At 41.3% G+C, this 144,179-nt stretch overlaps 9 protein-coding genes across 10 annotated transcripts in view; 4 read left to right on the top strand and 5 right to left on the bottom strand.

Annotated features, from left to right (window-relative positions):
• The window catches only part of LOC307253310 (paired box protein Pax-7-like), a gene marked incomplete at both ends in the record, with an annotated part of 41,582 nt that extends 17,793 nt beyond the window's left edge, over positions 1–23,789 (bottom strand). Inside the window, 5 exons of one of the 2 annotated variants that reach the window (XM_080031292.1) lie at positions 479–678; positions 21,822–21,950; positions 22,200–22,344; positions 22,603–22,838; positions 23,705–23,789. In XM_080031292.1, coding sequence (XP_079887418.1) covers positions 479–678; positions 21,822–21,950; positions 22,200–22,344; positions 22,603–22,838; positions 23,705–23,789 — 795 coding nt within the window. The remainder of the gene's footprint in view (positions 1–478; positions 679–21,821; positions 21,951–22,199; positions 22,345–22,602; positions 22,839–23,704) is intronic. The other variant, XM_080031293.1, reaches the window with a different exon arrangement.
• A 12,722-nt stretch (positions 23,790–36,511) lies between these two features.
• mfn2 (mitofusin 2) lies at positions 36,512–52,440 on the bottom strand. Its single transcript, XM_080031291.1, has 18 exons — positions 52,055–52,440; positions 50,534–50,715; positions 49,791–49,926; positions 49,374–49,536; positions 49,126–49,250; positions 48,699–48,807; positions 48,331–48,438; positions 46,569–46,722; positions 46,248–46,315; positions 45,517–45,638; positions 45,241–45,367; positions 44,955–45,059; positions 43,042–43,144; positions 41,865–42,085; positions 41,157–41,312; positions 40,536–40,732; positions 39,717–39,851; positions 36,512–39,424 (listed from the first exon to the last, which is right to left on the bottom strand). Exons 2-18 carry the CDS (start codon positions 50,709–50,711, stop codon positions 39,352–39,354), a joined length of 2,280 nt encoding a protein of 759 aa, XP_079887417.1. The 5' UTR covers positions 50,712–50,715; positions 52,055–52,440; the 3' UTR covers positions 36,512–39,351.
• A 3,074-nt stretch (positions 52,441–55,514) lies between these two features.
• On the bottom strand, positions 55,515–62,293 carry LOC307253313 (zinc finger protein PLAGL2-like). Its single transcript, XM_080031296.1, has 2 exons — positions 62,165–62,293; positions 55,515–59,324 (listed from the first exon to the last, which is right to left on the bottom strand). Exon 2 carries the CDS (start codon positions 58,881–58,883, stop codon positions 57,600–57,602), a length of 1,284 nt encoding a protein of 427 aa, XP_079887422.1. The 5' UTR covers positions 58,884–59,324; positions 62,165–62,293; the 3' UTR covers positions 55,515–57,599.
• Positions 62,294–68,777: 6,484 nt separating this feature from the next.
• asxl1 (ASXL transcriptional regulator 1) lies at positions 68,778–77,558 on the top strand. Its single transcript, XM_080031290.1, has 9 exons — positions 68,778–68,889; positions 69,639–69,810; positions 70,774–70,943; positions 71,850–71,934; positions 72,027–72,193; positions 72,452–72,548; positions 72,782–72,887; positions 73,173–74,265; positions 74,683–77,558. Exons 1-9 carry the CDS (start codon positions 68,803–68,805, stop codon positions 77,146–77,148), a joined length of 4,443 nt encoding a protein of 1,480 aa, XP_079887416.1. The 5' UTR covers positions 68,778–68,802; the 3' UTR covers positions 77,149–77,558.
• Positions 77,559–79,416: 1,858 nt separating this feature from the next.
• On the bottom strand, positions 79,417–93,526 carry LOC307252931 (myelin transcription factor 1-like; the record flags this gene model as incomplete). The annotated part of the gene is made up of 21 exons (XM_080030753.1): positions 79,417–79,560; positions 80,326–80,469; positions 80,582–80,685; positions 82,097–82,188; positions 82,301–82,522; positions 83,356–83,439; positions 83,527–83,589; positions 83,870–83,938; positions 86,561–86,623; positions 87,150–87,298; positions 87,426–87,641; positions 87,760–87,962; positions 88,224–88,441; positions 88,552–88,665; positions 89,160–89,250; positions 89,623–89,742; positions 90,223–91,398; positions 92,528–92,766; positions 93,059–93,127; positions 93,220–93,253; positions 93,472–93,526. The coding sequence occupies 21 exons, from the start codon at positions 93,524–93,526 to the stop codon at positions 79,417–79,419; spliced, it is 3,669 nt and encodes a 1,222-aa protein (XP_079886879.1).
• A 3,873-nt stretch (positions 93,527–97,399) lies between these two features.
• LOC307253312 (protein-serine O-palmitoleoyltransferase porcupine-like) lies at positions 97,400–104,225 on the top strand. The gene is made up of 13 exons (XM_080031295.1): positions 97,400–97,456; positions 98,294–98,430; positions 99,424–99,616; positions 99,884–99,927; positions 100,071–100,252; positions 100,330–100,460; positions 101,166–101,291; positions 101,868–101,968; positions 102,166–102,242; positions 102,440–102,503; positions 102,741–102,826; positions 103,297–103,407; positions 103,500–104,225. Exons 2-13 carry the CDS (start codon positions 98,295–98,297, stop codon positions 103,599–103,601), a joined length of 1,353 nt encoding a protein of 450 aa, XP_079887421.1. The 5' UTR covers positions 97,400–97,456; position 98,294; the 3' UTR covers positions 103,602–104,225.
• A 2,437-nt stretch (positions 104,226–106,662) lies between these two features.
• LOC307253316 (organic solute transporter subunit alpha) lies at positions 106,663–109,455 on the top strand (the record flags this gene model as incomplete). The annotated part of the gene is made up of 7 exons (XM_080031299.1): positions 106,663–106,729; positions 107,249–107,400; positions 107,563–107,636; positions 107,728–107,883; positions 108,276–108,387; positions 108,500–108,752; positions 109,013–109,455. 7 exons carry the CDS (start codon positions 106,663–106,665, stop codon positions 109,453–109,455), a joined length of 1,257 nt encoding a protein of 418 aa, XP_079887425.1.
• Positions 109,456–110,771: 1,316 nt separating this feature from the next.
• On the top strand, positions 110,772–117,998 carry LOC307253314 (histone-lysine N-methyltransferase SUV39H1-like). The gene is made up of 6 exons (XM_080031297.1): positions 110,772–110,797; positions 111,649–111,824; positions 112,327–112,986; positions 114,540–114,686; positions 115,070–115,199; positions 115,831–117,998. Exons 1-6 carry the CDS (start codon positions 110,779–110,781, stop codon positions 115,962–115,964), a joined length of 1,266 nt encoding a protein of 421 aa, XP_079887423.1. The 5' UTR covers positions 110,772–110,778; the 3' UTR covers positions 115,965–117,998.
• Positions 117,999–127,238: 9,240 nt separating this feature from the next.
• Positions 127,239–128,423, bottom strand: gpr173 (G protein-coupled receptor 173; the record flags this gene model as incomplete). The annotated part of the gene is made up of 1 exon (XM_080031298.1): positions 127,239–128,423. The coding sequence occupies one exon, from the start codon at positions 128,421–128,423 to the stop codon at positions 127,239–127,241; it is 1,185 nt and encodes a 394-aa protein (XP_079887424.1).
• Between the last annotated feature and the right edge of the window lie 15,756 nt (positions 128,424–144,179).

The raw sequence follows: 144,179 nt of genomic DNA, 5'->3' as shown, positions 1-144,179 counted from the left end.
CTCAGCGGGTAAATATGGAATTTGGTCAGTAAAAAAAATCACACAAATATGGGACATCTTGTACAACAGTTCACCTAAAAATAAAGACTAGTAATGTGACAGTTGTGCACTTTTGACGAGCATCATGTAGTTTAATGGCTACAAATGTTGCTTAACATTTTGCCAGACGACAACATTTTATTTTTTGTGTCTGCAAATCTACTGTTCCAACACATTGGTATCACTGAAATAAATGAGGCCCTTCAAAGAGAGGAAGAGTGAGAGGGAGAATGGATGTATGGATGGATGGATGGATGGATGGATAGATGGATGGATGGATGGATGGATGGATGGATGGATGGATGGATGGACGGATGGATGGATGGATGAATGTATGGATGGATGGATGGATGGATGGATGGATGGATGGATGGATGGATGGATGGATGGAAGGACGGATGGATGGATAGATAGACAGGTATAGGTATCAGTGTATTACCTGGACCCTGGCCTCAGTGAGCTTGGTCCTCTGGGCCAGCTCCTCCCTGGTGTAGATGTCTGGGTAGTGTGTTCTCTCGAAGGCTTTCTCCAGCTCCTCCAGCTGCTCTGCTGTGAAGGTGGTCCGACTCCTGCGCTGCTTCCTCTTCAGAGGCAGGTCAGGCTCCGACTCCACGTCTGACACTTCATCCATCCGGGTGCCTGGACAGACAATGGTTTCATAATGTGAATATGTCATAATGCAACACATACAATTATATCATGTACAATCTATGAGGCTCAGATCCATGGTTGAGATGGGAAGCTAACTATGGTCTCCAGGTTCAAAGTCAAAATGTTTTGCACATTTGCAACAGTTACCACCATCATGCGACTTGCTAATAAAGAGTTTGCCATAGCAACTCTCTCACGAAAAGTAAAGGCTCGTCATGAACAATAAAAATATGTAGATTGGCTGATTTTTCTTACTGGGCATCGATAAGGGATCTCGGCATCACTCAAAAAAGAGCAATGCTAAGTTATCCAAAAGAAAGCCCCAAAATCTACAGTATTAAACATCTATATTTGAGGTGAAATCAAGGGTAGAGTGTACAGGACCACACATTGAAAAGATTAAAAAAAAACCTGCAAACACATCTCCAGTTGCTTTTGTGGTGTTATTGTCTATCAATAACAAACTCAGTGGTTCAAAGCCAAGTCACATCATGTTGCAGTGATGGAGGCTTAACTCGGCAATAGGCGTGTTTGCAACTTCCCACAAATACGGAGCAAGACAGGCACAGGAAAGAGGGACAAATAATGCTTCAAATAGCCTCCGATGATTCCTCTGTATGGTAATTTATATGACAAAACATTTTCTTTTCTTGTGATTTCTCTGTACAAATTTATATCAAAACCTGCACATCCCAGCATCCCCCAGGCCACGGCGCTGAGAGCTGAGAGTGGAATGAGGGATGCTAATCTCTCCAGACCACCTTGGTGATGTGTGTAGCACCATTCTTTCACTGAGGGCCTCCGGGCAGCCCAGACAAACACACTGCCAGGCTGAAAATACTCCCAAAATATTTATTGTGCAACTGATTTCTCTTCACACACACACACACACACACACATACACACACACACAATGTGTCCGTGGTGATGTTTCAGAAGGAGCCATAGAAGATTATCTGATGCAAGCAGATATCCATTTCAAATGAGGCTGCCTACTGCTTACCGGGATTGGACAGAGCTGTTATAATGAGATACAATGCTCTCCTGCATGTTAGTGTGTGTGTGGACTATGGTATGACATCACAGTCCAGATTAAAAATGATCAGATGCAATATGGGAGGTTTATATGATTTTAAATATACGAAAGGAAGCAAAAATATAAGAGTGAAATGTCCTAGCGATGAATTCCCCCTGGGAGGCTAAATAAGATACTAAGGTGAAGTAACATATTCTGTTCATGGATTTTAGCCATAAAATCCGCAGTTTGAACGTAATGGGCCAGCGTTGACAGTGTTCCCATGACTCTGCTTGTAATATAAAAAAGAATGCAAACACAGTAGATGGCTATGTTGCTAAAAGAATGCTGGCCATATAAAGTAGAAATATAAAAAATTATCCTTACGTTTATAAGGCTCGCCACACTGGGATTGTGGGTTGTTTGGGTAAGATATGACCATCGAGTAAAATGTGAGACTCAAAATATGGATTCTACATCTCACTGTGAGGCACATACTGTACATTGACAGCGATTTAAATCTTTGAAGACGAAAAAGGCCTATCTCAGTTCCTCATGTCAACCATGCAAAATGCTAAATTTAAGCAGTTCTTTCGAATGAACATGAACCATTAAAAAAGCATGGCACATGTAAATGTACAAAATGGAGCAGGTACGCAGTAGTTAATGACACATCTCTGTTTGCGGTGTATAGTTCAACAGGCATCATCTCACAATCTGACAGAGTTACACCAAGATTCTGAAAACCCCTCAACATTGTGACATACAATGAACCTGCAGGATCCCAAGTACAGAGGCTGTAGCTCTAAGTGTAAAATCTGTTTGGACAGTAAAAAGGTCCTCAAGTGGTTTGCAAATGTGCCAGTCTCTATTTAATGTAAATATTTTTCCACATACAAGTATTGTGTTGAGGGGGAATTCCGGTCCATGACTGCAGAGAGTTGCAGATATTTTTTTTCCCCACTGTTTATTGATTTGTTTGTATGAGTGCATGCATTGTGTGCGTCAAGTCCGTCATGTTGCCGGTGAAGTAAGAGACAAAAAGGCCCATCAAACTGGCTTAGACAACTACAGGGTCGGCTCTGTACTTTAATTAAACAAGGAATTATGGGATTAGTGCGAGGCTCCCATTACAGGCCACTGGAAGAGTCTCAGGGAGAATATCTTTTTTTGTACCCCCCCCCCCCTTCCCCTTTGAAAGCTCCCGCTAGAGAATTCTCAACGGATTACATGTGGCCGCAGGACATGCTGCTGCATTAATTAAATCAATTCTTTCACCACTTAGTCCCTCTAAAGATTTGTTTTCCTAAAGACCAAGGTAAAGAAAAACAAAAAAAAACACATATATATTTTTACACATGCACATATTTGAAGAAAGCCTCCATAGTACAGTATATGTGTTGTTTGTTTGCTGCTAGGTTGGTGGAGGGGATGGGGATGGGGGGGGGGGGTAGCTGCAAAGCAATTTGGCTCTAACTCAGCGTGACAACACTTGAGGCCGCTTGCACCGGGCTGGGGATCACTTTCCAAAAGACACCTCGGAGTCCTGCGGGTGCTGCTGCGAATGGGATGGAACCTATTTGTTTTCCTCTCCACATGCTGCTGGGTTTAGGGGAGGAGAGGGGCAGAGGTGGGAGAGAGAGAGAGAGAGAGAGAGAGAGAGAGAGGTATAGAGAGATATTGTGAGACAGACAGAGAAAGGGGGGAGAGAAAGAGGGAAGGGAGAGAGAGTGAGGGAGGAATAGGAGTGAAAATAAGGCTTCTTCTTCGCCTCGCAGTATTTTTTCTGTCTCTTGACTCTTCCCTCTCCGTCTTTGTCAGCCCACACTGTGCGGATTTTGGCTTCCGACTGAAATAAAATGTCTCCAAGGCTTGCTATTTTTTTGTTTGCCTATTTTTTTTTTCTCACCTTATTTTTCCCTTCCAGAGTTTGAGGAGAGACGTTAGCAGTCGACATGTTCACAGTACAGAAAAGTAGATAGTATGTACATCCAACACAAGTCAGAGTAATAACAAGTGATGCAATACTGAATACTTCAACCATGAATTTCTATCACTATTGGAAATTACAATTGTATTTATCTATCTGAACATCTACTTCTCATTTTTACATTAAGGACAGCTGGATGATCTCATGATACAATAAAAGGATCAGTTATTGTAGATTTAAGTGCATTCCCTTTTGACAGCTGAATGTCAGCGTATTCCCACGAGTCTGGTTTGAACATATCCTCTGAAAATCACTTACCAAAAGTGATACCTGCAGTTCAGTATTGACTTCTGAACAATACTGTGAGGCCTTTTTTCAGAACAGACTTGATACAAATCTAATATAATATTCACAAGTAGGTTTTTTTATTAGTGCACAATTGCTTGAAAATAAAAGTTATTGCTTAATTTATTACCTCAGAATGAGCCTTTTATAGGAGCGGAGGCCCCCATGTTGCACCACCATGTTTCCATACTGAACGGTAAAAACCTAACAGCCTTATGTGTTCTTATACTGTATTGGTTGACCGCCGGAAATGCACCTGTTGGAAGACGAAGAAATGGAAAGGCAGTTGTGCATGATGCCATTGTTAGAGAGTAGCTTCTTGTCCTTGAAGGCCACCATAGTTTCTATAAATTCTCCAAGATTTTTCACCACTTTGTGACGCCAAAATACACCTTAACTTCACACTGCCCCTTTAATAATTAAGTAACATCTGATCAGGGAATAGGTACATGAATACATCGAATCCAAGAGAAAGCCTTCAGCATTTACTTTGAGTAGAACAAACACTACTAATATAAGCATGACGAACCTTGTATACGCCTGTTTTCTGGCAATTGCAGTTGAATAAAATGTGTTTTGCCTTGACATTAATTCTTCCCAGAGAGCTTTTTTTTTTTAAACTGGGTCATCTGAGAGAGGATTTCGAAAAAGGATGGCTGCAAACGAAAGCTCACAATGACTGCACTTGTATATGAAAGTCATGGCCCAGTGTCGCTGGCAGTGTCCGGGGGCCTTTACTGACAACCTGAACAGCATTGGTGGTTTCTGTATTGCATATACTATAGCAAGCAGCAGCAGCAGCTTCACACTGGCTTTGGATGGCAGCACAATAAGGATCCCCGCCATGGAGGAGAATAAAGTTTGACAGGCCGGTGGATCGGGAGGGTCAGCTCTCCTCTCTCTCTCTCTCTCTCTCTCCAGCTGATAATGGAAAGCAGAGATTATGCTAATGAGACAGACGCCCAGAGCCGATAGAGGGGCTAAACCTGGACTTCATCTTTGTCTCCACCAGATCCCTCAATTGGCATGCTACGTCTTATCGGAGGGGGAAAAAAATGGGAGCACAGCGAAGCTCCTCTCATACATACAAACACACACAAACACACACACGCAAGCACTCGCTGGGTTTGCAAATGTGCCGCAGCAGTATATATATATAACAATACACTTTGGTTTCTTTGTAAAAGAGTGAATATGTTAAGTATATAAACACATCCATGGTTTTATCACCGGCATATTGTGCAACAACTACACACAGACACACATACAAAACAGACACAAACACACACACACACTGATTAAACAATTATGGTCCAATTCCATCCAACGCCAGTTATTCATTGTTACAGTAAAATGGGGGCATTGTGATTACTTTATAATAGCTGTAATTCCATTTTCTTGTTGTAGGGTAGGGGAGAGCGATTTATCACCAAAATTAATACCCAATTATGTTTTCATGTGTGCGCCGTGTCCCTCTGAGCCTACAGCTTTCACGTGTTGATTGTACTTGACTTTTTCCTGTACAGAAGAATCAATGTTAAATGGAACAAAGCGTAATTTGTTTGATTTGGATCAATTAATTGTGATTATTCTTTTAGTGATGAGTTCAATGATTCCCAATGGGGTCGTTAAGACAGCGGGGAAGCAAGTGCAGGCAATTGGTTAGCATTGGTGTTGACGGTTGCTCACAACACGTGTACACTGTAGTGAATATGTACTATGCAAATCAGGAATGACATTTGCATTATGAAATATATCCTTTGGAGGGGACAATGTTCGGTAGATGTGTTTACCGTGGTGTTTATGGCTCGGAGACAGGGCTGTAGGATGCAACCCCCGAGAACATTTTGAAAAAAAGAAATGGATACTCGCTTTTCCTTTTAATATGTAAATTGTATTTGTCAAGTTAACTATTCATTTTTCTATATTTATTTTCATGAAGGCTTGAATTCTGTTTGGAAAGCCATCTTCACACTGTCTGCAAGGGGAAACATGGAGTCATTTTTTGTTTGTTTCAGTCAAAAATAAATTGAGTCTATACATGATGGAATCAGACTTAAAACAAATCCGCCATTTGTTTAACTGTAGTATGTAACTCCCCTCAAGGCCCTCTCTTTGTAATTAGCAGCTGTTCCTTTTATAGTTGTTATCAGTGGGAGCATACAGGAAGCCTTAACCAAATCTTGGCCTAAATCAGCAGAAGAAGAATGTGTTTTTAAACGACATACAAAAGAAGTTGGTTTTGCTATTATTTGATCACTTCATTATATTAACATTTTATTATTGTGAAAGTGTGTTTCCTTTGTAAATGATGTGAAGGCCTAGTTGTAAAAAGGTTACTGCACCAGAATGAAACATTAAAAATGAAAACCAATTGGGCCTCAAGAACTATTATTTGCTATGAGCAGGTTTAACCCTTTGTATTTCATGTATTTCAGGGAGCATAAAAACTTGGATGACATTATATGATATGATAAACCTTTATTTATCACACTGCTCAATAGACAGATGACCCGGGTTGACTGTCTGTCAGTAAGACTGCAGTGAGTAAACAGTGGAGAATACTGGCAATGCTGTTCCCCCCACTTTGACCAAGACATTGGGACACAGAACTGACGGGGCTCTGGAGAGCTGCATGAAAGTAATTATGGGTCATTTTCAAAATCATATTAGTTCCAGTATAATTACACTCAGGATCTGCTTTCAGTGTTGTGCTCCATGGGCTCTGACCAGTGGAAAAGAGGCTACAACTGGCTCAACAATTGACAAATGTATTACTGCGGAAGTGTGTCTTTTTTTCACACAAAAATGGCCTGTTGGTGCTTCTGTTTTTTTTTGTCCTCGGCTGTTGTGTTTGCGTGCGAGAGAGATGAAAGAAGGAGAAAGTCTTTTTCTAGTGCGCTGTCTCATGATAAGGATCTCTTTCTCTACTATCTGCTCAGCCTTTAGGGCAGGATTTAACCCACCTGCCTGCTCTCCACACCGCAGACACACTTTACATTTTCACACCGTGACGAACTGCTACACACAGACACACAGACACACACACACACACACACACACACACACACACACACACACACACACACACACACACACACACACACACACACACACACACACACACACACACACACACACCTCCCTTCAACTTCCCTTGACTGTCAAGTTGAGTCAGTGTTATCAGCATGATACACTAGATTTTCTTTTAAAAAGGCCTTTGATGGAGTAAAAATATGAGATTTTGAAATCTGTATGAGTATAAAAAAGGTCATCTGTGTATATGCACCAAAACCAGGAGGATTGACAGGTCAGTGTACTGCACTCTGTACAGTCGGTATTGATGTTTGCAGTTTCAAATATGTTGTCTTCATCTGACTTAAAAGCACCGGATAACTGTTGCCCAAGCTGTGTGTCAATCATGCACACATACATTGTTGTTTCTTATTTGTTTTTTAGGGCGGGGGGTTGGGTGAAGGGACACTTGAACACTTCAACCAACAACCAACATGCTAGCTAAAAACCAGCCCATAATAACACAGAGAGGGTTCAAACTCCCAAAAGTATAAGGACTACAATCACAATGTCCACTTGTGGCCTCTTGACTGTCTTCAGTGGCTGAGGAGCTTTTTCTTTGAATAGATGTGGACAGAGTGAAGTGGAGAGGTGCTGCCTGCCTGTGGCTTTGCTCTGAAGCCTCTTTCTGCCTCAGCTGCTTTAGTGACAGAGTGGAGCTCACCTTAAACAACGGAGGCCTGGGAGTCTCTAGGGGCCTTTCAGCAGCACAGCAGGGGGCCACTGGCTATGAAAGACTACGGGCAGCCCCTCCACACTCTGCAGGACTTCAGTAAACACTTCCAGACCGAGCCACTAAAGCCGAGCAGCCGAGCAAAGTGCCGCCTGCATATTTAACAATTAAAGAGGTCAAATGGTGCCGAGGCATGACATGGAACCGATAGATGGGGGGGAGGTTGTTGGAACACGAACCAGAGTTGTTGTTTTTTTATTTAGGGTGTCTTTGTATTTACCATATTGCATTTTCATGCTCTTGTTTACCAGTAAGCCTTATTTATGTGTATAGGCTCTCAGACATAAAGGCAATCATCATGTCGTCAGAGTGTTGCAAATCAGAGATTTGTAACAGTAAGATTCCAATACAGATTCCAAATGAGGACCAGAATGGAAGTCATCTTTCAAGTCTTCACAGTTGCACCTGCTACAGTGGTACATTTCTCCAAACCTATGTATATGCCTACTTTGGGAGAAATACACTGTGTGCCATGCCAATGCAAATCACCTATTGAAGAGAATTTATTTCAGCAAATGAAATGGGAATGAAACAAAATTTATACCAACTCTACAAAATGTTTTCTACGGCTCAACAGCTCCCAGTGGCTCCCCGACGGTTCTTATTCAATAAATATGCAATTTGTAACACGGCTTACTGTAATATCAGCTACAGGTTCACTTTTCGTTTTCTGCTGCAGTCGCATCTTTTTCATTTGACTTGCAGATTCTTCTGCCTGTATCAACAATGCAGTGAGTCGCATTGAAGGTCTGCACACACTTCACTAATTGAGGCCAAAGCCAAAGTTTTTAAAAATTATTCAAAAGAACACAAAAGAAAGTGAAAAATGAAATCTGCCAGTTGGCACGAGGAGCCACTCTGTCAACAAAAGGCCTCATAGTCAAGCCTCAAGTGGGCAAAACTGATCCGAGACCAGCGCCGCACCGCTACGCCGCCGCCGCTGCCTCTGCAACACGCTCCCATTCACACAGTTCAGCATTGTTCCCGCCTTTGTTCCAATACAGCACCAACACAATGGTATTTAGTCACAACAAATGCAGCAAAAGTGTATAGTAAGCAGCAGGAGTGCAGTGTTTGCAACGTAGGCAGTTTTACAATGATGAGTAAATTATTTGCCAAAAGATTTAGGAACTCTCTGTGCTGGAGGAAGGAAAAAAAAATGGAAGTGAAAAATCCCAACTTTTGTTGTTGCACTATGACAAAAAATAGGTTGACTGCAGCCACAGACATATGGTCTCTCACAGAAAGCCTTATAGGAGCTGTTACAGGCGAGTGGTGTGTGCTCTTAGTGAACGCTACATAAAAACTGGCACTGAACTCAATCCAGCCCACACAAAGATGCTGGCTTTTATCAGGGCATTATGTCTTAGCAAACTGCTATTAATGCAAAGTCTTTATCTTCTTTCCTCCCCGGGCACTGGCATGCATGTGTCTTTATATAGTAGATAAAAAAAAAGAAATAGCCATAAACAAAAATGTGCCGACTGTCAATATAAACAGTGATAAAGATTAGAGCCGAGAGCAAATATAATAATAAGAGGCCCTCTTAAGATATACTCGACACAGCAAAGCCCTCAGTGGACAGCCGCGGGCTTAAAGAAAGCAATTGCAGAAAGTTTTACAGAGCGATGGAATAATCTTATTTCAGAAGAAAGTAGATTAACAATCAGAGCAGCGCAAAGAAAATGAAGTGATCTGTGCTTGTTGACTCTCTGTACAGATTCTGGATGAAAAAAAGCTTTGCACTGCGATATGTTCTTAAGAGATAGGTGGGCTTTTCATCTGCTGCTTGTCAGTCCAGAGGGAAGGAGAAAAAAATAAAATTCTCCTCAAGCTGATGTCACTGTTCATGCCCATTCCAGGGCCTTTCATACACTGTGCATTGTATGGTCATAAACCACTCCAACTCACCCATGTCAAAACATGAGAGGGAACCGTAAATTATGATTTCAAAATTATTTGAATTGACAGTGAAGGCTCACCATAGATTCAGACATTAGCCGCGTACACACATTGGACAATCTAAATAGATCTAATTAAATGGTGGTTTTCATGTTGGTATAAACTGTATACATATTTTAATGCTTTAGGGATATGAAAGCAAAGTATCAAGAGCAAAGCCATTATGTTATAGCATATAAGTAGTCACATTTGGGTGGTTTTCAATATCTCAATATATATTCAATAATAATGTTGAAAAAGTGCATTTGTCTGGGACTATTTTCAGCAGCGGATGTATCCATATGTTGTGCTGTGTTGCGTATTTAGGACACCAGGATGCTGTATGTGGGATTGAGCAAAAAATAAACTACAGTGTGTGAGTTCATGGTGATAAAGGAACATATCACCCAATACAACAGTGTGGCTCACTGAGGTAACATGTGAGGTGTATTTCTTCTTGTAGTTAGGGGTGAGATTTTCAAACTGAAGTGTGGACTTTGGGGTGGGGGTGGGGGGGGGGTGGTTTAGTACCCCAGTGCAAGTGCATGCTGAAAATCAGTGCAGTAGTTTCCAGTGTAAGACAAACCCTTCCGTTTGAAGCTGAGCGCTCTCTTTTCGCAGCTGGCTTCCACCAAAATGGCTGCACCATGCCCATCACTCTCACAGTTGGTGGAGGGGGGGGGAGCACATTTCTGATTTGCAACACTCTGACAACATGTTTATTGCCTTTGTGTCTGAGAGCAAAAACACACAAATAAGGCAGTGAGAGTGATTCAGGGATAAAGGGGCTAAGGAGCAGAAAATGGGAGATGTTATGGCTATAAGTGGCACAGGCTGATGGTGGGTTTTCTTAGCTTTTTCAGACTTACTGTAGTGTTAACTACTAATTAGGCTTGAAATGCAGTTGTCACCATTTCACGTCACACATCACATTATGACACAGGATCTGCCCAAAATGAATGCTGCTCATTGTAAACATGTTGGGGTCTGGCCAAAGTGTTAGAAACTTGAATCATTGATATTAGACACCAAACGTTTGCTTATGTGTTTTTCACTTTGTGCTGAAACTCCAAAATTAAACATTATACTGGTGACATACACTTTGGCAAAAACAAGAACATCTTTTACCAAAACAAGTCTACCCGTGTCATGCAGAAGGGGGTGTGAGAATGTAAGAATTTGGATATTAATATATCTTCTGGCATCATCTTTCCATGTCTTATAACCAATCTGCAGTTCCTAAAACAACAACAACCGAATTGAAAAAAAAATAAGCCTAACTTATGTGACAGCTCGCACAAGTTCTGACTAAAATGCAACCTGACACCTCGACTGCATTTACAGTAACTACCACTGTTTGAGCCAAAGTGAAGCGTGAGTCATGGGGACTTTAGGATAAATGGTAATGGGCTGACAATGGAGACACCTTTTTACTACCAAATGAACCAAACACTGCTTTGCCTGCTGTTGCTGTTTGACTCTTTGGGAAAAACTATTAATAAAAATGGGAGTTAAATTAAAATAAATGGTTTGGTGGGGAGACACAGAATATCAGCTTGTTGTAACCCTGAGGTTACCACACAACACAATGAGACCTGTTGATCCAACTGCAGAAAACTTCAGGTATTTACAGTCAGCCATTTGTGCTATCAACTAATCAAAAATCTCTGCCAAGGGAAGTGGAGATTGGTCAGTCGCTCTGTCCAACACTTAGTCAGAATTGTCTGATGACACCTGACCCTTTCTAGCATACCTAACAGGCCAATATGTCTACCTATACAGATGACATGCCAAAATCTATAGAGCAGATTTTCATGAACGTTACTGTGCACTTTAATGGATATAGAAGGATGAAGCCTTCTCATTTTGGAAAACAGTGTTGTTGTACAAGTTTCAATTAGCAATTAGTTTCAATTGATCTGCCTTTTGGATATTTCATGGGAACACATTGTTCTTTGTTGATCACATCTCAAAATCAGCTGAACATTGACTAAATATCAGGAAAATGTATGCCTTTCTTTAACAATAAGGTAAACATCATAGGCCTCAATACTCATAGCAACTCCCCTAGGCACAGTCCTGAACATCAAGTAAACATAATAACCTTGAAGAGCATTGTATTGACTGCAGGGTTATTGCACTCTATTGCATCAGGCCGCACAGAGGCTCATGGTATTGTGTCCAGCCCTCGTCACCTGCAGCACAGCAGAAGAACTCTGTGTCCATTTACTTTTGTCTGCCCTTTGGATATGGCAGTTTGACAAAATATTCCTAATTCAAGGTGTGAGATGTGGGTGAAAGCTCCAGAGAAAGCTTAAGGGTGGAACTTGCATTATTATTTTGTTTATACCTAAATACTATATAGAATATATGTTTGGCTTTTTTTTCTTCTATCAGGCTCAGTGACTTCACAGTGAAAACAAGGGTCCAGGAAATCACTGCTACTGAAATGTAAAACTTTTGTTACCTCTGGGCCAAGCCAGGCTAGCTGTTTCTCCCTGCTCCTTGTCTTTATGCTAATTTAGTCCAACCGGACATTTTTTTATTCAACTTTATTTCTTAGTTAAATTACCGCCATTTGCATCAGCACTGGAAACATTATTCTACAGTGTTCTTTTAAATGTTAAATTGCTTGAATAAGTTGTTAATTTTCATTTACAGCATTGCCCCTAACCGTGTATATAAACAAGATACCCCTTTTTAAATAAAGTTTACATAATTTTTTTTGTCACTGCCTTTTTAATAACATTTAATACACACAGTGGAAGTGGGATAATACATGAAGCTACCAAACGAATATCGGCCTTATTTCCCATGGGGGAAGAAGAGGCATAAGTAAAGTACCAAACGAATGATAAAAGGCCAAACTATTTACATAAGTGTCAGTTTAAACGAAACTCCTTTTAGCATACCATTTATCTGTGGTCATTTTCGTAACAACGGCAGCTTGTTTCTATGCTTCATCATCAGGTACGGCTTCATTTTCCTCTGTGACTTTCTATTCAAACATTTCAAAAGACACAAAGACATTCTTGAATGTTTCTACTGCAAATATTCTGCTAGAAGATGTAGCTTTTGTTTATCTGTTTGTTGACAATCTTTTCCCATCAAATGAATTTAAAGCATTTTTTAACATCAGGAATTGCTGTTGCTATGCTCAGGAAAAAGAGCAGCAGCTACTAAACTACTCCCTGCAAGCATATTTCCCTCACAGTTCCAAGACACCTGCTGGTTAATGTGGCAGTAGGAAGCACAGGGTTTTTTTAACAGAGGTAAAAAGTGCAGTGAGCAGACCCCGGCAAACCCTCCCACTGCAGATGTACAGCCATTCAAAGCAGGAGCATTAGAAATGCCGATCAGCCCGGCAGCGCAGAGGAGAAGCTTTCCTTTCAGCGTTTTGCTGTTGTCTAGCTCAATCGTGTCACTTTGAGGCAGTCTATTCAGAGGTATTCATGCATCTGCCTTCAGGCCACAATGGCCGCCACTTTATAAACTGTCAGCCCGCTTGCCTCAAGCCTTTGCTTCGTGTTTCCCTTTCTTTAATAAACTTGGAGGAGTTCATCAACTCCCTCAATGGGTAAACGCAGGCACAAAATAACGGACGGGTCTCTGAGTCCATTTAAGTTTTTTTTTTACTCTCCTTACTGTTTGCTGTGTTCAGCAGACATACGGCCTGTTTTTTGTACACATGCTTATCATCTATGGACGCCTGATCCGGGGCTAAACATGCTAAACAATGCTGACTTTAAGGCGTTTGTGAAAAGTGTACAATTTCAGTTTTCAAAAGTGGACGTTGATTGCTGCTAAATTTAGACTGTATGATAACATCATCTTTCCTCCCCTCTAAAGAAACAATATTTGAATATGATAACCAAAAGATTTAAATTCTCAACGCCAATATGTGTATGCAGTATGTGTATGCAGTAATACAGTATGACCATGAAGCCATTCATTTTAATTAATTAAATGGATTTAACTATGAACTAATTGAACAGCACATTGTTTGTATTAATATGTGGTTAAGAAGTGGTACTTCAGAAAACGATCATTTTATTTGGAAAATGTTTTGTGTTGTAATCTTATAAACGCACGGTTTTGTACACAGCACCAAAGAAGAAATACTGCAATCTGTTTTGTGTTAAGTGTTAATCCATTCAGTTAGAATAGCAGTGTATACAGTATGGATGTAAATGATGTGACCTAGACATTAGGGCTTCACAGATACCAGACTTCCGACCAACTCCATGTCATTAGTACACTTTAATTTGTCATCAGATGCGCTTAGAGCAAAAAGCCAAAAATCCACTGACTAAACATCGCTAGCTGCTAAACAGTGCATGGCCCCTGATCTATTTCCATAGAGAAACATTTTCCCATCGTGGCCTGGAAGAGCGTGTTAAATATGTGGCTCAAATTATTTTAATGCAGTGATGGAATAAATGGCCATTAATCCACTTTCATACCTTTCAATAGCATGAACATTTAGCCTATCCACCCCCTCCATGAAAAAGAAAAAAGAAAAATGCCGGGCCTTTCTACGCCCCAGTAATCTCTGTATATTTAAGGTCATTTTCTAGCCAATTACACCGGATGGTTGCATTTTGGTGAATGTGATTTCCTCTACGGATTGATGGGAGAAACCATGAATAAGCCATCTAATAGACCCAAAGCACACAGACCTCTGTATGGAAATTTCAAAACAGGATTTTGGAGATGCATTAAGTCACTCGCTTCAAATAATTCCCTTAACCGTTTCCACAACGCGGGATCTTTACATTCACTGCTAATATGAATAATCAGTTATACACACTTGGGTTTTATTTTCACACTGTCTCCTTCATTTCATCTACCTATTTATGGGTCTTTATATTTTGTAATATTGTATATTCAGCCTGACAACAAACAAGGGACTTGGTTTTATGACAGCAGTATTTTGTTTTATATTCCAGCCTACGGCCCCTGAAATGTAATACCATTTTTCACAAATATTCTTTTATTTTTTTTAAATCTGAATTTCATCTTTATTTCTCAAAGATCAAAGGCTACATTCATACATTGTGTTGTCCCATTGAAAAGCAAGTGACAGCAAGATAATGCAAATCAACGCATAATCTACTGCAGATGTTAAGAGCATGCAGTTTTATCATATCCAGTATTTCATTTTTTAGAGACGGATGCTTTGGTTTCTCTTGCAAAAAAATAAATTCAGCTGTATAGATGAAACGAATAGACCTCAAAGATGTCTTGCAAAAACAGTGCAGCGTTTTCGGACAGAATGGTTTTTGTCAGTGGGGCTGTGTCTTTAAACGCCAGCAGTGTTTGATCCCGCAGCTCGAGTTGTGAGGGAGACGAGGAGGAGGAAGAAAGCTCTCTTGAATGGTTTGGGCCTGCTTGGTTTTCACTGGGCGGCCCACATGAGTTGGATTAAAGCAGATCTCTCCCTGCCAATCCTGACACAGTGGCGGCGAACAAACCAATCAAGAACAAGCCATCAAGTTAACCACTTAAAACCCATTCATTGTTTCCACTTAACATTACCTTTAATTGAATAAAATTCACTGACATTTTTCAATCTCAGATTCTTTAAAAAAAAATAAAAAATGTACATAGACTATATTTCTTTTTTGCGAGACACTACAGATGAATAGGGTAAGGTTTACTAAAGGTGCACTATGTAACTTTGGGTGTATCAGAGAAGTGAACGTCAGTAAAATATTTGCATAACTTAATAAACAAACTTAAACTTGAAAAAGGAATGTTGTGATAATGGCCATTAAAGACCATATATATAATAATAATAATAATAATAATAATAATTGCTTGGATTTATATAGCGCCTTTCATGATACTCAAAGCGCTTTACAGGGTTCCAGACAATTCGTTCACACACAGTCATACCGGTGGTGGTAAACTACCATAGTAGCCACAGCTGCCCTGGGGCAGACTGACAGAAGCGAGGCTGCCATTCAGCGCCATCGGCCCCTCCGACCACCACCTCAAACATACAGCAGTCATACACATTCACACGAGGCAAGGTGGGTGAAGTGTCTTGCCCAGGGACACAACGACCATGACACAAGTGGCCGGGCTGGGATCGAACCGCCAACCCTAGGATCATTGGCCAACCAGCTTAACCACCTGAGCCACAGTCGCCCCATATATATAATATATATATATATATATAGGAGAAATATACAGAGTCTGTAGACGCAAACATACATGGTTTAGTAAAATAAACATCTAAATATATATATGTTTGGCCTTTTATTAATACTAGAATTAATAAAGAAAAAAAAAATAATTGACCAGTGCTTGAAAAAACAATGTTTTGCCCCTGCAGTGTCTCGCTTTACTATAATTACATCAAGTGGAAATATTTGTAACATATCTGGTATGTTTACTTTGAATATATCTCCACTCATCTGAAACAATCACATTTGACTACAAACAGCTGCAGCAAAACAAGCTCTCCTCCTCTGGGTGAGTCCTCCTCCTGAATACTCACGAGGGCTCAATTAAAGTGTTGACATTTTATTAATTTGCTGTTGTCGTATTGTTTTGTGACCATGTGTTGTGGTTTTGTCACTGTGTGTGTGTGTATCCTTTGCAGAATGGGCTGTTAATGGGCTGCCCCAGGCTTCTGACTGCCCCTCAACCTCTGGTTTTTGCCTGTTTGCTCTTTGTGCACCGCTCCCCTTTTGTTGGCTGATCAGCTTCCCATTGGGTCGCCAGACAAGATTCTTGGCATTTTGTCGGCTGAAATGAAAGGAGGATTAAGGGATGGCTACTGAACACTCCATGGCAAAGAAGTGGGCTTGCTATTCTCCCATTCAAAGCCCCCCCCCCCTCTCCCAGTTCAGCAGCGCCCCTTTTATACATATTTGTTTTCTCAAAGACATCATTGAAGAAAAGTCCAGAGCGCTACGAGGGAAGAAAGGAAAATCAACAAGTAGGTCAGCCCCGACAAAAATGCTAATAGGGGTTTGAAAAAGAGAAGAAAAATAGCACAATTAGCTGCATTTGAGACTCTATTCACAACAATTACAACTGCTGTGTTTTGATGATGTAAAGCATTATTAAAAAAAAAGGCTTCACGTGGGGCTGCAAATAAGGATTATTTCATTAGATGGATTTATCAATTACTTATCTGATTGACCCATAAAATGTCAACAAAAACGCCAAGGAGGAAATGTTTCGTTGATTATGAAAACCGAAAGTTAATTGTATTTTTAAAATTTTTGTGGATGAATAATAAACGGATATATTTCACAATGCGGGATACACCCAATCAATATGTATTAAAGCTATACTTATATTTCTATATTAAAGTGGCTGGTTAATTGATGGTTTTATTAATTGTGTCATATTGCAATTGTTGATATTTTCCCACTTAAATAATGCTTAGGTTCTACCTCTACCATGTTCTGGGCTTCCTACTCTTTCATGTTCTCTCTCTCATTTTCCTTATTTCCTGTGTATGTCTTCCATTGCTTTATCCTGTTCCTCTGTGTCGTCACGGTGACCCACTTTCCCCACAGGGATCAGAGTGTGATCTTCTAATGCGTTCCCAACCCGCCTCAAACAGCCTGATCCAACCATTAACACCTTCATTTTTTACATAAGGCCTTAAGTGGTGAAAAATTCAAGCCCATTATCAACTGCTACTGGGAGGCTGCATTATTGTATATCAAACATGGCTGTGGTGTGCTGGCTTTGGGGGAATACGAGTCGACGTATCATTGTTATATATTCTTTTAAGGCATGTGGAAATATAGAGTCATTACTTGTTTAAAGTGTTAACATCATACTTTTGCTCAACTATTCCTGAAGGAAGAGAGGCTGTCCCTCTGTACAGACATACAGCAGGGACATTGTGTGTGTGTGTGTGTGTGTGTTGGGGGGGGGGGGGGGGGGGTGGACACAGACGCCCAGACAGGTCCTGTTACACAAGGCAAATGGGCTTTAATTAATAGACAGGCGAGGCCGAAAGCAGCGCTGGCACCGGCTAATATGATGAACTCTCATTGTGCCCGTGTCACCGCCAGTGTTTGTGATAAGCAGAAGCAGCGGAGGATCAAAAGCCTCTAAGCTTCTCACTTTTTCTCCAGCAGCTTCCTCCTTTTCCTCACCTACTTTTCTCACACATTATGCTCTGCTCTATGAAATAAGACCAAACCGCAACGCACCAATCCTGTCCACAGGTCAGCATGCCACCACAGCTGCTGCTATTAGAGCAAGAGCATGACTCACTGGTCATCACTGCTTCCATTACTCCAATGAAAAAAATATTTCTGTGCTAGAATGATTATTTTTTTACATTGTTTTATATGTACCTGATATTTACACAATTTCTTTGTTGTTTCACAGAACTGAGAAAACATCCCATTCACTAAAATCAGAAATGTCTGAACTATAGTCATGTGCCTCCACAATGATTACTACTTGATGGTATCCACCTCATGTTTATCTGATCACTCTTTATCAGAAATTCTAAAACTACCCAGACATTATAAATATTTGTATGGATAACAGTGTTAAATGAGTGGGTTGAAAATATATTTTCTGGGTGGTGTGAAAAATGTTTTGATGGAAAAACTGACCACATTTTATTATTTGGTTATTCTTTAAACGTATTAGTTTTAGAACATGATAAGATAGCCTTTATTGTCATTGTACAGCCACCTATACAACGAAATTGGGAGTGCCAAGAATTTTTAGATTTACGTTTATGCATTTATGGGTGGACTTAATGATAATATATAAGCTAGATTTTATAACAATTGGTCTATTGTCAAATATTTTTCAATACCATTACCATTCAGTATTTTTGACTTATTCTGAGTTATAGCAATCTAGAATTTGATTTGATATGATTGGACTGGATTCTGACATGTGATAAAGTCACTGCATTGGCCTTTCTTCTAGAAAAATGTACTGCAGCCTATCACAATGCATGATGTCATTGCAATATAAAATGTCATCATATATGGTTTATAATCAAATTTGTGATGCTATGGTATGGATAATATGACACTAAAATGAGCTCTTCTCAAAGATGTGACGAAAAAAAGCCTTGATGTTTCTAAATCTCCACTTTTACGTTTAAAGACCTCCTGCTGTTTGAATGCATGAGACCAAGATAAGGGCTGCAGTTCAAAATTACATTCAATCCTATGTATATATTTTCGAATTTTGTTTTTGGTGATTACTTTAAACTGCAAGCCTTATCTATTTACTTTTAAGATAGAAGAGCAGTTCAGATTGGAGAAAATTGCATCATGAGAAATTTGGGATTTTTAACTTGATGACTTTCTTCACTGATCAATGTGTTGCCGTGTAGGAGTGTATTTTTACACAATAATTATCAGGATGACGATAATTATCAATATTACTGTTGATTCCATTACTCTGTGCTGCACGTTGGCTTCTGTAGCCCCCTTGTCTTTTTTGCATCTTCTTTTATAATATATCCCTAAAATCTGTGAGTTTTTGGGAGTGAGGCGGCGGGGGAGAAAGGGGAGGTTAATCCCAGTTTAATACACTGATGCGCGGCCCAGGACCGAGGCTGTGATGATTGTGTTATCTCCAGCCAACATTTGGGTCTCCCTCCATTTCAACCCGGGCAAAAGAGCTGGGAGAAAGTGCAGATGGAGTGGAGTGGAGTGCGGATGCCCGGGGAAAAGTCTTATTAATAGCTGCGAATAGAACTCTTCCCACCACAGCCGTAAAGCTGCTTCTCGTCACTTCCACTGCATGGATTTGTTTGAAGTGCTCTCTCCATCCCTTACTCTCGACCCTTTTTTTTTTCTTTCAACCAGGCTTATTCTAGACACCAACATTGACACTGTTTTTCCCCCTCTGTGCAGTAGGTTATGTATGTGTATCTTAGGGTAACAGCATAGTGTCTTAAACTGCATATGGTAATACATGCATCACTCATTGGTAATGGGAAGCATCATCACAGACTGTTTATGGTTTGACCACAAGCAGACAGCCTTATAACTGACCTATCCGTTACACCTGCCACTATGAATTAACATGTATTTAACATGTATTTTCCTATAATTGTACCACACAATATACATTTTCTAATATACAATAGATTAAATGACACCAATATTTGTTCAAGCATATCATAACTGAATACAATACAAACACAATTTACTGTAAAATGGTTTCATACATGTGTCTATGATGGTATACAGTACTGGTATGTCAATGTCTGTTCTGTTTGAGGATAAAAAGTTGAAAAGCACTAGCTATTTATAAATTGGCCAATTCTAAAATGCAATTATGAATCCCTTATAATGCATTTTCAAGTGTCGTTTATGAAGCATTTTGAGCCCACTTTTAATCAAGTAGAACAATTTGCCTAGCCTACCCCCTATTGTGTATTAGTGCCAGTATACCAAGTGGGAAAAACAGTCACTTATCTGATGAGATATGACAGTAAATAGCATTCATCCATGTGTTTGTCTCAGTCACACAGTATATAGCAGCATACAGTCACACACCTCTTTCAATCACCCTAATACCGCTTTTCTGAAATACACACGCACTCTCCCTGAGACTCTGCCAAACGTGCCACCAAAAGCAATCCCATAAAAGCAAATGAAGTGAATATTTAAAAAAGGAGAAAAAAAATACAATCTAAACAACACGAGAGTGAAAAAAAACCTTAAAATCTCATGAATTTTTTTATAGCGCCGCGGGCTCCACACCACGAAGTGAGCCGGCGAGAGATGAAAGTGAAAAAGAAATAAAAGGCTCAATTTAATCTGCTTTAAAGCCCCTTCAACAGAACGCCTGTGCCTGGGACTGTGAGAGTGAGGGGCTGATAGGGGATAAATATATTTCTTACCATGCCTCGCAGCTATTACACCCCTCTCCAACACAGACGCCTATTCAACAGACACCGGTTTCATTACCAGCTGTAATAGGCTAAGTCTTCAAATTATTAAATGCCAGGCCCGGATGACAGAGAGAGAGAGAGAGAGAGAGAAAGAGAGGGAGAGAGACACTGATGCATGCATGGGCTCGTCTTTTGAAGAACATGAAAAGGAGGACGAGTTGATAGCGTTTGAAGCAAAAAAAGTGTCATCACCAAGTCCAAAAAGCTATAGTGGTCAGGAAAGACTTGGAGCTACATACTGTACATATAGGCCTGCAGACTGATTCTGACCAAATGCTCCAATCAAACAGACCCACGAGACAAACAACAGCATGGATGCAGCTCAACTAAGTGATGAGAAGTGACCCAGCATGCACTTGGTCCCCAGCAATCATACACAAAAACAAATAAGCCTACAAAATAGAAAAAGTTTAATTCACTGTGAGAAACATATAAAAATAAATTAAGCATATCTCATAATATTTGAAATGCTATGTCTTCATTTTATAATTGCACAATGAGATTAATGTCCCTGAAATGGTCCCTTATGATTCAGAAATATTTTTCCTTAACAAATGTAATAGTTTTCTTCCTAAAAAATGAACGATTCTGTTCAAATGTCATTAACATACATGATATAAAATGTTAAATAGTGTTATGAGTTTTATAAAGAAAAAAAGACCACAAATTAAAATGTATTATAATACCAGCCTCTGATATTTAACTTTTTTTTTTCTTTTTAATAATTACAAATAATGTAGGCTTATTTATTAATTTATTTTATATGTCATTTGTGCCTTTATTTCAAGTCCTTGTTTACGTTTATGGGGTGACGTTGCCGTCCACACAGGCCGCAGTGGGGTCGCCTGCCCCTCACTCCTTATACAGGGTGTGAACGCGCGGTATCTCTGTCAGGCCGCTCTCTGTAATTGATATTGACTGGCACATCGGTCATCTGTCAGCGCCGCTTTCAAGGGAGCGTTTAAGCAGCGCCACAGGAGCGCGATCCACTCCAGCGCTCCCCATCATAAATAATTAAGAGGCTCCTAGCTGTGTCTGCTGGGAGAACAGCTTAAAAAGGAGGAGAGGAAAGGGGGTAAAAACCCGGAGCGACAAAACGCCTATTTAGGCCCAATTTGTAGACAATTCATCGCGTAGACAGACAGTAAACTCAAACACCAGCAGCTGTGCAGTGGCCTACCTTTGTCACCGAGGATGCCGTCGATGCTGTGTTTGGTTTTCTTCTCTCCATCTTCATCCTTTTTATCGCAGTCGTCTTCGTCGTCCTTTTTCCCAAAGCGAGCCCGAAGGACACGACTGATCGAACTCACTGCGAACATAAAGGAATAATATTAGCTTCAATAACAGGCTACTAATTATTAGCCTACTAAAAGATAAAATAAAAATAGGCCTAAATAAATAATAATAATTACCCTATAATAATAGCGTAATGATGGCCTTCGCTTCCATAGTTACAGCCGCCAGTCTCCAATACTGTTAATATAACTATTCATTTGAATTGTTAAATAGGCTAATAACCTATGGCGCAGAAGGAAAGATTGAATGAAACGTGGCTTACCAGAGGAGGCCTCACCTGAAGGGACTGTGCTTCTGTCACACACGCCGTCCTTCAGCAGCTTGTCCCGGATCTCCCAGCTGAACATGCCGGGGTTGTCGCGCTTGTACTCCTCTATCCGCTTCTCCACGTCCGGCGTGGCTACCTGCTGCAAGTGGGAATGCACGCACGATACAATTAGAAAATGACTTGTGTAACCATACAGGCTGCTGACATGTTAAAGGCCTTCAAGAAATATAAATACAGATATATAGGCCTATATATATTAAACATCATCAATAATTACATTCCTCACCGTTTATTAAAATGCTAATTAGCTATTTTTATTTAAAAATAAAAATGCTTCAGTTTTTTTTTCTTTTCAGTTTTTCTTAATTTTATTTATTTTATCGCCGGTTCTTCTTACCCTGGGCTTGCTGCCTCCTATGGCCCCGGGTCGGATGGAGCCGGTCTCCTGGTAGCGGCAGAGGATCTTGGAGACGCAGCCGTGAGAGACGCGCAGCTGGCGGGAGATGACGCAGGGCCTGATGCCGTGGTGGGCCATCTCCACTATCTTGTGTCGGATGTGGTTGGGCAGCGGCCGGCCGTTGATGAAGACCCCGCCGAGCTGGTTGACCCGTCCCTGGCCCAGAGGAGTAGACACTGCGTGGTGGACGACACACAAGGGTCACACTCTCAGCGGAGCTTTTTGACACTCCAACAATAAATCATATAGTTTTTTTTCCCAGTCAGAGAGGTGAAAAGCCGACCCAATAGCCTAGGCCTATTTAAGATTTTTTTCTGCGTTTATTTGAATGCAATAAAGACCTGTTATATTTATATGTAGGCCTATTCTCTCTCTCTAAAAAAAACGATGAAAACAAATTACATTTTAATTCGTTAACAGATTGCCATTATTAACGGTGGGCACTTCACGGTTCTATCCGACCCCCTGGGAGGAGGTGAAGAGCCCCCTCTCTCTCTCCCTCTCTCTCTGTCCGTCTTCATTATTCACCACCACGTAGTCCAAATATTGATGTAATCCTCTGCTTCACTTCGTTGTTCTGTGTTTGATTGAATTTCCAGGCCCGGGACACTTGAAGAAATCCCCACACTTTTGCATGGATACAGACCCATGTCTGGGGCTGTGCTTGGGATATAGCCTCATTTTAAATTGGTGGGCAAAATGGTCACAGTCTGGCTGCATTAATAAATGCTCGGCACCTAAGCCTTTCAGGACCTTTGGTATTTAGCATATTGAGTTAATATTTGGCTATAATATGTTATTACCAAATCGGTCATCTAACAAAGGCTTTTCCATTAGGCATATTTGTATTAAATACAATAAAATAAAAGAGTATTTCTAATAACAAATCTTTCGTGGCAAAATTATAAAATTATAAGTGTTTATTCTAGGCCATGGCTGTTTGTCAAGCGTTCAGGTTTATTCTAGCATAGGCTATATATAACACAAGGTTTATCCTCACCACAAAAACCTCCTGCTTCTTCCCCATACGGAGCGAGCCTACCTTCCAGAGGGAATCCAGTGCGGGGATAGTTCTGTCCGGGAGCCGGGCGCATCATCCGCGGGACCGTTCCTGGCAAAGAGGACATGGCACCATTAAGAAAGAAAAAGAAAGAAAAAAATATATACAAAAAAAAAATACGGACAAGTTTTCTTGACGTCCAGTTCAAGTGTAAACTCGTTGGTCGCAGGTGTTTTGAAGGAGAAGACGCACAAATGGAACAACAGCCTCCAACGCGGCCCAGCTGACAGGGCTCGTTGAGCGGGTTTAAAGAGAGGAAACTCGGCGGTGTGTTTGTGTGTGTGTGGAGCTAAGGCAGGGAGTCCTCACACTGTTAATGTGTTCACAATGTACGACTGCTCTGTGTCTGACATGAGCTTATTTAACCCGTGTGAAGGACTAGGCTACTTATTAGACGTTCTGGAGTCTGGACCAGGCGGGCTCCAGGAGGAGGAGGGCTCTCGAGCACCGATAGGTTCTTTGGGCTTTCTCTCTCATTTGGGAGGGAAAAGCACCAACAAGTTTCAGCAGCCAATGGGAGCGCAGAGATAGAGATGAACACACACACACACACACACACACACACACACACACACACACACACACACCATAGGCCTACACAATACGCTCACTCCGAATATGTACACTGTAAGAAATTTCCCTGTAAAAAAACATTAATCAACTGGCAGCAGGGTTGCCATTTTCTTACTGTTAAATTAACATTATATGACTGTCAATAAAATTGACAGGATTATGCTGTTAATGAAGAAAACTGTATGAACCTGTTTTTTTCAGTAAAAACAGTAATCAACTGGCAGCAGGGTTGCCATTTTCTTACTGTTAAATTAACATTATTTGACTGTCACTAAAATTGACAGGATTATACTGTTAATGAAAAAAGGGATGAACCTGGACTAAATGTTTGTTATGTTGTTTGCACCGTGAGCGAAGGGGATGTTATATTTCATTGGGCAGATCTGTTTCATTCCATATGTAAATGTACTATGTCCCCTATTTGTTCAAATGCTAAACACAGAGAGCAGCTTCTGTTTGTTACTTCAAGACACTTTTTACAATATATTAAGTTCAATGGAATGATTCATTTCTATTGTAAATTGTCTCCTGAGTTGAACTAGGGATCTTGTTTAAGATTTCCACAAGCCGTTTGTTATAACCAAAAATAACAGTTAGTTCACACAGAAATGTTTTATTTAAACAAAATGCATAGTGAGGTAATGGAATGAAACATCCCCATTTACTGAGGGTGCAAATAGCAACATAACAAACGTTTAGTCCAGTGCAAGTCATTGTGGGAAAGGGGGCGTCTTTACAATACACTTTGTTTTGCTTACTTTTTATTGTTTTTACTTAGCAATTGTTTACAGTGTATGATGTTGCAAGGAATTATGGCGAGATTTTTTTTCTTCTTGACTCCAATCTTTTTTTTCTTTTTTACTTAAAAAGAAAGAGCGCACGGTGTCAACAAACACTGATCAATAGCCTGTAGCTGTTTATTGCAGAGTTATTGCGTCGGGTTGCATTTGACAGGTGTTTCCATATTTGTGTCCATCCAGTGTAATGTGCAGAAGTGGAGGCGGCTGTGCTGTACACTGTAAACAATTGCTGTAAATTTACAGCAGGATTTCAACAGCATTTACCTGTTATTTATAAAACAGCATGTAACTGTTAAAATAAAAGGCAGTCTGTTAAATTACAGTCCTTTGCTGTTATTTTACGGAACGGTAATGTTTTTCAAAAATACTGAACTTTCCTGTTAATTTACCATCAAACTTGGAAGGGACAACTTGACATGAGCTGCCTGCACATGTGAAGCTTATACAGTTTTCTTCATCAATCCTCATCCATCCACATCTTAACTAATAAGTGTTGTTTACTGTATATCCTCTGGTTAAGTTTACTTAAAGTTGAGTTATATCTACTTGGAAATGGAAATTGCAGTTAACGTAATTAAACCAAGTTAGTCTTACTTAACTGAAGAGTTGTGTTTACTCAGTAGAATTAAGGAAACGGATTGCCTTAGATAAATCAAGTAAGCAAAACAAAGTGTATTGTAAAGACGCCCCCTTTCCCACAATGACTTGCACTGGACTAAACGTTTGTTATGTTGCTATTTGCACCCTCAGTAAATGGGGATGTTTCATTCCATTACCTCACTATGCATTTTGTTTAAATAAAACATTTCTGTGTGAACTAACTGTTATTTTTGGTTATAACAAACGGTTTGTGGAAATCTTAAACAAGATCCCTAGTTCAACTCAGGAGACAATTTACAGTAGAAATGAATCATTCCATTGAACTTAATATATTGTAAAAAGTGTCTTGAAGTAACAAACAGAAGCTGCTCTCTGTGTTTAGCATTTGAACAAATAGGGGACATAGTACATTTACATATGGAATGAAACAGATCTGCCCAATGAAATATAACATCCCCTTCGCTCACGGTGCAAACAACATAGCAAACATTTAGTCCAGGTTCATCCCTTTTTTCATTAACAGTATAATCCTGTCAATTTTAGTGACAGTCAAATAATGTTAATTTAACAGTAAGAAAATGGCAACCCTGCTGCCAGTTGATTACTGTTTTTACTGAAAAAAACAGGTTCATACAGTTTTCTTCATTAACAGCATAATCATGTCAATTTTATTGACAGTCATATAATGTTAATTTAACAGTAAGAAAATGGCAACCCTGCTGCCAGTTGATTAATGTTTTTTTACAGGGAAATTTCTTACAGTGTACAAAAGCAAACAGCACAGTCTAATAATAACACTTTCAAACTTTGGTTCACTTACGGGCAATCCAACTGTCAAAATCCAAACAAAAAAAAGGGCAAAAAGCTGAATAAAAACGAAAAGGTTGTGAAAAGCCTTCAGTTGTGTCCTGCGCGCTCACAGCACAAATCTTCAAGAGGAGGAGTGCAACACACGTTTGTTCCTCCGGGTTTTGCCTCCTGGGATATAAACAGGCTGCACTAGCACTACACCTTCTGATTGGTGGAGTTATATAAGAGAGGGGAAATACCATAATCTTTGTGTGAAGTGTAATATGACATAGAAACCTATACACAGAAGTTTAAGTGTATATTTTAAAGAACAAAAAAAGGAAAAGAGAAAGAAAAAAGCAATCTGGAGCATGAAGTAAATTGTAAGAAAGCGGATATGGAACATGGGATATTGTGAAGCTATATTGGGCTTGGAAATGCAAATCAAATTGTGAATGTATGGACACTGTAAAGGATAAAAATATAAAGGAGAAGTCAAGATAATAATGTTATTTAAGGTGGGCCAGAGAGCTGTGTAAGTGTGTGGGCCCTAGGCCCTTCTTGTTGGGGCCGCACACAGGCATGAGAAGAAGATCAGATACTCAGGGCTGCCACCACCTCAAGTCTTATAATGATTTTGACTCACAGTTGACAAGGTGTTATTACAATTATCCCCTTGAAATGAACTGCCACAGCTTTGACTGATGTTTAAGGGCTGTTGTCTTTAAAGTAAAGTGGCAAATAAATCTTAGTTTTTTATGCACTATATCATATTATCATAATGTGTTATTTGTTAAATGTAAATGTGTGTATAACACTCTATACCACTGTTTTATAATGAACGTTAAAAAGAAAAATGTACTGCCATACTGAGACATACAGAGAGTTTTGTGGAGATGATCGGCTTAATCAACTTTGCTTTAACTCATTTGGGGATGGCTTGAATGTAACTGACATTCATTTACGAAAAAGTTACACACTATAGCTTAAAGGGTCATGCTCAATCAACCCATGACTCAAGATTACCACCTTTTTTTGATGAAGATTAATAGTATCTCGATATGAGGATGAAGATCCCTGAAGAGGTTTCAACATAGATCTGAGAGGTTGTGAAACAATTTATGGAATAAAACAAGCAGTAATCAGTTCGCTTCATTTGTGCAAATTTGGAGAATTTGACATCTTTGGGCCACTAAAACATGACTGATTTACAGACGTCACAACCCACAGCCATTTGTGACTGACCGTTGACAATGGGTCACAAGTGGGCCTCTTTTCAGGGATAACAGGCCTGACTATTGGTGGTATGTAGGGAAATAACTTTTCAGACAGTATAATAAAAGTGTCAATTATAACGAACCGAAATATATATTAAGAAAAAGTCTGTTCTGTCCAAAATGTCCTCCCTGGACATGCACTGTCTTGCAGCCTCCATATCATGTGATAGGCTGGTTGCATGTTTTGGTATTAATCAGTTGGATCAGGCGCGTATTCACAAATGCCAAAAAAGAAAAGAGTCTGTGTTTGCCACATGAATGTAGCAGCCCCCATTTAGCACGCAGTGTGTCAATTGGTTTCACTTAATCGATCTTGGTGACCAAGCCATGGAAGGACCAGTTCAACAAACTGTAAAAGTCCCCGGCCCTGTTTGCTCACAACAACAAAACCTTCACCTCATTTGAAAACTTTTCAAAAACAAAAATTCTTGAGAATGAAATACCTCTGTTTCTCTACGAAATCCCTTTTGGGATGCAATTCTGTTCATGTTCTTTAAAACAGAAAGCATATGGATGCTGCTGTACATTTCTATCCACACAAGACGCTTTTAGGTCCCCAAATTCTTCTGACCCTGAGGGGTGCACACATTAACTCATCAAATGTAACAGCCTTTGAACAATTGTGAAAGGCCAGTCCAGCAACAAAGGTTAGCATCATGGCCGGATTAACCTGCTAGTAGGCCCCGGGGCAAACATGAGCTGCTCAGCCCGTTAACTCTAAACTTCTTCCCATCATTTGTGGAGTGTGTCTGGTTTTCTTCTGCTGGAATACTGGATGGAGCCGGATCAGCTGTGTGGTCAACTTGATTGAATGCATTTATTTAGCACAACACTGAAATAAAGATCCACTTTAGTGAAGCATCTTACCAAAATACATTCTCAATCAAATGTTAAAACCGTTTGGCACACTGTAAAACATTGGCCTCAACCTTTTGGCTTGCTTGAATCCATTCACGCTGATGTGTTTGACAGGATGTTCCATCGTCAGACAGAACTACGCCGCTTAATTGGCTGCTGTTTTTTCGCCTATTCCATCGGAAAGCATGGAGGTCTCACTAAACAAGTGAAACACAAATGTTAGCTCAAACACTAATCCAATTGCAAATGGAGGGAATTTTTTCCATACAATTCTCAACAACATCCATTTGGAGTTGCAGGGGGCCATGGTCTGTTTTGGACACCAAAGACCTTAATAAATCAAGATTATGAGTGGATATTTGATACAGCGGCATAGCGTATAAGAGGTTGGTTTGCAGAAGCTGTGGGTTACAGAGTTTCACAGCAGTTAGCCAGACCAAGCCTGGGCCTGCACCAATGAGCACCATATCATTCTACTGAGTTTATAAAGACTGACGGTGATTAGTGAATGTGTTCCAAGCTGTCTATACTCCAATCAGCAATAGAAGTGAATACACCTCATGTGATCGCCCCATTTGTAAGCTAACTATATCTAGCATTTCAGAACAAAAATGATGCATCAGTCATACTAAGCCCAGTGAGAAAAACAAAATTAAAATCAAAGACGTACAAAAGATATATCCAGCACTGGAAACATAGCTAATTTCTTCCGGTCGGGTAATTTTTACTGTTTTGCCGGCGTGATACGGCTCTGTCGCAGAGCATCTCTAACTTGTTTTTTCACAGACGATTACAGCGAGAACAAGCCGGGCTCACAGGCCAGCAGAGCATGGGACCTTCATGAGGCTGAGAGCCACCTCAAAGATCAATGTTGCCATTTTCTTGATCAAGCATCGCAGATCCACCATGCAAGATGCATTTCGTTTGCTAGATAGCTGTCTGAAGCGCCTATTCATTGAGCAATTCTTCACAGGAGTAAAAGTAGATAGCGTGATGATGACGCTAAGCACTTGAATAACGTCTGCAGTTTCCACGAGATCCATTTGGTACAATGTTTGTATTATATGAATAAAAGGCTCAAATTTGAGGTTTTTTGCTTTCTTTGTGACTTTGTGAAGTTTATCTTGGGCCTTGAAAGGCCTAGCTGCTGACGTAGCTAGGCCTTTCTTTTGCTTAAACTATACATTATTCATAGTATTAATGACGTATAAAACCCCCTTTGTAGGGTTATAAAGTGTTGTATGTAAAGTGAAAACTATGAAAGGCTAACTGCTATTATCACTTGGAATTTTTTAATTGAACTTAGCGTCGAGCTAGCAAATGGGCCTTAGGCTTTGTATCTTGAGTTAGCCTGAATGAAATGTTGGTTTGACAAAGGCCTCAAATTTTTCAATTCCTCAGGTTAAAAAATATGTGCATGACAAAAAAATTACACTATACAATAAAATCTTAAGTGAAATAAAATGAGAGTAAACTAAATAAATATAATTGATATACAACTAAACTAAACCAGAAAACTTGGTAATTTACAAATAATTTAAAGAAAATCAGATTAATTTGGTGAATATTTTTCATACACTTTAGTATCTTGATTAGAACATAAGTTTAAGGTGGTTCCTCGGCCTTAAATTACCTCCTATACTGGGCAACTGCTGTGGAAGTGAGTTTTCAAAATAAAAGCACTCAGTGATTCAAGATAACTTCATCTATGATTAAAAAAAATCAAAGGATCAAGTCAGCTGGATGAGAATGAACAGGACCATTTTAGACTGGATTGGTTACACCCTGTTTGAAGACCTGGCCCCTAATCAGATTAATGTGTGAACGTAAAGCTGATGAAACTCACTTTGCAACTTTTTGAGCACTCAAATGCATGTAGATCATCAGTGAATGGAAGCTGCTCATGTCACCGCATTGACCTAGAGGGGGTCAAAGTTCATCGACCAGGACTCTGCAATGGACAGCCAGATAACAATCATGTATGACTTCCATGTCGGAGATCAGAGGGTATCAGGGCGACTGTGGCCCACAAGGCATAGTTTGGACTCTCACAGTTCAATCCTAGGCTGCTCACAAGTCAAAGCATCCTTGGAAAAGACATTAAACATAAAAATTACTCCTTTTGGCCTTGCATGGTAGCTTACTATTTTGTGTGTTTGAATGAGAGGGAAAACTGAGAAGCTATTTGGATAAAAAATGCTACCATCTGCACCCATCTACGACCACTTGTAATAATGTAATCAATATCAACTGAGACAGTTAACTGATGCAAACTCTGACATGGTTGAAATCACTGAACAAGCTCAAAGTGGACTTTGGGTAGAGATGATGTTGAGACAGTAGTCTCCTTTTTAGTAGAAAGACAAATGAGTGTTTAGCAAAGCATCTAGCCATCACATCAAATTATATTGTGGGTCTGTTATAGCCGTTGAAAAAGCTTGCTATGTAACTGATCCAAGTCATCACAGTGTATTGTCATGGCCACGTCTTCCTGTGTGTGTTGAATGGGGTCCTTTGTAAGGATATAAATGGAAAGAGGGGAACATGGACACAAATGACAGACCACTTAATGAGTACATTTCGTCTTGTCTTGTCACAGAAGCACTGCTGTCTTTTTGATTACACGACATATGTCACTAAAGGGTTGTAACCACAAATTAGAACATTCTTAAATAAATATAAACAATGTTGTGGGTGTTGAATGACTTTCACTATGTCGAGTTGCCACAAGTTCATCATTAACATGTGTCTACACCGCTTAAAATCATCTTGACAAGTTATCATAAAATTACCATAAAAAAAATTATCTTAAAAAAATATTATCGTTGCAGGCTTAATGAGACGAAGCAGCACCCTTCATAGTCAGATATACAGTCAGGTGAAGTAAAGGAACACACAACATAAACTGTCTTAGTAAAGTGTCGGGCCACCATGTGCCGCCTGAACAGCTTCATTGGCATTCATTCTAAAAGTCTCTTAAAGTCTACTTGATGCATACAAACTACCAAATATTAAGATCATCCATCATTTGATGTTTTAATAATGGAAGTTTATAGTGCTCTCTAATATGTCGGTCCACAATGTCCCAAAGGTTCAACTGTGTTGGGATCTGGCAAATCCAAAGGCCAAAGCAAATAATTCACATAATTTTTTCAATCAGTGAGCCACAGGGGCGGATCTACAGGGGGGCAAGGGGGGGGGGGGGGCAGTCACCCCCTCACCCCCACTGAAGAGCATTTACCCCCTAGACACCAATTTAACTTCAAGTTTAATTTCTAATGAATGAAATGTATGCTAAAGGTAATTCAGCAATAAGAGCACAAACATAAAACGTTAGCCAAAAGTGAAAGCACTCGCAGGAGCATATCAGTTATGAATTTAGTCACTTTGAGCTTTGAGCTTGATAGAAAATATAGAAAACTTGCAGGTTTGGATCCATAACCTTTGACAGGGGGTCGCCAAATACAATAATTTGGTGAAATTAAAATATAAAATATCGACAGTAGAACTCCCGGCTATGTTTAATAGTGGAAGTAAGAGCATTTACACACACACAATGTAAAGAGAACATAGGAAATATGGAATATGCAGATGTGTAGCCTTATGAAAACCTCTTATCAGTGTGGTTTATCAGGATAAAATGCTTCAATGTGCCATGGAGCATAACGATTGGACTCTGGAGCAATGGAAAAAGATTGACCCTGTTCCAGAGTGATGGGTGCATCAGGGTAAAGAGAGGTGGATGAAGTGACGCTCTCATCATGCCTAGTGTCTACTGTACAAGCCTGCGTGGTAGTGTACGGTATGATCTGGGGTTGCTTCAGTTGGTCAGGTCTAGGTTCTAAGCAACCTTATGTGCCAAATAAAGCTTATCAAAATGTGTTAGGGCGAATATGTGCCTTAATCAAAGCTAAAAATGGTCCAACAAGATATTTGAGAGTGTGAATTTTTTGGGGGCCGGGCAGTGCAGTTGGTGTCCGCCGGAAATGCACTTTTTGGAAGATGAAGAATAAGTTCTATGGAAAATGTAACTAAATACATCTTCACCTCATCACTTGGTATTGTGGAAAGACTTGAGGCTGTGGTGGATGTTGCCATCTTTAGTAACTAGCCTCTTGTCCTTGAAAGCCACCATAGCTTCTGTAAATTCTCCAAACTGGAGGGGTTAACAAGGGAACGTGGCAATAGACTTTTCACCACTAGATGGCGGCACAAATCTTTTTTTTTGTTAGGCCCTGTATTCGGCAAAAAAACACTTTATTCACATACAAACATTTTATAAGACTTTAACAGAAGGGTATCAAACCTGAGCATTTGCATCTTAACTGATGTTGCGGTAAAATGTTCATTGACATTCACACAGCCCCTCCTTCTGTCCCTCCCACTAGTGTCCACGTTGTGCTGTTTCTGTGTGTGTGTGTGTGTGTGTGTGTGTGTGTGTGTGTGTGTGTGTGTGTGTGTGTGTATTTTTTCTCTCTCTTACCTCTGTGAATGGTGTGCTTAACTTTTGTCTCTTGGGTGTTTCCGTAGTGGGCCCTCTTCTAGGTCTCCATGGTGGCTCAGGTCTGTTTGGTTAATTCATATTGGTTTATAATCAATACATATTTTATATATTCCACACTGTCATTTTTTTATAATGTGGGTCAACTCTGTGTACACAGACCCATTTCCTGAGTCAATGTAGTCTAGGTCATGGGATCAGATATTCTAAGCTCGGCATCTCACGCCCTTCATTTGACGATTCAAAGTTCTGGTCGGATCTTGGTTTGATTATTTAGTTTCATATAATACTCACAGAGGTAAGGGATGCTCTGGTTCATATGTTGGTCGATTATTTCCTCTTATGTCAGTGTTGATTTGCACCTCATTCTGATCCATTGCTGACTCAACAGCCGCAGTGGAAGAAGGGAATGGGTCCTTTTACAGACTCTGCAGGTGTAATGAATAGGGTAAAAGGTGTAATAAATAGAAACATTTTGGTACATCGGGCACAAACAAAAACTTGAAACTTTGCCAGTTCATTTCTTCCATTAAATGTATTTTTACTTATTTTATTTTTTTATCTTTGGATTATGATCTAATTCGACAATGGTGCCTATGATGTTCAATTGTTATTCTAGTGAGTGAAGAATGAGATGGTTCTTCACATGAATCTTCCAAGGACAGTCCTGGGCTACATGTAAAGCCCCTTGTAGGTGCTTTGTAGGAAAGAGGTCAGAATTTGAATGAGGGATTGCAGTCCATGATATAATACTGCCATCTGTTGGCCAAATGTGCTAATGCAATGTGCTTGGAAGGTCACAGATCCATTTTCAATCATGTACAGTCCCCAATAGTATTGGAACAGTGAGGCCAATTCCTTAATTTTTGCTCTAGACTAGAAACATGTGGGTTTGACACCAACATATGAATATGAGACAATAGATACACCATTTGAGCTTTCATTTCCAGGTATTTACATCTGGATCGGATACAGAACTGTGAAGAAAGCATTATTTATAAAGGAACACCACATTTTTAGGTGAGCAAAAGTATTGGAACAGACAGAATTAAAATAAATTTAAGTGAATAAGACATAATATTTTGCTGCAATCCTTCCCTTGCAATAACTGCATCAAGCCTGTGACCCATTGACATCACAATTCTTTTGCATTCTTCTTTTGTGATGCTTTTCCAGGCTTTCACCGCAGCCTCATTCAGTTGATGTTTGTTTTGGGGGGTTACTCTCTTCACTCTCCTCTTCAACAGGTAAAATGCATGCTCTAAAGGGTTTAAGTCTGTAGATTGACTTGGCCAGTCTAAAACCTTCCATTTTTTGCCCCTGATGAACAGGGCTGCCTTTACCTGCCACTAGGCCCTGGGGCTGAGAGGTTTTGTAGGCCCCCCCGGGAGGCGGTCTTACAATACAGATGCGTTAAAGCCATGTTTGTCTACACCACAATATCTCTATTGATGAAATACAAAATCACTTAAGGTAACATGTAAATAATCCCCTCCTGGTCTAATGACTTTTAATAACCAAACACACAAGTTATTGAGGAGACAGCGGTGGGGTCCCAGGACCTTTTAGGGGGGTCTGGGAGCATGCCCCCCAAGAAGGAAAATTTGAACCTTTTTAAAGTAAAATGCATCAATCTGGTGCACTTTGAGAAGAAAAGTAAGGCTAAATCAACTGTGTCCTATGTGAGCTATTTTCTGGAATAATTTGGAGACACAGAAATACCAAAAAGCAGAATCAAAAATATAAAGGTTTAAAAAATCCAGTCATTCAGCATTCCAATTTTTTTTTAAATAATCCCTTATCCCAAAGCTACTTCTCTCTTTGAATTCTTCGTTTTGCTTTTAATGGCTCAACTCAATATAGGCCCTTGATCTGCGTTGCCCCGAACAATGTTATTTAAACAAAAATAACAAAAATGTACTGGTAAATGATAGGCCCCTTGATCTTCATAGGCCAAAAAATAATGTGATTTTTTTTCCCTTTTTCTTTACTGGTTCATGATAGGCCCCTGTTCTCCGTACGCCCGCCCCAGATTAGGGGCCTATCATGAGCCAGTCAATAATTTATTGTTTTAAATGACAATATTCGGGGCCTTCTTAGATCAGGGGCCTATATTGAGACAGTAAAAAAAAAAAAAAAAAAAGAGGCCCCTAATCTTCATAGGCCCTGGGGCTTCAGCCCAGGTAAGGCGGCCCTGCTGATGAACTCCTTTGTTGTTTTTGCAGTTTGTTTGGATAATTTTCTTGCTGCATGATGAAGGATCTTCCCATCAGTTTGGTTGCACCTTTCTTTAAATTGGCAGACAAAATGTTTCTGTAGACTTCTGAGTTCATGTTGCTGTTGCCATCATGTGTTACTGTGTTGTTGTCAAGATGAACCTTTACCAAAGTGATGGAAACGCTAAAGTTTGGCGAAAGAAAGGATCTGCTTACGATCCCAAACATACAAGCTCATCTGTGAAACACGGTGGAGGCAATGTCATGGCTTGGGCTTGCATGGCTTCTTCTCGGATGGGCTCATTAATCTTCATTGATGATGTAACACATGATGGAAACAGCAAAATGAACTCAGAAGTGTACAGAAACCTTTTGTCTGCCAATTTAAAGAAAGATGCAACCAAACTGATTGGAAGACCCTTCATCGTTCAGCAAGATAATGACCCAAAACACACTGCAAAAACAAAAAAAGGAGTTGCAGGGGCAATAAATGGAAGGTTTTAGACTAGCCAAGTCTATCTCCAGAGTTAAACCCTATAGAAAATGCATTTACCTGCTAAAGATGAGATTGAAGAGAGTAAACAAACAACAACTGAAAGAGGCTGCAGTGAAAGCCTGGAAAAGCAGTTATTGCAAGGGAAGGATTTGCAACAAAATATTAAGTCTTATTTACTCAAATTTATTTTAAGTGTATCTGTTCCAATACTTTTGCTCACCTAAAAATGTGGTGTTCCTTTACAAATAAAGCTATCTTCTCAGTTGTGTATCCGATCCAGATGTAAACACCTGGAAACAAAAGCTGAAATGTTGATCTATTGTCTCATATTCATATTTTGGTGTCAAACCCAAATGTTTCCAGTCTACAGCAAAAATAAAGGAATTGGCCTCAATGTTCCAATACTTAAGGAGGGGACTGTATATTTAGAAGAGTGAATATATAGTTTACATTCACGATTCTTAAGAATGGTTGATTTCCATCATTTTCTATACAAACATTTAAATATCAACAACAAATGTAATGACTGTAATAACTAAATAGACACCAAATATGTGAATGTGATTCTCATTATTTCATTAAATTTAGTCAAACAAAAAGACCAAAGATTTTCCAATTATAACAACTTTTGGCTAAAATTACTGGTACAACACAAGGATCTATACATCTATGTATATATATATACACCTGTTGTTATTATCTTTATTGCAATTAGATCTAAAGCAATCGAGCCCACTAAAAGCAGCCAATAAGAGACCCCCAATTAACACTTTTTTTTGTTTATAGCATTGTGTCATCTTTATTTATTTTACATACATACGTTTTAACATTTTAATAGGACATCAAACTATAACAGCCACTGCATGCAGGTCATTTTACCTTCCTCAAGCCAAACCCAACAACCTTGTGGGTTACATTTTGGGGGAAAACACCCTTTATCAAGAAAACAATATTAAATTAAAAAAAAAGCAGCAAATTCATAAAGTGCATGTCTTCACATCTGAAGGAAGTATTGTGAGGCAGCCTACCTGCTCACTTGGCATCACACACAGTGTATGGCTTTCATTTACAGCCTGGCCCAATCCGACAAGACTTTTACACACTGGACAAACCCAGACACGTCCACTCTGAAGTGGTTTCTTCTTATTTTAGTATTTTGCCATTGTTTCCAACTAAAAAAATTATTAAATAACATTAAATACACATTTTAGAAACCAAATGTACTATTTAATTTCAAACAGGGGGGCCGTTGTTGGATTTGGCCATCCTTACATACCCCATATATGTAGTCCAGATTACTACTTCTTCCATTTGAAATCAAACCTTCTGTGATATTGACAGAGGCAGAGGGAGCAGGTAGACACCAGACAGCCCTGCACCAAACAGAGCCCGGCCCACATGTGCATTCAGTGCAAGACAAAAGAATGTGAAACAGAAATAGGATTACAAGACACTGAGGCGTGTGTCAACAGTGCAGAACGTCAGAAGTTATACTGTTGCGTTGGTTGTGAATAGTGAAAAAACTGGATTCAGAATGCTGAAAGCTGAAAGTAAAATGGCACACCCTGATTTAGTTTGAGCGTAGCTGACGTACCAAATGCCCTCTCAACTCTACTCCAGCATTTTACTGTGAACTTCAAATGTAAAGTGTCAAGAGTAGAGTCTGAATATTAGTGAATTTATTAATTAGCGCATAGTCAGCTGAGTCAGTTTATATTTAACAAAAAAAACACATAACATTAACTTTTCAGAAAATAATCCTTCCAATGTGGTGACTATAGAACAGCGAGCCCAATGTGTGGAAGAATTGACAGCATAAACTCCAGCGCTCTCTGGTAGACAAACTCAAAAGGACCAAAGGACCTCACATTTCTTTGGCATACTGTCAGAATATTTGTTGCTTTATCGATGCCATGCTGATACAGATACCTCTGTAAGAAGCTAGTATCGGCCGATTGATCAGACAGGCTCTACAGGGTTGGGAATGTTATACTCACTATTGCAACATTTGGATGGTGCCTTTAAAATTGGAATCTTCAATGTTTAAAAAAGTAAATTTCTGAATTTCTGAGAGTAAAAATCTGAATTCTGACATTGAAGTTGTGAATTATTTACCGGTTTGCATAAAGTCCTAATCTTCTAAAATACCCATCCTAAATGTTGCAACTGAATAAATACCAGGGGTCTTGTCATACTCTTTGTCACCACATCTCATGTCCAGAGCCAAACCAACAATGAATGTATCCACTAACATGTATTGTGTGTATGTATCACACCCTGATTTATCTTAAACCTCTGTAGCCATAGAGCTCTATTGTTGCGGCTGGTAATTAGTGTCCATACAAATCCATAATTCCACCTGCTTCTGTAACGTTTGTTAAAAACCAACTGAATATTAAAAAAAAAAAAAAAAAAAAAACCAATATCAACAAAACGCTATATGTGAGCAGTCTTAAAAAGATTACCGTTTTCAAAAGGACACAAATAAGTGCCAGATACAGAACGGAGAAGTAAAAAAGTATCGAGAAATGGACTGAAACATTGTTGGTTTGGCTTTGAAAGATGGAATTTGACAAAAGAATTGAAAAACACCAGGCTTATCTTACAAGTAATACCAACGCGGATTTGTTACAATCTTATTTCATTTTTTTCTTTGTAGTTTGACAACACTAAAATGCCGCCCAACAATTTAACTTCGCAAAAAATGAAGATGAATGATTGTGTATATATAGCATGTGATAAAGCATGTTTACCCTCGGAATACACTCAGTAAATATAGACATCTGGCTATTCTACATATAGGGTGAATAGGTAACATGTAGTTTTGATGCTATCAAAGTGGACTGAACTACCAACCATTATTATATGAAGTGTCAGCTTCAACTGTGTTTTTTCCCTATGGCTATTCATAAGAGCCAATCCAACCAAGATTATTTCTGATAGCTATATTCTCTGCATCACTCTCAGACAAAAAGGTGGCAGTTTCTTAATATTCTAAAGCAAGCATGTCTTCAGTGCATTGCATTACCCTACTAACATAAGACACTTCCTTTTGTTTCCCTTCTGTGGACTGCCTTTCCCTTCAGCATGGCACTTATCCAGAGTGGCAGAGTTAACTGGAACCAAATTTTAAAGGGACAGTGTGAAGTTTCTGACAGAAGCCGGTACAAGTCACACAACAGTGCTAATAAGGGTGCAAGGATAGCTCAGACTGTACTTGTGTTTGGGAGTCATATACATAGAATAGATAGGAATGAGCATCAGGAAACAGAGTGTGATTTTTCAATACTGGGGTCTGTGGCTAAACCTTTTTCTTATGTCTAGCTTATTCTTAAATAGCTGATCTTGTTATTTACATTATATTTTTGTCTTAAGCTGATGCTGTTCCTGAGCTCATGCCCATGTATCCATATCACAACCATCCAGTAACTCCTTCCACTGACGTATCAAAAAGTAGACCCTCTTATTTCTCCTCTGGGGTTGAGATCACCGTTTTACCAAATGATCCTGTGGTGTGGTTTAGTGCTTGCTGTGGTGAAGGTACTGCTGGGTGAACATGTTGAGTTCACTGTCCAGCCAGCCTGCCTTGTTCCTAAAGCGAGAAAATACACAAATACACATTAGTTTTATACACATTTATGTAAAAGGTTTTCCCGATACTATTTGGCAATCAAAACAGTGCATTTGAGTTTGATATTCGGCTTTCCATCTACATGAGAACTGAGTTTACAGAACTGCAAAAGGCCTAGGCGATTCTCACTGAGGTGGTGCAGACAGCTGCATAGATTCAAATGAGAGTGTTTCTGTTACGTTTTTTCCCCAGTCAACATTTTAATGTAAGGCCAGGATTTTTAGATTTCCGACTAGAGTGTTGAGGTTCTTACCGCAGCAGCTTAGCCTTGCTCTGCAGACCGTCCAGCAGCTCGATCTTGCTGTTCATCTCAGTCATCTCATCCTCCAGGTTCTGTCTGGTGATGTCCACCTGCTGGCAGAGCTGAGCAAACACACCCGCCAACTCCCTAGAAACAGACAACAGGGACACAGACAGGGTTAGGAACATTACAATGATAAAGACTGCATTGAATGTTAAAGATGTATTGATCTTCTTCCAAATCACTGATTAAAAAGGTGAAGTAAGCAGTTTATTTATGTTAATATAAGTGTTAAATCGCTCTTTATTCATACAGCGATCACTTACATAATGTGCGCGTTTCATAAAGCCGATCTCTCAGTCAGCTGCTTTGCATGTAATCGGCAAATAAACCTATTGGAGTATCCCAAAATTTTTATCCAATCAGAAGAGAGAACGCTACAAACCAACACCCGTCTCACTCTTACATACTATATACACTCCATGGTCTCACTGCCGGTGCACGCCAGAGCAACAGATGGGTGAATGTTTATGTGCCTACAATGGTGGAGCAGGTAAAAATCCTTCCCAATGTCTGTGTTGATGGTTTTTATCATGTTTTATCACACTTATGGATCTGAGAGGATGCTAGATAACTCGCTGCTTGAAGACCGCAATGCATTAATGTAGTGACGTAGGGACGAGCGAGGGGATAACTGCAGTAACTGACAGGAAGTTAGCTAAAAGAACCATTCCGCTTACAGCACCTTTAACTTAAAGTCAAAACTGCTCTGAAGTGGATAGTAATGACTGTCTAAGTGTGTGTGCGTGTGTGGTCAGTTGTTATGCTCACTGCTGGACTTGGTGGCTGCAGTTGGATCCTGTGTAGCTGACGATGAGCTGCAGCTTCTCACTGGCGTAGTCCACAAACTGTCTCTTGAAGGCTCTCTCCTTGGCCCTGGTGGTCCAGGTCAGCCTCTCATAGACGTAGAGCAGCCCGTACAGACCCACCGACAGGGCGATCAGACGCCAGCCCACTGCCTTCCAGACCTGCACACAGCCAGAAGGTGTTAGGCCTGGCTAGACACACTATTCATTACATGGATCCAGCTTTGTCAAGGTAACAGTTGGTTCAGGATTTGTACTGGTGTACAAAAGCTAATATATGAGGGTTATGGCTGGAAATCAACCAAGCATGAAGAAATAAAGTTAATATATCAATTTGATTTAGTCTGGATCAGAAGATGTCCATCATAGTTAGTCATGATATAATGATGCAATGCTCTTTGGAATGCAACATATATGGGCTTTATACATGATCTGACAATTCTATGGAATTATTATTTATGGTTTTAATTCTTAACCACATGTATTTCTTCATCTGTCAATTATCACGGTGTGTCTGTGTGTCTGTGTGTCTGTGTGTCTGTGTGTTTGTGTGTGTGTGTGTGTGTGTGTGTGTGTGTGCGCTCACCACGCCGCCGACCACGAGGACGCCCATTGAAGTCCTGGAGGTGAGGGAGGCTAGACCCGTCACCATGGAAACCATCAGCTCTTCCTGGGTCACAGAGCTCTGGGGGAATGGAGGCATGCTGGCGCTGACTGGAGTCAGAGCCATGGGCCGAGGGACCTGGACAGAGAACCACAGCACATCACATCACTGCTATAGAGCCGTTTTGCAAAGATGAATTGGCAAAGATGTCAGTCTGTAGATGTGCAAAGCTGGTAGACATACCCCAAAATACCTTCAGCTGTAATTGCAGTGAAAGGTGGTTTTTACAAAGTATTGACTCAGGGGGGCTGAATACTTCAGTTTTTTATTTATCAAGAACATTCCACTTCACAATTATGCACCACTTGGTCTAGCATATACAATCCCAATAAAATAAATGTTCACGTGTGGTTGTAACAAAACAAAATGTGGAAAAGTGAAATTGAAGTTGAAATGATTCAATGTCACATGCTTGCCTAATAACGGGTATCTATCAAAAATGCTACTTCCGTTAAGATTTGCCAGAGAGGAAAAAGTTTGCTGAATCTGACTCCTGCCTAGAATAAACCTCACAGATAAGAGCAGAGGCTTATGCCTGCTGACTCCATCTGCCATATAAGCTCTTGAGGGACAAATACTCTTTAAGGATACAAACAATCTGCACTCTAGTGTCTGGGAGAATGGGATTACCTGGTCGTTGTAACCCATGAGCGCCCGTCGGCTGTTCTTGGCTCCCAGGAAGCGGTTGACCAGCATGGTCCAGCCCAGAGAGAAGTGGAAGCTGATGTCTTCCTGGAAGTCACTGCAGAGCTTGTCACAGGCCAGGTCATAACTGAGGCTGAAGCACTGACGGGGAACCAGCTTGTCTACCTGCTCTCTGACCAGGCTGGGCAGCAGAGGCTTCAAACCATCTGCACAAACACACAGAAAAAAAACACAGTTCAGTGTGTGTCGGGAGAATATTACATATTCAGACATAATTAACCACAAATGTCAGTAATATATAAGGGTAATACAGTCAAAGTAAACACTAAACAGTGTAACATCATTGCAACCAGTGGTACATTAAACTGATCAAAGCACATTGAAGCCTGTGCAGTGATAACAGTAGAACAAATTTACATAGTTGAATCTGATTGGTTGAATCTTGCTTATAGTCGACTAATCGTTGAATGTTTTTTTTTCTCTTTTTTCTCTGCTCATTAATCCATATTCTCAATGGCGACTTGGCAAAAAAAAATATTTTATTGAAACTTAAGTCTTCCATTCACGTTTATTGACAGAATAATAGGCACATTTTTTATACCACAATAGACGATGTATCATGATTTATGGAGGGAAACCATAGCCTGGTCCAACCAGACCATCGTACTTCATTTCATTTGTACAGAAGGTCTGGAAGTGCTGTAATTGGCAAACGTTCACTCACTTGGAGGCGGGTGTCGGTTGAAGTTTAAAACTATTGGATCTGCCCAGTGCCACTCTGGATCAGCCAACCTATCGCATAACGTTTGGTCGTGACGTATGTCATGAGCCGGCTTCTGACGGTGCGTTCCAGTTGTACTGGGAACTCTTTCTGACTTTACTACATATTGTAGTCTATGGATCTACCGGTACCTGGCAACGGTAACTTGCTAGAGCCTAACGTTTAGTTATTTGGATGAGGAAGGTTGTAGGCGAACCCATGAATATACCGCAGCCCCAGACTGACGACTGAAGTGAAATGAAAATTGAGCGGAAGTAGGTAGGCGGGCGGTGCCAGGCTAGGGAAACCAAGCAATTCCATGTAAAATCAGACATTCAGCGGCCCAACGTTCCCGGAATGGAATGGTCCTTGTTTCATAACCAAATGTTAGGACTATCTTACCTATCATGTCGGTCTGTGTGGCCTGCAGGGCCCCGGTGATGGAGGTGGAGCATCTCTCTGACATGTTCTTCCCCAGACCTTCCTCTATGTGTCGGTGGAGCTCCTACAACAAACAACAACAACAACAACCACAGTTAAAAAACAGAAAGGCAAATGCTGTGGTTTAGAACACTACTGCTGAATGGGAAGTGTTGACCATGTTGTATGATGGATACTAACATAGGACGTCCACAGAGCAGATTCAATCTACATTTCTTTTCGACTGATGCCGACTGTCATCCAAACCTGAGAGCCCATTCTTGGACTGTGTGGGTCAAGGAATAAACTAACATGAACATTTTGAATTGAATAAAAATAAAATTAATTAACAAGAAAGTGGATTAATTGCTTTGCTAATCCATGGATCTAAGTGTTTATGATCTCAGTTACTAACCATGGCCCAGGCTCAGATTAACAGCTATTAGACTGTGGGCTTCGTTAAAGTGATTTCCTGACCGCTAGTTGCACTCGTCACAGGTGTTAATAGAAAGGCAGGAGCAGCGTTTTTGGCCTCTGTGCCCATCAAACGAGATTGCAGTTGAATGCGTACATGACTCCGTCTGCACTGCTCTTACATAACACAGATTACATGGGATTTATGCATGGTCAGTGAGCCAACAGGGAGGGCAGGGATGAGCTTCATACTGTACTGCATGTAGATACCAGGAGACTGACTAACATGTAGGAGGGTGGATATAACACCACGAGCCCGGTGGAAGCAGGGATGTTTCAGGATGCACACAAAGCGGAGTCATCGTGTTCAGGATTATAATTCTATTCATATTATCTCGTATTTTACCCCGATATATGTATTTCTAATATCAAGGTCATCTCCACTGACATATGTAAAGGAAATATGTATATCTGTCATCCACCATACAGTAAAGAATCTTCAGTTGTCTTTTCAAATGAGCTACTGTGAGAGCGTGTGTGTGTGCGTACAGTGTGTACAGGCTAGGGGTGTGCACGTGTACACGTGTAACCGTTTAGTAAATCATAACCATTTAGTAAAAATCAATAAACGAAAACCGTTTTCATTTTTTTCAAATAGACATTTTTGTAAACGTTCACACCCCTAGTACAGGCCACGATGACACCAGAGCCAACCTCAGCACCTAGAGCTGAAAAAGACCAGCTGATCACCACACACACACACACACACACACACACACACACACACACACACACACACACACACACACACACACACACACACACACACACACACACACACACACACACACACACACACACACACACACACACACACACACACACACACACACACACACACACACACACACACACACACACACAGGTAACTGCTGATATGCACATGTTGCACCTTTGTGAGAGGAAAAGTTGCAGTGTCAACTAACAGAGGGTGGACCCACCATAATACTGCACATACAGTAGTCCCCTCACAGAAACACATAATCAGAACTACTCATTTCCATTATAGTTTGCAATAAATAAGCCTTTCAAATTAATACCAAAGAGTTTTATTTCAAAACTTAGTTCGGACAATGCCTACAGACAAAATATAATGACTCAATGTATGTCATGTTAACTCTACATTTAGCCTTCTCCAGTTAAAAAAATTAAAAATTAAACACCAATTAAACAAAGCTTCCAGCTGGTATCTGTTCAGTAGCCAAACTATTATTAAGGATGAACTGATTTCCCTATTAACTGTGCTATAACAACGTCACAGAATCGTAACCCTAAAGGCTCAGTCACAGTGTTTCTGTTCTTATTTTCAGAAAAGAGGTATATGTACATACAAACAGAAAACTTGGCATCGATTCCTGCCTGCCCTGTCAAGTTCACACAAAGGACAAATCTTGGTGTTGAATATGTGCAATCAGACTCACATTCTTGTAGACCTTGAGCACCACTGGTGATGGGTGGAAGTCCACGTGGTAGTCATCCACCAGCACGTTGAGCTTCCTGATCTCCTCTGCCATGGCATTGGACACCTGGAGACCAGCAGAGAGCAGGGGTGAAAACTACTTCCTGTTGAAGACTTCCCTTTAGCTTTCCCTTTGTTACAACAATCAGCATCTGCTAACACTTCTGTGTGACACTTTAACTATCTTTATTTGACAAGTGAGGAATTAATCACATCCCACCAGTCCCTGCATAAATGATGGGGTTTACCTGTCTCTCCACCTCCTCAGTAATCTTCTTGATCTTGGCCTTACAGTCCAGGGACAACAGGTCCAACTGCTTATCTATGAACTCCAATCTGTCCTGACGGTCCTCTTTGGTTTCAAGACAGTAGATCCTAACAAAGAACACATACACACCATTATTCAAACAGAGTAAAGGTATTCGAGAGCACATGATCACATTTGTTCCAGTTGTTTGCTTCACATACAGTCCCTGCCTATACACATGTAAAAACACAAAAGAAAATATGGCCGACTCCCTCACCTCTGCTCTTGTGCAGCGATGTGTACAGAGTCCATGATGCGGCGCAGGGCTTCAGAGATCTGTTTGGCCCTCACTGTGTGCTGCTCAAACTTGGTCTTCACCGCCGACTGTGAGATACACTCCTACAAACAGCAGCCACAGCAGCAGACAGGTCAGATACACACATCAACTCAAGAAGAAGCACTGGATTCTTCACCACTTCAAGTGCAGAGGAATACTGTATATCTGCACCATATGCAGAGGTGTACATCAAAAGAGTATAAATGTATAATTGTTTGATATACACATTTAGATATATTACACAATGTATTACATTATACAACTATTACTCATGGTAGGAAAGTTAAGTCAAATAATAGCTAAATCAGGCCAATGATTGATACACTAGTTAAGAAAATACCCATAGGGCCAGTTTCACAGACATGGATTAAGCCTAGTCCAGGACTAATGGAAATTTGAATGGAGATTGTCCATTCAAAGTACAGTTTAGTCCAGAACTAGGCTTAATCCATGTGTGCGAAACCTGCCCATAATGTGTTTAGCCTAGCTTAGCTCAAGTCCCAAAGGCATAGGGAATCTGCTGGCCTTTTATCAACGCTGAGGTGTTACTGAAGTCACAGTGATGAATAAAATGGACAACAACAATAAAGACAATGGAAGTTGGGATAACTGATGGATAAACCCACTCAAACAAATCTGTGACCTAGTGGTTACACGTACGAGGATCTTACCTCAAATCGCCTCTCAAAGTTCTGGAACTCAAACATTCTGGCTTGAAAACCCTCGGCGAGGGCTCCCCCTGAATTATGACAAATGTTACACTGTCAGAAATCTTCTTACATTCAGAGCTGGGGCATTGATGGAAACTATTCAACTCTCATGTCCATAGAATACCTGACTGTCAACACTGATAACCTAAGTTTGTTAAATGTGTGTTTTTCCACTCAAATTAATTTATTTTCCGAAACCTTTTATGATTTCTTATTGCAATACTTCTAGAAAATGTCATGACTTTTCCTGTATTTTGGGGAAACTGGTCATATTCCACCCACCTGCTTCAGGCATCCCTTGAGCCTTCTGCCCACGCGCCTGGAGAACTTCCTTGGCAGAGACGAAGAAGATGCGGTCACTGGCCTGGGCTCTGTCCACTACACCCAGCTCATCCACCAGGAAGTTACTGCAGCGGTCCATGTGCTGCCTGCGGACCTGACACAGCAAACAACACACACTTTATTCAACATGCATGGCATCGAGTAACACAGAAATGGAAACAACCCACATGGACAAAGTGTTTTATATTGACAATGCTGTCGACCCCATTAGTCTGGACAAGAGGCAATGCAACTGTCTAATTCAGTTCAATAGTAGTAGAGATGCACCGATCCACTATTTTTAGTTCCGATCCGTTTCCGATATCTGGGTTTTGGATATCGGCCGATACCAATACTGTCCGATATCATACTTATTATACATTTCTTTCTTGGTGGTGATGTTATGTGTAAGTAAGGCTTAACCCATTGATGACTATGGCAATCTAGGATGTATGTCCTTAATGCCTGAGGGTTTTCTGAAAAAATAGTACGAATTGTCAAGTCTACCAAAACCTTAATATCTAAGCCTGTGTAGCACATAGAAACATGAAATAAAATACATTTAAAAGTTAAGGTTCACAGGTTTTATTTAAACATGCTCCCTTAGCGCTTACAAACCAACAAATATTTCTAAAAATCGTCAAAATTAAATGAATTAGAAAATTATTAAATATTGTTAATAAATAGATGCAATGTGTTGTGTGATTTTCGTCAGTAGTCTATAGTAGACCTTGATTCTGCGCACCAAACGCCACTAACTGTTCTGTCGCCGACATAGCTGGCGTATTTTTATTATTATTTAGTTTTAGTTTTATTTTTTTTTATTTTTTTATTGACATGATTTTCGGCAAACCACACAACTTTTGGGTGGTCACGTGGTCTTCAAAAAATCAACAAAACCCACCTCATGTGTATTTGAACCAATGACAGTGCATTCTATGCTGGGAATGCCATGAAAATTAGATAAAGTAATAATGCTGCGCGACGCAGCATCAGGCAGGAGAGCCAATGTGGCATCGCGCAGCAGCCGTCATCAATGGGTTAAGCAAAACAGCTACTCTAATTCAAAAGAGCAACAAATATACACAAATGCATATAGGTTCATCTTAACAGCTTTGAATTGTTTGAATGCAGAACATCAGAACTCAACTTTTGAACAGCTTATTGTAATATTAATGTGTTCTATAGCACATAGCTATGGTGCTAACATTTACATTGATTTCATAGTTAAGTTAAAAACTATTTAGAGTTTCCAGTTGTCATATGAGCATGTCTTTGGACAGACAGGCAGAGATCTACACATAAAATAACTACAGCCGGTCGAGTAGAATAAAACCTACGGTGGTAACAGTACTGACATGGCAAGTTAGCACTGGCGTTAAGTGAGGCAGCATTACACTTGAATACAGGATTACAGTCAGGCAGTGGAGAGGCCTGTGAAGCAGGAGGGAGATCCACGTTTCACTTCCAGCAGACCAGACGGAGGGAAAGGAATGGTAATACGAGTTAAGCTGTTCACCTGCCAAATCTAAGGCCACTGCTGACTCAAGGGCAGGTTATTAGTGTACTGCAACTCAGCTTACACACACATACCCAGACACACAATTTTCACAATGCTCCTCACTATTTAGGAGGCAACTATAAACCAGTTAGGTTGATACACCATACAGTGGAAACATGCCACCATGTTTTGAGGTGTTTTACCAAAATGTAGCAGACTGACCTCGTCCATGTATTCTGGTTCTGAGGCTGAGGCGTCCCAGCGGTTGTTGAGGATGAAAATGTTGGGGCTGGAGAGCCGCTCGTTGACCTTGTGAAAGAAGGACTTCTCCTGTAGAAAGAAATAGACAGACAACCATTTTAAATGTAATCAGTGGTACATACCTTTGAAACATTACCATAGCATTTACCAACTTTACATTTACTACAACAAATCTGCAGATTATTCCGTTATCATAAACATCATACAACATGTCACCCAGTTTTAGGGCTGACTGCCTTCGTCTCAAACTCCAGTGTTCACACACCATGTTCTTCTCATCATAAACATACTGGCTCTATTCAGACAGAAACACTGGGGTCATGTCTCACCGTCTGCATCAGTGTGGACTCAGAGTTTGCCACCAGAACAAACACATCAGCATCCAGGCAGAACTTATCGATCCAGCTGTCCAGTTCAGTGGTGACGTCGATACCTGGGCTGCAGGGGGAAGACAGGGAGTACAATAAGCCAACTGAAGTCCTAGGCTTTTTACTAAACACAGGGTCCCCACCTTAGCCTTGGGGACTTTCCTATGACTAAACATACACATAGGCGTGCGCATTCATGTATGCTTAGTTATAGAAAGTCAAATATAACACAATTTAATTCCACCATTATAATATCATGATTATAGCACATATACCAGCTCAGTAAGTTTGAAAGAAAGAAAAAAAGTTTCATAACAAAAAGGTTTATGTAACTGGGGATGGGAATGAATTTGTTGGCTAAATAGTGTTAACTACTGAAGTGTCTCACCTGTCCACCAACACCAGATCGTCCCTAAGCAGAGCACACTTGGCTTTGGGCCACATGACACAGACCAAACTGCCTGCGTCCAGGTCTTCATCCTGGTGGAGAGCGTGGGCCAGCTGGTTCACTGTCTGTAAACACACACACACATAGCCAAGTTCACATACACAGCAACATTTCACTACACCATACTTGAGACTATTGGACCAGCATGTCCATGTTAATGTAAAAAGCATTGGGCGAGTCGTCTTGACCTTTATGCTCTTCCTCTCCTCGGAGCCTTCAGTGAGGAGGAAGGCCTCGTTGCCGTCGGTTCCCTCCACCCTCAGGAAGCAGTTGGTGGTGTGTCCTATCCCAGACGGCAGCACCTTGTCACACAGCATGGCGTTGATGACCGAGCTCTTCCCGTTACTCGTCCTACACAAGACAGTGACGTAAACAAACGTCAGCGGTGCGTCAGACCATTTGAACTCAAAGTATTTCCACAGCTTTGCTTTCAGTTAATGTTTAATCATTTGGTTTCGGGTCAAATCTAGTATTCATAGTATTACAGGTACACAAAGTTGGATTTAAAATAAGTTCAATGGAAAAAGAAATGAAGATACAAAAAGGTGGCTATAATAATATTAAGTAGTTGATGTTCTACAACTTAGAGAAAGAGAAATACATACCTCCCAAAGAAGACCACCTTCATATGCCTGCGGGCAAGCACCTCTCCGATCCCTGACACCTTGGCCAGGTAACCCCGCACCTCCTGGACCTGCTCCTCTGTGGTGACCGGGTCCAGCTCATCATTCTTGTAGGTGTCTAACAGATAAGATGAGATTCTTTATCGTCATTATACAAAACATACAATGGAATTCAGGTGCACTCAAGGATAGCACTCGGTAAAATAGATAATAAATAAGTCATGCATTCATTCCATTCACTCATACTCAAATTCTGTATCATACACTCATAGACAACGTATGCAGCATTATGGAGGTCATCGGACACAGGTCTACCATTAAAGTCATACTTGAGATTTTCCATAGCCTCTGTTTTAGCCCCTAGGCAGTACTATACAAATGTACATCATAGTTGGCCTGACTATTCAAATATGGAGCAAGGTAAACCAGTATGCTCTATACCAGGGGAGGTTAATGCCATCACTGCCACAGACATTTTAATATTTCCATTTGTATACATTTTTCTGAAAACATTTCTTAAAACATGCATTTCTAAATGTTTTGGAAAGTGAGGATTTAAATGAGGATGAGACAATTTTGTTAATAGTTTTTTTATATATAATGTACATGGATGGTATCATGATAACTTGGCATACCAATGTGTTGAATTAAGGAAACCTGAAACAGTCTGAAAAATCCAAGGTGAGACGGACAAAAACCTTTGGTATGGTGCAGAGGGTACCTACCTTCTAGAAAGGCATCGCTCTCCTTGATGTAGGCCCCCAGCTGTTCAAAGATCCCATTGATCTTCTTCTTTGCTGTGACAAAATGCTTGAGCGGCGATGCGTTCACTTCCGCCATCAGTCTCTTATCCTTTTTGCCGTGGACTGCGTTGGTGTTGGGTCGTGGGAAAACCAGAGACATTGCACTGGACGGAGGATAAAAAAACACCAAAAACAACTTTATAGGCACGTCAGACTAAAGTGACCATAGTGAACATGAAACAAACATTAACAGAAGGGCTGGTGTGAAGTGAATGCAATATAGTTTAAAAGACCTTCACCGTGTCACTGTAGACTGGCTGGATTGAATAACTATATAGCTGCCCCAACCCCTTAATAAGACTTATTTCAAAATTTTTAAGCTGATTTTGATTGTTGATATTGATGTAACACGCAATGTGCTCTCAAATTGTTGTGCTTTCACCAAATGGGGAAATTAGGAGGCAGCTGAGCAAAGTCTGTCTTAAAACTAACCAAGTGAGGTTCCCATATGAACACAGAAATCGGTTTAGCTCGCTGTTATCATTCCACTAGTCCATGAAAACAATATAAAAACATTGATAGCCCCAGGTATCACAGATACAACTGATAAATAGAACCAAACAGCTTCCTGTGCTTCCAAACCTCTGAGCAGTAGACCAGTGCTGGACACAATATGTGCATCATTGTTCTTCTATTCTCCCTGTCACACTTATGTGTATAATGAACAATAAAGTAATTTCCTTATAGCTTCATTCTGCATACTCTGCATGATTTACGTTCTTTAGTTTTCATGCAAAAGATAGCGGGAACGCCTTGAAATAATACATCCTTAGAATAATGCAAACAGCGACCTCGGAAATGATCAGTGTGTAACTTTACAGCTGTCTGACACAGCGTTAACAAATACTAAAATGTACATTATATCTTCTCTATAGCAGTAAGGTACAATTGTACAGTTGTTTTAACGGACAGACAGACTACGTGACTGGAGTCAGTCAGTGGCTGTGTGCAGCATGAGGACATTACTCAGCTGTGACCTTTCACACAGATTTGAAGGTAACGCTATAATCATGGTCCTAATGTCACATTTGTCATTTTTAAACCCGGGTAACTGATTATGTATAAGACATATCCAGATAAAAAGGGACACAAAGATACACCCCACTGACAAACTGGTTATCTAAATAAATTCAGCACAAGCTAGCCTTTGTCATAACGCTGGTTCATGTTAAGGTCCTAACGTAAGCTACATATCTAGCTGGAGCATCGTATATCCTTTATTATGTTATTAGCGTTTATATGCTTCAGCCTACCTAGTCTTGACTGGCATGTTAACACGCTGAGTGGGCACCATAGACTGTATATAAAGGTGGAGACATCCATGTTAAATTACAAGATACAACTAGCCCTGCAGTGAATTGAACTTACATTAGCAGCTAGCGTTAGCAAACCACTGCTAGCCCACCGAGTAACAAACTATAAAACAACAGTTTTATAACTTACCGTGGATAGAAGTCGTTCCTCACAAATAATCCTCTCTCATCCTGGCCCCTCGGCTTTTAAAATATCTACAGGTTTACTAACTAACGTTCCTACGCGACTGAATGTTAGCTTTGATAAGCGTTAGCTATTAATGCTAAGTGAAGGGGGGCGTCACTGGATGTTTCAGTCGATAGCAGGTTTGACAGCACTGGAGTCAGTCTGACACCGTAGGTCGTATGGAAATCCCAAATAAGCCTTAATAAATGTATTCTAAGCGCTCGTTTCAGCCTACATGCGATAGTTTCAGCACAAATACTATCTATTCCGTGTTCCCTAGAGATGTTGCGCCTTGAACAGACCAAAGTATCGACCTTTCACAGCTCAAGTATCGCGGCAGGTTGTTTCGATTCCTCGCTCCATGCCAGAAAAAACGTGACCATCCCTATGGACCATCCCAAACCATGCCCCGTGTTGCGTCACTCGTTTCAGGAAGGAGTCAGGTTAAATACTGTTATTATATTTCTGTAGGCCTAACTGTAATACACAGAGCAAGAAACTGACGTTTTAATTTATTCTTAAATATTGCAAGCTTTATGGAATTATTAGGCTATAATGAGAGCAGTAAACTTTAGGTTAACTCTTAAAGTGGTCAAGGTTTAATCCATAAACGCAACACCAAGGATTTTGCCAGCTAACGTCGCCATTTTTGTTGTATCCAATGTGGGGAAAAAACACAATGGAAATATAATTTCAACACAAATGCCGACTAACTGAATATGAGTTTCATGCCCCACACCACTCCCTCTTTGTGTTGCCTCACTGCCACCTATCGGTGATGAGGTGCTACTATACTAAGTTATAGGAGTTTAACTCATGAGGTGTAAAACAAATACTCTTATTAAAACGTTACTTTAATAATGTTGGCAAGAAATAATATTAAACCACATATCAAGTGTGAACCGGCCTCCACACACTTGTGGGTGTGCTGCTGATGAACAACAGCACCTGTCTGAAAGGCAACACTGTAAATGGATGTGAGTATGTGTGTGCGTCCCATCTCATTGTGATAAAGGAGATTCTGGAGAACACCTGTTGTCAAAAACTGTTTTTGTAGACTGTTTTTTTTAACTATATTTCTCTTCAGCGCAAACACAGTATGTACAGTAAGCAGCTGGTGTGATATTAAATTATTTTGACAAGCATTCTCAAGAATCTCACCAGGGACCAATATTACTGTTGGAAAAAAACATGGGAAAGTGACCTTTAAAGTCACCGAAGCTTGGTTAATTATAGACCTTCAAAGTTGTGAACTCTGTTATAAATAAAACACAGGGAGACAGTAGAAATCTAAAGATTTATTTATTTTGTATTACTTTTATGTTCAGACAATCAGAAAAATGACAACTCCTTTTCTTTTCGCTGTCCTCTAATCTATTAAGTGATAATACAAACACCTAATGCAAAACTTATCTAAGTTAAAGGTGGTGAAGCCTGCATTGTAGTGGTTCTCAGAGCCAACCTAAATGCAAGCAACACAGTACTGAACGATCATTTAGTGAAATGAATCGTGGTATCCTCTGCACAGCTTCTCTACGGTCAGTCTGGAATGCTTCAACCTGTGTTTAGTTTTGTTGTACAGACATTTTCCCATCAGGCATGGACCAGTCTAATAACACAACATGTTACTCACTCAAGGTCCTTTACTTACGTGTTCATTTAACCCTCGGCCTGAATGGCTTTTGATTTTTGAATATTGATAATACTGTTTTCCGGTCTGCCTCTTTTAAAGTTTGGTTAATTTTACAACTAACAAATCTAAGTTAAGGCTAAGGGAAAGTGGTGGTTATGGTTAATAGAAACCATCGGTGACTGAACAGCAGCTTACTGGGTCAACATCACGCCTTTTACTGACTATAAGTTATGCAGTGAATGCAGTGACAGTATCACACTGACAGCCGCCATTTTTTGCACAGCCACTACAGGTCGGGGAAAGGAAAACCTGCCTGGGACATTTCAAAGGCCTCAGTAAACTGCAAATTAAGTGCTTTCTGGATCTCCTAACGAGAGTCCAGAACCCTTCGCAACAGTGGGCACCGAGGCTGTCTTATCATTTCTGTAAATTTCCTAAACAAAAAAATCAGACACTCACATACAGTCTAAGTATTTCAGACAGCAAGAAATTGAATTGTGGGAGTCTTTAAACCGTCAGAAAGGAATGACAAATATCCATCATCTTTCCCAGAACCCACAGTGATATGTTTAACATTCTTATCTTGTCTGATTTCACAGTTTAAAAAAATGACTACTATTCTATTAACATTAAGTGTTTGGCATTGTTCTTGATAAATCTTGAAGTGCTCGCTCAGGGGGAGTATCAATGTGTTGTCTGCACAATCCAACACGCAACTGGGGAATTCCTTCATAACTGAGGCCCAGATTCTCAAAGAGAGTGAACATTCCAGACTGAAGAGGCAGAGACACCAGCATTACAACAGAACAAATGCAGTGTGAAACTGGTACTTGTCGCGCTAGACATCGTTCTGCCGTGAGCTAATCTCAGTAAAAAACTAATGGAGCTACAAAGTACATGTGCTTCCTCTGACAAAAAATAAAACTCTACACAGACATTTTCTCTGCAGTTAGATGGACAGTCGCCTGTCTCTTCTCTGAGGTAGTAAATAAGTAGAAATATCATTAAAGGCAAATATAGCAAACAATGTTTGACTCTGGAATACACCACTAGGACTTGCGTGTACCCGGTCCTTTAAAAAAGTTGAATTTTTGAAATATCCGCAACTTCAACAGTGGTAAAAACTGCCTAATTGTTACAGGTTAAAACTATATCTAATGATTTTTTTTGCAGAAAAATATATGACAAGGTAGAGGTAGAAAAGTTTGACTGAATTATAATGTCAATGTCTGCCACTAGATAAAGAATTTAGGTTCATAAAATCTACCTTTATAGGTTCAATCTAAGGGCACAAGTAAGAGCCAAAATAACTAGAAAGCAAATACAATTTAAAAACAGAAACCCACAGTTCTGTGTGTTTGAGGTACAGATCAAATTCATCCTATTTTTTTTTTGTTTAGAAATGTCATAAGTGCTTAAACCCAGTCAAGAGATTAGACACTCTTAGAGAGGCACAACAGTAGCATTTTAAGACATTGGTGCAACATTTGGACGCTGGTTATGATGCTAGAAAGAGAAGTCCTTTCGACAAACAGTTCATGGAATTAAGGCAGAAGAGAGAGCATTAATCGGACGCTCTGGTTCTCTAAAAATCTCCTTTCCAATTTCACATCAATCACTAGCAACAGCCAGCTGGAGGGCTCCTCCATCTCCACTATACTTGACCAATTTCTTGAGTGGAGCGTCCATTATTGGGAAGCTGCTGGTCAGGATCCATTACTCTAGTCATGCTGCAGTATGACTATTAAAAAATAACTTTGAATCTCAACAGACCAACAGCTCAACTGCTTCCCTTCTCCGGCTCTTCTGAGCCTCTGCAGCAGAGTAGGGCCAGGATATGGGGGGGTGGGTGGGGGTTAGTCGCCTTTTAGTCCTAATTACATCAGAAAACTACACCAGAGCCTTGGAGGAATGGGTGTCAATACGAACAGTGAGATAGTAAAAAGGTAGGAAATGGGTTCAAGTGCTCTAGAAGGCCTTCGTAGAATGTATGCTTCATTCTATTCAATAACTCGGTCAGAAACTCTCATGCTAAAGTCAGAAATTCACAGCAAGCGGGTCACAGTTACAACCTACTCAGATCCAGTGGTCCAGTTTGAAAGAAAATAACAGATAATAGAGGAGTATAAGAAACTTCCAACAGCGTACGTTACAATGATGTTCCCCAAGTGCCCCAGGTCACATTGAGTAGCTACTAGGACTGCCACCTTCCACTATGGAAAATATGTGACAATGACTGGGACAATTAACAGGTGAGCTTTCCATGCGCTCTGCATGCATTAAGAACTTTTAAGCCAATAACAGATATGCAAAAGCTGTCTGCAGTCGGGGCTTTAGTTCTATGCTGCACAACTGGCTGTCTTGAAACAATTTCCGGAAACCATATGTGCTTATGTGTATTTTAAGGCACAGGCAGCAGCAACCCTGAGATCAGTGACCTGGTTAGCACAGAGTGTCGGCAACTGTACTTTCCAGAGTTTTCTATGTGACCTTTTAACACAGCAGATTCAATGGATTTAGGGGTCAACAACAAACAGCTGCTGCCCTGCTCTCTGGGGGGCCCGGTTCAGAGAGATAGACGGGGGCAAGACACACCGAGGATGCCTGGAGCAACGCAGGAGAGGAGAAACACCAGAATTTTGATTCTGGCTGCATTTATAAAGTCAGCAGGATTTACAGATTGGTTGCTATTTGCAGTTTATGCAACTCTCTGTCTTAACAGTACCTACAATGTCAAATGCTTTTAGATTTTACCCTTAGACAGCAATGGGGCAGCAAATAGGCTGTGGAAGCCTGTTGGCATGACCTGCAATGTTAAAAATGGAATATAAGTGCATTTTAATCTAGTGATGCAACGTAATGCAGCAAAAAGGTGGGGGTGTAGCATTAGGGTTGTGTCACCATGCTGATGTGACCTCAGATAACTGCATCTGAAAATCCTCAGGGCTTCCAATGTGGAATTCTGGCTTCAAAAGCTGCTCGATTAAATGTTTCCATCAAAGGATAGAATTTCTGTTACTCTTGTTACTTGCATGAATGAAACACATTTCAATAATGTGAATTTACTGGATATTCAGTTAACTAATAACCCATAACATGTATAGGTGTACAATAACCTATTACACTTATTACCTGTACCTGTTATCAACTGCCCTTACAGACACTTAAAAGTAGGCCAAATTCCAACAAGGCCTAATTCTGATTTCAGAATAGGTTTAAATTTACACAAAAAGGGAATATTGCTTTAATGATACAATTTGGTTATTTCATATTTTCATCTGATAATGCACTTGGTGAGTTAACCACCAGTTAACATTAACAGATATTGCTGCTTAGTTTGCATGTACATTTTTTTTGTAGCATGCACTAACTAAATGTAAAAGTACATCCTTCACCAAGTCTTTTCACTCTGTAAGGCTTTTTGTGGTCCAATATTCTAAAAATAGGAAATCTTCTTAAACATGATACATAACTGGGTATAATATTCCCTAACACTGTAGTGTTTTCCATGATAACCTAAAACCGGAAGTCCCTCTGCATTGTGCAGTACCTGTGACGAATGTTAAGTGCATCCACTGTTGGTAACAGGTCTGACAAAAAGAAGTACTACTCTATTTTGGTTGTAGTGAGACCATCTACTTTCCTCAAAGGTTCAAGCTTCCTTTTTAAATAATGAGGTAATACTGATGAGGTGATTCGTTGTGTTATACAAAAAAAGAAAAGAAAAAAAAAACTAATATTAGCGTCATTAGCACTGACAGGCTAAAGTTACACATTTGTTTTACAATAAAGATGCCATGCTCATGTTTTAACCTTTTCATGAAAAAAAAATCCATGAGCTCGCTTGAAGGTAACGTTTGTGGGGGACAGAGCTGCTTACTGCTGAAATGCCTGGTAGTAGTGAGGTAGGGAGCTGGAAGTGCTCATAGCAGAACTGCTGTATGCCTGAGGTAGCTGGCTGTGGTTGTGGGCTCCAGGGCCCTGGGGTACGTGAGCCTGAGGAGCCTGGAAGAAGGTGAAGGGCCCTGGAGCCTGGGAGGACAGCCCAGAAGAAGAGGATGGAGAGGAGGTGGTGGTGGTGGCAGGTGGATAGCTCATCACTAACCCTCCCATCCCCATGTGAGGGCTGTAGGGCGGCAGGCTGAAAGGCAGAAAGCCCAGGAGAGGCCCCAGGTCCATGTTAGTGGTGCAGGACAGCTCAGTTGTGGAGATAGCGGGGCTCCTTGAAAGCAGGTGGGGGTCACCACCGTCAGCCAGCACCTCCCTCTGAGGGGAGGCAGAAGTAGAGGTAGAGGAGTTGGCCACACTCAGGTGAGGCGGGGGGGCACTCTGCAGGTCCAGCAGGAAACTTTCCACGTCGGCACGAGGATATGAGGTAGATCCGTGCTGGTACCTGGCCATGTTGCTGTAGGGCTGCTGCTGTGGAGCCACCGGGGGCTGCAGGTGATGGTGGTGGGGGTGGGAAGGTTGGGGCGAAATGTGGCGACCCACGCCCATGCTGGAGGACAAGGAGCCCTGCATGAGGCCGTGAGGATGGCCCAGGCCAGGGACAGCGTTGGCTATGGGGTAGGAGTTATACATGTCCCTGGAGTAAGTCTCCATTGGCTCCTTGGAGACAGAGCTCATGTCGGTGCTCACGGGGCTGTGCTCCTCCTTCACCTGGCACTGAGTGGCAGTTGTGGGCGTAGCCACTGGAGTGCTGGGTGTACAGGCTGGCATCAACCCTGACTCCTGGGCATGGCTCTTCTTCAAGTGGCGGGTGAGGTGGTCTCTGCGTCCAAAGCGCTGAGCACATCGCGGGCACAGGAAGTCGCGGCGCCCGGTGTGCACCACAGCGTGACGCCGCACATCCTTACGCGTATAAAACCGGCGGTCGCATCGCTCACAGGAGTACTTCCTCTCTCTCACCGGCAGAGAAGCGTTAGTGTTTACCTCTGACGGTGGAGGCCTGTCAATATGGCTGCCTAGGTGCTCCAGTAGGGAAGGCGTCCCCTCTGGGCAGGGCAGCCCTGCTGAGCCGCTGTGGGCTGCTGCCAGGTGGCGTCTGTAACCCAGCTGGGTGTTGTACTGCTTGCCACACTCCTGGCAGTGGAAGAGCTGCCTGCTGGCCGGGTGGCTCTCCTGCAGCTGGCTCTTCAGATGGTCCTGCTGGTGGAACATGGTCTAACACAAGGAGGAGAACTGCTGCACAGGGACTCTGGCCAAGAGCCGGAGCAGACGCAGACAAGACTCATGAGGATTCTCCAGAGAGCTGACCATCAGCCTACACACCCTCTGATCGTTTTGTTAACTGAGAGTGCTAGAATTAATGTTAAGTGCTGTTTGTTGACTGTTTGATGGTCTCTTGCGGCAATGACTAGTGGTCTGTCCTGCCTTACTGGGGCAAGCCTGTGTCCAGCACTTGGTCTCTGTGACAGCAGCTGCCATAGCAACCCCAAAAGGGCTGCGGTGATGAGGAGCTATGGAAGCTCTGACTGGGTCTGTGTGTTTTCCTGAGAAGAGCTCTTGTGTTGGCCTGCAGTCTATTTTAGTATTCAGCAAGCTCTGAACGGCACAGTCACAGCAGCTCAATCACAGAAGCAGTTCAACACCTTTATTGATCTGAAAAAGAGGAAGAAAAAACCATGTCACTTAGTGCAAAAGATACCTTTTGGCTTAAATTGTATTGTGCAGTAAGAAGCATGCTAGATGAGCTGACTTTAAAAGTAAAAATAACAAGATGAGAGCAAAACATAAGCAAACATCTTCCTCCACAAGCCTGTCTAGTATAGGCAAAATATACTTATTTACAGTACATCTTTTTGCTATCAGCCATTTATTCCTTTTTAACAGATCTTCTTACCTCCATTGATTTGTATTTTGTACTTTATTTGTGTCATTAGTCATCATTATGATGATGATGATTATTATCAGATAAAGAAAGCACCAACCAATTTGTACCAATAATTAGTATTTTTCGGATTCCCAGATGCCCGGATTCACTATGCCCCCACACGCTCCCCCTGAAGAAATGTCGTATTTTATTTACTTCCCCATTCCCAAAATAACCATGAGGAGCAACTCAGAGAAGAGAGACTTGTTTCTCTTCTCTGACGCTCTCAGCTCCATGGCTGAATGTTGGTGAGGTCGGCTAAATTACTGGTACAAACGACCTCTATTTCCTTCAAGTACCTGACAGTGATGTTAGCAGCCAATCAACAGAGATGCTCCATGACGAGCCATGATTTCTTAACTGAACCAGGAGGACCCATTGATTTGATTTATCTGACAGTGTTAAGAAATCTAATATTTAATTAAAAACATGAGTCATGGGTCAGCCGCTCAACAGGTCAGCTGAACTCTACCATTAGTATGATACTGAAGGTAAAACATCGGTAATACCCCTCCGAGGTTATGATATATGCTCCTCAGTCCTCACATAAATTATTTTAAGTTTATTGACTAAATATATCTGCATACAAACAATCTCGTTACAGATCTGTTAGATTTTTGTTTGTTTTTCATTTTTAAACCAGGATTATTACGGTTTGGAACTTTTTTCTTTGCTCTCTGTAGGACAAAAAAAAATTATGGATACCGTTTATAAATGACCACAAACCTATCAAGTGACATATTAGGGCTCGGCGATTTGAAAATATCACGATTAATTGAACATTTTCGATTAATTAATGATTATCAAGTTGTTTTTTTGCCCTCATAGTTCACTGACAAGGTTTGTACTGTAGTGTAAATATGCCCAAATATTAAAGCTGGGATATTTGATCTAATGCAAAAGTACCCATCTTATCTTTGTGCTTTCAACTTAACTTGCATTTCTTGCTAAATAATTGAATAAATTATTTTAAATATTGCCATTTGAAAAGTAGAAAATAACATGAATCCCTAGTAAACGATTATTTTCATATATAATGTCTATTAAAATGTCAATACATCACTGCTAATTAAGCGTAAAAAAAGAGGGGCTTGGACAGGGCACATCAAAATAATCAGCATGTGCAAGTATAAGTTGCTAACAGGGTCTGAATGTCGATTTTGATTAATTTTCAAATAATGGTCCAGCCCTACGACACATCAATAACCTAATAGTGGACGATATAAATTGGACTGCTTAATTTATCTCTATTTTCTGGTTATAAATGTATACGGGTTTGGAGCAACAGGTCGTCTACATTAATTAGACTGACACTCGAAATTGTTTCTGGCTTTTAACAACAAAACAACAAAAGCTAATCAAAGATCCGATATGAATTTTGTAAATGTAGAAATCTAGCACCTTCTTGCTCTGATGCAACCGTGCTTAACACTGCACAACTAAATGAAATGAATGAGGTAAACAAAATACCTTAATCATTTTGTATTCAAAATTGACAACTGAATTCAACTTAATTCAAATTTCATTAATTTGATTATAATGACATATTCTGATCGAAAATATAATATCGTTCTGAAACACACACACACACATTTAAAATGTGTTTTAAGACATCTGAATACAATAATGAAAATGTATAAATGACATAAAAGCAACATTTATTTGTATTAATATTAGGCCCTTTAAAGTGCTCAAGAGTGATTATCAAGTATTTAGACCTACCAGGAGCAGGACCATCGCTTGCAACAGTAATGTGACTGAACAGTGAACAGGACCATGCTTCAGTAGGAGAACCTTTGCCGTTGATGGTTGTAGTAAACAACACCTTCATATTTTTTAATTACTTGCACTCTAAAACGGTCTATTTTTCGATCGTGTCGTCATTACTTTCTATCAAGCCGAGAGTTGAAACACATTTACTACCATTGGCCGTTTCCACTGTCGTAATACAATAAGCACACGAGCAGTGGGACCTGTTGGTAGATGACTAAATGATGACTTCGCATCAACAGTAAAGTGATGGAAGCTACTAGTGCCATCTTGTGGGTCCTCAACATGGAGCTGCCATGAAGCATTCATCCCCACACTTTTTCTGTTTAAAACCCCTATCCATTGTGTAACGCTAACTGCAAGAATGTTTGTCCTTTTGGAACCTAATAAAGTACAGGGGGAAAAGCCGTCCACCAGGCTGAGCTGGCAAAGAGTAACTGGTAAAATGTTGGGGACGGGGGTCATTACCGGACCGGGGCTAAATTTGACTGCTAGCCTTGCTACGTGAACCCAAAATTCGGCGGCGTAGGTGAAATTGGAGTTTAGTGTTAGGTGATTCGCGTAATGCGTTTCAATGGTTTTCTATCGAGTAAACCGACCACCAGCTCGTGCTGCTGTGGCCGTGGGTGAAGTTAAAAGAGTTAGCCGAGCCAGCATGCTGGGTAAAAAACAAAAGATGAGCGCTTCACTAAGTTGTATCGGAGTTTGTCTTGCGGGAGCTAACTCCTCTATATATTTTTTTCTGGGCAGCGTTAAACTCCCGCTAAGGCACGGTGGACACGCACACAACGCTACTCACCGACTGTGCCTCACTCCGGTTCTCCGTCCAGTCTCCATTCCGCCTCCACATCGACATTTTGAAACAAGTTTTAAAGATGTTTCTCACAGTCCGGGCCTGGACTGCTGGGCGCCGCGCTGGAAGCCATGCATTCTGGGAGAGTGACGTCACGCCCCGGGCTCAGAGGAACGCCAGCAGGAACCAGATCTCCCCCTACAACCAACACACCGACACATATCCAGGCGCTAATAGTTAATACAGGGTTCCTTCCAACAACACATAACTGCACATATGTCCAAAACATTTGACCACATCCCATAAAGCACTATTACTACATTTAAACGCTAGAAATAGAAAACTACAATAAAACAAATTAGTTTTATAGGCTTTTGTATAGGCATTTTAATTTTTTTTTATAGGCTTTATGTTTAATGAGGTGATGGGATGTAGAGCTAAACCTTTCTGGATATTATTGTTAGGTTCTTCAATAACTCTGCTGGGGATGCACAAGGTCTCCTTCAAATAGTGTGACAGAAAGATATAAAAACCTTTGCACAGTGTATATTTTGTCATGATCATTTAAAATACCTGACTGAATTCCAAAGACGATAAGTATTTATGTAATGGCTGAGGATAAAGTTTAGTTATTGTGTAGAGCACTTACAAAAACTGAAGTGAACAATTATCAATTTAAATCAACTATAGCAATAACACAATGAGGACACATTTTTCTGGGATTTAAAAAAATAGTAATTTTTTTCTTGGCCTGAGTTAAACTTGGCAGGTACATCCACAGTCATTCCAACCTAGCTATGGAAAACATCCTGCAGATTTTTATTTTATGTAAAACTTGAATGTTATTCATGCAAAGTAACATCTTCAAATGAAAAGCCACACTTTCCTGCTCTTTGGCTGTAATAGCTGTCTAAACTGAAGTAAGCAGTAAAAGTGTACAATAAACCTTTAAGCTTTTTGCTGTAATAGTTAATTATAAATAACTGTAGCGATTATAATCTTGGTTAATTTATCAATTCTTTCGTATCAGAAAATATTTACTTTTCTCACATCCTTCTTTAACATAATGGCCTTTGCTCAGTAAAAACAAATGGACTCTGTCGCAGATTTTTTTATCTGTTCTGTTTTTATCTGTCACCATGAACGTCATTTTTTTTAACAATCCTCACATTTATCTAATAGTATTACAGTCCTGAGTGAAATCAACATTGTTTAAAGGCATTGAACATACTTCACATAAGTCAAGTGATATTATATTTTGTAAAAATTTCACATGTCAATTACAACACACATAAGGCACATGCACTGCTCTGCAGAAGAACTGCCATGCAACATCCCACCTGCAAATATTTCTTTGTGCTTCTCTAATAAAAAGGCCAATGTGTTCATCATATGATTTAATGGTATAATGGTCATAATGCCATAATATTCTAAATGGTGTGACTGATTTGTGTTTTTATTTGTCACATACTTAAAATATGTCCATAGAAAAAAATGATCCAGTCAGCTTTACATTGATAAGACTGATCATGTTGCTGTTCTAACAAACAGACTCAATATATATGTGTGCTGGGTGGTGAAATGCTCAATCAAAACTATCCTATTCTCGTTTTCTAATTAGAAAATATATAATTATTTGCATACAGCATCTGTTCAAATGCACAATTTGCATGCAGAGGGCTGGACGTTGTTTTGTTGCATTCCTGCGGAGGGTTTGACCTTTGACCTGGTTGTTGCATTCCATAGAGGCTTGTCCTGCAGCAGCACCACAGCCAGCCCTGCTCTCACACTGCTTGTGCTACACACAGACGATATGCGCTGAGCCACATTAGACTAGGCACTGGACACGGGAGCGAATAACACCAGAAACAAGCAGCAACCGAAGCATCGTCTCGAGCCAAAAAGAAGCGTCTTGTTTTGGGTCTTCATAGCAAACCTAGAACGTAGTTAGCCATTTTGCTAAGCAGCTAAGTCGCCATCGCGTTGAGGTTGCTTTGTAGACACACAGCAGGCTAGCCGCAGAAACCAGCGCAGAGGAAATGAAGGACAAACAAAAGAGAAAGAAGGAGCGGACCTGGGCTGAGGCAGCTCGCATGGTAAACAGTCTATTTTGAGCGTTTAACCAGCAGCATGTAAATAATGTATGAATTAATATGAAGTGATGGATCCAGATGTGTTGTTGTGTTTGAACATTCTCCTCACGACCACAGCCTCTGCTCTGCTATAACATCAGCTCGCTATTATCATGGCAGTGTTAACCTGGCCACTATGCAGGTTATTTTTGTGTTAACGTTACATGTAATCAGGGGGCACGTTTGACATGTGCTGCACGTCTTTCTGACTGCTTACAGAAGAAGCTACGCAGCGCTACATGCTAACCCTGGCTAACTCGCTAACATCCACCTCTCCTGTTTTGGGCTCTTTGTTTGCTAGGCAGCAAGCTGAAGCTAGCTAGCTGCAAGCTAATTACTACTCGAGCAAAGGCAGTAACTAGCAATACAAAACGCCTATGCACTGCATAATGAAGCAAGTCAAAATGCTGCATTGTTAAATTCCTAACGTTAAAGTAACGCCTAGCTTTGTGAGATAGTAGCTGTTGTTGACCATTATGCAAGCTAACGTTAGCAAAGCTAGCAGCTAGCGTTTACCACCAACTCAGCTGTCCTGTGAATCCACATTGGCACGTAACGGTGCGGAACAATATAAGAAACTCTTGCTCACCTTTTTGTTAAATCAACCCAGCTTTGTTGGAAAATCTACTAGAAGTGACATTCACCTTAACGGAAGAAGTGTTTTCACACGAAATAGCTGAACATCATACTTACTACAAGCTGGGGGACAGGGGGTTATTCTCCTAGCAAAGTCACTTTATTTAATCAATTAAAATGCACATGGACAACTGAAAAATTAGCTACAAGTTACATGTATAAAATGATGTAGAAATGTGTGCAGGTGTGGTTTTCCAGTGTCTAATGTTTAGCTTCAGTGGGGGCAATGCGTTCACCAGCTACCTGGCTCTATATTGGCCAGAGATAGGCCCTCGTTTTTTACTCAAATTGCTGCTTGATAAATGAAAAGGTGCAGACAACCAAAGGGCTATCTCAATTTCCACATTTTGTTCCGGAGGAACACAAAACCACACAGGTGCTCCAAAACATATATAAAAAGCTAGAGCTCTTCACTCCTTTTGTGTAAACTGAGAATGTCAATTAAAGAGGTGTCAGACATTTTTTCAAAGCATAACCCAATTCATTAATGACTGAAAGTTAAATACATGGGACAGATTCAGTTTCGGTGTCCTTGTTCATATTCCTCATCCTGGACTCAAAGATGCAGCTCTCCATAAACACATAGTAGCCTCCTATAACTTAATTATATGGAAATGTTCCTTCATCTTCATGACATAACCAACACCTCTCAATATTATGCATTACAGTTCAACCCTACTGCAAATTACAACTTGAATATTAATTTAAACATAGTTAAATGAAAACCTGCCTGCATCAGTCGAAATAGAATTTTTGTAGATATTTTTGGGGCATTTTTATGCTTTATTGATAGTGCAGAGAGACAGAGGTGAAATGCAGAGAACGACCGCGGGCGGGAATCGAACCCGGGTCTGCTGCTGGGCCCGGGGGAGGACGCCCTACCAACTGAGCTAAGGGCGCCCCCAGATTGCAGCACATTTGACAGGTGATGAGTGTAGTGTTCAATACATTCTCAATTCCAACATCTGTGGACACGAAAAAAACTAATTTGTGTAGGGCTATTTAAAGCCTAAGCCAGGTATCAAGTCTGTTCAGATTCAGAACATCTCTGCTCTATTCATTTTTACGGGAAATATTTGAGAAGTAATAACCTCCACGTGTATTCCCGCCCTAGTAGTCTTGAAACCCTTAAGGCCAGGACACACCGGCCCGATAATCGCCGTCGTAGAGTCGGGAGGGGGCGGGGACACAAATCTGTTTGGTGTGTGCCGTGAAATCGGTTGTCGTAGATGTCGTCGGGCTTCTTTTGAGCCAATTGAACATGTTCAATCGGCGGCGGGCAGTCTTTCAGTTGGAGCAATTTGATTTGTGGAGGGCTAGCGAATCAGTGAAGCCCGGAAGTGAGGCGGGTAGCACAAACAGCTAACAACAGTTAGCCATCGTTTTAACGTGTTTGTTTGTTTCGTTCAGCGAGTACTCGCATGCATCAACCCTTGTTGACTGCTTGACACCATACTCGACACTCTCTGCTAAAAATGGTGCTCTTTATGGTCCATAAATATAAATACTTATTTCTATCCATGTTCATGGTCTAGAGAGCCGTCCCATCATTTCCGGCTTCCGTATTTTTTCGGGCCACAATACAGATTAGCGCCGCCTGCTGTTATGGAGACATTACGTCCTGCGCAAGCGCAGAGCGTACGGAAAGTCAGCAGTCGGTTTGGTGTGTTCTTTGCACTTTTTTGGCCGCGACGGGAAGACTGGAGCTCCCTGAATCGGCGGTCTCCATTTTCGGGTAGTCGGACTGGTGTGTCCCGGCCTTTAAAGGCACGAAAAAATTTGTTTTAAAGGACATTCTTCTCATATTTCTTGCGGTGTGGATACATTTAGCCAAAAACAACTATGCCAATATTCGGATGAACATTTACTTCAGTTTTGAATTTTGGCCTACACCAGATTAAGTGCATTTAAAACAGCGTGTGAGCAAAGAGGAACTAATGAAGGACCTTTTCTCAATGTCTTTACGTTATTTGAACAAATACCTTTTTAGATGGATGTCTTCTGTATGTTATTTAACTCATTGCTGTTCCAATGTCTAACACCATCTGCAAAATACTATGCAAGTATGAGGCTGTGTCTGTATTGGTCCTGCTGTCACCATGTCTTCACAAAGCCATATTGAACATTTGTGTTACAGACCCATGGCATGGGTTCCAATGACAAATATTGATTAATATAACTATATAGATAATATTTATTTTATAATATATGTTCGTTTGGTTGTGCGTTTTTCTTATGCAAATTAAAATTTCAATCATGTTTACTACCTAAAATGTAATAACATTTATCATTATGATTTTGACAAGTTTATTTTACAACTGTAAACTGTCCTCCTCACTACACGTAGCTTCTCTCTGGTTACAGTTGTTCACTTTCAAATATGGACTCAAACAATTAATATTGCCTGTTAATCAGAATCGTGAGTCTTTGCAGGTTTCTAATTCCTGAAACTTTAACTCCTGATGCTTCTCAGTCTCTCTCTCCTTCTGCAAGACACACACCTGCTTCTGCTCAGAGTGCTATTGGCAAACTCTGCTCTAAATACTTTGTAGTTCCCATGCTACATGCTATTCCAGAACTGAAAGAGCTTGCTTTCTATGCAATAATAGCTCTAATAAATGACGGAAAGAAGTCAGTAAAATGACTCAGGACATTTTTAAGATAGTCCATTATGTTAGTTGGTTTTGGGGAACTTTCTCTTCGACTCCTTTGAATTTGTCAGTCAGTATGGTAAAAACATTGTGGATGTTTTGCAGGTTCTGGAGAACTTCTCTGATGCACCCATGACTCCCAAACAAATCCTCCATGTCATCCAGACGAAGGGGCTGAAGGAAATGAGGTCAGACATGCGCACACGCACACACGCACACATGCACACAGCACTGTTATGATGCAAGCTGAACCTTATTACAGTAACTGATGGGAGGACGTTTATGTGCCCGAGCTGTGTCTTGGTATAAAATTACAAGCCCGAAATAGGAAATAAATTGCAGTGACGCTGTAGACTGCGGTCATCAGTTGTTTGTTCATCTTTCAATCCACAGTGAATGGTTGCATTTAAACATGGCTTTCTGAAACCTGTATGTGCCATATGGAGATGTAATCACAGTTGAGGAAAACTGATGTCAGACCAGTAGCCCTAAACTTTATTATTCTCATATTGGAATTGATTATCTGGTATTTTTAGCCTTTTAATTATTTCTTATTTTTTAGATGTGTGTAAACTGATCACACAACACACGCATCGACTAAACATCTCAATTAGTGTGTTAATAACTCAGTTTGTTTTTCTTTCCTTCCACATGGACTTCATTGCCTGCTGATGACCAAACAGGAGGTAAGTTGGAGGACTATTTAATTGCATACACATTTTAGTCAGGTTGCTCTCCTCTTTTCTATGGTTTTAAATAGCTAAAACACACAGTCCACTTTCTGTGTTTACAAATATCAATAATTAAAAAAAATGTCCCAGAAAAAAAAGTACTACAATTGGTTACTTACTTTAAATACTTTTTTAAGTTTAATTTGTGTAGTTTGGGGTCTAATATCAGTTAGCTACAAGTGGTAAGATGAATAATCAAATCAACAGATAATGTTCAACACAATTTTGTTTGGAAGCACTCTTTCATATGATATGATGTGGATTGCAGTTTCCATTAGAGTAAATACATGTCACAGAAAGTATTGACTATCAAATGGAGTCATACTCTAGATCCATTTGATACACAAAGCCAAATTTAGATCTACCAAACTAGATCTAAATTTGGCTTTGTGTCTACAGCCTGACCCTCAGTGTGTAATCACATGAGTTGTAATTGAGTGTAACTATGTGTGTGTGTGTGCAGTGGTACAGCTCCCTTGGCCTGCCTGGTCACCATGCTACACTCTCAGGTGAGGGGAGACAGAGTCAAGAACAGCATCTTCTTCAAGCTGCCTGGGCGGATGAGCCTCTTCACTCTCAAGGTACTTCAATATTATTTTAGCTTATCTTAAATCCAGACCTTGCATAGGGAAAATATTACAAGGTCTGAATTTTTTTTGTTTTTATGTTCCACTTAAACACTTTATCTGAGCTACTTATTGTTAAGATGCTTTTGTTTATGATTCCACTGAAGAGGATGCAGACACACATTTTGCTGAGTCTTTCCGTCTATTGCTTTCATAAGTGTGCACAATGCCATATAATCCAGTGACACTAGTATAGACACCAAAGGAAGCCAGTGTTGATGTGGTGGCTGTAATTGTTTATAGTGATCTATACGTCCGAGTTAACAACTGTCTTTTTAAAGGTGGAGTCAGTGACTCTGGAGAATGCTTGTCAAAATCTGTTAATATCTCCTCACAATCCACTAGCTGTCTCTGTACTGTGTTCTTACTGGGGAAAAAACGGTGTTACACTTCACATCCTGGGCTCTGTAAACAGGCATGTAAACAAAGGGGGTCCACGGTAACTAGAAAACATGCCCGTTTACATATCCTAGGCTGTGCATTACCACAGCTTTATTTTTCCATTAACACACAGTAGTAAGGACAAGTTGCGGAACGCGAGGAGATATTCACTGATTTTTGAAAAACGATTTTAACAAAAGCCTAAAATGACCGTCTCCACCTTTTTTCAAATCGCATATTATTTTCAAAACGTTTTGATGTGTCTCACTCATGCAGCGACCATTTTTGTTCTTCATCCATCATTGTGTTTTTTCACTTCATAGAAGAACGCCCTCCAGTGGACAAAGACAACGTCAGAGTCAGAACGCACAGATCCATCGGGCGCTTCAGGCAGTGGCAGTAACCCTGCAGCAGGCTCGGCTCTTACTGAGGCTACTGAACAGGAGAGCTGTGACTCTACAGAGACTGCTGCTGCTGCTAGTGGAGACAATGACGGTAACACAACAACACACAGCGCTGAGCCCTCATTATGCACACCCCAGTCCTCCCCAATAGGGCTCTCCTTTATGGGGGGAGGGGGTTCTAGCAATTGACAAAGCTGGATGGACACATTTCTCTTTTGTCGGTGTAGACGACATTCAGCATGGAGCATTTTGTCCTTGTCCATTCTTTTTTTTATGAGTTTGGTTGTATTAACTACTAGCTGCAAAACCGAACTTGGGAAAATGTGTAATAGATTATATGCACCCACTTTTAGATTTGTTGAAAAAGTTGACTATAGTTCTTGATCCTATCCTGGTACTAGGACATTATGTGTGTCATGCCTGTGTCTGTGTGGTATATAGCATAAACCCATGCCACATGCAGGGTTTCCCCCAGTTAATTGTTAAGCTTTGGTGGTAAACAATACAAATTGTGAAGCAGAATGAGCAATTGTGATAAGCATGATTGTCATTTTTCCCTAATCATTGTGTATATGCACACACATTTGTAAACATTCCTAGACAAAACTGGCCTTTTATTAACTAATTCAGAATTATTGAGGTTAATCCTTTGCTAGGTTGTATAGATGACCACATGCACAGACAGCAGTAGTCGCTCTGTGAGACTGGCTTTGCGATAATGATGCCCTTTTTAATATTGATTTATCCAAACCCATTCTAGTCAATGGTGCTCGGTGTAAGCCACAGTACTGTTATTAATGATCTCTGCTTGGATGTCATTGGAAAATATGCGATAGTTGTCCATGTAGTGTTAATCAAATTTGTAAAAGTGAGTTTCAGGAACAGAAGCCCTTTTCTTTTGTAAATGTTTTATGTTTTGTCCTGAATGCTGCCAACACTTGGTGTGTTGGATACTGCACATCCCTCGTGTAAATGTTTATATAGAGTATCTCCTCTGTTTAGAACTATGTGAGACAGAGTGGAGTTGTTCATTGTGTTTGTCCCTGTCCTGAAGCTTCTTTGGATGAGAGCTCGTCCAGTGCCTCCTGCTCCACCGAGGTGCCGCCTCCCACCAACCAACCACAGACCAGACTGAGCCGCTCAGCAGGACAACGCGCAGAAGCCCAGCAGCAGGCCCAGCAACACACTGCACACGCTCAGACCAGACTCAGCCGCTCAAGACAGGTCAGTCACCATGCATGAAGACACTGGCTGGATATTATGTGTTCATTTAGGGCGCACTCACACTAGGCAAAGTGCTTCTTGCCCTACGTCACCACGATTATTTGCGCAAAGTAATGGGAAATAAATTACTAACCGACTATATTTCTGGTGCCGACTAGTAAGGCACCAGCCGTTTAAACGGCTATGTGCATCCCTAATAAATTGACGTCAGGATCGCCTTCTGTGCGCGTGCTTGTGCACGTGTCAGCTTCATTAGCATCTGTACTTTGGCCTGAGTACACCTCTCCCAAGTGTGCCGTAGCCGAGGAAGTGTTCCGTGCTTGAGTACGGATGGCGCACTGACACTGGTCAAACGATCTTGACTTTAGGGGGCAAACGTACTTGCTCACTGAACAGATGGCCTAGTGTGAGTGTGCCCTACACCCGAAGGAGTATCTCCTCAAGTTTAATAGGTCTGCATGCATATTATTACCCCTAGGCCAGAAGTCATAAACAGATCAGTTTTGTCTGACCCTTTTGTTGAGTTCGGCTTTCACGACATTGGCATCGTCGTATGTGGTGATATGTTAAACTCTTACGTGTCTTCATGAGAATTCCGTCCGGCTAACACGTAATGCAAGAGCTATATTTTTACCATGATGCACTTTACCCTAAGGCACATGCATGTACAGGGACTGCTTAAGAGAAGTAGGGCTTCATCTGATTGGCCAAATATATTGACATGCAGAGGTATATCGGTACATTTTTCGATATATTATGCAGCCCTAGTTTGTAAGCAATTCTACAGTGTTTGTTTTAGAGCTGAATGTGAATAGTGTAAACTCCTTTAGGTGTATTTCACCAGTCACATCTCACTAACAGTGTATCACCTACTGAATTTCCACCCCACCATTTCTGTTTCTACAGTCAGGGAGGCAGAGGAAGAAAGCAGTCATGATGCCTCGTGTTGTCCTCACTCCACTAAAAGTGAATGGAGAGCATGTCCCCTCAGGTAAGACCCATCCACAACAGCATTATGCAAAGGCTATCAGTGTGTGGCCTTGATTTACATGTGTTTTTGTTGTGTTGTTGTTGTGGCGGCAGGGCCCATGAAAAGGAGTCGAGGAGGCGTGGATGTAGACTTTGAAACACCAGGCTCCATCCTGGTCAACACTAACATCAGAGCGCTCATCAATGTGCGGACCTTCTCAGCCTTCCCCACACACTCGCAGCAGCAGCTGCTACATCTGCTGCCAGAGGTGGACCGACAGGTATGTTGGTATTGAGTCCTTACAGTTTATCCCCAGCTTTTGCGTCTGTAGTGTAGATTGGATACCCTCATAAAACTATAAGACACTATTCGCTATTTGTAGTTTCAATAAAATGTTGTCAAGCTCAGCTCAGTCACGCACTGTGAAATACAGGTCTTGTTTATTAAATTTTAGGTGAGACGCACGATGGAACACGCCCTTTCATCAGATTTATTTATAATTTCACTGATATTTGTCCATTGTTTCCTCTCTTTGCAGATTGGACCTGACGGTATGGCCAGGCTGAGCAGTTCAGCGCTAAACAATGAGTTCTTCACCCACGCCTCCCAGAGCTGGAAAGAGAGGCTGGCTGAGGGTAAGAGATTGGCCAAACATTGACAAACTGACACATTTTACAGGCTAAAAAAAACCAATGTCACACTAGATGAGATCTGATGAGAATGTATTGATTACTGTGGAGAAAGCACTTACTGATAGCAGAAGGAAAAATCGGATTTAAACTAAGAATTTACACAGGATTATCACACTCCATCAAAGTTCTGTGGTGGAGCTTGTTTTTAAACCTTCCCATGTGTTTGATTGGTTTAGGTGAGTTCACCCACGAGATGCAGGTACGCTTCCGGCAGGAAATGGAGAAAGAGAAGAAGGTAGAGGTGTGGAAAGAGAAGTTCTTTGAAGAGTACCACGGGCAAAAGTAAGAGCCAACCCACTTCATCCTACTCTGAATTCACTGTTCGCACCACAACAGAATGAGCTTTTGGCGTGATTAGTTGTGTTATTGACAGCAACTACTGATAGTTCTATTTAGAAAACCTTAATATTGATATTACATTTTTTTTTCTTGTTTTAAGCCATTTATTTCCATAACTTCTACAGTCCTTCATTTTTAGGTTTAGATAAATTTAGTGTAATTTGAACTGTAATATTCTGTCCGATCAGTGTTTCCACAATGTGCTAAAACATCTGTGTACCTCCCCAGGTCTGGCCTGACACAAGAGGAATCCCTTAAGCTTACCATGAGTGAAGCCAGTGAAGTAGCAGCCAGCGTTCTGGAAAGCGACGTGGCCGTGGTTGCGACCCCCAAGAGACGCAGCGTGGGCCGGCGGAGGAGAGACGGCCGAATGAGGAGACGCACGCGGGCCGACCTGCGGCGCCGCGCCCGTAGGACCCTCTGTAAGACCACGCCTCCACCCCTGCAGTCTCCAGAAGCAGCTGATGCCAGCGCCGCTCTGGACATCTCAGCGGTGTCTGTCGGCTCGCCCATGTCCGACGACACGGTGGTCCAAGGGGAAGTGGTGCTGCTGGCTGAGTGTGGTGTGGAGGTCCCAGCCGAGAGCCCCTCTGTGGAGCCAAAACCTTCTCCCTCCCCCTCCCCCTCCCCCTCCCCCTCCCCCTCTCCTTCACCCTCTCCCGCTCCGGAGCCGGTCACATTGCCGGAGGCTCCAACCCCCACTCCTACACCTACACCTACTCCAACTCCAACCCCCACTCCAACTCCCACTCCCACACCCACACCTACCCCCAGCCCAAGCCCCAGCCCGGCCTCCACCAGTGCAAACGAGGAGCCAGAAGTCACGGCCCGCCTTCTCCCAGAGGAAGTGGCTCCCGTGCTGGCTTCCACTTCCTCCCCTTCCTCCTCCTCCTCTTCCTCGTCCTCTGCTTCCTCCCCTGCCTCCTCCCCCTCAGACAGACAGGGAGCGTTCACAGCGGGTCTGGACTCTTCTTCTTCCTCCTCTGCCTCATCCAGCGCTGCGGTCGCCGCCGATCCCCTCGACGACACCGCCTCCGTGGTTACCTCCGTCACCGGGGGAACGGCCACCAGCAGCCGCGACAGCAGCCCCTCAGCCAGCCCAGCCTCCACCCCCACGCCTGCGCCCACCAGCTCAGCCTCCTCCTCCACCACACAGCCCAAAGAGCAGAAGAGGAGGCCCGACCAGGCTCAGGCCTTCTCCAGCTTCCCCGAAAAGAGGCCGCGGCTTGACGATCGTCAGTCCTTTCGTACCACAATTGACGGTGTCCGTTCGGAAAAGCCGCAGCCGACAACCGAGGAGCCCAAGGTGCCGCCAATCCGGGTAAGACTTTGCTGCATACACCTAAGCTCCATATTCCGTCCATAGCTCAATATTACAAGAATACAGTTTTAATATTATGAGAAAAAAGTTGTAATCCATTCAAACGAGAAACATGGAGTAATTTGTAAACTTATAGCCTACTTCTTTCACAATTGTGAGGAAAGGAAATGCTTAATCTATTGGCGTATTGGCACCACAAAAATTACAACTTGTATTCTCGTAAAACTACAACTTTATTGACTGTTATTTTTCCTCAAGGTGGCCCTAATACATCGTACCAGGGCGCTTTTACTGTGCACAAGACTTCTAATTGCGTTGCGTGTGAGAGATCACATCTGTTTGCCTAATAACTATGCTTTCCAGTTGTTTTCCATGTAAAGCTTGACCCACTGTCTTTGTGTGTCCCTGTCTCCACAGATTCAACTGTCCAGAATCAAACCTCCCTGGGTCAAAGGTCACCCCACCTACCAGATCTGTCCGCGGATCGTGCCCCCCGGCGAGGGCTCGCGGCGGTCGGGGACGGGGGGCGCGCGCACCCTGGCGGACATCAAAGCCCGCGCCCAGCAAGCCCGCGCCCAACGCGAGGCCGCTGCTGCTGTTGCAGCCACTGGCGACGGGCCAGGGCCGGACGGGCTCCGGCTGCGGCCTGCTGCTGGGCTACCGGATAGCAGCAATGGACGACGAGCGCGAGAGCACCCAGGACCTATCGAGCCCGGAGGAGGAGACGGAGGACGAGACAGAGGAGGAGGAGGAGGAGGAGGAAATGGAAGAAGGGGAAGTGGTGGAGTGGAGGAGGAGCAGGGATCGTCTGCGGACGTTAATTCGTCTGGAACACAACTACAGCTTCTCAATGTAGAGCCCCAGCCCTCCCCTTCGCTCTCCACTACCTCTACCTCCACCTCCACGTCATTGGAGCCGCCACAGACCCCTAACACGCCCCTGGATGAGAGCACTGCTGGAGGGACTGAGGCCGGAGAGGAAACGGAAGCAACACCAGCCAGTGTCCAGAGCTTGTCCAACGGGCTCCCAGACAAGGCAGCCGACCTGCCCTCTCCAGAGTCTGACACTGTGTCTGAGTCTACGCCCAAGCAAAGCCCGGTGACTGAATCAGTCGCTGCCCCCTCTAAGGCTTGTGAGAAACCCTTACTGGTCCCAACCTCCATCCCAGACTCCCTTCCCAGGTTCGGTGCCCAGGGTGTGGATGTTATCCAGACGCTGGCCAGCCCCCGTCAGCCCAAACAGCAGGCCAAAGGCAAAGAGGCCGGACTGGGCGGTGTTATCCAGCACGGCTCCCACCATGTGGACTCTCACTCGGCTCCTGAGAGAAAGCAAACGGATGCATTTTCTCCCAAACACGACAAAGAGAAAGATGAAGATGCTGGGGCACACAGCGACTCTACAGAAACGGCTTCAGACTGTGAGAACGAGAGCCAGGAGGACGAGCATCGGCGCGAGCAGACCTGGAGCCCCCCACTGAGCAGCCTGAGGAACGGGCCCATGGTGATCCGCAGCCCTCCTCCGCCTCAGAACCAGCAGCCCGTCATCCACGCCCACGTGTCCAGCCGCCAAGGCCAGACCGTCATCCAGCCCTGCTTCCCCAACGGCCTGCACAGGGACCACCAGTCTCACACACAGGGGCTCAGGGACGGCAACGTTGTGGTCAAAATGGAGCCCGCGGACGATTGTAGAGTGTCAAGGCAGAGCTCTGCTGAAGAGGAGTGCCGTGGAGGTTTAAAGTCCACAGCCGCCTCCAAGAGACTGGCCAGCTCAGCCCGATCAGTATCCAGCGTCGAGGCCAACAACCCTTTGGTCACTCAGCTGCTACAAGGCAGCCTGTCCCTGGAGAAAGTGCTGCCCTCGCACTCCGCAAACAGACTGGAGATCAGCCGATTGCCCGGACCCCAAACCAGGCCTACGGCAAGGATCACTGGGTCCCGCAACAGGCCTGAGGTCTCGGCCCAGTCTCCCAGTCCAGAACTGATCTCAGCCTCTCAGATCCACAACAAGCCGGCCGTGTCACAGTACCAGTCGGTCATCACCTCTCTGCCATCCTCCTACTCCTCCTCCACTTCCTTGACCTATAGAATCAAGTCAGACCTCAGCTCTCAGAACACTTCAGAGTCTGCTGTTATCAAAGACTCTCATGTTACAGACAGGCCACAGCTGCAATCCCACCGAACCATACCCAATCATGGCCCTTCTCCTCCCCTCACATGCTCAACGGAGACAGCGTACACTAAGATCACCTTGCGGCCGCCACTCTCCACTCTCCCCATACAGCAGCTGTCTCCCGCACCCCCCGCCACAGTGAAGAGCGAAGCCGGCACGCGGCCCTCCTGCCAGGCTTTCTCCAAATCCTCCTCCACTAAACCCTTGATGAACGTTACCAAAAAGGAACCCGCTAGCGCTTTGGACGGCTACCTGAGCGGAGGGGCCATGGAGGGCCTCCTCAACATGGAGATGACTTTTGCCCGGATGGCTAAGAAGGAGCACGGCAAAGGCCACCACTACTCCTCCTCTGGCTCTCCTTCCTCGTCCTCCCCATCACCCTCTTCCTCCCTCCCCTTCCATCTGTACGGGAAGCTCCCAAAGCACGGCGGAGACATGGGCGGACTTAGCTACACGGCTAACGTTTCGGTGATGGATAACGGTGGTTTCTCTCGGAGCATGACGGGCAGCGTTCTCCAGCTGCGGCCGCGCATGTCGGCGAGCCAGGCCACCCTCAGCATCCAGGCCTTCACGGACAGTACGGCCGACGAGGTGGCGCTCAAATGCTCGTGCCGCCTCAAAGCCATGATCATGTGCCAAGGCTGCGGTGCCTTCTGCCACGACGATTGCATTGGGCCCTCCAAACTGTGTGTGTCGTGCCTGGTGGTCAGATAGTGTGTTGGTAAAAAAACAGTCCCCATGTGCACTGTAGAAAACTGCTATCTTGTACAGTTAACCAGCAGAAGGACTAAAGAGGGGAGGGGCTCCAGAGTGTACAGAAAAGCTTGAATAGAGCCGAGCACACAAGGAGGAACCTGACAGGCAAGATTTGCCTTGTATAATATTATTGGTCTGTATTATTTTTGTTGTTGCAGATTTTCAGATTTCTTTTTTAGTTGTATTGATATATTATTATTATTATGGTCGTTATTATTATTATTATTATTATTATTATTAATATTATTGTGAATATGAGGCATGGTTGATTGTAAATTGTGCCTTTTTTTTGTTTTCTCTCTCCTCAAAAACATTTACCTCATCTTATCTTGCTCCACCTATCATCACTTGGTGGCCATCATTGTTTTTGTCCCTCAGCAAACAGGGGACTAATTGTTGTCTCTTTGCGCAAAGAAGTATTTTTTTAACCATTAAAATGAGTAAATGAAACGGTTTCGCTGGTTTGTCTTTTGATTCCATGGATGCCTCAAAATCTAGTCTGTATCCTCAATACCTTTCATGAACATAAATGAGTCACAAATATTTAAACGTACAAGGCTGCGATTCATACAGCAAAATTTGATTTTGCTTCTATACTTTGTAATACCAGGACCAACATAATCGGCAATAGTTACTGACCTGTACAATGATAATAATCTTGATAATTTAAAGCTGCTCCCTGCACTAACTTGTGTGAGGAGAGCAGAGTATCACCTATGAAGTGAATGTAAATAATTGGATACATCGGAGTATTATTTTGTTAAAATGCATTACCACCAAATGACTTGCCAAACACAAGGCAATTATTGTTACAAATATTGAAATTAATTGAAACTTAATATCTTTAATGGCAAAAAATTATTGTGAATTTCTCAGAATGTGACCTATACACGTCCGGAAGAGCGACATTGCAAAGGGAGACGGTTCCGGTCTTTCTTTATCGTCACAGGGCTTTGACTAGTAGTATAGCTGTGACTGATCAGTGATCAGATAATGGCTCCTCCTGCTTCTGTGCTTGTACTGTAGTATCTGTATGCCATGGTTTACAAAAGATGCGGTGAACACTTTACCTTTTATTATTTAAAAAAATCTGAACAAACAATAATTGATTGCTGACGAGGGAGGATGTAGATATTTGGGATACCACTGCGAAATGGGTTTCCCTTTGAAAGGCTGATTTACTCCCAGCACAACAACTTGTATCCAACGTGTACAATATTCAATCAATACACAAATGTGATCAGTTCAATCCACATTTTCTGCGGGTTAACCTTTATTTCAAGAGCAACTTAAAATACTAATCCATACACAGCCATCATTAACACGTAGACAATACAAAATAAATATTCACCATCACTTTGTTCTTCATCACCAAATAAATACCAAATATGTGCAGCTCAATATTCCCGGTGTATTGCAATGTACTCAAAATATTTTGTGAAAATAAAAACGAAACTCATATAAACAGAAGCACCAAAAAAAAAGAAAAATCTTTAGAAAATTATTAAAAAACTTTTAGTTACAAAATATTTGCACTTAAAAAGATCCCAGTATTTTTAAATAAATAATAAGATATATAAAACAATTCATAGTTGATATCTTAAAATATTTCCTCATTGTTCAACAATGCAGAGGAAATGATTCCCTTCTCTTGGTTACCGTTTAAAATCTTCTCAGGTAGCATTTTGAAATAAATAAAAAATAAGTTAATAAATAGATAATGAACAATAAATAGGCCAACATAAAAAAAATAATACAGCAGACATGAATGACATAAGTTATTAAACCAACATTTCGCAAATGACTTAAATAGTTACACAGCAATAGTAAGAATGAATCTACAAACTAGTCCTGGAGGTGCAACATCACTATGCTCATATAGAATACTATCAACATTATTGAGTGGAGATGGGATATGTTCACTAACTAGGAGAATCTGCTCAGCTCAGGCTGTATACTGCACTCCTTACCTCGCTCTGTGTATACCCTTGAGATGCCCTTGCCTACATCACAGTAACAGTTTGATTCCAGTGTGCTACCACACACACTTAACATCCACGCCCTAATCTGGTCACGTTCATACCATCATAAAGCAACATGCAAACAGCAAACAAATGCTAAGAACAGATGACAAAGTTCCAAATGAGAAGTATAAATTACATACAGTATCTAAAGGGTTTGGAAAGAAAGATTGGTGTTGTCACGGCGATGTCCTCCTCCTGTCCGTCAAACCTCGATGCCCTTCACAGCCTGGTTGATGGACTCGAGCAGGGCCCGGTTCTCGGGGTTCTGGTAGCAGTCTTTATTGGTAAACATGTGGGTCAGGGTGTCTACGTAGCTGTCAAAGTTCTGCTCCGACATTGGCTCCTGCTGAACACATGTCAGAAAATACCAAAGTTTGAGTCAAGTCAGTTAAGTCTGTAGGCTACTCTTGAAGCCCCTGTAAAGCCAAATCCACCAAATCATTCTAACTATGTAATTTGGCGAGATAGTTGCTTATATTTATTTATAGTTATATTTATCGAATCCAAATTTAAGTTATTGTCATTTAAGTCTGATAAACTTTACTGAAATTAAGTTTAGATGAGGTGGGCTATGCTCTGGTTCTCATTACACAAAAGGTATTTTGAACTAACCAGCGCAGTTCTCTGACCAAATGTTCTATAAAAATAATGGCTGTTGCGATGGAGACTGTTTGATACAGCCACGCCCACACAGTCCTGTCAAGCGGTCTCTAAGACAATAAAAAAATGGTTCAACAAAGTTTTATAAAATGTATTTTCAATCAGATTGTTTGTAAAATCTTATTGAGACATCCAACTTTGATATCATATATTGATTTGTACAATTTTTTAGACCAGAGTCTTTAAGAGGAGGAGTTTGAGTTGTAATCTTCGACATTTCTTTTTACACATTTAATTAAACAGAACCATTCATTTTGTCAACAGTTGATGACAAAACTATACTATTTTTCACACTCAGGAAGAAATGCCCGATATCGCATATTCAGAAAGGCAAACGTCCTTAATGGACAGAGCGTTTTATTTTGCATTCGATCCTTAGTGTGCATCGTTAGTAGATCAACTAGCAAGTTTCTTCCCTCTTTAGTAAATCAGGCCCATTGTGTTAACTTACCATTGTGGGAAGGCGGATGTTGGAAAGGCTGCGGATCAGCACCTGACTCAGGCCAGATAGCTCCAGGAACAAGGACTCATTCCTGTCATCGATCTGTTTGTTCTCCTCCTCCAAGCTCATCAGGTTCTCCTCCATCGAAGAGATCTGAAGCAAAGACAGACACACATTATATTACCAGAACCAATGATAGTTATGTTTACAGATGTCTATCTTTACTACCCCAGGTGACAGCCACACAGCCCTTCTGTACACTCACCTGGGTGTGCAGGTTCATCATGTCGGCCTCCATCTCTGAGTTGGACTCGCCCAGGTCGTTGATCTCCTCGTTGAGCTGCTTGATGTCCTCATCATTGTCCAGCACTGAGCAAGAGCAATAACGCACTGTTAGCACTGTTAACACTTCTATAACAGGCATAACTTATATTTGCAGACATTAATGTCTTAAAGCTATAGTGAGTAATTTTTTTCTTCAAATAAATGAATGTATGTTACATTCAAGCAATGGCCAAATTAGTCTACATAAAGTTGATAGAGCCTATCAGCTCAACAAATCTCTCTCTATTTCTCACTATGGCAGAGTTAACAAACAGTTGTCGCCACCTGACACTGGCGCAGGAGCTCTAAAAGCGCCCACAAAATGTTTCAGTTGTTAATTCTACTCGAAAAAACCTGGACGTACAGCAGAAGGAAAAAAATGTATGCACCGAAATCTTACCTCATGTAGATGCCCTGACAGTTCTGTTGTAATAACTCAGAATTACTCATGGGGGCGACAGAACTTACGCACTATCTTATCTATAAAGCAAGAAACGTCTGTGTGTCTGTGTGTCTGTGTGTTTGTCTGTCTGTGGCTCGCATATCTCTGTGAGTTTTAGTCAGATCGGCATGAGCTTCCGGATATTGCTTGCACACAGCACAAAGGTGTGCATCCTTCAATGTGAAGTTTTTAGAAGTACGAAGGTGTGCATCCTTCATCCTTCATTGTGAAGTTTTTAGAAGTACGTGCGCACACTGAAGGCCACAGTGAGCACAGTGAGCACAGAGCATGAAGTAGTCTCCGGCTAAACCCCGCCTCCCTCTGATTTGATTGGCCACTGCGACCAAAGCATGAATTTACTAACAGGACACACATAGCAGACCGACATGGTGTTACTTCCTCATTCAATGCACCCAACTTTCCAAACAAAACGTTCTTAAACCTTTCCACAGACATCACCAACTCCTCAAACCTGTCTGCTTTAGTGTTAAAGATCGCATGTTACGCTATTTTCACTGTTATAGATTTAATGTATAGTTAAACACTGCCGCGGCAGTGACGCTAATTTCAGTTAGCATGTCAATAGCGGTTTCTATTTAAACTAGCACGGTCTCGGATAGCTCTGCTACCGGTTAATGTAAACATGATCACTTACACAGATAAACGAGCTAAAGACTATGTAAGATGCAAAAATGCCCTTCATTTTGTTTGCAAAGATAAATGCTGCTGCCTTCAAGCTGCATTACCAATGAAAAACATTTTTCACCTGCTTTGCCCATAAAGAATAGAGGAATATATGGCACAACAATTATTTAAGAAAAAACAGCCTTATGTCCATTTCAATGACTGTGTGACACTGCCTATCTGTTTATGTGTCCCACTTTGATAGACGGGTTACATTTAAGCATGCATAAGCTACTGCTTCCTACGGGCACTTCACTAGTAGCTTTAAAAGTAAAAGCAGCAGAAACAGTTTGGAAGACATTAGAAAGAGGGGAAAGCACTGTCTCTTACCATCACTGGCTCTGAACTTTGCAGTGATATACTCGTCCCCGGGGAACTTTGCTCTCTTCTTATTGGCCGTCGCTCTGGGACAACCTGACAGACTGAGAGGAGAAGCTGATCAGGATCAAGAGCCCTTACATTCTAACAGGAGATATTTTATTGGAGTGACTGTATGTCAAACCCTTTCACACTACACTCAGATATTCAGTGTACCTGCGGTGTGTGAGGAAGCTGCCGTTAGCGTGACCGGAGCCGTCACATCCTGGCGTGGGGCAGGTGGGGCCCTCGGTCTTGAAGGCCTTCCAGGAGAAGGGAGTGCCGTTGAGGAGACCTTCCTTCTGGCGGCGTGCAGCCAGCGGACAGCCGTAGGCACTGCGGTGGGTGGCGTACTTCCCACTGATGTGACCCAGACTGTCACAGCCTGGAACTGGACACCTGCAAAGGGAGAAGGTAAAGTCTTAACTGGGTGGACTCTCTCTGATGGACAGCGGAGAGAAGAGGCTCGCACAAGATAGACGAATCGATCTGAATTTGGTGTTAAACTGTTTTAGAATAAAGATAGAAAGCAGAGATGAAGAAACATTTACCAGGAATTCATTTTGCGGCCACATAATGTTCCCAAATAGACAAATGTCAAAACATCAAATGTCTCTGTTGTGTGAAATTTGTGACTTATTACGTAAAGAGACTCTTTCACATCACCTATTTTCCCAATAGTACAACCATGTCATTGATGAATTTAATGTTTTTAATTTAATGTTCCACTATTTTATACTATATTAGTTACCTAGAGATACCGCTTGGTGCTCATATGCTTATACGCGAGGCATACAATTTCCAAACAGTGAAAGTACAGTGGTGGTAGGCAATGCTTTAAAAAAAATAGTACAAGATTACTACATCTGACCTTTAACCTCCCAAATCTATTCAGTTTATCTTTGAGTCAGAGTCTACATTTGGCCAAAGTTTGAAGAAAATCTGTCAAAGCGTTCACGAGATATTGTGCTAACAATACCCAAGTTGAGGTCTTAGGTCAGCAGGGTCGGGAAACGTTAGCATTCTTCATCTGGTGATTATGTTTTCGGTTCAATTAATTATAGCGATTAGGTTTCATGAAAAGGGAACAACGGTTGTTAAGCGCTTAATTATTTACAACCCTTAACCTCAAACAGCTGTCAGCCGAGACACTGTCAGCCTGACGTTGCTTATGCATTTTGTTGTGTATGCATTAGCCGGTTGGTGATAGCCAATGAGCCCCAGTTGCTCACCTCAGCAGCTCCGAGTCTTCCTTGTCATCCTTGGTGGGGGTTGTTTTGATCCCGCCCTTCTTGGCTCGAGGGCATCCGGACAGACTGGCGGAAGAGGAACAATATGATAGAATGCATCTGTATGGAGTAAACTGATGGTACATTAGGCATAAGCAGGAGGGGACTTCATACCTTCTATGTGAGGCGTAGTTTCCAGTGATGTGGCCCGATCCGTCGCAACCTGGAGTCGGACACCTGAGACACAACACACAACACACGCAGACGCTCTTTCACTCCTTACACTATCAGCATACTACAGGCATATAAACCAGTTGTTCCTCAACTACATAATCAGGGCTCATTGTTTTTTTTTTTCGTTTTGGACTTTTTTCAATATTGGACTTAATTTACGATTGATTTGGTTTTCTACTTTGATGTTAGTGTTATAAAAGGAGAGCAGGGACAGAGCTGATAGCTGCAGACTGAGTGCTCAGTGAACATGTTGGAGGTGAGAGACAGGAGAAAGCAGACATACTTTAGTTCAGCTGTGTGGGCAGCCATGAGGGTCCGAAGTGATTTATCAGCAAGAGGACAGCCTGACAGACTGGAAGATAGGTTAGAGAGAGAACGTCAGAAAACTGAGCATGAGTGAAAGGAAAGAGCCAGAGCCTGAACCGGACTACAGAGCCAGGACAGGACTGGGCAGCACACAGGCAAACAGGCAGGACAGGTGTTCTTTAACTATCTTTAAAGTAGTGTAATAGTCGGGGTATAGGACAAATCATGAATGTATGGAGTCATCTCAGGCATTCAGTCAGAATGATATAAGGTCTAAATGAATCAATCCACTGGGAGAATGTTGGATGTTGCTCTGAAAGGCCTCTTTAGTCCTAGCAACCTCAGCTCTGCTCCCGTCTCTAGGTATCAGGAGGTGCTCTGATGTCACAGGATAGCCTGGCGAGTCGGATCTTGTGAGCTTCATATTTGTTTATCTACGGCAGATCAGTCTGGCCTTCCTACAATCTCTATGAGGAGGAGCCCAGCCCCGCCTCACTTTTGATCAGTTAGTCAAAGGCAACCCTGATTGGTTCATGTAGTTGTCAATCTAACCTCCAGTCACACTGGGTCCTCACATCTTTCCATCAGTTAGTGGAAGGCAACATGGATTGACGAATAAGCTTGTGAGATATGGCTGGCCTCACGGGGATAGAATGAGGACTACATGAGCCAATGAGAAGATGCCTTCCATTATGAGAGACACATTTTAGGTCAGAACGCGAGCCCTGATTGGCCTGGTCATTTTTTCGACCAGGCACCTCTCCATGGAGATAGGAGAAAGACCAGACTATTCTGCGAGAGAGAAACAAATGTGAAGCTCGCAAGATCAGGCTGGTATGACCAGGCTAGTTAGAGGAGCCCTCTCATTAGAACTGAAGAGGCCATTTTGAATGAAAGTGAAACATCTTCAACTTCATCTCAATAGATTATTTCACTTTGACCAATGTCATCTGAACACCTGTCACATCAAATAATCTGAATAATGTTTGGACTCTTTTCTCAAAGGTGCAGAGTGTAATATCGCTGTATTTTGGCGTTATCTAGTGGGGAGCGTTGTAGAATGTAATTCTCCCTTCCTCACCCCTCCCAAAGAAAGATTTAAAGAAGCGAAGGTGGCTTTCAAGGACAAGAAGCCAGTTAATAAAGATAGCATCATCCACCACTGCCACAAGTCTTTCAACAATATCAAGTGAAGAGGTGAAGATGTATGTAGTTATTTACTCTATAGTACTTCTTCTTCATCTACCGACAGGTGCATTTCCCGCGGACACCCGCTATATAAAAACGTGTAAGGCCATTGAGTTTGCCATTCTGTACTACTGTAGAAACATGGAGGTGCAACATGGCTGACCCGCTCCATTGTAGATATAAAAGGCTAATTTTACGGTTATAATTAAAAATAGTTATGAATATTATATTATATTTCAACCAAGTCTGTTCTGAAAAATGCCAATACTACACGCTGCACCTTTAAGAGAACTGTGGTGGAGTTCATCCTACCACTAGAAACTAATCTTAATATCTTAAAAACACTTAAATACAATTTGGATTCATCTTCATACTTAGTTGCTCCTCGTGTATTCTTAATGGGGTTAATCTTAAAGGTGCAGTCAGTTGTTCTTGAGAATGTTTGTTGTCGAAATAATTTTTTGTCTTTCATCATTGAATATCTGCTTACAAGCAGCAAACCTGTACATACTGTGTGTGGGATAAAGAGAGATCTGGTGTTAATACACAGCCTAGGCTCTGTAAACTGATATGTAAACAAAGGGTATGTAGACAAAAGGCCCCCTGTAGTTAGCAACATGCCTTTACAGAGCCTACGTATGTTAACACTTGATTTTTTCCCCAGCACACACACAGTACTGGATAGTAGCGGATCGTGCGGAGATATTCACTGATTTTGAAAAAAACGGTTATTTTGACAACAAGCATTCTCCAGAACTGCTGACTCCACCTTTTTGAGTGAGCAGCATGTCTGTCATGACAGTGCTTAAATTGTACAAGTTGTATCTAATCATGTATGAATTATATGCAAGAATGACTTATTTGCCAAATTGTTTCATTTGTAATATGAAATACAAGTGGTATTTCATGTGGATAGATTATCTCTAAAGAATACCTGCCAGCCTATGTACAGGCCATGAATGGACAGAGGCTTTAAAAGGCTCTTATATGCTCTTATCCACCAGCTTTCCAACTTCCAACATATTGTACTTAACACAGCTGCACATTTTGCCTCCTTGTGGCTTGCTTGAGAAGGAAATTAACTTATTTGGATCCAACACTAACCGTAATGAACATTCATTAGAAAGTGGCAGTACTGAATGACAAGCAGTGATACTTAGTAGGACAGGAATGTAAAGTGGCAGGACTCAGAGCTTGAATTAGGCCAGTGCTCACAATACTGGCCTAATTCGAACTCTGTGCTCATCTACCTTTCAACAGGCTGGAATACATTTGTTGAATAATTACCAGTTAAGTAGGATTTAGTATAGCTTGTGATTTGTATTCACAAACAAATCATCCCATTTATAGATGATTCCCCTTTTTCCTTGTAAAATGATTCCAGTCAGAATCAACATTAGGAGCAGAGGTCATAATAAAATCATACTCCAGCCCAAACAAGTATACCTATAGGTTTGTAAAGTCAGAGTGCGGGTCTTACCTTCGATGGGATGCGTAGTTGCCTGTGATGTGTCCACTGCCATCACAGCCGGGGGTGGGACATCTAGGGGACAACACACACACTCAGAGATCAGTTTGAAGAGGGTGTTTATACTATAGACATAAACATTTGTACTCTGAACCTAATGCTGTTTTCACGTCATATGTGGGAGAGTTGACATGTCTCATCTCATTCGGTTGTATGGCTGCAAAGTTGATTGTGTGAAGGATAGAAAAAAAGCACATTGGAAAGAAATTGGCGCTATATTCATTGCATTTGGGTTTATATTAGAAAATAAAGGACATTGACTGCTTGGAAAGACTACCAAACATGGTCATGTCAGTCATTCCACTGTAATTATTTTCAGAAAAATCTATTTCCCAATCGTAATTTCAACCTTGATATTCACAAGTTGCAAAGAGATCCTTTGACCAAATCTGAAATCCCTTTGAGTGATGTCAGTGTTTAGTTCCAAACATCTCATCGAAGTGAGAACATTGTTTATGAGGATCAGTTAATACAAAGCTACAATAAAATGAACAGTGGAACCATGTTTCTGAATGGATATACGGTAGAAGTTGTTACTTACAAAAGAATGTCTTTTTTGCTGTCTTTGGGCTGAAGGTTGACCTTGTAACTGCTGGTGGTGACCTCACCGGGATACCTCCTTTCCTCCAGATTGTCTGGGTCTTCTTCCTCAGCATCAGATGAGGTGTATGAGGGCGCTGCATACTCCACCTGAAAACAAAGGTCAAAAACATGGGTCACCTGAACAAAGTCGCAAAGGCAAATCTGCTGGCCACAAGTAAATGGCACAGTGTAGAACTAAACACTAATAATTCACTGGGCTGCTCTTGCACAGTACCTCTTCGTGGTCTTCCTCTTTGAGTCCACTTGGTTTGGTGAAGTCCAGAGGCCCCTCCCACTCTGGTTGAGTGTGGCCCTGAGATGTGGAGACCCCCATGTGTTGAGAGGATGAAGAGGAGGAAGATGAAGGCTCCGGAGGCTGCATGTCATCCCTCTTGCTCTTCTTCATGCTGAGGTCCAAGGTGCCGTTTTCATCCACTTCAATATCGGACTCCTACAGGGTTCAGATACACAGTCAGTACAGACAGAAGTGAATGTGGAGTTTGTCTCAATAGTATTTCTAATATGTTGTTGTTTCAAAGAAGAATCTGTGTGAGTGTCAGACAGTGCACCTTGGCGCATGGTTCCCTGGGCTTGGTGCTGAGCGTCTCTGGTCTCTCCCAGCAGCGGGTGGACAGGTTGAGGATGGCTGTCGCTGCCATGTGGGCTGCCTCTGCATCCTGGCTGTAGTCATAACCACTGGAGGACGAGGCGCTCTTAGAAAAGCCTCCCGCCACACTGTGACTGGGGGAAGAGGCCTTGGGGAATGATTTAGCTGTGTGGGGAAAGTGGCAGAATTAATATCCTGGTACAAAACAAGACACCCACTTTAATGTGGCTAACATAGCTGTAGGCAAACACATTGTAACACAACATTAGCCTGGTCCTACCAGACCATCGTACCTGCTAATATACTGCACACCCAGACTGACTACTGAAGGGAAATGAAAATCGAGCGGAAGTATGTAGGCCGGCAGTGTCAGGCACAACGTTGCATGTAAAAATCAAATGCAGAATTGGAGTGCGTGGTTCTTACATTTGAAGGCTTTGGGTGATGTTTCAGTGCTGCCGGGCGTCTTTGGAATGAGCATGCGCTTTCCAAACACCTGAACGTCGAAGCTTGCATAGTCAAAGGACACCTTGGAGTATTTCTCCAGCTCCTTGGCTAGGTTGGCTCGAGGCGTGGTGGTCACTGCGTTGGGCCCGTAGCTGCTATACTGAGGGATCTCCAGCTGCTTCACAAAACACATGGGCCTGGAGGGGGAAGGCAGTGGTGATATATTATCCCTGCAGTGGCACAGACATAGTTGTATGTATCTATGCATTGGGGGGGCGGGGGGGCGGTCAGCACTTGCATGTCTCACCTGAGCACTCTGTCAGAGTTGGAAGAAGGTTCGCTGGGTGAAGCCTGTAAAATAACCTGTTTATCCTGGGTCTTGTTCAGCTTAGATGCTGCTGCGATGGGGCAGCCAGACAGACTGACAGGGGGGTGGAGGGCACATATCCAAATGTTAACATTTAATGGAATACAACTTTCATGAGAAGGTTGACATTAAGCCCACTAAAGGCAGAGTAAGTGTGTTAGTAGTCGTAGTATTAGAAGATGTTGGTTCTGCATGGTGTCTCACTCACTATTTAAGATGTAATCATTGGTGGAAGGGTGTATGACATCATGAAATCAGAAAATGTTTTGAATTAACCTTCAGTAAACATTTGAATGAGTCCTTAATTCTTGTCTGTATAACCTCTTGCATATTTTTACTGACCACCTGTGTTGTGGTATTCACGTGTATGTGTGTGTTTTGCATGCTCATGTAAGCTTGTACTTACATGTACTCTGTGTGTGTGTATGTGTGTGTGTGTGCGTGTGTGTGTGTGTGTGTGTGTGTGTGTGTGTGTGTGTGTGTGTGTGTGTGTGTGTGTGTGTGTGCGTGTGTTTGTGTGTGTGTGTGTACTTGGGTGTTTCATTAACCTGCGGTGTGTGTTGCGGTTACTGTTGACATGGCCTTGGCCTGTGCAGCCAGGAGTCGGACACTTCAAGACGTTCTCATGCATGGCCAGGACTACAGACACACAGCAGACACAAAGGCGGGTCAGTCTGTTTAGTTTGCTGTCGACGGCTTCACACATGACTCACAGTGGTAATAAGATTATTAGTGGAAAAACACACAGCAGTTGAAGAAGTACTAGTACAATATTAGTCGTTTTGTTCTATAATAGAAGGAAGTAGTAGGTGGTAGTTCTAGTACTAGTAAAGCTGGTAGTAATAGCAACATAATATAACCAAGGCCTTCACTTACTGTTGCGTGTCTAAATAAAAATCTCTATGGGTTGAGGTTTAGCTTCTGCTGTAACTCTGTAGATGATAGAATATGTATTTGGACAGGTGTTTCTAATGGTGGTCCGTGCTGGTCTGACAGGTAACATATACTTACTCTCTGGAGGGATTCTGTCTTTGTGAGGACATCCAGATAGACTGCGGTGGTGTGGGTACAGCCCAGTCACATGGCCTGTTCCATCGCACCCTGGGGTTGGACACTTCACTTCCTTCTTCTCTGAATACACAAGGAATACCAGGCCCACACTCATCAATACTTGAATCAAAAGTGGCTAAAGTGTTTGGTTTATAAGTTCATTAGGTCATTGTAATAGGCTATTCTCTGTTAATGACTTTATCACATGTAGGATAAAAGAGTATTTATTGTTAAATGACTAAAATAAAGCAGCTGAAAAGTATGTTCATGTATGATGTATCCATGTTATTTTGTATTGATATAATTGATGCCAGTCTAAGTACTCAAAGCAAGACCGAACGTTTTGCTGGTATTAATGCTTAAGTCTGCTTTTCTTTAGTCCAGGTCATTAAAAACATTTATACATTTAAAAAAAAAATCCTAGCTAAGGCCCTTTGAATGAAGTTGGTCTTATTCATCTTGGATCTTTATCAAAATCCAAACAACACATTCATACAAAACAAATGTACATTCGTTAACCGTTTTAATACTACATTCTAAGCTACCGTTGAGTTGCTGTACCTTTGCTGTAGTGAGAGGGGCGGCGGGGTGCGGGCCCTGGCTCCGAGCCCCTGCTGGAGCTGCTGTAGGGATGGTACTCCGGGGAGCTGTGGGCCCCCTCCTGACCGCCCTTCACCTCCTCGGCCTTCAGCGCGATGGCCTGCTCCAACAGACCCAGGTTCCCCCGGGTCATATCCCAGTTCTCTGAGTCGTCCGTGATCCCCGAGCCCTCTGAGACCCTGTCCTGCTCATCTCCTTCCTCTTCCTCTTCTTCTTCCTCTTCCTCCTCTTCTTCTTCATCATCATCTTCATCATCGTCATCCTCTGAGCGGACTTCTATCACCACGGTGGTCGGAGAGGCTTTGCCCGAGTCTCGGTCCTCCTCTTCCTCATCCACTTCCAACACCTCGCCCGCTTCCTTCCCCAAACGCTCGTCCTCTTCTTCCTCTCTTTCCTCCTCCTCCTCCTCTTCCTGCTCTTCCTCTTCCTCCTCTTCCTCCTCTTCAGTCATGGGGGTGCTGACCTTTTCCTCCCTTAGCGACACCTCGGCTTCAGATCCCTGAGTGTGCGGACTCAACGTGTAAGGGGTGTCGAAATCTTGGTGGTCCACCCTCCCTTCTCCCTGTTCCTCCTCCTCTTCCTCTTCTTCCTCCTCCTCCTCTTCCTCCTCTTCCTCCTCCTCCTCTTCCCGTTCCTCTCTCTTACACTGCTCCTCCGTTGATTCTTTGGCCTGGTGGTTGTAATCTCCACTGGAGTACTGGTGATCGGAGTTTTCCTGGCTCATCATGTGTCTCTCTACCTCCCTCTCTTCCACGATATTCTCTTGCCTCTCTTGCTGCTCTCCCTCTTCTATTTCTTCTTCCTTTTCCTCTTCCTCCTCTCCGTTTGTCTCTTTCAGCTCATTAATCTCTGTTTCTTCTTCTTCATTTTGTTCTGACGGTTGCTCATTTATCACCAGCTTCCCTTCCTCCTCATCATCATCCTCCTCCTCCTCCTCTTCCTCCCTGGTCTCTGTTTCCTCCTGCTGCTGATGATTATCAGTGAGGATTTCCGGCGCCACTTCCTCACTCCTTTCCTCGCTCTCAGTTTCGTTCTCTGCCACTGAGACAACGCTTTCGCTCTTGCCGTCTTCGGCCGGAGGACACTCCGCTGTTTGGGCTGTTTCTGTTTCCTCTGTCGTCAGCGGCGAGCAGTCCGCTGTGGATTCAAAGTGTAGATGAGCGTCATTGTCTATGTCAATACTACATGGAAATCTACAACTGGAGACCTGCACTGTGACTGACCTTGTGGCTGACCCTATCCAACCAGTCTGCTGCTACACTCTCACAGCATACTTCTCTCCCTGCGGCTTACCTGCCAAATCCTTTTCATCACAGTAGTGTATGTAGGCTGTCGGTCTTCTGCTCACACTTTTTTTATGCCACCTGAATGCTACGAGGCTGCTGTTACCATCTCAAAAGCCTCCTCTACCTACTGTAAAAAAGTTGGGAAAACTCTAAATTGCCTATGGTCTTCACTAGATTATTGAGTTTCGAGGCCAACTAGAAACTCTTAAAGGCCTACTTCACCGGTGGGAATATGAAGGTGTATTGAATTCTGAGATCCTATGTAGTATAAATGTGCGAAAAAAATTGAAATCGGTTCATCCTAGCCTGAGAAAAGGCAGAAAGAGTGTTTTTTTTAACCCTATATTTCTCTTTCTCGTGACATCACAGAAAGAGAAATATAGGGTTAAAAAAAACGTACTTTGTAAATATTACTGTGATGACACAGTAAAAGACATCACAGTAATATTTACAAAGTACGTTTTTTTTTAACCCTATATTTCTCTTTATGTGATGTCACGAGAAAGAGAAACCACCTACATTTGAGCAAACTAATTATATTAAGTTGAGATAACTTATCATTCGTAATGTAAATTCAAGTTTTGAGTTGTACATGCTAAGAATTCCAAAAAGTAAAAGTTGTGGCAACTTATTATTTTTTGTTCCCACAGCATGGCTACACTATGATGTGGAGCAAGGTAAACATTACATACTGAACATGAACATGTTAAAAGAGTCATTGTTAGCATGATAGCATTTTGGTCATGTACAGCCTGCTAGCATGACTGTAGACTCTTAGTCCTGTTGCAAACCATTAAAAAAAGTTAGTCATTCATTTTTATCCTCTGCTGATGGTTTTCAGACCTTAAAAAGAATCTTGCTTTTCGCTAATATATTGCAAAAAAAAAAAAATTCTTATCATCACTAAGGACTGCCTCAGAATACTGTAATACAGTAAAGGAATGAGCATAAATCTCTTAACCCAGTCTGGTTTCACTCACTTTTTATTGACTCCTGCCTGCCTTTTGTTTTGCTTTTCTTCTTCTCTTTGAGATCCTCCTCTTCCTCCTCCTCCCCCTCTTTTTGCTCCTCTTCCTCCTCTGCTGCGTCACTGTCTGGGGCGAAGCCGTCATCCGCTTCCTGTTTGGCCGGCTGGTTTCTCCTCTTAGGAGCAGACTGGTTCTCCTCGGCCTCAGCCTCCTCCAGCTTCCTTTTCTTCACGATCGGACATCCCAGTACACTGAGGAGAGCAAGGACGGGTATGTTCGTGAATGCTTACAGGCTACATATACTATCTTTAAACTATATTCCCCAAAGAGTGTGGACACATCTATCTACATATTATGGTATACGTCTGGTCTGAGGCATGTGATGATTTGTTCTAAGTCCCTAAGTTCCTATCAAGAGACGTCTTTTATTTATATATGTGTTGATTCTGTGTGCCTTTAATAGGAGATATAGCACAAAGCTTTCCTTTTAGCTCATGCTAAATGGCTTGCTAGAAAGTTTGATGAGATGGCAATACATCCTACCTTCTGTGTCGCGAGTATCTTCCACTGACGTGGCCTTTGCCATCACATCCAGGGGTGGGACAGTTGCTGCTGACACGCAACAAGACAAAAACACACTTCATACACACAGGACACACTAAATACATTATGAGAGTGTTCAGTCAAAGAGTCTATTCACTTACCTTAACTCTGGCTTCATGTCTTGCCCCGCAAGTTCTGATGACAGAGTGTAAAGCAACAGGAGAACAATGAAATGCAGAATTGTGTGGCCAAAATAATTCAAGCTCACTCAACCCAGCCTTGGATTACATGAATATGCAACATGAAACATCACATCAGTGTCACTTTACATCCAATCAGGTGTGTGTGTGTGTGTGTGTGTGTGTGTGTGTGTGTGTGTGTGTGTGTGTGTGTGTGTGTGTGTCCATACTGACCCCGGATTCCTTTGGAACGGGATCTTGTTCGTGTCTCTGTTGTTTCTTGGCTCATCTGAATAACAAGGGGACATGAGCAAGATTCATAAGTGATGAAGTGCAGCCCAGATAGATAGATAGATAGATAGATAGATAGATAGATAGATAGATAGATAGATAGATAGATAGATAGATAGATAGATAGATAGATAGATAGATAGATAGATAGATAGATAGATAGATAGATAGATAGATAGATAGATAGATAGATAGAGAATAAAAAAAGATAGATAGCTAGTTAAATAAATACTTTGATGCTTGGGCTTGTCCTCTATGGTTGGTTGGTTCTCCCCTGGTCCAACGTTAGCTCAGTGTCTGACCTTTGAGTTCATTTTCTGTTGGATGAAAGTTTAAACAAAGCCTTTACTTTGAGCTGGCATTGAAAAAGATTTTTATTCTCATTTAATGGTCAGTTTACTGGCAATGGTTAAAACTACTAAAACATACTCAGTATGCGAAAACCGTTGTATTATGACCTCTGCAGCTCCAGAGGAGCCTTGTCACTGTCTGAGAAAAACCCTGATGACATCACTAGAACCAACTGTAACTGGGGGTGAGGAGTTTGAAATGTCGGTATAAGGGTAATATTGCAAGGGTTCAAAAATGTTTTGATGCATTGTGGGAAATGTAGGATCCAGCATTTTACAGAACACTTGAATAGCCTAAATAAAATATGACTTTCCTATGCCTTGTAATATTTAATTGATATCCTAGTCATGGTCATCTTAAGTGAGGGTTTAATGGAGAGTTTAAGACCATAATAAAATACACAAGAACATAATAAAATGACTATACTTTTTTTAAATCAAGATATTTAAAAAATATATAGGCTATATATCAGAAAATTAGAGACATAACTTCTCGCTAGCCTCTAGCCTATCATTCAGAATCCAGGCCCACTCCATTTGGAGATCCATCCATCCGTGCTGTGGGTAGGCTACAACGGTATGTCATACGTGACAGTTTGGCAGATGTGGTCGTGACAGTTTGAGATCTTGAACAGGGTCACGGACCGAAGGTTTTAAGTGACTTTATGGCACTGCTAAGACTCATTCAGCATGTAGGAGACCGACTAGGCCTAGGCCTACTTCTATTTCGCCAAACATAGTGTTTTAAACATAGGCCTGGAAAAAACAAAATGCTAATAAGTACAAAGCAAAAAGGCTCGTGCTGTGTTGACAGCGGAGACGTAGGCCGGGCGGCTAAACCGGGACGAGGCCTTTCTCCGCTCCTGAACTGGCACACTGACAAAACACCAAACATACAAAGGCCACCGGCGTAAAGCGGTTCACACTTTTGACGAAATTATCTGTTTAGAAGCCATGCCGCCATTGAAGGGGCCGTAAATAACAAGCGACAATAATAAGCGGTTTAAAAGTCCGACCGTCCGCACATTAGTACCGAGCTTATTTATCCATGGGGGGAAACCGTTAGAAAGCCTGCTGACATCCACGGTGGGTTGGCCTACTTAATCGCCTCGGCCCGTACTCCGTGCTCGGTGCGTGAAACCCACCGTGAAGGCTTGCAGCCCAGGGCCCAGGAAAATACCGACAAATAACTCCGCTTCATGCTCTTTGTCAGAGCCACATAAAGCCTTACCTTACGCTACTGCCCTCCCCTCCCCCTACGCTCCGACATCTCCGGGGCTGGCGGATAGCCTACACGTCCACTGTTCCTCACTGCGGGGACTGAGGCCGCGGTACACGACCAGAACACAGCGGAGGGTTTCCTACTGGATGACTGACAGCAGCTTCAGACTGAGCCCAGCACCCCCTTCAAACTGTTCAGCACCCCGGACAGAGCCTGCCGAATCTTCAGCACCATGGACAGTAACTCCGCTGTACTGCCGCCTCCCGGAGAACAGGGGAGGTGCAGCCGGCCGCTGCTAGTGGAGGGGGGCCGCCCTACTCCCCTGCCCGTGATGCTCGGCCCGGTCCGTGGGCTGAAGGCGGACACGGGGTCAATAGGATATTCAAAGAGCCGTAACGCTGCTGGGGGACGATGTGTGTAGGAGGAAAATCTCCCTAAATACACTCCTCAAGTCAATAAAAAACCCACTACCAAACCTGCTGAGTGTAGGTGCACAAAATAGGCCTAGTAGGCCTAAAGTAGCCGCTAGGCCAACTAGGCTACGAGTGGTGTGGTTGTAGAATATAGCCTACTCTAAAGCAGCTGATACACCGTTACTGTATAGGCTACAGTATTGGTTATTTTCAGCAATACACCTCTGAGACAAACTCATCAGCCAGTCGCAGTTGCTGCTCTTAAGGCCAGCCAATCAGAGAGCACAGCTTTGTTCCTGTGCCTTGGATCAGCCAATAGGATCAGGAGACAGTTTTGCACAATATAAATAAACTCTAAAGGGAAAAGAACAAAGCGAAAACTTCTTCTATTAAATAGCCTACATATTTCAGATATTAAGAGGAACCCGTTTTCAATTTGACATTTTAAAATATTCACTTAGTTAACATAAATCAATAGGGTAAATATATAAGTGACAAAGTATTTCCACATAGGCCTATCTCATCCCTGCATAATACTGACTAACATATGATGCAACATCTGTATAGTTGTTATGTATGTTATCATATGTTAAAAAATAAACACCTTTATACAGTTTTCCCTCACTATTAGAATGTATAACACAGTAATGACTACCCTGCAGCGTGTTAGGATTTACTTAAATGCAGTACTATCCAGAAGATTAATTTTACTTAATTGGAAGCAGGCTACTCCACCCTCCTTTAAACACTGGTTTAGGGACACACTACAATTTCTGAAGCTTGAAAAGTTAAGATTTGCTTTAAAGGGTTCAAAGGACAATTTTAGCAGTGTTTGGCAGCCTTTCATTACATATCTGCTTGACCAGCTCTAAGGATGTAGACATTTATTTTTTAATTTTATTTAAAAAAAAAAATTGTATTTTGCTATGGATCCCAATAACTCCAAACTGTGCACACACACTTTTTCTTTTTTCTTTTTTTGTTGTCATTGTTTGTTTTATTGTTATTATAATAATCATTGATTATTGATTTATTTTTGTCTGTTTGTCTTTGGGGATAAAAAAAAATTGTTACATTTGTAAAATGATGTTTTGCTATATTGTGAAAAATCAATAAACAAAGTGGTAAAAAAAAATGCAGTACTATGACTCCATGAATTCTACTGGATGAAAACGTTTGTTCCCATTCATTGATGGACAGCATATGTTCCTCATCTCAGTTCCTCAAACCAAAAAACCACACAGCAGATGGTAGAGGTGATGATACCCCCTCCTCCTTTCACAAACTCAAACTCACACACACACACACACACACACACACACACACACACACACACACACACACACACACACACACACACACACTGTTTAGGTATAGTAACAGCAGCAATACTCATTCCCTTTAATTAGTTATTTTGACAATATTCTGAGTTGATTTATTTAAGCAGACTTATATCATTGACACTGATGGCTGTAAATTTAACTTTCAATTAAGAGAGGGTAGGACCACAAACGTTTTTAATTTCTTCTTACCACTTTTGAACATGAACAATATTATTTAAGTTGCTTTTTTGTTGTTTAGGCTATAGGCTATATGTTGATGAGGATCCTGTTTTATTTAAGTTTTACATTGTTTTTGTATTATTTTGACATGTTCAATAAATTGAATAAATAAAATAATATGACGATGTCGTCAAATATTTAAAGACAGGGAGGGATACTAAAAAAGGCTTTCCGGAATCATGTCACCAAAAAGTCAGTGAAGAAATCAGTGAGCTTCTGTTGATGCTACACACATTCAGTCCAGCAGGCGGCAGTAAAGCGGTAATGAGCTGGTGTATCAACCGGTCTAACACCGGGAGCGAAGAAGAAGAGTGAAAAGAGGAGAAGAATTAGTAGTAGAAGAAGAAGGAGAAGAAGAGGAGGAGGTAACAGACAGTGAAGGTATGTTATGAACTTATCTGTCCTCCAGCTTTAGGCTATATCAGGTCTGGTCCTGCCTATTGTTTCCCCCTCTGCCACAGCACAGGTTAGCTTCCTAGCTATCTAAAACACACCGTAGCTGTAGCCTCTGCTGCTATTCAAAGAACAGTTTGGATAGGTTCTGCTACATTTCACTGAATTGCACTGATTTTATTTTTTTCAAAGACTATGCTCGACCGCCTAAGCACGAATAACTTAAATAAGCTAACTGTAACGTTAGCAAGCTACACGAAAAAGAAAATAATATGGTTATGTATATAATGTTAGAAAAGTTCAAATAAGTTCGTTTGAAGTTTGTCATGTGATAGAATGTTATTTATTCTACGTTTTTCGCCGAGTGAAATCTACAGCTAAATAAGTAAGCTAGGCCTAAAATGTATCATACCGCTAGAGATAGAGCTGGGCTCTGTGGAAAACCATAGATAGTGGAAAACATATGAATGGGGGAGAAATGGAATAAACGGCTTATAATGTATATTTGGCAATAGGTCAAATGTTGAGTCATATATCGAGGACAATTTCTAACATTCTTCATCTTTTTAAATATAAAATGTTTTATCTTTTGTTCTTTTATGTGACTTTTTCAAAAATAACATTTATTTTAAATCCAATATTGCCATACATCTTGTGAATATTTTATTTGTGGGTTTGTCAACAGTGGCACAGACTTTAGATAACATAGTTATTTTGAAGTCATTTATATTATTTACTTATATTGCTGATCGTGTGTGTGTGTGTGTGTGTGTGTGTGTGTGTGTGTGTGTGTGTGTGTGTGTGTGTGTGTGTGTGTAACTGTAGGATGGACATGTCCAGCAGGTTGGCGCTGTGGCAGCAGCTAGCAGAGAGCTGTGGTCTCAGTACAATCGAGCAGGGCCTGCTGCAGGTCTGGAGGCTGCTGCTGCTCTGTCTGGCCTGCAGAATTGTCTTCAGACTGGGTGAGACACACACACACACTCACACTCACACTCCATATCAGCAAGAAAAAGTCTGCACAGGAAGCCTCATCTGACCTTCTTTTGAAATGGACTCAATAAGGGCTGCACAATATCAGAAAAACAAGCGATATTTGATAACATTGTTGAGTATTGCAATAAATATCACTGACGATAATTAAACAAATAAATATATAATAGTTGGGCTTTCGTATTTTTAGCAGCCCTAATATACATAGTTGGAATCAAATTGTCTGCACTGACATAATGTGTCATTTCAACACTTTTCTTATCTTACATGGTATTGTGAAGCTTTTGCTGCCCTTGTCACATAGATGTAGTTAACATATCATTATATTACATTATACTACACCTTGTTAGAATAAACACAAATTAAAACCATTAGAATAATTAAAGCCTATTTAAAGGTGCTTTGAGGAACTTTCAGGTTTTGTTCATTCTGGCCTCCTTTGGACAAAAACGGTAGTGTTTTTACTATGCCTGCTATAGTTCCAAGCTGAGGGACCCATAACAAAGACATTATGAAAAACTTTATAAAATAAGCATTCTGTTCTTTGCACGGATGGTCTCGTTTGCTGTTGCATGTAATTTATGATAATCAGATGAAAAATTTGACTGTTTCAGAGATATTTAAAATTTCCTTGTAGCACCTTTAAAGCTGGGGTGGAGGATTTGGGGAGAAAATGGCAGTTGGGGATAGAGATTCGAATCCAAATACCTCAACCACTCCACTTGTTCTCTTTGGTCCCTCCCCTATGGTCCCTCCCTGACACACTCTACACCAACAAAGTTGTGCCAAAGTGAATGGACAGTCCCAACAGCCAATAAGAACAGAGAATCGGAGCCTCGCTCTGATTGGTCAAAGTGTCAGCTCATGTTAACTTTGACCAATTAGAAATCATATACCCCATCTTTAAGTCAGATTTAAGCCTCATTTTGGAAAGTAGAGGACATTGGACTGCTTGTGTTCCTCAGGAGTTGCGTCCCCTGTGAAGCATGCAGCCTCAGTGTTGGCCGGTATGTGCGGCCTCTTCCTGTTCTTTGAGGAGCACACGCTGTGGGTGCTGTGTCTCAGTGCGCTCTGTTACCTGGTCCTGGTCCTCAGCAGACACTCCAGCAGCAGAGGCATCTTCCTCTCCGTAGTCATCCTCGCCTACCTCCTCATTGGGTGAGAACACACTGCAAAAACCACATCAACAGAAAAAACACACCACATTTTGTCTAACTTTTACAAAATGTGTGTTCTTTGGTCCCAACAAAGTATTATGACTTATTCCCCCTAGCCTGTTGAATGTTTGCACAGTCAACGTCTATACAGAATCATTTTCGACTTTATTCCCCGTCCTTAATTAAAAATATAACCCTGCAAACCTTCTACTTTCTGGTTAAAATAATTCAAGTCTTGTAATGATCATTTCCCACTTGTTCATTTCAGAGAGTTGCATTTAATTGACATGGTGACCTGGCATAAAATAAGAGGTAAATATTCTGTCATCTGGTCTGACAACACAGCCATGGAAGTTGTGTTCTTCCCACGATGTGCACCTAACATTAAAGAAACATTTTTATGTATAATATACTACATATATACAGTACATTCTGTGTGTGTGTTTGTGTGTCAGGCTGTCAGATGGTGGTGGCTATGAAGGCCATCTCTCTGGCCTTTGACCTGGACAGAGGAGCAGTGGGCGTCCTGCCCTCTCCAGGCGAGTACCTGGGCTACGTTCTCTTTGTGGGCACTGTGATCTTCGGCCCTTGGATCAGCTTCTCCAGCTATAAGAACGCTGTAGAAGGCAGGAAACTGGTGAGTAGCCCATGTTCGCTGTACATGCTCTTACTATGCATGGTGCTGTGGTGGTGATGAGATGTTTCGTTCCTCAGAGCTGGCCCTGGCTGTTTAGTTCCACCCTCTGCCTCCTGAAGAGTCAGATCTGCCTGCTGGTCTCCACCTGCATCGCCCCATACCTCTTCACTTTATTCATCCCCTTCGACGGAAACGATGTCACTCAGAAGTAAGGCAGACTTTCATTCATGTCTTTTCTCTGCCTTAAGTTACAATTGAGATAGTGTTTCCAATACAGAAACTTTTACAACACAACACTGTCTTTCTTTCCCTGCTTCCAAGATACATTTGAGGTTAGTTTTCCGGGTTAGAATAAATAGCTTTTCCCTTTTTAAAGGCTGCCATAAGTCTACTGCAGTGTGGTTAAAAAATAAGACATGAAAAGGGGATGACTGTATTCATACTGCTTCAAAGCATATCTCCAAAGGCCTGTTAGCATCAATGTCAATAGTATGATGTTACAGGTACTTTTACAAAACATTCTTACTGGCTTTCAATTGCATCTCATAGTCTCCAGCAATAGATGGAGTTTGTTCAGTTGTCATTGAAATGCTCAATCATCCGTGTTGATCCTCTGTGCTTTTAACTTAATGTGTTTTTCCTACACTAGTAAAAGCCTTGACACATGCTTAATAGCTAACAGGTCAAAATACATTCATTAAGTCGTAAAAAGGCCTTCTCTATGTGTCAGTTGCTGAAATGATGTTACTTAAGAAAATAAGTGGGAATAATAAAGAGGAGCACTCAAATCAAGGTTAAGAGGTCCTGTTAGGAGAAGTTCAAGTGGAATTGATGAAAGCGTTTTGGTCTAGGGAAAAAGCTGAATATAACGTGTCCTTCTTGTCTTTTGAATTGTGTGTGGTGTGTTTCACAGGTGGCTGAATGCTTATGAGATTGCAGTGTCCTTCCACTTCAGTAACTACTTTGTGGGTCACCTGAGTGAAGGCACCACCATGCTAGCTGGTGCAGGCTTCACTGAAGAAAAAGACAACATCAAATGGTAAGTACAGCCTGGGCTGAGCCACTGTGAAATTCCTTCTTAAATGTCAACAGTAAAATCTATTGTGAAAACAGGCGAGCAGTGAAGAAGGGCACAAATGGGTAAAAGGTGAAGTGTAATGGGTTGGAATGGCATGGATTTATCTGTAATATGGATTGGTTTACAGCAAGATAAGATAAGCCTGTATTGATCCTTAGTGTGGAAAAGTGGGTGTTGCAGCAACACGAGGACAGAAATAAGTACCGATAGAGGAGAGTAGAAAATAAGTCATTTGGAAGTAAATATATCAAAGAGAAAAAATAGAAACTATACAGGAGCAATTAAAGTCATAATAACAATTTAAGCCACATTCATACACAGCACACATCACCATCTAACACCATAAGCCAAAATAATTTATAATATGATTAAGGAATGATAGTTAGCATTTGTCTGAGTTATCTGTTGTCTGATAAAATGTAATATAGTATATACAGCTGCTGCCTACTGCTTGCCACCTGAAAGTCTGGACATTTCTCAAAATGGAGAGTAGATGGAAGGCTGAATACTCTGTCTGTGTGTGTGTTTATTGTGCAGGGACATGAGTGTGGTGAAGCCTCTCAATGTGGAAATGCCTCGCTCCATGGTGCTGGTGGTGACGTCCTGGAACATCCCCATGTCCAAGTGGCTAAAGACATGTTAGTCCCTCCAACTCTCTTTCAGCTATACTCAACAAATAGCATAACAACTTCTTAAGTAACAAGTTACATGTCTGTTTTTTTCTTCAGCTGATATATTTCCTTATTATGCATTTACATTTTTATGGACAGGTTTTTTATGAAATATGCATTTAAAACAATATTTACTGTGTGTTAACTGTGTTTTTGTTCCTCAGATGTCTTTAAAAACACCATGAAACTGGGGACCTTTCCAGCCATCCTGGTGACATACACAGCCAGTGCCTTACTACATGTCAGTAAGATAATGCACTCTATTACCAACACACTATCCAGTACACTAAAATCATGTCTGAATCTGAATATTTAGGTTGAATATACCATTGAAAATGAATGTAGTTGGAGACATATGTGATTAGTATGCAGCTTGTATACTATGTTTATGTTTGACCATCACTACCTGGAGTTAATGTCGCGTTTTGTTTTCCTCAGGGTCTGAGTTTTCACCTGGGAGCTGTTCTGCTCTCCCTGGGCTTCATCACATATGTTGAACATGGTATGAATAACTTTGGTTCTTGTAGAGCTCGAAGAATATTTAACTGAAGGTTGAACCATTGAAAGTTGAATAGAACTATCACTTTATCCTGCACAAACAAGATGCAGTTATGACATGACTCCTTGCCTGCAGCATTTGTTGAAGGACATAATACAAATATAAATAGTTTAAATAAAGGCTAGCCAGTTTGTTTCACTCACCTGAATGATAAAGGTTGTTGTTTTTTCTCACCCTCAGTTCTGAGGAAGAAGCTTGCCTCCATCTTCAGTGCCTGTATCCTGTCCAGACCCTGCACCTCTGACTGCAGCCATCAGCACAAGAAGGTAAAACTATAGCTCTACTCAGCTGTGTGACAGAGCCAAGAAGACAGCCAAGAAGACCATTTTATTTATACAGCCCAATGTCACAAGTCATAATTTGCCTCAAGGGTCTTTGGATGACATTGTAAAGCAATGCTAAGCAAACAAAATACACAGACATACTACATTAAGGTATTAATGGCCACCAGCAATGCAGTTATCTGGGGAAGGGGGAATACAATGCTGTAGTATTCAGTATCAGTTGCCCACAGACATAGATTGGCCAATAGCAGCATGTTGACCGATAGCAGTATGTCTGAGGTCAGATCATAGTATTTAAGTCCTGCTTGTTTGTAAAGAGTTCCAGCTGTGAATGTGACGTAGCCAACAGCATTTTTATTGGCCAGATAGGGTAGGTTTAGGGCTAAAACGTTTGAGAGAGGCTATGAACATGCAGCTACTTTACAGTTTCTTCTTTTTCCGTTGGTCTGTAGGAGTATTGGGTGATGTTGCTGAACCTGGTGTTTAGTCTCCTGGCCATCTTCCACCTCACCTACCTGGGCTCCATGTTTGATCCTGGATATGATGAACAGGAGGTAGAAGAGGTAAGAGCACCCCGAAGACCAGACATTTTGGATTTTTAACTCTCACCATTGTTCTGAAGTACATGAATACATGGAGTGTCTTTTGTTTGCAGGGATACACAGCCATCCACACCATCCAGAGGTGGTCTGACCTGAACTGGGCGAGCCACTGGGTCGTGTTCGCCTGCTGGGTCTTCTACCGTTTAATTCAGTGACATTGTTGGAGTTGACGGGAAGGCCGACATACACCAAAAACTTCATAATACAGTGAGTTTGTGTCAGTAAATATCATGGTGGTGTCAATCTGATTGGGAACAAATGGCCAGGATCTGCTCAGATCATAGAAGAAGATGCTTTGGATGTGGAGATGAAGAATATAAACAAACCTCTTCATGCCTGTTTGGAACTGTGACAGATGTGTTAAGGAGAAATGGATGGATTCAAAGTGAGAACACAATACATATCTACAGTACACTGGGCGAGCCCTGTACATCTTGGTTTGAAGGACTGTTCAGGACAAATGAAAATGATCTGCAGAACAAGGAACAGTCCAATGATTTGACTGCATCGAAAAAAAGATTGGAAGGAATCAAGACCTCCTAAACGACCAGACAGAGACATTCATTTACGGTACTTTTGCATGTTGTGTAATGTGTAGTGTTAGACAATGTCCATAAACATTTCAGCAGTTAAACAGTCATGATTATATATATAGATATATATATATTTTTTAAAGGGTCCATAACTGTTCATATGTACTTCTGTTACAGTATTTGTACTGCTGCTATTGTGCTTTTTCTATATATTTTTTCTATTAAATGTTTTTGGTAAAAATATGATTGAGCTTCTGGCTTGTGATTATCTGCAATCATTATAACGGACACAAAGCGGATGGCAGTCAGATGTATAGAGGCTGGTGGTGTTGCACTCAAAAATTATAAATAGTTTTCTGTTGTTTATTATAACCACCTACCTTAATATAAAAAAACACTTTATAAAGCCCTGAATCTTTTTTATTTGTATAAGGACAGCCACATACCATGGACCAGCGTGCATTTACAGCCTAACGCGCCCCACACACATCCTACCTCTACTGCGCGTCTACCTCGCGTCTGCGTCTGACTTTTTGTCACAGACTGTGAAATCAACGTAGAGCGAGCACACATCCAACCTCAGACGCACTGCTGAGGCGCGTCGGAGGCACGTCTGCAGCGACGCTCCCCTTCACCTCAGGAGGCTCGCCTATTTTTTTTCTGAGAGCAGCGCGTCTCTCGCGTCTCTGTGCTTTAACTGATAGAGAAATACTCTGTTGACAGTCATACCAGCAGCAATCACTCTATTTACACGTTTACCCGGTGTGTTTATTTCAAAATAAAACATTCCTCAGTCGTATACGCGAATACTCCCTTTATTTCACGATTTAATTGTGCAATCAAAATCCGAGGGATTTAAAACCTAATTTTCAATTAGTTCTGGCATTTCATTTTTGGATAAATGACACATATAGAGATCCATATAGTGAAGAAATAAAAAAGATCATGATGAGCGCAACAGTTTTCCGTTGCTCTATCTGTGTCTACGGCCTTCTTCTTCCCCGACCACACCCCCCTCTCTCTCTCCCGTATAAATCAGTAAAGTGATTTTTGAAATACTCTGCTGAGAGTCATATTGACTTCATACTGGCAGCTTTCGCTGTACTTTCACCATTTCCTGGTGTGTCCCCTTCAAAATAAAACTTCCAACAAGCGAAAATATGTCAAAAAAAAAAGAAAAAAATGGCAATGGGGCGCACGGATTACTGTCCAGACTCAATATAAATCATATGCATCATAGATGACATGAAAGAACTTCATTTTTAATGGGAATTATCTATGAAAACTCTATGTAGAAAGATAGGGCTTTTAGAAGCAGCGCTGCAGCAGCAGCTGCTGAGACGTTGCATGTGTGTCCGAGAAAAGTCCGAGAGAGGCAGCAGTAAGGTAACGCGACGCGCTCCAGAGGTAGACGCAGGATGTGTGTGGGGCGCGTAAAGCCGCCTCCAAACGGGCAAAAATAAACACAACTCAACATTTACAAGGTACTGTAAGTGGAATGGTTCTTTTAGCTAACTTCCTGTCAGTTACTGCAGTTAGCAGTCCCTTCGCTCGTCCCTACGTCACCACATTAATGCACTGCGGTCTTCAAGCAGCGAGTTATCTAGCATCATCTCAGATCCATAAGTGTGATAAAACATGATAAAAACCATCAAAACAGACATTGGGAAGGATTTTTACCTGCTCCGCCATTGTAGGAGCATAAACATTCACCTATCTGTCGCTCTGGCGTGCACCGGCAGTGACACCATGAGTGAGACGGGTGTCGGTTTGTAGCGTTCTCTCTTGTGATTGGATAAAAATTTTGGGATCCTCCAATAAGTTTATTTGCCGATTACATGCAGAGCAGCTGACTGAGAGATCGGCTTTATGAAACGCGCACATTATGTAAGTGATCACTGTATGAATAAAGAGCGATTTAACACTTATATTAACATAAGTAAACCGCATACTTCACCTTTAACATGAACAACACAGAGTGACAATGAGGCAATTATTGTATTCTCAACTAAGACATGAAAACCAACTGATCACCAGTCATGAAGTATCTGATCCCTTTATATTAAATTTGACCTGGTTTGGGTCGTGTGGAAAAGGATCAATAAGAAGGGTTTTGTTCAGTGACAGTTCCACCATAGACTCCTGATTAGCCTTTTCATGTTGTTATTACTTGATATGTATAGTATTAACAATATTTTCTATCTTCTGAATGAGACTAAAACAGTCTGTAGAGTTGAGGAACCATTTCAGGAGACATTTTAAATGACACACACACAGTCATCTGTTTAAGACTATTGATCGGTGCAGGTGTATTTCATAATGAATTGTAGTTCTCAGGTGAACTCCCAGCCTGGTGCAGGATGGACTTAGATCCCCCCCCCCCCACCACCACCTGTCCTCTCACCTGTATCTAGTCAATCATTAATATCTCCACTTCAGACAGGAAATGTTCAGGCCAACACGGAAATGTCAGGACAAAAAGCGTGTGGGAAAACTGCTACAAACAGCACAGCCTCTCATCCCTAAACCAGGGAAGCTACAAGGTTAGTTTGATGCTGTGTCCTTCAGTGGGCCATTCATTATAAGCAGGTTTTCCATAGCTGATGGTGATAAATCTGCTCCTGTCTGGAGCGTGTTTGTTGTGTGACAGGCAGACAGAGTGGAGATTTACAGTATATAAAGAATGGGAAGAGGGGCCAACTGTAGCTGGATTGGGCATGAGATCCCTCTATCATCACAGATCTTCAGCGGTAAGTAAAGTCCTTTTATTAATAGTTGTACGTTAATAGGTAATGGCATTAATTAAAAGAAATTCTCATTTTCAAAACTCTAGTTTGCTTTTAGAATTTTCTCATATCGATTTTCTAAAAGTTAATGGACACTGGAAAATTGTTGCAAACAGAAATCATGCAGCACCACAATGGGATGACATTTGCATTGGGACACATACCCAAATATTTAGAATATATACAGTATATAGGATATTTGTTATTTTAAATAATAAATCTAATGGAATTGTGTTCACTGCTTCTCTGTCCATATGTGACTCGATATGTTGGTTTGGGCAACAACAACAAAAAGACGGAAAAAATTTAACGTGAAAATGAAGTCAGGATGAATGAATTGAGTGAAACAAAATGATCCGTCTGATTATTAACCTGGTGGAAGTTTTTGCTTGAGGTGAAATTTTTCAAATTTGAGTTGTTGTAGCTTGAAATACTTAATATAGCCTACAGCCCAGCCCTGAATGTGATTTTGTCTTTTGTCAGCCATCAAAGATGAGCTATGGCTCTTCCTCATCCCGGCCGGCCTGGTTGTTATTTTACTGGGAGTGTTTCTGGAGGAGGTGGGCTTCCTGCTGCGACACATCCCCTCTTCACGGAGAAAACACCTCTACCTGTGGATATTAGGAATGTATCCGGTAACATCAGCCTCCTCTTTACCTACAAAGAACTACTCCTCTGTCGAACTCTGTTGAAACAAATCAATAGCCACTTTAAATCTGAAGTATCTTTGGTTCGAAGTGAACTCTCATTGTGTCTCACGCTTTCATAAGTTTAATTTTTATTTATTTTTATCTCAGGTATTTGCCCTCACCTCCCTGATAGCGCTGTATGTGCCGCGCTCTTCCTCACTGTGTAATTTCATCGCTTCACTGTAAGTCAACAGGATGCAGAAAGCATGTGGTGCAGTCAGCGTTCACACACATTGCTGCTTTTGTCTGAAGGCTCAATATACGTGTGTGCAGGTATCACTCCTTCACCTTGCTGAAGTTCATGGGCCTGATCACAGACTTCTTTGGAGGGAAAACTCGTATGCTGTCTGCTTTGTCTGGACAGCATGTATCTCCAGATCCTTTCCCCTGTTGCTGCTGCTGCTGCCTACCTATGGTGGCCATAAACGGGTAAGCACCATACAATCCCAATGAAATGCCTGCACATGCATACGTATACATGCATTAAAGCTGGGGTATGTGATTTCTGATTGGTTCAAATTAACATGAGTTGTACACTTTGACCAATCAGAGCGAGGCTCCGATTCTCTGTTCTTATTGGCTGTTGGGACTGTCCATTCACTTTGGCACGACTTTGTTGGGGAGGGACCATAGGGGAGGGACCAAAGAGAACAAGTGGAGCAGTTGAGGTATTTGGATTCGAATCTCTATCCCAACTGCCATTTTCTCCCCAAATCCTCCACCCCAGCTTTAATATTGATTTATGGTGCTCTTAGTTGCATTATTGTATAGCGAATAGAAATTGTGACTTGACATGTTGCTGTCCTTTCTCTTGTGTGAAGCAACAGCCGTGGCTGGATGATGGCTGCTGTGCTGCAGCTCTCTGTTGTTCGCAGCATCCTGTTCTTTGTCACTCTAGTCCTGTGGACAGATGAACAGTACGACTATGGTGATGTCAGTCATTTATTCAGAAATCCATCTGTAGTCATTTTTTTACATTCATTCACAAACAGCGCCCGATAAGTTTAGGGATAAAATCAGTGACAACCATCTTCTTGTTCTCCAGGTGGATTCAGTCAACCCCAACCTGTACGTGAACGCTATCATATGTGTGTCAACCTTCGTGTCCTTCTATGGCCACCTTCTGTTTTACAAAGCCACCAAGAGTGCTTTACATGGCTACGGACTGAGAGCCAAGTTCATCTGCATCATCCTGGTGTTGGTGCTCTGTGGCGTGCAGAGCGGTATCTTAGAAACCATGGGCTCTCTGGAGGTTATCCCCTGCACACCTCCCTTCTCTACTCTCACCAGGTCCCAGTGTAAGTCAAAGCATATCTGGACTCTTCCCATTTTGGCCTCAAATCGTGTGTAAATCCTGAAATTATACAGTTAGGAAATACTAAAGGAATGGCAGAGAACCAATCCCACACACATACTTGCATAGAAGTTGAAAAAGAAGCTAATGATAGATGTGACTATTCCAGAGATATCAAACAGACTTTCCTTCTACGCCTAACCCTTGTAGACATTGGCTGTTCTCCAAACCTTCTTGTCTTGTGCTCTCTTGTCCAACCCTCAGTGATCTACCACTACTGTGTGATCGTGGAGATGTTCTGCATCGGCCTGTACGCCCGCCACACATTCCGTCAGGTGGAGCCCAGTGTGGTGGAGTTAGGGGACGGGCCCGTCAGTCTCTGGCAAATGGACAAGGCCGTACAAACAGAAGACATTAAACAGACTCAACGGAGGCCCGGGCCACTAGCAGAGGAGGCTTGGCCCGCACGCTGCCTCTACAGCGCCTCCAATCCCAGTTACAGCAGTCACAGCGAGGAAAGCCTGTGCATTATAGAGCACGCACCTCTGGATGGGTTCCCTTTCCCTAAGGTCAGAGGTCAGCAGCAGTCACGCAGGCCCGCACCAATGGAGCCCAGGTCTACAGAGGAACATGGTGCAGATACGAACCACATTACTGTCAGGGCTGATATTAACTTTCACGACTCCAAGGATGTCACTATTGTTTGACCAACTGTGGAGAAGGCCTACCAAAAACCAAAGACTATTTATTAAGTCTCCACTCAACCACTGAGGATGCTGGTACTGGCTTGAGTCTGTGTGGGGACCTGAGGACTGCACACCCTGTCCAATCATGATAAATAAAAACGTACTCACATACTTACACAACATGTAGGTAACTTTGGATTTGGGCAGATTCAGCAAACCTTTTTAACTAAAGTGTAAGGTTTGAACTATCCAAACTAGCCACAAGCTACTACAGAGTATGACAATGTTTTTCATACATGGTCTCATCAATATAAACGTCATAAGAAATGTTATTGCTTGTAGTTCTTTTAAACCCCTAGATGTGTGTTTTGCTATGTATTCTTAGTTATTTTCGTTTTTTTGCACCACATAGAGATGGTTTGAAGTCTCAGCGCAACAGTGCAGGACATCCTGTACTTCACCTGGTTAACACGCTACATCTACAAACCGATCAGAATCTTACACGTGTTGAGTTGATTGACAACATAAACATATTTAAATGTCAGCAAACATGTTGTCTTTGTGTCAGAGTGATCTCTGTTGAGGCTGCAGTTTATAAATTGTGTTGTGCTGCATTGTTCTGGATAATGTGTTCTAATATTTTTGCGTCTCTGTATACAGCATGTAAACACAACAAAAAAATAGTATGTCATTAATATGCATCATAATAGCACAAGCAAAGTTATTTGATAATACCTTCTTCTAAAAACATCTGAAGGCAAGCTAAATGTTTTGGAGTAATAGTCTACTAAGGGCTTAGGGTTACTGTGTAGCCTACAACAATAATCCATGTATTATTGTCCAGTCTCTCACACCGCACAGCCCAAATTACATTAGTACCTTAGTCATGTACTTGAGTAAAAGTACGTTGTTACAGCGAGTAACTGTTAGACCATTCCATCACTGCACGATCTTTATTTTGCACAACTCAAATAATTTATTGGCGTATGATTTATTTCAGGAAGATATGAACGGCGCATTCGCCTCTCTTGTATTTTAAGTTTATTTAGTAGTAACGAGGAGTGGGAACTGAAGTTAAATGTAGTCTCTTCTGCGTCAATGTTTATCTTTTTCTCGACATCAAATAGCCATGCAAATAGCACGCAAAATATACTAACTGCGGAGGTTCGTAACTTCTTGCCATCTTCTATCTATTGTCTTCCGGTCGACCCTCCTGACTACAGCTGGGCCAATGAGAGGGCAGATAGATGGCGCTCATCCAATCAGCAGCCGCGGTCGTCTTTTCTGCGTCACAATCCTCCCCACCAGTGTAGTGTCTCTCATTTTGGCGGCTGGGCGGAAAACATGGCGGAAAATTTGAAAGGTAACTCATGAAGAATACATATGACTTTATTTACCATTGCAGGTTCATTTACTGATTGTATTTTGTGAAATCAAAGTGTAAACTCTATAACGACCTCGGATATGCTCGCTTGTCTGTCTTCGAGTTCCCATAACACAAGCGAAAGCGGCTGTACATCACGGCGACCGAAGGAAGTTGGCCAGAGTACTTGTGCAGTTAAATGCAGCCTCTTTTGTTAGAACACTCTCCGCCTGACAATCTTGAGTAACTTCTATTCAGTGTAGAAGTATCCCATCTATTTTGGGAAGCATACGCGAATGAGTTGTTTGAGTTTAGTTTAGCACTATGCTTTGTATACGGCTCGCTGCGAAGTTTAGCGCGCAAAACTTTAGGCGCAGCTTCATGCGCCATGCAATGTTTAAATGGCATTTGGTGTATCTTTTTGTTATTTTTTGTTGTTGGTATTTCCACGAGGGGTGTCTATGTGACACATCCAATCCATAGACACTGGTTCAATCATCGCTAACCGTGTGTTGGGGCATCTCTTGTCAGTGTCATTTTACTTATTTGGAAACAAAGTAGTCGCTTCTCTGTTTATAAGTACCTATTATAAAGTCGTGGTCGAGCTGAACATAAGACATACACGCTTGTTGTAGTCGATGTTGTCACATTAATACTAAGCACCACTTTGTTCAGTGAGCTTCTTGATTTTAAATGTAACTTTCGATTCGTCTCGTCCTCCAATGCCGTGTTTGGCGGAAAACAGCTATATCAGATTGAAAATGAGATACAACGCGCATGCTTATGCTAAATGAACCAATGCATCCGGACAATAATGTCGGAGTCATGTTATTTATTATCTGCACCATCAGCAATGAGCTGTCTGAATGGACCGACTGCTAAGTGCAGCGTCCCCTGTAACCTGTCCTGGGAAGAGCTGGAAGACCTGTGTCGCAGAGAGAAGCTCAACTGCAAACAGCTGGGGGTAAACAAGCACAACTTCAACGACTATGAGGTAGAATTCCTCTGTGACTACAAGAAGACCAAGGTAAAGGAACAGTATTATACATCACCACTTCGATTTACTAACAGGAACCAATACTAACTTAGTATCAGTTCTCGATACCCATCCCTTACATTGCAGGTGTTTAGAAGTATAAAACAAAGATCATATCTGATATGAATAGTTTGAATCAATGTAATTATATCTTTATTATTAAAGGTCCATTATGCCGGTTTAGGGGAGGGGGATTTGCCTACATGTTCAAAGCCTGCAGTTAGTTTACAAAACATTTGCATTCTCAATGTTATTCTTCTTGGTATTGAATAATGTTATCATCATTAATCAACATTTCTTAGAAGATTTTTACTTCATTGAAAGTTACATTGTGCACCTTTAATCCTTGAGTGCTAGTTTGTTTTTTTGAATTGCCAAACCACTACACTTTACTACCTCTATTCATTGTCTGTGTCGCCACACAAAAGAAATAAGTTAGGAATGAGAACGAATCCAGTCTCTGCCTCCTAACTGAACTTGTTGTGTGTTTAAGGAAGAGGAATTGTACCTGGTAAAGTGGAGGGGTTACCCTGAGTCTGATAACTCGTGGGAACCCAAGAAGCACCTTAAATGTTCCAAACTGATGAAGCAGTTCCACCTGGACCTGGACAAGGAGCTGAGGCGCCACAAGAGACGCTGCATCCCTAAAAAGCTGGACAAGGAGGTTGTCTCATTCCTCGTCCAGAAAGCCAAATTCCGCAAAGTTCTGCAGCGCTGGGAGGCCCATTTGAACCATACTCGCAACCACCCAGGTCGCATTTTTGTCAGTAACGAAGTGGACTTCGAGGGCCCTCCAAAGAATTTCACCTACATCAACAACTACCAAGTAGGCCAGGGCATCGTGTTAGATGAGATGGCTGTGGGTTGTGAGTGTAAGAACTGTTTAGAGGAGCCGGTGAATGGCTGCTGCCCCGGAGCCTCCAATCACCGAATGGCCTACACTGACAGGGGAACCATTCGAGTCCGTGCGGGGGAGCCCATATACGAGTGTAACTCCCAATGCAGCTGTGGCATGGATTGTCCCAACAGAGTGGTGCAGAGGGGCATCCAGTTCGACCTGTGCATCTTTAAGACAGAGAACGGCCGGGGATGGGGCGTCCGCGCACTGCAGCACATCAAGAAGAACACATTCATCATGGAGTACGTTGGAGAGGTAAAGCCTGTTTTTTCATTCATGTAGTTAAATACAGCAACTGATGCAACTTTCTTAGTATGCAAATTTCATATGAACTGTCACAAGACCACACATTATATTTGTGTACTTACAACAGCGAAGAGCTAACATCAGCATTTTATTTGTCATGTTAATATGCAGGACTGGCTCACAGTTTTGTTTCATGACATCTTACACAGAACAGATATCCAAAGCAAAACTTTTTTTATTGATTGATTGCTGTTTGCTATTGCCCATTTTTTTGTTAACTGCTGGTATGTTTAAACATGCCCCATCATGCTTCAACATAAGGGAGGGAAATGAAGAGTGTGCCAAAAACAACTTGAGCCACGTCAGCAGTATCAGGGAAATATATTAGAAGTAATGTGGTAGGTAGGGATACACTTTTTTTTTTCTATTGATCTTAGCAACATGTGATATGGTAAAATACATCACTGGTGTGCTTTTGATTTTAAAACTGTTGTGCAGTGCACCTGAATATATTTTTCCGGCTTGGGTGAAGAGAGGCTGACAAAATCCTGTCCAAAGAATAATAACTGTTGTCTCTCCATCAGTGGAGTACTTAATATTAAATAATCTGATATGGATTCTTTAATGAATCCCTGATTAAAATTACTTTATTATCTTAACAATTTTTGAAAAAAGAAGATACAAATCTTCATAGTATAGTATAAAAATATTATAAAAATATAAAATATTATATACGAGTCCGACTTCTTATCATTTGTCCAAAAGTAAATATTTTAAATGTACTGTGTACGTAGACATGTATTGGAAGTGGTGATTACAGTATTGGGATCAATTCAAATTCTTGCATCATTGACCGTAGCAAAATACTTAACTTCATGTAACAGTATGGTTTGAGGTGTGACAGTCATAGCTTAGAACAGGCAGAAAAGAATGATAATAATTAGTTGAGTTATAAAGTCCATTGAGTAACAGTGAAGCTGTAAACCCCACTGTTGAAAACTACATGGAGGTTTGCACTGAAAAGAAAAATACCTTCGTCAAAAAGGTTGTATGTTGTCAGATATTTCAGTATGGCGGCGGATGGATCCTTGTTCTCTTTGAGGAAAGTAGATAGACACATGTCATGTTTACATTGGCCTGACATACTGGCTCATGTTGCAGAGTTTAGAAAGCTGATAAGATATTTAATTTTGTCACAAGCATTTTTATATCAGTCTAGCTCCCTTTGTATTTTTCTACTTAATGCCATTGGTCCTCAAGTTGTGTTCACTTTAAGTCTTAGTGAAACTTATCACTCAACAGATTTGATGGGATAAATGAATGTAACATCCCCCAGATGAGGATGGGTTTTGAAAATGATTTCAATGTTACACACTCTCACACAATGAGAAAAGAGACACGGGTGCCATATTTGAAGCAGTGCATGTGTGTTCTGACATTTATATTTTAAGTAAATATATAAAGTTAATATATATTTTTTTTAATGTCATTATTATTTCTTCTGCATTGTACCCAAAATGCACCGATGCTTCTGTTCCAGCAATGTGTCTTGTTCCCTCCAGATCATCACAACAGATGAAGCAGAGAGGCGGGGCGCCGTGTACGACCGCCAAGGCTCAACGTATCTGTTTGACCTGGACTATGTGGAGGACGTGTACACTGTGGACGCAGCTCAACAGGGCAACATCTCACACTTTGTCAACCACAGTGTGAGTGTCTTCTCTGCAAACTATACAGAACATACTGCAGCCAGCTTGGTTGAAAGGTTTCTCTCCATGCTAAGCCAATACCAGAATTAAGAACATCCTCCTTCTTTATTTTCTGTATTTATATGCTGATAAATCATTGGAGAAAATATTGGAGTTGTGCCTAAAATTGATTGCACAGCGCCAAAAAAAGAAATAAGGCACACACTTCCAGTGACTTGTATGTCATGTGGCTTGCAATGTGTGCATAGCTCAGATTTTTCCCTAAGCATGTACACTTTGGAAATATGTTTAAATAATGTGTTTTGTTGTTTGGTAATTTACCCTCAGTCTTGAGTTTGGATGAAATTCTCCGAGTCCTGACACATGCTGTGTTCGTTTTGCAGTGCAACCCAAACCTACAGGTTTTTAATGTGTTCATCGACAACATTGATGAGAGGCTCCCGAGAATCGCGCTGTTTTCTACACGGGCCATTCGGGCAGGAGAGGAGCTCACCTTTGACTACAAGATGCAAAGTAAAGTGCCTTTTGATTTGAACTTAACATTCTGACTCTGAGTGAGATCCAGCAGCAAAGCATCCAATTTAGAGAGTCCATCCCAGTGATAGCTGTAAGGGTTGATCCAGGCATATTTTAATGGATTAGTATTGGCCCAATAAAATCTGAATCTCCCTTCACTTAAATCTGCTGCTACTGTTATATCTCAGAAGATAGGATTTGTGATTTTTACATGAATCGATTTTTTTCACCACTCATATTATCCACTCTGATCTTTGGTTAGGCTGAAGTAAGCAGCCGTGGCACAGATGACAGTGGAAGAAGTGGCCCTAATATTTTTATTGATTTTCTTTTAAGCGTCAATGACTATGAGGCCTGTATTTAAAGTCTGAAACAACATCCAGGTCCATACAGGGGCCTGCACAAGGATGTGCACTTTGTGGTTTTTGTGTTTTTACTTATGATGGTGTTTTTTATTTTTTATTTTTTTTAAGAAAATCTGAATGTCAATCTCAAAAACCTTTTTTTTTGATACTCTACAATGTTATGGTTAAGAGTAACTTAAACCCCTAATTTGAGAGATAATCATGTTTATTCGTAATAGTTGCGCTGCTTTCCTGTACTGAACCCGTCTCCCGTTTGTCTCCAGTTGATCCAGTCGACACAGAAAGCACCAAAATGGACTCCAGTTTCAGTCTAGCGGGGCTTCCCAGCTCTCCGAAGAAGAGGATTCGAGTGGAGTGTCGGTGTGGATCGGACTCATGTCGGAAATACCTGTTCTGACAAGGGACTGCTGGGAGCCCAACACCGTTATCTCTGTAAAGACATGGACAATTGTACAGATTTGTATATGACTTTTTATTTTCTTACATTTTTTTTTAATGAAAGCTGAAATTCTCCATTAACCTTTTTATATGTGAACCCGACAAACTCATTCAATATGAAAATCACAATCCAGTTTCAAATCTGATTTACTTGAACATAATGTTGAAATCCTTGGTTTCTAGTTAACTGAATCAGCGGCTCATTTCCAATGTTTTTAAATGTCTTCCTCCGTCCACTGTCATTTTCAAGACAGATTAAATAGATTAGTGAACATGTTTATAATGTTTATCACTCTGGTATTTGCCAAAGCCTTTTTTATTAGTTTTGTCCATCATTTCTACCAGTGACAACATTGTAGCTGAGAATCTAGAACATTGCCCAGGACTAAAATCAATTCTGATGGTTCAAGATATACAAGCAGATTTGAAACAAAGCCCCATATTATACTTTTTGTTTTGGAAAAGCAGATGTAAACGAGCAGTAACATGATAACCCAAACTGGCAACACTATAACTGGTAGAAATGATGGGCATACATTAGACCCAAGTTGATATAAATATGGAACAATTGCATTGTTTTAATGATCAAGCCCCTACATTTTGTAGCACCGTGCACTGATGTCTTGATATCGTTCACACCTGAGTTACAGAATGCCAACACTGAGCTTAGAGGACACTTGCAGTGTAATTGTTAAACTTCTATCAAACAACTCTCCGTTGTATTATACAGTGATCACGTGAGGCTCTGGGCAACAAATGGCCGTATTCCCATGCCATAATGATGGAGCTGATAGCATCAGAGCTGTAGGAGCCCAGCTTGTTTGTAGCATTGACGTTACCCTGTCCGTCATGACAGTACATATCTCCCCAGCTGCTGTTACCAGGCCCATGTTGTCATGACTTTTGGCAGACACTGTCATGTTCTCCGGACATAACTGTCCAAGATAAAATGTGATTTATTTTTCTACATTGAGATTTTGTAGTCCATTATGTGATTCTGTAGTTCTTTTTGCTTCATTTACCATAACGCCCTTTCACCGTGCCCCGTATGCTTATCTTATTTAACAGTGTGTGGTTGTTAAAGTCTCGGTATACTTCAGAAGAACGGGCTCCTCCAATGTGCTGTCCCAACTTCTGAGTACTTCAAAACATTTCTGGCTGTTCTGAATGTCCAAGTCCGAGTGGTGAAAAGCCTGCTGTCATCCTCTCCTGCTAGCTGCATCCCACTGCCTCCCTGACCTTTCCATTAACCCCCTTTTTTAGTTTGAATGTCTGTTGTGATGTCAATGTTTTCTTTGTAAAAAAAAATCATCTCATCAAAACTAGTCTCCTTGAACACGGCCATTGTTTTGCTTTCAGTTGATCTCATGAAAATCTGACAAGCACTTTGTTTGAAGCACACTTTTGTTGTCAAAATATCTGAGATGTCAGAATTATTTGTGACTAGCTTTCAACTGTCAAAGCGTTGCATATCATGTAGATCTCCCCATGACATGGCTAACTATGCAATTTACTTGAACCCGCAGACAAAATACAGGGAAGAAAGAAAGAACCCTTAGCTCAGCCTACAATGCTGCTGTGTGTGTGTGTGTGTGTGTGTATGTGCATGCAGTGAACTGCAGTATATGTGAATGAACAAACATTACTAAAGTCATTTTTCTGGATATGCTTAACACCTGAATAAGTGTCTTAAGTGTCATTGTGAGGATATCCTGAATGGCTCAGTTCACCCACAACAAAACATTTAGTTTTTCCAGAAATGGTTCCAATGAACTGATTAAAGAGACTCAATGTAATATACAGGTGGGATCTGCATGGCCAAACACTCCATTGGTTTACAGGGTAAATGTATGTTTATCTTAATTTCTTTTTCTACTACTTTGCTTTTCTTTGATTCTCGTACAGTGTGTAATTTCTGGCAAGATGGCTGATCTACAGTTTGTATATTTAAATATTTTAGATACTTCTACTTATGCTTGTGACTTTCTTATAGGTGGAGAACAAAAATAATGTAAATAAATGTTTCTAAAGCTGATGTTTTTTTTTATTGTGTGGTGTGTAGGGACTATTTTTTATTTTATTTTTGAATCCCCACTTTAAAAGTATTCAACAAATTTCTCCACTAGATGGTGCTTTTTACCAGCCGTAGACTTCAGCCACATCATGCAGAAAATGTTCGTTACATTTCCTCCTATGATAAAACCCCACACACTGCTTGGCATTTATGTCTTTTTACAGAGTTATTCTGTTACAACCACACGGCCATCAATATGCTCCATATCACCATTAATAAAACACAATTGAAAAAATTAAATGCATAAAAAATATTGTGAAAAATGTACTACATTTTAAACTTATATAGGCTCGGATCAAAAATGTTTCTTATTGATCTTACTTTTTTCTGTTCAAATGCATAAGAAAAAGTCTGGCAAGGCAGAGTTCTGCATTCATGTACAGATCTCCTCTCCAGACACGTTTTAAGGCCTCGTGATTGGATTTACAAACTTACAGCTCTGGAAAAAATTAAAGAGACCAATCTGGATTGTTCTTAAATCTTCATTTCTACATAACTATAATAGGAGATCTTTAATGACAAGGGTTAGAGGGTTCCCCCCCAATAAAGGGTATATTGGGGGGAATTTGGTAGAAATTGTGTCAGTAGTTTGTAGAATAAAACCAAAATGTTCATTTTACTCAAACATGCCTATAAATAGTAAAACGAGAGACACTTAACATTTGGGGTGATCTCTTAATTTTTTCCAGAGCTGTATGTATGATGACTCAAGGTCATGTTCCTACGTCCATTTGTTAAACTGAGAAACTTGTTCAGCAGACGAACGTTAAAATAGATAATGTTCGTTCATCATTCTTAATGGTGAAGCTTAAATAATCACATTTAAATACCTCCATACCTAAATACCTCTTTAGTAGAAGAGCTCAAATACAAATATGAACAGAAGATTGACTTAAAATCCAGAAACACTGAATGCTATGAGTTTGTTTTCAAGTTTCTTATTGGTGGAAATCTACCTTAAAGTTTTCCCTAACTGCTATTGATTAAATGGGGACAAATGCTGTTTAGAAGCTAACAGTAAGGTAGACGGTTCATAACTAAATCTGGTCTAATTCCATTTGTCAACTCAGTGGTTGGTCCTGTCACCACTGCTCTGAAAAAAGCTTCTTGGATGAGAATGTAGGCCACAGCGTTGTCTTCAGTGAAAGCCAATTGTCTATCCATGGGAGGGCCTCCTCCATGTAGTGGGGATTGCTCAGGATTTAGTGGATTTGTGGAGGATCTCCTGAGGACATGAAGACACACAGGTGGTAACCCTAAAAGGCCAACGAGCCATAGCAACCAGTTAGCCTGAGTCTGGGTCACATGAGAACATAGTGCTGGTTGGTCAGATTCCAGGAACTTATGGTTCTTATTCCCTGACTGACTGTTGCGCATTGTGATCATAGATAGTAAATAATAGATTGTGATGAGCGCATGTATATCATGATGGGACATATAAACAGATGTTTTTTCAAGTTAAGAGTGCCACACTTTGTGTTCTGTGGAAAAAATCCCCACCAAAAGTTTTGAATGATTCAAAAGGAGGTTACTCTCCAATCCCATGAAACACATTTCCCTCATTCCGGCTACATGACACATTAGCACAGAATCAATAAGTTAAAGGTCACATATTATGCTCATTTTCAGGATCAAAATTGTAATTTAATTTGTGTTACTACTAACTGTTTTCACGGTGTAGTGTCCAACAAACCCTTTATACTTTTCACAGTGCCATTGCTGAATCTCCTCTTTTCAGCCTCTGTCGGAAATGCATTGTTTCAGCTAAGCCCCGCCCTCCAGAAAGCCCAGTCTGCTCTCATTGGCCCTGAATCTAACTGCCGGTTTGAGTCGAACTGGCAGTTCGATTCAGGGGTATCTGGGGTTTGCTCATCACATGTTTTGGGAGTTCTAAGTTAGGTTAGCAATGAGGGGTGTGGCTCCTCCCTTTTTGAAGTCATAAGGGGGAGAAATCTGACTAGGGTTTTTGTACAAGGGTTTTCAGAAAGGTAGAAAAAAGAAGAGGGTTGTTATTTCTCATACTTTCTCTAGTCTGTAGTCACACTGGGGGACCATATTCATTTGGAATACCAGGGACCGTACCAGTTGTAGCTAACAATTTTGGGTCACTTTACTTCATTTCGTAAGTTTAGATTTTTGTATGGAATCTTCTGTACATTCCAGTTTGGTTACCATGGCATATACGTACACACTCTGAACACTCTACATTGTAGCCTCACTACTGCTAACACATTTTCTACCTTTACCTCTGATGAACAGTATCTTGACATGCAGATAATTTTGGTTGTACTTGGCCAGGTTCTGACATATGATTTAAAAACTACTAAAGGTTCGGTCTCACAAAGTAAATAGAGGCGTGCTCGCAAACCCTGAACAACACATCTGTAAACACTGAAGACGTGGTTAAGATTGACTCAAACATGGGAGTCGCAGTTTAAGTTGAAGCACTGAAAGGAAAGGTGGCACTTGAAAGTTAAGAGCTAAACGCAGTAGGAATCAATCGATGAGTTATCTGAGTTTCAACTTCACACCCTGTACAAAGTTGAATTGTCAGTATAACTGCTGAAAGTAAGAGAAGAGATAAGGCTGATAGCTGTTAAACTGTCAGCTGAGGAGGCAAGCCTTGAGAGCCGTTGAAATAGTAGAAGTGTGAGTGACAGGGGAAATGTATATAGAAAATACTGTGCTAAGTGGTAACAATGTGTTTTGCAGATTGATCATATACTCCATGGTACTGTATATTGGTCGAGACAAATAAAACCAAATACATTTGCATGGCTAGATAGCAGCGAAGGTAAGTTGTGTTTGGGTGAATTGACCCTTGAGTCAGCAACTCTGGAGAACACTTGTCACTTTTTGTCAAAATCAGTGAATAGCTCCTCACGATCCGCTACCTGCCTGTAATGTGTGTGCGCTTAAAAAAATCTCTTAACCTCTGTTAACTGGTATGTAAACAAAGGGGGCCCACCATAGCAATCATGCCTGTTTACAGAGCCTACGCTGTATATTAACACTGGATTATGTTTTCATCACACACACAGTATGGACAGGTAGCAGATCATGAGGAGATATTCACTTATTTTGACAAAAAGTCATTTTGACAACAAGCGATCTTCAGACTGCACCTTTAAGTTATAGAATGGAACGATGGTGCTGCAAATTCCCATACCATCACCATCATCATCATCATCATCATCATTCAGCTTCCAAAGCAGGAATATTAAATGCATATCTCAAGGTAATCATAAAAATGTCTTGATCATTTCAAATGAAATTTATTTTCATTACAAAAACCGACAACAAAAATCATAAATCGCCAGAGACATGCGTAATAGCTCAACCACTTTTTTTTCAATAATACAGAACAAAGGGAAACCGCAGCGTCTGACATTGCCTCTGTGATTTTGGGCCGTCAGAAAAAAATTCCTTTCACATCCTTCCAACCTTTTGGCATTTTTTTCCATGAATGATTCTTTGACCTTTAGGATGCACCCAGATGAGGAAAAGATCAGTTTTTCAACCTTGGACATTTAATGTTAAGACTTTAGGTTGTAAAAGGAAACCATTTGTGGAAAAATCCATAGGCCTGGAACCCTCTGTAAGACTATAATGTATGGCCATAACAGTGACACTGCAGAACAACCAAGCTTCGGACATTCACTCGTCAAATTGGTTTTTGGCATTTTGCTGCTGGGGCCAAGTCACACCAGCAGGTCAGACGCAGTGTAAGTTCTAGTAATTTGAATAAAATATTTACTTGTTATTATTAGTTTTAACTTTTGGTAAACTTCTGTTAAATCCAAACTGGAGAGAACCAAAGTCCTAACATGTCATTTATAATTCTAATCGTGTATACTTTTTATTTTTGTTTGTGTAATCTACAAGATGAGAAAATAGCATTTTTCGAGAGAACTACATAGTAACTTGTTCATTTTATGACATTTTTCTATCAGAATAAAACCTACAGTGAAAAATATCTTCAGCTGCTTTGTGACACAGTATCAAGTGAATGTTTATGTTATTTCGAGGTTAGCTATAGCTTAACCGCTAGCCCTTGGTGCTGCTTTCAAAGTTTCAAACTCTGCTCAACTTCTGGTGTGACCAGGCCATTACAGAGCCAATCTTGGAGACGAAGGCAAAGATTAAAGGATAATTCCAGTTTATTGAAACTTGGGTTTTATTTCTTTGTCATTATTTTTGGTGACTACTTAGATATGGGAACAACATGGCTGACACTGGGTCAATGAGTTCACAGATCTCAGCTATGTTTCCGGAGCACAGTGTCATTATCGGAAAAAAAAACCCCACGCTGAATAATCTGGTGTTATCCTTTAGAGAGTAACAATGTGAATGCTGATTTGACTTCATAATGAAACTGCCTAGTGTCTTGTATTTACAATTCTTGGTTATTTTGTCACCATGAAAATTGTCATTTGACTTACTGTACTTCCAATTTTGACATGTTAATTCTTCCAGGAAACATTCAGAAGGCGGCTAGTGTATGTCCGGATGCTTTTTTTTCTTTTAAATCCCTAAATATGTACAAAAAGAAAATCCAGTCCAATTCAGAATTATCGATTTCAAAAAGGGGACTTTGAGTCAACTTCATTGGCTTGAAAACACATTCAGATCTTTGTGTCAGGTCAAAGTGGGGGGCATGAGAAATACTGAGGAAGCATTTGGGGGTGGGATGTCTTCAAAATGCAGAATGTATCTGGTCAGTATTATCCCTCTCAATGTCCTGTCTCATCAATGCAACCGTCACCTTACACATACACACAATCATACCTGCCAATAGAAACACACACACACACGCACACACAGACACACGGTAAAAATACGATGATCAGGAACCCCTCCTTTTGCATTTCAAAGTTGGTTTGCTGTCAATATAATACACACTCAATAGTACAGAGGTCACAGTAAATTTACAAAAGATAATCTGCCTGAGGCAACTGAAAAAAGCACTTGCCAGGCCTCTCCAGCATCAAGTGAGAATCCACACCTTTTTTTCTCTGGCTTTTGTCTCAGAAGTGAAAATGGAAAGACAAGTCGTTTCCCCATAAATCCTTAGGTTGATATCCTGGGGGTGGGGGGTGGGCAATCCCACAATAATCCAGAGCGTGGGTTCTCTCAGAATATCAGTCTGCAATAGAAAAGTCACTTCTACTACTGTATGTCGAATGTTCTCCTTTTCCTCCCACCATCTGTCCATGACCACAGTGCCTCCAGGTTTTGGCCGGGGAAGAGCAAGAGAGTCTTCCAAATGTCACGAGTGCACACAGTGTTCCGTTCTGTTTCCTTTTTTTTTTTTTTTGTATGACTCAGAAGAGACACATTTGTCTCCTCTTTGTTGCATTGGTTTGACGTTTTTATGGAGTAAGGCCATAATTCTGAAAATAAAAACGAGATTAGCGATTGCTCTGTGGCATGCTGTTGTTTGGTTGTTTTCAAATAAAGCCACGACAGAGACAAAGGGGGCACCTCAAACCCCCCCCCCACACCACCCCAAAAGCACACTGTGTGCCCTCGAATCTTAAGGACTGTCACGTTTTCAGACATTCACTGACTAATTACAATCTCTGTGCCCTGTCCTTCACTTCCACCTAAACTCCACTTCAAGTTACAGTTTGTTTTCAGAGAGAAACAAGAAAGAAAAGCACAGTTCAACGATTTGTGCAAAAAATCCAGCAGTAGATGTGCCTTCTACTGCGTCCTCATACCTTCAGTTCTCTGTATGAAGTAATGACAATGAAGTACGTTGAATTTTTTCCGCTGTCTTTACCGTACCATCAAATACAATCTAGTTGATATTGGCACCAGATTTGTCTGGTTTTCAGGCTAGTGTAAATAACAGACTCTTGTTTTCAGTCGGTGCTCTGACTTTATCATAATCTGATGAGTAATCAAAGTCTTGATTTATGAGATCAGTTTGACTACGTTTTGAAAAGGTTTGACATATTTTGTCAAAATTGTTGACTTTATTTAACCATTATGACTGAAAAAATTGATATTTTCAAATCACTTCTAGTTAATATTAACTTTCATCAGTTTAGTTGTCTTAAAAAAACAGTATTTAAGAATGTGAGCATAATTTTTAATGCCCACATTTGAAATGGTTGGTTCTTTACTTCCTAATTTTGATTTCAAAAGTCTTGAATAAATGCCTGCTAGAAATGGATAAAGCTCATTTTTCAGCAGTTACACCAAGCTAAGGCTCCTGTTATACCATTATACCAAATGCTATCCTGAGGAGAGGCCATTTAGTGTTTTGTAGCCCCTCTTTCTTCTTTGAGGTGTGACCTAAAGCTGCAGTCTGCTGTATGGGGAGACAGTCTGGCCTGTGCTTTGGTTGTATATTGTCACATTTCACTTGACAGTTTTTCACACGGCGCATATGTTCAGAAACCCTAACCTTAACAAGTGACTGGAAAGCTAAATACAGAAATCAGTGCCCAGTTACATAGTCTCTCTAGGAAACGTATCCTTTGCAACAAATTAACAGATGTATTTGCCTAGGGAAAACTCCTGAACAAATAAGTGTGTGTCTGTATGTGTATTAGATGTCTGACAATACTTCCTCACTGCATGTTTTCTGCTGAACGATTGTGCGACAACAAAAATGCTTCAGGGTGCCATCGCTGGCACAGATGGACGCTATTTCTTTTTCATTAACAAACAGAATGAGAATGTGCCAAGAAAAGTATCCTGCAGAGAAAATTCTCCTTTCTGTTACGTCACGATCTCTTCAGATCATGCAATTAATTTAATGTGCAGTGTCTTTGTTTTACTTTGGCTTCTTACCCTTAATCATTATAATTAGCGGTTATTATTTAAACTTTTTAAAACAGTGACAGTTGGGAATCTAATCAAGGTCTGATTCCTGATGGACGGCTAAAAATGACCCAGGCCATATACCACTCATCTCATTCACTCAGTCACATATAATGAACAATTCCTAGTTACTCAGTGGTAAGTCAGTTAAACATTCGAATGGGAATTATCATTGTAATTGCATAACTGAAATCTACCAGAATGGTTAAAGACAAAAGGCCCAGTCATCTCAGAGTGAAAATCGTATTTTTGGAAATTGGATTTGTTATAATCAAAGATCTACACTGGGAGGCAAAGTAAATCCAAACCAATCTTTCCGGTAGAAAACTGTCCTGACCTTTGAGGGGGAAGAGAGTGGGAGACGATGTACAGTATATCAGCTGTGTTTTGTATCAGTATAAATTGTTATGACAAAAAAGGTTTGGGGTGAATTATTAGCAAACGTAAAATATATTTTCAGGACACATGATCTAGTATTTGGTAACACGTACATCACAGCTATACCTAACTTGGCTTTAATGAATGGACGTATTCTGATTTGTAGTGAATAACAGCAGAAGTAAGACACTCTTTAAGAAGACACAGAACCAAATAAATAAAAATATGTTGTTTGTATGTAAAATGAATCATTCAATTCTAATCTCAATTCATATTTTTTCAACAAACACAAGCAATTACATATCAAAAGAGAATTTCATTTTCAAGAAATTTGGAACTGGGCATTTTGATCCGCTGTGGGAATTTTGTAAGGGCATTAGATAGTGCGTCCTATTTAAAATGTCTAAACATTCAAAATGGTGTATAGTAAATGAAGTGAACTAGGTAGCCAATGGGAAAGGCTTTCCAGCACATTCTCAGTATCTGGGACTGGCAAGAGGAGATATTCATTGCACCACTTGTAAGTGCAATGTTAAAGTATGGAAAATGTACTTCTGCAAGAGAAGCGTTTTATGCAACTGGGCACTGTGTTCAGGCTCAAATCGTGGGCTATAACAAGCTGCTGTCAGTGAGACACCTCTGCTAACTATTGACTGAGCTGATCTGGTCTTAGCTTTGATCTTCAAGTGATGCACAGAACTAGAAGCCCACATGTATCAGTGGTAGAATCACTGCAGTCACCTGGAAAGGACCTTACGATTGTTTCAGTAAACATCAATGAGAAACAAATAGAGAGACGCTAGACTTGGATGACTTGACGGCAAGAGATGAGACCAAAGGAAATACATCGTCATAATGACAAAAGCTGAGTGCGGCGCAATGCTCATCTGTGTGTCCCTGTCATTGATGTGTTTGCTTCTGATGCAAGAAACTGTCATTTGATGTTCCTCATTCAGTGAAGGCATACGTAGGACCTTATATTTAGTGACAAGCTTTAAATCAGTTTAAATGAACTCACTGGCCCCCTGAGTCAAAGGACCCCTGCATGATATTCATAAACCTGACTCTTTGAGGCTGTCTTTGTTTTCTCAACTGAGTCAACGAGTGCAGTGCTTTCCCCATTTTCTAAGGACTTCACAAAATTGATTTTGGAATCATTTTTAGGCCAGAATCTGACATAACGTATCTTAGTGTCTCTACACGGTTAAATAGATAAACAAAAAGAGACTGTCTTTGGATAGAGTGTTGTGTCAGAACATCTAAATGATAACATCAGCGCTATAATTACGTGTTTCAAATAATGTTGTCAAGTACTAAAATCGCCGACCACAAACAACCACGTCCCCATTTCAAATCTGGCTAGGGACCTTGTTGCATCTGTCCAACTCTCTCACTCTTTCTCGTTTCTTCTTGTCTTTCCATTGCCACTATACAAATAACATTATCTGGTTTTGTTTACTTGTCCAGCATGTTAGTAAAATTTCAGATTTATACTAGAAAAGTTGCGTCTTTGTCCTTCTTGGGGATCTTTTTGTCACCAAACCGACTCAAACATCCATTGTGTCAATCGAAGACTTACTTTCTTATTGACACTCTTTTATAAAGCAGCTTATGGTCATTTGTTGGTGGCTTTTTGTCTGGCTTGGTTTCCACAATGACTGCATTATTACTTGCATGTTTTGCTATTAGAGTATTTTTTTCTTGTTATCAAAAGTCAGGGTCTGTCTAACTCCATGTATGCTTCTGTTTTGCATGAAAAAGGGTTTGTAGATGGAAATACATGCTTACCATTCCAGTGTTTTTACCATTACACTCACCAGTTTACACCACCTGCCTAAAAGTAGCTTGCATTGAATCAAACGAAACAATAACTCAAGAAAACACTCCAACAACTTTTCCGTTGGCTTCTCCTTGGTTTTTTCTTCACGTTACGATCATCATCTCTGCTTACATGACACAATAAGGCTCTCGTGGCAGATGAGGCTTAGTCCTGCAGCGGGCTGGTAAGTGGGAAAGAAGCCCTTTCTTCAAGTCTTTGTTAAGGAAGAAACAGACAATGGGGTTGACCCCGGCTTGGGCGAAACTCATCCACACGGTGGTGGAGAGGTAACGGTGTGGTATTGTGCAAGCCTGGACGAACACCCTCCAATAGCACGCCACTATGTAGGGAGACCAGAGCACCAGGAACAGCAGAGTGATCACGTAGAACATCCTGCCCAGCTGCTTCTCGGCTTTGAACTCCTCCATGCCCAACAGCCGCCGGTTCTGGTTGTGCAAGTTCTGCCGGATTCCCAGCAGAGTGGGCGGCATGGGGCCCCTGCCAAAGCCCGCAATCCAGTTGGCAGCCGCTTGGCCAGTGGCCCCCGGCCCGTGGAAGGTCCAGTTCTGACTGATGGCCGGCACCATCTGAACCGGCTTCATCTTGCGGTGCTTGTACTCAAAGAGGAGTAACTTCATGTAGACTACGTGCGTGGCTAGAATGAGCACGGCCAGCATTAGCATGAAGCCTAGCGTATCGTTGGCCTTGAAGTAGCGGTGCTCGAAGATGCACTGGTCCTCCTCGCGGATGAACTTGTAGGTGCCCACGTCGAAAACGGGTGGGAAAGCCATCGCCACTGACAGCGTCCACACCATGCACACCACCGCCACGCACGTCCAGAACGTCATGCGCTTTGAGTAAAAGCGGTGGTGCGCTATGGCCATGTAGCGTGTCACACTGATGCAGAAGAGCATGAAGGCGGCGTGGAAGCAGAAGAGCACCGCCATAAAGGCCACCACCTTGCAGCTCAGCACGCTGTAGGTCCAGGCCGAGCCGTTCTTTATGGACACCAGCACAAACGGGAAGCAGATGGCCGAGCGAATGGTGTCCGCAAGGCACAGGTCTAGCAGGAAGTAGTAAGGTGCCTTGTGCAGGGCCCGGTCCCGCAGTACCAGCAATGACACCACCAGGTTGCCCACAAGGCTGATGCAGATGATCAGCCCCAGTAGCACCAGTTTGATGTAGGTGGAGACGGCCGAGGAAGGGCTCTCCGCCGCCACGCCCCCTGCAGTAGCCACCACCGCCGCAATGGGCCCCGCAGGCCCTTCACTGCTCTCGTTTCCATTGGCCATCCCGAACGAGCCCCCACCCATGCCACCTTTTCTTCAGACACCAAAGCCACCACTCCACCTCCACCTCCTCCTCCTCCACCTGCTGGTAGTTCCTTCGTCCTCGTGGTTGCTTCCTTTCTGCAGTTCACACGGAACAGGTACACCTCAATCCACATCGCCCCATTTCGAGCTGGGTCCCTTCGTATAAAGTCTTCTGACCGCCCGATCCTAGAAAAAAAAAAGGATTAGAAGTTTGGATGGGTATGTATTAGATGTGACAGGCATTTTGGGCGCACTCACACTAGACATTGGTACCGTGCCCAAGCAGGATGGACGGCTAAAGTCTAGTTTGTTTGACCAGTGTGAGTGCTCCGCACAGTTGGAAGACGTGTGCTTCGGCATAGTACAAATGCTAATGTTGTACGGACACGAGCCGGCATGAACACAAGTATAGAGGGCGGCCCTGAGGTCAATTTCTATGAAACTGTTACACACGACCAAACATGTCCATGAACGCAAGGGACATTTTAAAAAATTGCAATACTGTTCGCGTTGTTCTGATGTGGAAGTGGAATGTTTGCTGAAAATATTCAAAAACAATCAGATACAAATATGCTTTAAAATCAAAACCTGCTATTTAGGATGTGATGAGGGAGGGGGAGGAGGGAGAAGGGACAATCGCACTTAAGCACGGTCCATATCAACCCTGCCAAGTGTGAGTGTGCCCTCAGTCATCCTGGTAGTACAACACCACATCTCTAGACTTTCCTTGTAATATACAATGTTTTGCCGTTTTTTTAGATGGCTTCTTTAGCTCCGACCAGGCAATAGGAAGAAAAAACTAAGTAATGCTGAATTCTAATCGATGATAAAAATGAAAATAATGTTTCGACCAATAAGTTAAACATTGGACAATCCACCCAAACACCAACAAAAATGTTAGTACCAACTTAAAGTTCCTAATCAAAAACCACATTCCAGTACCCTGGAAATCAAGACTCGCCGCTGGCAAATTCAAATTTGCTCTGCTACTCTAAGCACAAACCATTGGAGCTCATTAACTATGTCGGAAAATTCGAAGCTACAAATCAAATCGTACTATCTGATATGGGCGGGCGTAACCGGGTGACGATAGTATTGCACATGCACAGTCGAAGTTGTGATAGTAAACAACAAAGATGGTAGCGGATAAGTTGTTTGAAATGGCTTTGGCCTTGACACTTGACGATTCCGAAGACAACATTCAAATCTTTCATTAGCAAGAAAGATGAATTTTCTGTTTTGCTGACCAACCACGGCAAAAGTTTAATTTACCACCCCTTGAGTTAGGAAGGTCTATTGCTCATTGCCAGACTCTACATCTGTCCAGATGTGGGTCTGGATTTCCAGCAAAATTTCCAGTAGACTAGACTGAACCAGGCTAGAATAATTTAGCCCAAATGGTCTCTAAATCGAGGGGGTTTGTCATAACATCTGTCAATCAAGATTGGACAACACCTATTGGACGCTGATTTTGCTAAGTGTGGGCTTAGAAAAGTCAGCCCAGACAGATATGTATCCTGCGTTTTTGTGATTATTTGGTGCTGTTGCTGCTCGCGTTGCACAGAATCAACCAATTCTAAGTGTTAGTAACTATTATATTTTAATAATTTAATTAATTTAATAATGTTCTGATTATTGTAAAGATAGGGAGGGCTTAGTCCCACTAGCCCATTGATACCAGCCGTCCCTGAGGCAGAATGTGTCTGAATCACTCCTTGTCATTGGTCAAGCATCTGGATAAATCACACCCTTCATTAAGGAAGTGTTTCACCTCAAGACGGAAAAGAAAGTAAAATAATTCAGATTTTTTTTCTCGTTTTATCGACATGATGAATTGTATAAAGTAGGCTAACCACGCCCAGTTACACATTTCCAGTTGTACACTTAAGAGCCGCCGCAAAATATTTTGAAACCAATTATTAATGTCTGCATTAGGCTTAATCGATTCAACTCCGATGCTTCATCTACTAATTTGAAGGGCTTTGATCTAGTTTCTCAATGATGAACAGTCATATACAGTAGGTGTTAACACCCAATAGTACCCCAAACCTATTTCTAAAATCTGTTTTGGCCCCACTTGTCTCCTTTCATCATCTTCCAATATGACATGTACCAGTGATACCCCTGGGGCAATTTGGTTATTGTGGGTTGCGAAAATATACACTGTTATATGAACGCCTCAGGCATGACAGTTCAACTCCCAAACCACAAGAAGTCATATGCTAGTTGTGCGGTCATATAAGGATTTCGGAGTGGATGTTGGGTTAAGGAAGAACTGTGAAAATGTGTTTTCAAAAAAAGGCAATTAAAAATAATGATATGAAGACTGTCTTTGAAAACACACCAGAATGAAAAAAGAATATCTGAAAATAACATATTTATAGCCTGTGTTTTACTTTTCATTCGTCCAGGTTTTCAAATGTGTCTCGGAGTCGGAGATTATTAGTGTATGCAAATGAATTTGTAGGCTACTGCCCACATCATTAAAAAATGACATTTACAAAACTAACAGCTTGTGTTTTCCTAAACACAGCAGATTGTGTCTAATGCTAATTAGGATAAGAATTGCATGCCAGCACACTAAAACTGAGACTGTAACGTGACCTGCACTGCACATCATTGGCATGCTAGCATTGTCATTGCGTGCATTTTAGCCTGATGTTAGCTTTCAGCAAAGTACAGCCTCACACATCTGCAGCCTCTTGTAATCTGGCTGAGACAACTTTAATACGACAGGAGAGGCTGAGACTGTTTGTGACGACAATTAAAAAGAGATAAAAGCAAGTGAGGGTGAATGTTGTTGTTGCCTTTTCATGATAGACACCTCTGTCTGAATGTATGACAATGAATGCCTGAATGAATGATTGAATAACATCATTACAAGGTGGATGTGTGTCAGTGCAGATCTGTTCTACAGGCTGCTGTATTGAAGATGAGGGAGATCAATTTCATAGAAGAAAGCAAACTTGGAGGAAATGACATGATGCTCCTTTATGAGGACAGCAGCGTGCTACTGTGGGTATAGCTCTGAGAGAGAGAGGCTGTGTGTCTTGAAGGAGGGGCTTTTGTGAAGCTGGAAGTTGGTTGGCGGTGGAGGGCAGAGTCACTGTCAGGAACTGGGTAGCAACAGCAGCCCAATACCTCTGGCTCTATGTCGGTGGGAGGAGGGAGGCGACAAAGCTCACTGGATGAGATGTAGACAGAGTTGCTCCCTGACAGCAGCAGCTATAGGGCCCTTCCTTTGCATCGGTCTCGGCCTCGGTCCTCACACACACACACACACACACACACAGGCACGCACGCACACGCATGTACGCACACACACACACACACACACACACACACACACACACACACACACACACACACACACACACACACACACACACACACACACACACACACACACACACACACACACACACACACACACAGGCACACAGGTCTGGTGAGGACTGGAGAAAGCAACCAGCTGCTGCAGTCCAGCACTATGGAGCCTGGGATGGCTTAGAAACACACACACACACACACACACACACACACACACACACACACACACACACACACACACACACACACACACACACACACACACACACACACACACACACACACACACACACACACACACACACAGCACAGCCTTTATGGAGGGAGGGGGCGCTATGTAGGCTACTCATGAGAGGGCACATTACACCATATGATATTAAATCACTTGGTTGTCCCAGTGCAGAGCGAGGCCTTGACAGCTGGTGGAAACCCTGTATTATACACCATCGATACAACGTCTCATTGGCTAACAGGCCTACTGTGTGCTGTGGGCAGGAGATATTAATATAAAGGTGTTGCTCTGTATAATGCAGACCCCATGAGCAGATGATCACCCAGACAAAAGACACCAGTCCCAAAGAGCTGCTGCTAGTCTGGGCCTACACAGGAGGCAGCCAGAGCTTATTCCACTCAATTTAATGGCAATGCAGGGATGCAGAGGAGGAAGGCAGGCAGGCAGCATGACATTTTGCAGACCAGGGACCTGTAGGCAATACAAAATGGTAGTCATCAATGTTGTGCTGCTTACCTGCTGTGGGCTGCTTGTCCTCCACACTGGGCTATGGCAGGCACAGGGCCGTATGTTGCAGTCTACGGTGAATTTAAGCGATCCACCTGGCTGTTCCCACAGAAAACCTAAATAAATAGCCTATAGCTGGAATAAATTGGTTAAAAAAAAGAAAGACTGCAGCAGCTGACTGTGTTCTGACAACTGTGTCAATGGTCCAAATCTATGTAAAAGCCTGTTGCGGATCCCCCATTTAAAAAACAAAGGCTTCAAAGAAGCCGAAGCTGCGTTTCCTCTTTTTTCTTGTGCATGTCATGTCTCCGTGTTTTCCAATTCCACACAAGCTCGTGCCACCACCGGTCGCCAGTGAAATCCCCAGTCCCAGTGAGCGCACAGAGTGTGGGTTCATCACCATTCACAAGAGGGTTTAACTGAGTGCGTCTGCTGTCACCTCGTTCCTCCAGGCTTTTTATTATATTATGAACGTCGGGCGGTGGTGGTGGTCCCTACAGCAGCGTTTGTAAACTCATCTTCCCTTGGAGCTGACAGACACCAGCAGACGCCCTGTGGAGCATCTCCTCCTGCTCGTAGTTTTGGGAAATCCTGTCGATCGGCCGCCGCACTTCCCTTCGCATTGTTCCAGTATCAATCCCGGGGACTCCTCCTGTTTGTTGTCCATGAAATCCTTAAGCATGCCGAAACAATCCGAGTGCTTCCGATCAGAAACATATATGTTCGCCTGCTACTAGCGCACTGAGGCCGGGAAGCCCCGAGCAGCAGCGGCAGCAGGCAGGTTGGGGCTGCGGGATGACACCGAGGCCAACCCTCCTCATTCTGTCCCGCAGCCCGTCAGCGGCCAGGCATCACTAGACGTAGGGTAATAAAACTATGGATGGATATATTCCCACTCGAGATGCCTATTCCTCTGGCAGGTAGACGAGCGTTTTCTTGGAGCACAGAGGCTAGCGTCGTTGGGCAGGTGTCGGGAATAAGCGCAGCATCCAGTCCAGTCGTCAGAGGTGCTGCTGTTATCGGCAGTGATTTTAATCCCGTCTGAATGTTCCTGGACAGGGGCGCCCCGAAGCTCTGTGGGGGGACGTGGGCAAAATATAGCCTATACCCACCACAGACCCTCCAATGCTGATTTCCTCACTTTCTAAACAATATTTTAGGCTGTTAAAAATACTAAATCCGCGTTGACTTGGTGGGCTATACGAATAATAAAATTAATACTTTGAAATACATAATAGGCCAAAAAATTCAGGTGAAAATCAGATAATAAATGGGTTTGTGGTTGTGCAGTGTTCACCAAATGTCTTATTCCTCACTGAATGCAATTTAATACATATTAGGCTAATTAATAATATCATATACAATTATTTATTTGTAGGCCTATTTATGTCACATTTCTTTCAGTATATCACAGTGATATACTTGCATTTTATTGTATAATATAATACAATATGATAAAAGTTGTAATTTGTATTTTTCAGTTGGTCAACCAATCCACCCTGTCAACTGACTCTGATAATCCCCTGACCTGTCTTTTCACACCATCATGATTTTTGGCATTTTCGATTTTGTTTGAATGTCTCAAAAGATATTGCATGGATTTTCATGGAACAAAACCCTTGGATTAATTGAAATCACTTCAGTGATCTAGTGCCATCATCAGGTCAAAACACTCATGTAGCTCATAGTGCCTCTGTTCTAAAGTTCTGCCTCTCTTACCTGCTAGCACTCTTGTATAAAAGTTGGATAGATGTCTGCAATGTAATGACAACTACACATTTTAAAGGATGTCTGCATTGTAACAAAACCACACACTATATACACATTCAATAGGACTGTGTGGTACTTTGAATAAGTGACCAAAACCTCGCCAGCGCAAACGGCATGACTGGCAGATGGAGGCACTGACTGCTAACCACATCCTTCAGCTCAGCCCTGAACATACAGACATGAGATCCATCTTCTTATCTCACAAAACTTAGAATGCAGAACTGTTGCATAAAAAAAATACAAATATTTAAATGTGTCCTTTTAGATTGTCTAGTTCTTCTTTAGATCTTGATCTTAATCCCCTTTCTGTACATACATAACGCACTTTAAATTGCCCAGTTGATAAACGGCTCCACAAAAATAAACTTGTGAAATCCTGATGGGACAACATTGAGGAAGCCGAAGATCCAGTAAGTCTTGAGTTGCAAAAGTTTTCAGTGAAAAGTGTAAGTTAAGCATTAAAATAACTGATAAGTAAACACACACACTGACCCACCTAAAGTGTATGAGACTGTTACTGTAGTGTTGATGATGATGATGATGATGATAACGCAGGTTGTGTTGACTGCAGAGGTGCTCCATGTATTTTAATGGCTGTCATGCAGGGTACTCAGACCTGTGTATGCAGCCCACTGGGCTCCAGTTAGCAGAGGTCACTGGAACATGTGGCAGTGGTGATGACATGAAAAGCTTCACAGTGTGGCCTGGATCACTGCCCTCCTCACGGCCAGTCAGTTGTGTTTTTGTGTGGCGGGCCATTATGCATCAACAGCTGTCTGCTCTGCTGGAAGCTGGACACTGCAAAACGCTACACAACAACTAAAGCAAATTGGGTTCCAGCACAATTCTTTGTTTACCTCATTATGTGGAGTACAGTAGGCTTCAGGTAGCACAGAAAGCTGTTGGAAAAGATAGACCAAGATTGTTTATTTTAGATGAACTAAGGTTACAGAATATTATATTTATTTATGATGCCTTGCAAAGTATTTAAAATGGGCTCAGTGAATCAGCTAGAGCCCTTGACAACAGACTGAATTAACACTAGACAACATCAGCTGTCTGTGAACACTACACCAAAACCTGGGAGAGGTCAAAGGTAATCAACCACTCAGTCGATGACAGGAGGAAACCTTAATACTATCTATGGAGAAAACAGAAAGGATGACATTTAGTCCTTTGAGACAATCTTTGAAAAGAGATAGGAGTTACAATCTGCCCCATCTCCCCCTTAAACAACTACCTGTTATCACATCAGTGTTTACATACTTAATTGAGGTCACATGATAAACCTGAGGCTGAGACAACGCCATTAGCTGATGAACAATGGAAAAGTGTTTGAAATTTCCAGATAGATGGCCTTATCTGGCCATTGTTTATGTTCAAGAATGAAGAATGTCTTTTTAGTTTGTGGTGGGTTTGGAAAACAGGTTCTGAAAGGTCTAACCACGTCTGGGTTAGACCTTTCAGAACCTGTTTTCCACAGCACGGGGCCTCATGGGGCCCGTTTAACATGGCTCTTTCACTACGTGCATCCTGTGCTGCCCTTGAACTGAAGGCAATGACTGAACACATCCTAGTAAATTTACATGAACTTCAACCAGATCAAAAAAAATATACCAGACTGAGTATGAAAATCAAGGTTATTTTGACTTTCATATACTGTTATTTTGGGTGTGACTCACTTACCTAACACCCACTGGCCAAACATTTGACCCAGAAAGTACAGTATAGGTAATTGGGGTATCACTCAGCATCACAGTTAGCAGTAGGTAGTCATTGTCTAGCCATGTAATCGAAGATTTACATCCCACTTAAAGGATCATTCATCAGATTTTGCAGGCAAGTCCACACACATGCACACACACACACACACACACACACACACACACACGCACACACACACGCACACACGCGCGCACACACACACACACACACACACACACACACACACACACACACTCTTACTTATTTATACATGAAGATCAACACCTTGACATTGCGTTGTATTCTGTTGGATCAAACATGTACTTTCAGATTGATTAAATAATAAGATAGGGGGACATGGAAGGGTTTCGCGCATGCTGGATTTTCAGTGGTACACATGAAGAAAAGATCACTGCCTGTTCATATCCTGGTAACACTTGTACAATAATAGTAGTTCGAAAAATAGATGGTAGTCCTGATGCCAGAGTATAAAATCAAATGAGAAGAAAAAATCCATACATTAACTTTTTGAATGTTTTTAAATCAATTCGGGATGACTGTGACCAACCTGTAGTTAAGTGTTGTAAGCACACTGAAAATGTTGGTTTCTTCTTCATATAACACATATAACAGACTGTATTACGCAACTCAGAAACAAAAATTCCTTCTGGACGTTAACAAGTAAACAGTGTTTCCAAACAAGTGCGTGAACGGTTCTACATTTCATCAGCTCCTCATTTTAAGGTACAAAATAGTTTTTCTTGTAAGTTAATATGGAGATTATACTTTATTAAATATCTGTGAATGTAAGAACTAGATTAATTGAGTTGGCTTAAAACAAATGTATCATAACAAGGTAATGATACAAATTGAGTTGATTTAATATAATTGATGAGAATGATTAGATTTGGTGCTGCGCAAGGTACCGGTATCTGCACATTTCTATTTTCTGCTACCACAATATGCAAAAAATAATAATAATAATTGCAATAAGGGTTCAAATTATCAATAAGATTATGTTGAGATAATATGTCAAATTAAGAAACATTCTACAGTTAAGAACCCAAAACTCAATTCAACACAAGTGGCATAACCAATAAGGTTTCAATCAACGGAACGACAGAATGAGAGAAATAAAAAATGAAAGTGAACGAGATTTGAACGTTTTTCCAATGATTCATTCATTCAAATTAGACACACATTTGAAAACCACCTAATCTGACACAGCAGGTAACACACGGAACACTCGGCATATTTCATACCACTGTTCACTTATCAGCACTGGCATGACGACTAAGGCCGACAAAAAAAGAACGTCAGGGAAAACAATGTGGTGGCAGAATGGAAATGGAATGAAATACATCAAGGAAAAATAGATTAATAATCAACCAAGCCTTAGCTTTTTCAACATAGCACAAGTTGGACTCAAATATACTAAAGTATATGACAGTTACTTTTGCTCATTTTCAAGCCTTAATTTGTCAAAGAACCTGAACACAAAATGCTGGACTCCTAGTTTTGAAAATCTCAAATGAGGGAACATGTAAGTGATTTGTATGATCTTCATTGAATTTTAATCATTGTCATTAATTAATTTTTTCGTTAATGCTGCCAAAGAGCAACCAATTCTGTAGTTTAAGCATAAGTTATTTGGCGATATAGCCTATGGGCTGGGGCTTGATGGAACTGTAGACGCTAGTCAAAGCAACCGTTTGAGCACTGGACGAGTTTAAGTTGTCCAACTTTAAATTTGTATGCGTACATAACGGTGTGATAAAAATGCCTTAATGTTTTTTCTTCAAATGACCCCATCAGGAGGAAGCGGAAATCTATGAAAAATGATTATGAACGCCCAAGCTGCGTGTGGCAAGACACCGGCTCGCAGAAAGATGGGATGCAGCCTCTGGCACTGCATGTGGTTTTCTCCTCTAGAAGGGCAGCCCATGGGCACTACATCATGGTTTCTTGCACAATGAGCCACTATACAGGGCACCTATCATGTTTTGTCTCTCATAGGAGCACTCTTACTGTGTTTATTTTGAGCCCCCTTAATTCACCAGTCCCAGTCCTGTAAGAACCCTGGCACGCTGTATCCTAAATATTACATTTACATACAACTCATTTTCAACAGGAAATATGCTTTGAAGGAAACATAAGGCCTATTGTGTTTTCTATTAACTCAATGAGAAATGTTGTTGAATAATATATCCAGCTAGTCAAAAAATATCGGATCTGACAATATCTGCTTGTACAGCAACCGGATTATTAACATTTAACTGAATTGTGATCCTAAGTACTGTTGGCACCTAACTAAAAAACAGGTTCTGGATGTGAACCCTGCTCCCTGGAGTCAGAGCCCTTTGTCTAACTGACTGTGTGGAAGATAAATGAAGCTATTTATTCAGTCAAACACATATTGCCTGTGAACATGATCCAGGCAGCCAATACAGCATAATTGGGAGAACCACTGAGTCTGTTTCTGTTATCTGTTTTATAGGACACATGGTTGCATGACAAAACTCCACAACAAGTAAAGCATCTTCAGAGCTGGTTTAAGTATGACTCCTGGGTGGAATATGTGGGTTCTCCTTTCTAGCAGTCATATCAGAATGCTAAACTTATTATTTGTTTTACAGACCTGATGATAGCAGCTCAGAGGTTCTGCTCTCTGATCAACTGAGAGTTGTGATACACTGTGACAGCTTTAGTAAGAGACATTTATAAACAAGACAATGTATAGTTTACACTAATGAGTATGATGTTTATCTCAAGAAATGACACACAAGCCACAGTGGTAAACTGCATCGGGCTGTTTTCAGGTTTCAATTGCACAATGCTTTGTGTGCCACAAAGAGAGAAACATGCTTTACTTCTCGTATAAGAAACCCAATATCTATCTTTAGTTTCTATCTCTAACCATTATACCATGAGCGCCTGTCGAAAACTTTCATTTATGACTGGGTTTTTGTTCTGTTTATTAGCTTTTATAATTTTGACTTCACACCATCACCACATTGAAAGCATTGTTTGCAGAACCATAATTCACTGTTTGAAAACATGCAGAGGTGTGCGACATCTGACTTTGTGATCAGACTGTAAATGGAAAACCAAGACCGCAGACAACATTTTTTGTTAGTTTTTTTTCTCAGTTGTTTGTATGACCACTTGTTAACTGTATGAGTGAACATACAGTACCATATGCATCAATGCACTGTGTCATCTAATCGAAGGAATGGGAAGAAATTGGGAAGTAATTAGCAATTAACATGTTAACTTTAGAACAGGGGTGTCCAAACTTTTTTCACTGAGGGCCACATACAGAAAAATCTACGAAGGGCCGGGCCACTTTGCAAAAATAACACATTTATCAGGACATGTAGCTGCTCTGATGTTTAGTTTCATAGTGTCTTCGTAAATTGTAATCCTTCTTCACGGCAACATTAAAAAGATACATCCCCCCTCTTGTTAAATGCCATTAATACACCCAGTGTTTTCTGCTTTTACGTCTAATGTCCAGCTTGGTGAAAATAGTGGCCAGCCGAGATCCCGCCCCTCCAAGGAGGGTCCGGGGGTATGCCCCCCCGGGAGATTTTTTTAAGTTTTTAAAGTGAAATGCATGAATCTGGTGCACTTTGAGAGGGAAATTAAGAGGCTAAAGCTGAAGAATTTTGTATGAAAAAAAATGTAAACACTGTGTCAGATGAATTAGAAGCTATTGGAGAAGGACACATGGATTTTCCATAATAATATTAATTTAAATTAAAATATTATGCAGGGTCCTCTGGGATGGCCTTGGTGCTCTTTTTCTTTTATGGGACATATTTCTCTGTAATATAATGAGTGCATTTAGATTATTTAAAAATTAAAAGGGCCATATTACATTATATTTTCAAAATGTGCCAAGGGCCAATCAATCAGTTTTGACACCCCTGCACAAGTGGGTTAACTAAGAAATGCAAAAAAAAATAAAATAATTTTTTTTTTTCAAAGGGCCATATTGCATTATATTTTTAAAATCGGCCGCGGGCCAATGAAAAGCGGGCCGCGGGCCGTAGTTTGGACACCCCTGCTTTAGAATATGCATATGCAGTAAACAACATTGTGCTTATATGAGGTGTGTGACTTCAGAGGGCTAAGCATGTGGTTTAGTGTTCTGTACTTTTTAGTTAAGGACAGAATTTTGTGTTTAGAGGCAATACTTTGGCAAGTCGGTTTTGCTCTTTGCACAAAACATTTTACACATTGAAACCTTGCTGTGAAAACTGAGCCAAGGCAACAGTGAAATGCTGCCCGAGGAAATAATGATCTTTCTGATACATTCTTGTCAATTCAGACAAGAAAGCACACCTTGATCAAAACCTTCACATGTTGCCCTGGATCTTATGTGCATGAATAAATCTAAGTAAAATATCTAACATGCAGAAAAAAGGAGGCACACAAGTAAAGTGTAGCGACCAACTCAATAAGGTCCTGAAAACCCAGGTTACCTAATAAGGTTAATAATGGCAAGAGGTTCTTAAGGAAAGCGAGCTTCGAAAGGACTCAGGCTTCCGCTATGGCATTCTATAAGGTGAGTTGACCTTTGACAACACAAAAAAAAAATACCTCAGAGCAAGTTGTTTACTTTGCACCTTAGGTTAGAATGTCATACAGAATGGTACTGGGCTTCCCCCCGCTCGCTGATGTTATTACTTCCTCTTCAAAAATGTACATTCTGAGGTTGTTGATACTGAAAATGTCTTAGCTGATGAGTTTACTCAGAACAATCACCAAGGAAATAATATTTGCAAGCACAAAGGAGACATTCATTATTAAAAAAGCATCCGGTCTAAAAACAAATCCTTTACAGACAGCGGTTAAAATTGTATTTCATTAAAGTTATGTGAAGTGGTCCTGACAAGCCACAAGAAAAGGCACAGTGTTTTTAGTTTTTCTGAATTGATTGCCAAGTCTCATTGTAAAAGTAGTGTCATTACCAGTTCATTTCTGCTGGTCTTAATTAGTTCTGTGGCTGATATGTATTAACACTCATAATTGTATACATTCAGAACCTAACAACTAAAGTAAAAAGTGACTAAATACAGTTGCCTAAGCACTGTTATTACAGAATTATTGTCCTGTTTTCCATGAACCATGTTCTTTATTATAACTTTCATTTAATGAGGTACTCAATATCGCTTTCACAAGACCGACCCGATGATAGTAGATATAATAGGGTCTGCTCTTATCAACTCTCTGACAAATATGTGATACACAGTGGCAGCTTTAGTAAGAGACATTTATAAACAAGATGAGGGATAGTTCAAAGAAATTAGTATAATATTGATCTCAAGACATGAAACACAAGTCACAGTGGTAAACTGCATCAAGCTGTTTCAAGATTTAAATTGCACAATGCTTTTTTTGCCCCAAAGCGAGAAACATTCTTTACTACTCATATACGAAACCCATTATCTATCTGTAAGATATGTGCCATTTCTACCATGTGATGTTTGAAAGTCAGACTGTGGTCTGAGAGAATTCTGAGATATTTATAAGACTGAACAACGTTTTTCGGGTCAACATTCAGTACAAGTTTGAAAAGTAAGGGAGGACAGGAGTTTTAAGAAGAGCTTATAAGATTGTCATCTGCGTAAGAATTGACTTTCACCACAATGTTAAATCAACACCTCTTCGAAACCGGTTCAACAAAAACTGAACATTCTAAACCTCATGAAGGGAGGATTTGATGTACAGCTGTTGCATTACAATGTCATTGCAGTGACTATCTTGAGATTTCATTAAATAAAGACATTTGCACGATACATTGATGTAGAAAAGGCACAAATTGGCACTACAAATTCCTCAAAATGCAGGAAATTAATTGTTGACGCTCAAACTTTTCCGGTGGAGATCCATCAGACCAGCCCCCCCAACCCCCCCACTTAATGTGCCCCCCCATGTTGAAACAAAACCTATGCTAATAACTAATGATCTCTAATGTATACTCACCTCGGATTTGAAATGTTGAGATGAATAGATTTGTAATGAGCCAAGACTTCCATTGATCACGTGTTCTTTTCAAGTAATTCCATAAGTGAAACTGATCTTGATGATAAGACACATTCTATTATCAGAACTTTCACTCTTAAAATGTCATCGCCATTGGTAGGAGTTGACCTCTAATGAAACAAATACTCACCCCCACTCTGGGCTGAATCAGCTGAGTAAGCCCTCATCTCAAACACCTTTGTGAAGGGAAGGAGTGAATCACTTCCATATCGACAATATATATTTTCACTCTGAATCACTGAGAAGGCAGCATCATTTACAGTACACATGCCGCTCTGCCTGAGCCAGTCAGCGAGAATCACAACCGACTTGTCGGCGCCTCATCATCTGGCATGTTGTGGGATCAGAAAGTCTAGTCATCAAAGCTTTTTATCACACTGTTGACATTCCCACGAGAACCAAATTCACACAGTAAGATACAGTTTTGGCCAAGCTGCACTGTCAGATGCAGCGTAGAAGTGATGCACTGTTTCCAGCCCACATTCACATCACGTATTTATCAGAACCCCAGCCAAACTCCTGAAGAGTTTAGAGTGAAGGAGCAATGATGCGCCTTTGCATTGCTGTCATCTCTCAGGTTGAATTTTTTTGGAAATGGCCTCACATGCTTGAAATGAATGGATCCTGGTATTGTTTCGTGCTGGCTCAACCGCCATTACTGTTATTAAACCTGTGCTTTTCCTGCTATGACAAGTCAAAATGTCTGCTTTGAAGAAGCCCTATGGTCAGGGCCGCCTTTATGCACGGGCTTACCTGGGCTGAAGCCCCAGGGCCTACGAAGATCAGGGGCCTTTTTTTACTGTCTCATCTCAATATAGGCCCCTTACCTGATCTAAGAAGGCCCCGAACATTGTCATTTAAAACAATAAATTATTGACTGGCTCATGATAGGCCCCTAATCTTCGTAGGGGGGGGGGGGGGGGGGGGGGGGGGGCGTACTGAGATCAGGGGCCCATCATGTACCAGTAAAGAAAAAGGAAAAAAAATCACATTATTTTTTATCATTCACCAGTACATTTTTGTTATTTTTGTTTAAATAACATTGTTCGGGGCAACGCAGAGAAGGGCCTATATTGAGTTGAGCCATTAAAAACAAAACGAAGAATTCAAAGAGAGAAGTAGCTTTGGGATAAGGGATTATTAAAAAAAAATGGAATGCTGACTGACTGGATTTTTTAAACCTGTATATTTTTATTTCTGCTTTTTGGTATTTCTGTGTCTCCAAATGATTCCAGAAAATAGCTCACATAGGACACACTTGATTTAGCCTTAGTTTTCTTCTCAAAGTGCACCAGATTGATGCATTTTACTTTAAAAGGTGGTTCAAATTTTTCTTCCGGGGGGGGCATGCCCCCCCCGGACCCCCCTAGAAGGTCCTGGGTCCCCACCGCAGTCTCCTCAATAACTTGGAAAAACACTGTAACCATGCACGTGTTATTAAAAGTCATTAGACCAGGAGGGGGTTTAAGTACATGTTACCTTAAGTGATTATTTATTTCATCAATAGAGATATTGTGGTGTAGACAAACATGGCTTTAACGCATCTATATTGTAAGACCGCCGCCCGGGGGGGCCTACGAAACCTCTCAGCCCCAGGGCCTAGTGGCAGGTAAAGGCCTCCCTGCCTATGGTGTTGAGTTGGTGCAATGGTACAGTGCATACAGTAGGTGACTTGGAGGAGGTTTGCTTTATTGATCTCACACTAAGAAATAGACCAAGTCAGAGAAACCTATACCCATATGGATTCTGCAGACAAAAACAGCTACAGCATTCAGGAACTGTTGGACGTAGTATAGGATTAAAGCAAAAGTGAGACGAAATCATCGAAGTAATCATGGAAAGCATGACCTACTTATCATCACAGGAAAGCAACCATGTCTCCTTTAAAACCTAGTCACTTTGAACTGCTGTGTGTATTGTGCTAAACTTGCCTTGACTATAAATACAAATTCAATTATTTTTTATTTTGTATACTTCTAATCATTTCGTATTTACTTAATAAATAACGTGTTATCTTATTTATTCAGAATTTAAATATTCAATGTGAATTTAGTTGCCACTTATACATCTAAATAGGAAATCTAGACATTTTCAAATCTCCTATTACCCTTCTGACTGAAAAGTCAGATTCTCTTTGTATTGATTTGAGTATTAATATGAGC

This window comes from Ammodytes marinus (assembly GCF_949987685.1).
Source record: "Ammodytes marinus genome assembly, chromosome: 7".
Classification (NCBI taxonomy): Eukaryota; Metazoa; Chordata; class Actinopteri; order Uranoscopiformes; family Ammodytidae; genus Ammodytes; species Ammodytes marinus.
Note: the sequence above shows the minus strand (reverse complement) of the source record. Positions and strands in the feature narration are given on the sequence as shown.

Bases quoted from the DNA above. Each gene is read 5' to 3' on its own strand.
- mfn2 (XM_080031291.1), bottom strand. From the start codon at position 50,711: ATGTCTCTGGTTTTCCCACGACCCAACACCAACGCAGTCCACGGCAAA. The intron at 45,639-46,247 runs GTAAGATCCTCG...TGCTGTTTGTAG, and splicing joins ACTTTGAGAGGCGATTTGAG to GAGTGTATCTCACAGTCGGC. The intron at 40,733-41,156 runs GTGAGCGCACAC...GGCTGTGTGCAG, and splicing joins TCCTCGTGGTCGGCGGCGTG to GTCTGGAAGGCAGTGGGCTG.
- LOC307253313 (XM_080031296.1), bottom strand. From the start codon at position 58,883: ATGTTCCACCAGCAGGACCATCTGAAGAGCCAGCTGCAGGAGAGCCAC.
- asxl1 (XM_080031290.1), top strand. From the start codon at position 68,803: ATGCTACACTCTCAGGTGAGGGGAGACAGAGTCAAGAACAGCATCTTC. The intron at 68,890-69,638 runs GTACTTCAATAT...TTCACTTCATAG, and splicing joins TGAGCCTCTTCACTCTCAAG to AAGAACGCCCTCCAGTGGAC. The intron at 70,944-71,849 runs GTCAGTCACCAT...CTGTTTCTACAG, and splicing joins GACTCAGCCGCTCAAGACAG to TCAGGGAGGCAGAGGAAGAA.
- LOC307253312 (XM_080031295.1), top strand. From the start codon at position 98,295: ATGGACATGTCCAGCAGGTTGGCGCTGTGGCAGCAGCTAGCAGAGAGC. The intron at 99,928-100,070 runs GTAAATATTCTG...TTTGTGTGTCAG, and splicing joins GACCTGGCATAAAATAAGAG to GCTGTCAGATGGTGGTGGCT. The intron at 100,253-100,329 runs GTGAGTAGCCCA...TTCGTTCCTCAG, and splicing joins CTGTAGAAGGCAGGAAACTG to AGCTGGCCCTGGCTGTTTAG.
- LOC307253314 (XM_080031297.1), top strand. The intron at 112,987-114,539 runs GTAAAGCCTGTT...TGTTCCCTCCAG, and splicing joins TCATGGAGTACGTTGGAGAG to ATCATCACAACAGATGAAGC. The intron at 114,687-115,069 runs GTGAGTGTCTTC...TTCGTTTTGCAG, and splicing joins CACACTTTGTCAACCACAGT to TGCAACCCAAACCTACAGGT.